Source organism: Xiphophorus hellerii, chromosome 16 (genome assembly GCF_003331165.1).
Source record: "Xiphophorus hellerii strain 12219 chromosome 16, Xiphophorus_hellerii-4.1, whole genome shotgun sequence".
Classification (NCBI taxonomy): Eukaryota; Metazoa; Chordata; class Actinopteri; order Cyprinodontiformes; family Poeciliidae; genus Xiphophorus; species Xiphophorus hellerii.
This window is the reverse complement of record NC_045687.1, coordinates 4,338,577-4,439,579: the sequence shown is the minus strand read 5'-3', so window position 1 is coordinate 4,439,579 and position 101,003 is coordinate 4,338,577. Positions and strand designations below refer to the sequence as shown.

At 35.8% G+C, this 101,003-nt stretch overlaps 12 protein-coding genes and 1 long non-coding RNA gene across 27 annotated transcripts in view; 8 read left to right on the top strand and 5 right to left on the bottom strand.

Annotated features, from left to right (window-relative positions):
• Positions 1-2,526: 2,526 nt before the first annotated feature.
• Positions 2,527-7,633, bottom strand: mylpfa (myosin light chain, phosphorylatable, fast skeletal muscle a). Its single transcript, XM_032586826.1, has 8 exons — positions 7,523-7,633; positions 7,282-7,395; positions 6,412-6,510; positions 4,513-4,588; positions 4,312-4,416; positions 4,141-4,219; positions 4,006-4,054; positions 2,527-3,257 (listed from the first exon to the last, which is right to left on the bottom strand). Exons 1-8 carry the CDS (start codon positions 7,616-7,618, stop codon positions 3,156-3,158), a joined length of 720 nt encoding a protein of 239 aa, XP_032442717.1. The 5' UTR covers positions 7,619-7,633; the 3' UTR covers positions 2,527-3,155.
• Positions 7,634-14,203: 6,570 nt separating this feature from the next.
• On the bottom strand, positions 14,204-20,050 carry pheta2 (PH domain containing endocytic trafficking adaptor 2). 2 transcript variants are annotated; one of them, XM_032586825.1, is made up of 4 exons: positions 19,940-20,050; positions 16,572-16,660; positions 16,179-16,479; positions 14,204-15,293 (listed from the first exon to the last, which is right to left on the bottom strand). In XM_032586825.1, the coding sequence occupies exons 2-4, from the start codon at positions 16,650-16,652 to the stop codon at positions 14,890-14,892; spliced, it is 786 nt and encodes a 261-aa protein (XP_032442716.1). In that variant the 5' UTR covers positions 16,653-16,660; positions 19,940-20,050; the 3' UTR covers positions 14,204-14,889. The 2 variants fall into 2 exon arrangements, with proteins under 2 accessions (XP_032442716.1, XP_032442714.1); XM_032586823.1 differs by lacking the exon at positions 19,940-20,050 and adding an exon at positions 17,943-18,474.
• Positions 19,594-27,415, top strand: cd2bp2 (CD2 (cytoplasmic tail) binding protein 2). The gene is made up of 7 exons (XM_032586817.1): positions 19,594-19,699; positions 19,990-20,068; positions 21,187-21,325; positions 24,055-24,212; positions 24,811-25,387; positions 25,472-25,557; positions 26,349-27,415. The coding sequence occupies exons 2-7, from the start codon at positions 19,994-19,996 to the stop codon at positions 26,457-26,459; spliced, it is 1,146 nt and encodes a 381-aa protein (XP_032442708.1). The 5' UTR covers positions 19,594-19,699; positions 19,990-19,993; the 3' UTR covers positions 26,460-27,415.
• A 508-nt stretch (positions 27,416-27,923) lies between these two features.
• On the top strand, positions 27,924-42,843 carry prr14 (proline rich 14). 2 transcript variants are annotated; one of them, XM_032586789.1, is made up of 11 exons: positions 27,924-28,046; positions 29,777-29,806; positions 29,920-30,111; positions 30,910-31,072; positions 31,147-31,212; positions 32,755-32,795; positions 33,190-35,556; positions 36,125-36,266; positions 37,661-37,770; positions 38,258-38,326; positions 41,539-42,843. In XM_032586789.1, exons 3-11 carry the CDS (start codon positions 29,969-29,971, stop codon positions 41,870-41,872), a joined length of 3,435 nt encoding a protein of 1,144 aa, XP_032442680.1. In that variant the 5' UTR covers positions 27,924-28,046; positions 29,777-29,806; positions 29,920-29,968; the 3' UTR covers positions 41,873-42,843. The 2 variants fall into 2 exon arrangements, with proteins under 2 accessions (XP_032442680.1, XP_032442681.1); XM_032586790.1 differs by lacking the exon at positions 29,777-29,806 and having other exon boundaries at positions 27,931-28,046.
• Positions 42,844-43,349: 506 nt separating this feature from the next.
• LOC116735175 (uncharacterized) lies at positions 43,350-46,230 on the bottom strand. The gene is made up of 3 exons (XR_004342339.1): positions 45,938-46,230; positions 44,688-44,905; positions 43,350-43,399 (listed from the first exon to the last, which is right to left on the bottom strand). It is a non-coding gene; the product is annotated as an uncharacterized LOC116735175 (long non-coding RNA).
• Positions 46,231-48,160: 1,930 nt separating this feature from the next.
• Positions 48,161-52,614, top strand: rusf1 (RUS family member 1). The gene is made up of 14 exons (XM_032586812.1): positions 48,161-48,473; positions 48,550-48,627; positions 49,116-49,230; positions 49,312-49,357; positions 49,429-49,461; positions 49,548-49,653; positions 50,032-50,133; positions 50,883-50,953; positions 51,038-51,222; positions 51,305-51,362; positions 51,439-51,503; positions 51,584-51,706; positions 51,795-51,860; positions 51,936-52,614. The coding sequence occupies exons 1-14, from the start codon at positions 48,291-48,293 to the stop codon at positions 52,019-52,021; spliced, it is 1,317 nt and encodes a 438-aa protein (XP_032442703.1). The 5' UTR covers positions 48,161-48,290; the 3' UTR covers positions 52,022-52,614.
• A 335-nt stretch (positions 52,615-52,949) lies between these two features.
• Positions 52,950-59,546, top strand: LOC116735160 (uncharacterized). The gene is made up of 12 exons (XM_032586818.1): positions 52,950-53,143; positions 54,583-54,784; positions 54,882-54,914; positions 55,009-55,127; positions 55,917-56,025; positions 56,667-56,699; positions 56,788-56,820; positions 56,911-57,144; positions 58,320-58,423; positions 58,518-58,683; positions 58,781-58,836; positions 59,332-59,546. The coding sequence occupies exons 1-11, from the start codon at positions 53,079-53,081 to the stop codon at positions 58,823-58,825; spliced, it is 1,143 nt and encodes a 380-aa protein (XP_032442709.1). The 5' UTR covers positions 52,950-53,078; the 3' UTR covers positions 58,826-58,836; positions 59,332-59,546.
• A 1,952-nt stretch (positions 59,547-61,498) lies between these two features.
• elob (elongin B) lies at positions 61,499-66,730 on the top strand. The gene is made up of 4 exons (XM_032586842.1): positions 61,499-61,606; positions 63,211-63,345; positions 64,297-64,405; positions 65,614-66,730. Exons 1-4 carry the CDS (start codon positions 61,604-61,606, stop codon positions 65,724-65,726), a joined length of 360 nt encoding a protein of 119 aa, XP_032442733.1. The 5' UTR covers positions 61,499-61,603; the 3' UTR covers positions 65,727-66,730.
• Positions 66,731-67,844: 1,114 nt separating this feature from the next.
• Positions 67,845-71,009, top strand: LOC116735156 (uncharacterized). Its single transcript, XM_032586813.1, has 3 exons — positions 67,845-68,312; positions 69,151-69,382; positions 70,204-71,009. Exons 1-3 carry the CDS (start codon positions 67,998-68,000, stop codon positions 70,935-70,937), a joined length of 1,281 nt encoding a protein of 426 aa, XP_032442704.1. The 5' UTR covers positions 67,845-67,997; the 3' UTR covers positions 70,938-71,009.
• Positions 71,010-71,294: 285 nt separating this feature from the next.
• LOC116735165 (uncharacterized) lies at positions 71,295-74,376 on the bottom strand. 2 transcript variants are annotated; one of them, XM_032586827.1, is made up of 2 exons: positions 74,165-74,376; positions 71,295-72,775 (listed from the first exon to the last, which is right to left on the bottom strand). In XM_032586827.1, the coding sequence occupies exons 1-2, from the start codon at positions 74,259-74,261 to the stop codon at positions 72,171-72,173; spliced, it is 702 nt and encodes a 233-aa protein (XP_032442718.1). In that variant the 5' UTR covers positions 74,262-74,376; the 3' UTR covers positions 71,295-72,170. The 2 variants fall into 2 exon arrangements, with proteins under 2 accessions (XP_032442718.1, XP_032442719.1); XM_032586828.1 differs by lacking the exon at positions 74,165-74,376 and adding an exon at positions 73,752-73,825.
• Positions 74,377-74,643: 267 nt separating this feature from the next.
• armc5 (armadillo repeat containing 5) lies at positions 74,644-83,454 on the top strand. Its single transcript, XM_032586791.1, has 7 exons — positions 74,644-75,535; positions 75,615-75,645; positions 76,981-77,091; positions 77,989-78,877; positions 79,328-80,034; positions 81,047-81,179; positions 81,958-83,454. Exons 1-7 carry the CDS (start codon positions 75,155-75,157, stop codon positions 83,093-83,095), a joined length of 3,390 nt encoding a protein of 1,129 aa, XP_032442682.1. The 5' UTR covers positions 74,644-75,154; the 3' UTR covers positions 83,096-83,454.
• Positions 83,455-84,083: 629 nt separating this feature from the next.
• cox6a2 (cytochrome c oxidase subunit 6A2) lies at positions 84,084-86,814 on the bottom strand. The gene is made up of 4 exons (XM_032586843.1): positions 86,537-86,814; positions 85,567-85,642; positions 84,341-84,480; positions 84,084-84,267 (listed from the first exon to the last, which is right to left on the bottom strand). The coding sequence occupies exons 2-4, from the start codon at positions 85,640-85,642 to the stop codon at positions 84,178-84,180; spliced, it is 306 nt and encodes a 101-aa protein (XP_032442734.1). The 5' UTR covers positions 86,537-86,814; the 3' UTR covers positions 84,084-84,177.
• A 3,963-nt stretch (positions 86,815-90,777) lies between these two features.
• The window catches only part of LOC116735148 (glycine-rich cell wall structural protein), a 20,266-nt gene continuing 10,040 nt past the window's right edge, over positions 90,778-101,003 (top strand). For 2 of the 12 annotated variants that reach the window (XM_032586802.1, XM_032586799.1), the window contains exons 1-11: positions 90,778-91,130; positions 92,485-92,577; positions 94,998-95,209; positions 96,820-96,867; positions 96,981-97,007; positions 97,463-97,522; positions 97,621-97,653; positions 98,387-98,461; positions 98,534-98,611; positions 99,163-99,192; positions 99,282-99,326. In XM_032586802.1, coding sequence (XP_032442693.1) covers positions 90,934-91,130; positions 92,485-92,577; positions 94,998-95,209; positions 96,820-96,867; positions 96,981-97,007; positions 97,463-97,522; positions 97,621-97,653; positions 98,387-98,461; positions 98,534-98,611; positions 99,163-99,192; positions 99,282-99,326 — 898 coding nt within the window. In that variant the 5' untranslated portion in view covers positions 90,778-90,933. The remainder of the gene's footprint in view (positions 91,131-92,484; positions 92,578-94,997; positions 95,210-96,819; positions 96,868-96,980; positions 97,008-97,462; positions 97,523-97,620; positions 97,654-98,386; positions 98,462-98,533; positions 98,612-99,162; positions 99,193-99,281; positions 99,327-101,003) is intronic. The other 10 variants (XM_032586800.1, XM_032586796.1, XM_032586798.1 and 7 more) reach the window with 8 other exon arrangements.

Genomic DNA, 101,003 nt, shown 5'->3' with positions numbered 1-101,003 from the left:
TCTATGAATTTTTGTTTTTTGGTGGAAATTTTTTCTCTTTTTTCTTCTTTTGTCTACCATGGCCATATTATGGCGTTGTAAAATAGTGCCGAATAGTTTGTGTAAAACCATTTGGTGGCTAAGAACAAACATCAAGTCTGTAACTGTTTAGCAGTTATTTAGTCGTCGTACCTAACATCTCCTCCAGATTCATTGTTTATGTCCTGACTTTGATGTCATTTACCTTCATATCTCTCATGTTTCATCATAGATCAGTGTAACGTAACAAACCACGTCTATGCAAACCTTCTTTCATCACGACTGTTGATGTGTGCAGCAGCAGCACACAATTAAATCGGCTAAAAAAAAGATTTTTGTGCTTCAGTCGGTGTGTTTTCTGCACACTTTCAGATGTTTCGTGAGCAAATCCTCGTCACTAAACATCGATTTGCTGAGAGGGCGATGTCATGAAAGTGAATCTGACACTATTTCTAGGTTCAGCACTTGGCTTTGCAATACTGAGGATAAATTAAAACAATAAAGTCGATCCTCGTCTGTCATTTCTGCGTTAACGATGAAGCTGCTTCGTTGGGAATAACTCCACTGATGCAAGTACTTAAAGTGTTTCTCTCAATGCCGTTACGTCTTTTTGTGTCTTTTAAGTTTACATCTCTCTCTCTCTCTCTCTCTGTGGCGAAAGTGAAATGAAATCATAGCTAAATAAATTCATTCCTTCAGATTGACAACTGATGTATTTATAATGACGATAATGACAGTTGTGATGAGTAATAAACTGTAATATATTAAGTCATCAGGGTGTGTGTGTGATTTTGTTTCATCCTTAATTTAGAAAATGGTCTGTTGTTGATGAGGAATTGGATTGAAATTAAATATCTTTTTTTGAGCTACAAAAAGTCAAATTTTAAGGAGAATCTTGATTGATTTCCTTTCATAAGTGGAGCATTACAGCATACATCAAACTCTTTTACCTTTACTGAAATTAACTTGATTTTTGCTTTATAACGCCAAATAACTTTTATTTTAGTTGAGCCTACACATTAAACACATTATGGGATGGATTTCTTGGTTATTTAGTCAGTTATTTAGTTAAGAAAGATATTTTAATACGGCTGTCCAATATTAGAAAATCTTGGAACGGTGATAATATTGGTAAATTTGCGATTTATGCATATTTTTTTGGTTTGTTTCTCATCTGATCAGCCATCACTCAGTTAGCAATGCTAACCATCTCTGGTGATCAAGCTTTCATAATCCAGAAACTTGTACTGAAAAGCTGACTTTGTTGAATCCAGTTTTTATTTTCTTTATAAAACACGACTAAACCATTTAGAAAGAAAGTGACCCAAATCCTGTTCTTATTCTGAGAATACATTTGTTCATTCGAGTCCAAAAGAATTTGAAAACTGGATTCTTTTTTTTTTTTAATGGCAAAAATGCAAAATTCTTTTTAAGTTTTGGATAGCATCCCTTCCTACAAAAAAAAAATATTGGACTTCTTTATTTGCTTTATTTAATTTATTTAATTTTGACGCTGCGATTTTTGCCGACATAACAAAAGGTTTAGCTAACGGCTAAAAGCTTCCCAATTATTTTGTGTTCATATAATATATAAAGCTGACAGTTAAAGTGAAATGTATTTAATTTTCTGCAACTTTTTACCGTTTTTGCCCTCAGTCCAGGTTAATTACCGTATTTTCCAGACTATGTCAGTTTTATTTTCATAGTTTAGCGTCTGCTGCAACTTATGTTTTTATTTTTATTTTCTTTATTGTTTTTGTCTTCATGATACATTTTTTGACAGAAGCATTAAATGTTAATTCATACCTACGGACATGAACCAAGGATTAAGCATTACTTCTCATCAGTATAGACGAGGTTTCCCTCTCGTTTTACAATTTTAAAATAAATGCGACTTGTAGTCCAGAAAATACGGTAAATTATTTATATATTTACTGCAGAGAATTTGTAAAGAATAACAACTTTATTTCTATTTTAGGTATTAAAGTAAAGAAAACAAAACTTTTGCTGAAAAAAAGGATGGATGCATTTTCTTGTATTAGTTTGTATTTGTAAAAAATTATGTTAAACTAAAAAGTATTATTGATATTATTCTGTTAATGTGCATCTTTTGTAAAAGAACAAAAAAACCTGTTATTATATTTATATTTAAAACCATTTATTATAATTTTGCCAAAGTTATTATGGAAGATATTTTTAGAAATAATTATTTTCAGCTCATGTATTAAGATGTATAAAAAATACTTTTAAAATAGCTATAATGTGGATTAAGAACGATAAATGTTGTAATTTTTAGCTTGTGTTTAGTTGTTTTTTTTAATAAATATCTCAATCCTTACCAGGAAAATATTATTTATAGATTTCCAGTGACACACAGAAAGAGTATAGCTCCTGTTTTAGAGAAAAATGCTAAATTATTTTAATAACTGTAAATGTTAGGCTTTTGGATTATTATAAAAAAAACCTATAATATTGTTCCCTACAGAGCCACTGAACAAGCACACACTGTAAAAAAGCAAAATGGTTTTTATTCACATTTTGTCCCTTTATTCATTACAGAGGAAAGGCATTGAAGGTCACTGGATCTTAGACAGCTTATGGAAAAGAAGAAGATGATTTCATGGAAGCGCGAAGGAGTGGAGGGAAAGAGAGCGAAGACGTTAATGTTTTCTTTCGTCCCGTTCTCCCCATTCCTTCAGCTGATTGTTTTTGTTTTATTTTCACGGCAGGAAAACCGGCATCGCTTTAAGGATGCTTTTCCAGTTTAGTCAGAAAGTTCTCTCACTTCCTCTCTGCTGCTTGCAGCCAAAATGGACGTTCTCACGCATTGGAGCGAGAACCAATTAACCCGTTTTCCTCTCAGATACCGAGGGAAAGGCAGACAAGAAACAAAACAAAGAGAGGTGGTTCGAGTGAATCTTGATGTTGGAAATGTCACAGGATAATTTTATTGGAAAAAAAAAATCATCCCTATTCCCCATAAGCAAACATGGACTTCCCACAGGCGTCAACCGAGTCTCTTGGTGTGATTGGTTGAGCTTGTGGGTTTACACAGAGAGGTGAGCAGGGAGGAAGAGGAGGAAAGAGGAAGGCAGAAAGCAGAGGGATGACTGTCTTTCTCGTCTTCGTCTCTCTCTTTACTCCTCCTTCTCCTCTCCGTGTGTGATGACGTAGCAGATGTTCTTGTAGTCTACGTTGCCGGCCACATCTGGGGGGAAGGCGGCCCACATGTTCTTAACCTGCAGGGGGAAATTAATCGAGTCGTTAATAAAACTCCTGTGAAATTAGAATAAATTATGCTTTTCAGACACTTGGATAAACGAAAGAGCCAGTAAAGTTAATCAGTCTGACAGACTTTTGTTTTTTAAGTAAAGTTTTTAAAGTTAGAATCGCTCTATAGGCGATACAAAACATTCTTTTTTCTTTTTGCGCAAAATTATTCTTAGATAACGTACTACGGCGTATTTAGGGACTCTGTAGATAGAAAACAAAAAAAAGTACATTTCCACCAAAAATCTCAAAAATTCGAGAAAAAAATCTCAGACATTTTGAGATGAAGTTCAGAAACCTTCTAAAACAAAACTCCAACATTTCTGAACTCCAACATGGTAAATTTGTGAGAAACAAACAAGAAAAAATTTGAGCTCCAGAGTCAAAAATTTGCAAGAAAAATGTTTGAGATTGATCTCAGAAAATTCCTGTTTGAAAAGTCAAAAATTCATCTCAGAAATTTGAGGGGAAGAAACTTGGAAATGTATGAGCTATACAAGTTGAAAATTTGCAAGAAAAAGACATTGATTGATCTGAGAAATTTTCAAGAAAAAACTCACTGAGTTTGAAAGGTTAAAAGATCTGCTAGAAAAAAAAACTTGGAAATTTACAATGGTTGAGAAAAAAACAGAAATTTTTAGAGTAATCTCAGAAACGTTTAAACTCATAAATTTGTCCTTTTAACAACCAAAACAGCTGAACAGGCTGAACTCTTACATCTTCTGGGGAGAACCTGTCGCACTGAGTGGTCAGGAGCTCCTGGAGGCTGGAGGGAAAAGATTCAAAGGGTTAAAAGGAAATATTTTCACTGTCCATCAGGTGGATTAAAAACAAGGAAATCCGAGTTCTTACAATTCCTTCTTGATGGTTCCGGTACCCTCAGGGTCCAGGACTTTGAAGGCAGAGAGAATAACGTCCTCGGGATCAGCACCTAATACAAAAAGACGGTTTAGTTAGGTCTGCTAATGCTAACTAATGCTAACTCCAACTCAATGTTTGTTGTGTAAGTAAAGCGGTACCCACCCTTCAGCTTCTCGCCGAACATGGTGAGGAAGACGGTGAAGTTGATGGGGCCGCTGGCCTCCTTGACCATGGCCTCCAGCTCCTCATTCTTCACGTTGAGTTGACCTTAACGGAGCAGAACCGGAAATCAACACAAGAGGTCGGGGAAAAGGAAGCGACGCGGGCGCCAGGCGGACAGAGCGGGTTGCAAGAAGAGCTCACCCATTGAGGCCAGGACGTCCCTCAGGTCATCTTTGCTGATGATGCCGTCTCTGTTCTGGTCAATGATTGTGAAGGCCTGAGAAACGGAGAACGGTTTGTCACTGGGGAACTGTCTTCACATTTTGACATGTTGAAATAAATGTATAAATGTTATACAGAAACAGACGACAGCTTTCCACTGGTATCTCCAGCCAAATGCCTTTAGAGTTAGAGAAAAACAGAGTCCACAATGCAAAAACACAAAATCTTACCAAGTATTTTTGGTCTAATATCGTAGTTCGCTTTAAATAAGACAAAACTAGATTACAAGTAACTTATCAGTGAGAAATGGCAGCTAGTTTTAAATCAACTATTATTTAACATTGAGGAGAAAGTTCTATTTCTACTGACAGATTATTTCACTCAGTTTAACTAGAATTTTGTTATAGGTTACAGGATGAGCCTGGCTGGGGTTGCTAGGTAACGATAATGCCAAGTGAAATAATCTGGCAATGGAACTAGTACTTTTTCATCAATATTAAGGAATTATTTACTTAAAACAAGCTGCTATATCTTGTTAAAAAGTTACTTATAAGTTAGTTTTGTCTTATTTTAGGTTTACTGAGATACTTTAACTAGAAAATAGACAAAAATACTTGGTAAGATTTGGTGTTTTTGCAGTGCAAAGTACAGGAAAAGTTCAAAACTGTCAAAAAATGACTGTCCACCGACACTGACAGGCCAGAAAAAACACAAGAAAATGTCTGAGCTCCAAAACCTAAAAATACAAAAAAAAACCCTCATAAATTTTAATATTAAAATTAATGTTAATAGTAATTAATATTTATTTTTTCTATGAAGTTTTTTTTTAAATCTTTCTAGAAATAGAACAGGAAAATTTTTGACCTCCAGAAATGTAAAATTTACCCCCAGAAATTTTAATGTTAATATCAGAAACTGTTTAGAAAAAAACAAGGAAATTTCCGAGCTCCAAAAATCGAAAACTCAGAATTTTTGTAATTAATCTCAACAACTTTCTAGAAAAAACTCTGAGGTTTCTGAGTTAGTTTTGTCTTATTAAAAGCGTATTTGCACTATAAATTTGACTTGGTAATATCTTGGGTTTTTACAGAGTTTAGGTTTCAGCTGTGAAGTGGTTTTTCCAAAATGTCAGATTTGGCCTTTGGGGTTTCGGGGACAGGGTGGCTGATCCGCCCTCTGGCCTCCCTGGTCTTTTTTGGGAACGTATCATCCGGGCCCAGCTGTCCGATCCGCTCTACGATGTGCCAGTGTAATTTAAGACACTCGAACTCAGTCGCCAACCTTTTCCTCAACCCTTCCAGACTCGCTTTGCTATTTCTTCCCCTTCCCGTTTTACCCACAGGCCGTTTATGTGCTGATACCTGCAGATGCTTTCCTTCTGCGGAACGCGCTAAGATTGCTGCAATCATCGCACCGTTCCTCCACTAAGTGCCACTCAAGAAGCCGGTATCGTTTGTCGCAGACGGCATGTTTTCTATTCAGGAAATCGTCATCCAATCTGCTCACAGCCAACCCACCTAAAATTCAATCTCTTTGACTTTTAACACCTGTGTTTTTCTATACTCACTTAATTTAATGCTACAGTTCTCCCCTTTTTTTGCTTCTGTTTTGTTGGAGTGTTTGCTGTAACAAAGAGCTATGAGCTGCTTGAATAACAGCTGAGCAGGAGGTCAAAGGTTGAGCAAAATATGGAGCGCCTGAAATGCCGTCAAAGTCTCTAATCGCATTCAGCTGCTTGCTGAACTGTCAGGGGAGTGGAGGAGGCAGCTGCTGCCATCCAAAAGCAGCTAAAGCTAATTTTAATTAGGAATCATTTCATTTATCACTCAGTAATTGAGTTTTTTGGAGTAATCAGATTGCGATTGATTTGAATCTCACCTCTTTGTACTCCTGAATCTGGCTCTGCTCAAACATGGAGAACACGTTGGAGGAGCCTCCGTCTCCTGCTGCTGCCCTCCTCTTAGCCTTCTTTGGTGCCTGGATTGGAAACGCACAGCAGGTTCTTTAACATGCTAGCATCTGCAAAAAGTTCCTCTAAAGGTCTTTAAAATGAAAACAGGACCTATGCACGAGATATTTTTTATTTAACAGCCATTAATGAGGTGCAACACACAATAATTGCATCAGAAACTGCACTTGAAGTCACAAAATCTAAAAAATTATTCTTGTGTAGTTTCTGGAGCAAACGTTTTAACACATTTGAAATAAACTAGCATAAGTAACGTTTTAGCAAAATGTAAGATCTTGTTTTAAGTAAATTATTTCTTAACATTGATGAAAAAGTACTAGTTACAAAAATATCTTGTTCCACTTCATTTCACTTATAACTAGTCATTTTTCATCAATATTACTGACTTAAAATAAGCTCTACTTCTTTCTGAAAAGTTAGTTTTGTCTTATTTCAAGTAGAAACTAGACAAAAATACTTTCAAGCATTTTGTGTTTTTGCAGTAAAGATCTAAATTCTTCTCCAAATCCAAATTCTTTAGAGAAATGAATAAACATTCAGTGGATTTTTGTCAATTAGCATCTAGCTTTGCACCATATGCCACTAAAAGGTAAAAATAAGTGATTTTATCGTCAGATAAGAACGTCACCAAACTGCAGTGACCCCTAAACGGATAAAAAATAAATAAATAAATTCTTCAAGTAAAGAAAAAATCAGAGTAAAATCCAAAGTTTTGGCTGAATTTTTATCCAGATATTTCCTTCAGAAGAGCACAGAGGAGCAGGAACGCTGCTACTCACCATCTTGAGGTGGAGGTTTGGGAGATCAAGTAAGAACAGAAAGTGTGAAGCCGCGTTGCACGGATATTCCCGGGGGCTTTTATACGATTCCTCATCGTCTATCTTTAGCCTCCGCTTCAAGTTTGGATGGAGATATAAAGAAGAGAGAGAGAGGAGAGAAGCTAAGGAGACAGAATGGCGGAACAGCTATCACCTTACAGGAGATCAAAAATAGACGCAGGAGTCTTGGAATTAAGCAAACCTGATAGCTGCGGGACTTTGCACTCCCACGTGGACTAATAAGGATATTCAGAACATAGATGCTCAGCTGGATTGCTGTCCCTCCTCCCGGCTTCATCTGCTTGCAGGAAGATGTCTCGTCTACCCTATGGTTTTATTTTTGGCTTGCGATGCGCGTACGATTCTATATTTTATACACGGACTCAATTTTTGGCTCGGCTTGCTTTGTGAAGCTGAGATTTTCCCACAGAAGAGACGACAATGAGGTCTTCTCATGTTTGGCTCTAATTAAAATAACAGAGACTGACAGTGAAAGCACAGTTTTAATATCCATTATCAAACATTTCTCCAATTTTTTTAAGTGCAAACTCAGTTTTACGCTTTATATGACTATTCAGGAAATCTAAAACTGCGAAATTAGCTGTTGAAATTAAAAACAGATGCATTCACCTTTTTAAATATAGAAATTTGTGATTTAAAAAAAAAATTGCAATAAACTTCAAAAACTCAAAATTTTGCCAAGTATTTTTCTCTAGTTTCTAATGCAGAATTTTAAGTTGAAATAAAAAAACTTACATTTAACTTTACAGCAAAATATAGCCTTTTGTTTTAAGTCAATAATTCCCTTATTTTAAAAAGTATTAGATTATTTCCCTTAGAAAATGGCAAAAATATATTTTTATAAATTAGTACATTTTCATCGATCTTAAGGAATTATTTACTTGAAAAAAGCTGCCATATCTTCCAGAAAACTTAAGCTTGAGTTAGTTTTGTCTTATTTCATGTATACTAAGAGATTTGCACTAAATATAGTAAAATAAATAAATAAAATAAACTTTGCGAGATTTTGCATTTTTGATGTGAAAATTTCAATTTAAATCCAAAATCCTTTGAGGAATTAATAAACATTAAGTGGATTTTTGTCAATTAGGATTTAGCTTTGCATAACTATATCTTGGACATGTAATATACCAATAAAATTATTCTTTATGATGATAAAAATAAGTGATTTATACCAATTATCATTAGATAAGAAATATTCACTGCTGATTATATAAATTAGATCAATTTTAATAAAATCTTAATGTTTGGTTGCAAATAAACCAAACAAGAAGTTGACTAAATAAAAATGTTAATATAGAGAAGGAATCCTAACATTTTTAAAGTGTAAAACACCATAAAGGGCTTTACAGTCTTTGATTTTTAAGAAATATTTGTTTTTTCTGGGAGTTTTTTTTTTTGCCTGACCAGTGAAAAGTTTAGTAAATTTTTGCTGTTTAGTTGTGCTCTTTTGCTCCTCCTCAGCTTAATCCAGGGGATTATTGGCGCGGCGCACCGCCGTGCGGCGGACCCTCCCTCCATGGCGAATAGAAAAGGAACAGCTGAGAGCAACCAGAATAGCAAAATAAACCTAATTGAAAGCCAACGTTATTTTTGCTTTGTGCTTGTGATTATGTGCGATTCCACTGATCTCATCTGTCTTTGTTCTTTACTGGTTTCCACTCCTGCTGCTGTAATCTGGATTAACCAGTTTTATGTTGGAAATCCAGAGACTGTCAGTCTTCCTGCTGACGTGAAGTTGTTACGTAAACCAAAATAAATCTTAGTTATTTTTGGTTTTGGTTATTGCAGATTAAAAAACGGAGGAAGAGTAAATTTCCAACAAGAAACGCAAAAGTTTTTACATTAATTTTTAGAAATTTTCTGGAAAAAACTTGGAAGTTTCTGACTTTAAGAAGTGAAAAATTTACTGGGAAAAAGAATTAATTTTGAGATTTTTAAAAATTAAAATTTTTGACTTTAGAAAATCCTAGTTTTTTTTTTTAGAATAACCTAAAAGTGTCTGAAATTTTTCCCACAAAGTTTTGACTTTTGGAGCTCAGAAGTTTCAAAGTTTATTCTCACAAATTTCTGAGGTTAATCTAAAAATTTCTGAAATTTTTCCCACTTATTTTTAACTTTTGGATTTCAAATATTTCCAAGTTTTTTTTCTAGAAAATTACTGAGATTAATTTAAAAATTTCTGAGTTTCTCTTTTTGAAAATATTTTCTGTAATTTCATTTTCAGAAAAGAAAGCAAGCAAAAAAAGGAAAAAAAATTTTTTTATCGAATTTGGAATGCAAAAAATCTGATGTTTTATTTTAAGCCAAACTCCACCCAAAACCTTCTTGGCTCCTCTCTTTTAATCTGTTTTTCATATTTTAATTTCTCAAAACTGGCAACAAAACTTTGAATGTTTCTCTTTCTGTAGCATTTTTACATTATAGTAGGTGTCAAATATAAGGCCTGGGGGCCAAATGCAGCCCGCCACAGCTATTTCCGTGGCCTATTTTTATTCTAGGGATACTGCGTGCTTAAATATAATTTTATCAGTCAATTTAAAGCAGTTTTATCTGTAAACTGCTGAATTACATGTGAAAAGATGGTTGACATTATTTAATCTTGAAAAGTGTTCATTGAATGCAGAGACAGACATTTTTAATATTTATACTTTGTTTTTATCCCTGTATTCTGCATCCATGATCTTGATTTGGCCCAAAATTAAAATTAGTTTGACACTCTCGCTGAGAGTTTTTCAAAATAAATCCAATATGTTTATTATTTTAGTCAAAAAAGGTTTCTCTTTGGTGTGTTTTTGAAGTCTTCTTCACCTGGGACAGGAATGAAAAACCCTCCTTAGAAATAACGAGAGGGGGCTGAGACACGGCAGACTCTTGAGTGTTTTTACATGTTTACATGTGATTTTAACATCTGTTTCCATACAGATGTTTGTTCTCTGCAGAAACTGTAAGGCGACACGCTCCTCCACGGTCTTCAATCACCATCAATTACTTTCTAGACCGTCGGTATGCCAGTCTGTAGGATCTGGAATGTGAAGAAGCTCTTGGGTTGACCTGTGGGGAAGACCGACTGAAGGAAGAGAAGGGACCGTTTTCTATAAATAATACATCATGTGACCTGTTACCCTTAGGTCTGAATGTGTCTGTGGATGGTTGTTGGTCCAGTGTTTATCTCTGTGTTCTCCAGGGTGTACCCCAACTTTCACCCAGTGACCACTGGAGATAGACCAGTTATGCTTCCATGAACAGGTTGGGATAGACCTATGATCCATACAACACCGTTCAATTACATTTTTTGCACAGAATTATTCTTAGATCATGACATTTTTGTTTGGTCAGTTCAGAATGAGCTGTTTTAGGGAGTCCTGTCACTTTAAATCCACATAATCGGCTGCTTGCCACGCCCACAAACTCAGCGTTTACACGCCACGTGAAAACGGCTGCAAACAGATGCGCAATTATTCAACCAGTTATAAAACTGTGAAAAGCAGAAGAAGTGAGAAGAATGCAGCAGGTGGTTTCTGGATGGTAAGTCAAGAACAGCAGCCATTGTGCAGCGCATACAGCGATAATGTGTTTTTTACAGACTCAAAGTGGTCGTTTCTAAAGAGCAAATGCTGATTATCTAGTTCCAACAACAAAAATGTTTTAAAATTTTTTACAGAAATCAATCATCTGTGGTGACCGCTTTAAAAAAAAACAAAAAAACTTAGAGTACAATTTCTTTGTTTCAAAGAAATTGTTTTTGTTTAAATGAGATGATATTTGGAATTGCATATATATCTTATATTATGTAATGGTAAGATATCAATATTTAGCCCTCCCTACTTATAAACATCTCAGAAGAATATCTCCCGTTAGAGTAGGTTACGTTGATGGTCTTATTTTGAAATGTAACCGGATGTTCTCTATTAAAGATACGTTATGGAGACGCTGCTAATGGCGGACCGGCTAACACAATCTAACTGACCTTACTGAATAAGTTTTGTGATACTCTGGGTTACAACAACAAGCTGGTGAAACTAAAATAAAAAAATATTTTAAGTCCGATGCCAGTGATAAAAGCTAGCGATATTTGAAAAAAAAGAAAAGGTCAAATCACAGACGTTAACATAGCCACTGGTTTATAGCGGTAAAACGAAGTCACGTAGATCTCCGCGGGGGTTGCTAGGTGACGGGCTGGGGTTGCTAGGTAACGGCTTAGCGCCCATCGAATGTGATTTAGCAAAAAAACTGGTTGCCTTGTTTTTTTTTAAGCACTTGGACTGGTTTTATAAGCAGTTGAGACCCAGATTGAAGTAGAACAATATGAAAGGGAGGAAAGACTTAACTGAACTATAAGTATGAAGTTTAAAAAAAAAATTGTTATCCACTATTGATTTTGTGGAACTCGGCACAAAATCGTCTTACCATTTTAATCTTGTTATAATGTATAATTTTCCATTACACATCTGAAGAGAATACCAGACCAGATTGAGCTTCAATGAAGGGAAGAAACAGAAAGAACAAAAAGTAAAATACCTGGAAATTCTGAAAAATTGGAGAGTAGTAGGAGAAAGTAGCACAGTGAGACAAACACAAATCCAAGTCATATTAAAGTTAAGCAAACTCCAAGTTTACATTTGTAATGATTGGACTGAAAAGGCTTTTTTTGACTGCAAGATGTCACTTTCTGCTGCAGTTCTCTGACAGTGAGATTTGAAGATATTTTTTAACCCCTTTGTTAAAAAATATCTTTGCTGTGGGTGTCCAGACTTGTGACAAATGGCTAAAAATGGACTCTGTGTCATACTTATAATTCTGGAAAACAGGAAGTTTTTTTGTTACTAATCTTAAATGTAAAAAAAAGAAGTATTAATAAAAAATATGCTTTACTTACTTTAAAACAATAAAACGGATTTAGCCAAAAACTATAATTTCTTAATGTTGCTCAACGCTAGGGATTTAATTTTTCTTCCATTGTGAGATTACTGAATTAAAATATGAATTTATTTTAATTATTCTGAGGAAATGAATCTGTCCACATCTGTACCGCCTCCACACTGTGCATTATCAATATAAACGTGGCTCCTCCTCAAACATGGTGGGACTTTCTGATACCTCTATATTTTTAGCACAGAAAAACAGGAAGTCATGGTTTACTACTCGAAAGATAAAAATAAACCTATTTAAGAAATCATGCTTCAATTGGATTTATTATGTAGAAATATATATATTTTTAGAATCATTCTTAAATCAGGGACCTTTTTGCCTTATTGGGAGAACATAGTCAACTTTTTTTTTAGCATTTTTTAGGGTTATTTTGCTGCAATAAAGCATTTTATACCGTTTTAAGGCTTCTTGGATTGAAGAAAATGTAAAAAGACTACAAAACAGTCTGAAATAAGTAAAGGAGGCATGTTTTGAAACTTTTGCACAGTGCTATGTATAGAACCTGCTGTCATTTTATTTTCTCCAGCAGCTCAGTTCTTATCTAATTTTAAAATGTCCTGCTTGATTTATTTTGTTTTTAACTTCCGTTTCGATTCAATCTGTTTTAATTTCTTGATTCCTGCACATTCCAGATGTTCAATTATGGTTTTCCTCATAAGAAACTAAAAGGTATTGTGTAATTGTGTGAATAAAGAAAGAAAAAATAATACTTTAGAGAATCGGTGGTTCCACATGGTTTTTAGTTCTCTCTCCTGCAGCTCCCCCTGCTGGTCGCAACCATCTACTGCAAGTTTTAAGTTCTTCCAAAATGTCACTTTTTAGCATTTTACTCATAGTTTCCACACAGTTTCAGCTACGTACTGAGCTAAGTTTGTGTAAAACTAAATTAATATAAAATATTATTTTCCATGCATGACTTGTCTTCTAGGATGTTGGAGCAGCTTTGTTACGTTAATTCTGATTTGTTCTTTTTTTTTTTTTTAAATATAACTGTCCAATATATTGGATATTTGGACAGTTATTTCCACTGATTTTGGATGCCGTGCAGCTGGAAGTTCATGTTTCGGATTGTCATTATTATGCGCAACCATGGCAATGAGATTTTTCCCAACTTGGAGAAGCTGATTAGCATTTTAAAAGCTCAAATAACACTTGAACTATGACACCAAATCCCAAAAGAACTGCAAAAGATGCTTCTTGGAATGTATGGCATCACAGTGATTTATAGAGAAGCTGCAAAAGCAAATGATGTGGATTAGCAGTGCTTGCTAACATTTGGCGTCGTCAACCAGAACATGGTACTGAGAAATATTGTCTCTCCTCCAAAAAGAGTGAGCTGTTAGCATGTTGTAACAGTAATGAGAGTGCTATATAGCACGAGTCTTCAGTCAGAGACCTTTTACGATTGGTTGGAAGACTGACTGCTACTGGAGAACCTTGCTGCCCAGGGCTTCACCTCCCACCAGGACTCTTTGTGGATAGAAACATGTTAAATAAAGCATTTTGTAATTCAATTGTCTTGTCTTCCCCCTCAGAAGTAAATTTTGCACCAAACCTTTCACAAAACAGCAAGTTAGAATTACCATTTACATTAATTTAATTTTCAAAACAAACCGTTGATTTTCAGTAAATTGATAATGAAAGCCTGGATTAAGCAAACTAATTTACTTTATTGTTATTTTTAAATGACTAAACATATTTTATATTTGTTGGTAAATACTAAAAAAAAAAAAAACTTCCAGCAAAGAAATCATTTTTAAACTGCAGCAAAAATATAAATTTGTGCTGCTATCATTTTAAAGATATTAATAAATGTTTCCAGAGGTCCTCAAAGGTCAACGAGTCGGTCTAAATGAACATAATCAAACCAATTTGTTGTCTATTAAACTGCACAAATCTAGCACAATTAATTTATACCAGGTTAGTCTTATTTTGTTAATGTGAGAAGGAGGAGCAGGTTGATGTGTGGTGACCTAATAACAGTTCAAAAAATAAATAAAAGGAGAAAAAAAACTAACTTTATTGATTTGAGTTTTTGGGAAATTGCTGCAACTCTAAAGTTTCTATTCATTTTATTAATTTCTTGGTGTCTTATTGTAATTTTTTGGTATATTTTTTTGTTTTTAAGATCAATTTTATTGATCATTTATCTATCTATAATGTAATTATCATCAAGTGCTTTAGATGTGTTATATAAATAAACTTTCATTTGACCTTTGGAAATAACGGCACAAACAAAAATGTAGCACAGTTGACCTTTTTTTTTTTTCCATTTTGTAAATGTGGACTGGCTGGTTGACCTTTGATGACCTTGGGAAACATTTATTAATGTCTTTAAAATAATAGCAGCATAACCAAAAGTTATGACACAAATTTGGTTAATCTGAAGAGAACAGGGGTTCAAATTCACTCAGATGGGGATCAGAACCTTTTTTTAATACATTTCTATTTTTTCTTAAAGTGAGATCAGGAAAATATCACTTTGTTATAAACAGATAAAACATTTTAAATGAGTAACTGAGCCTCAAACTCTGTGAAAGTCAGAGCAGAGTGACTCACAATGTTCCAGTTCCTGTCTGAATAACTTCATCTCAGTTCCCTTTAAGCGCCTTTCCTTCAGTCCAGATCGATTAGATCTTTCTCACTTTGCTCCTTTTCTGTTTGTCGACTCCTCAGCCACTCCTCTCTTGCTTTTTGAACCTCCTGCCCATAAAAATCATGAAGTTTACTGAACTCCACGAGCGGGTCGGACCCCACCAGAGGCCATTCGCCGTACAGCGGCGCCGGTCCGTTGAGGGGCGTCACGTGAGCGTTTCTCCTCGGCCACTTTTTGGGCGACTTTTTGGCAGCCATTTTAGTAGGCATTGATGGTGGCGGTAGAGCAGCGCTGGCGCTGAAGCTCCTCCCCTCCCTGACAAGTGAAAATGGTCCCAGTGTTGGAACCAGGAGGCTGTTGGTGGGCGGACTGAGGGATTTGAAAGAGGAGCAGGAGTTGGTAGAGTCCTGTTGCTGTTTAGCTTCTGCAGGAACAAGAAGAAACAAGTTAAAAGTTGTTGCTTTATGTGTTTTAAAGATGTGTAGCAAGAGTTTTATTAGTGTTCATTTTTAGTCATGTTTGGAAATAGCAGCACAACTTCTTAGATCAGTTTCAGATCAAGAAACAAATTTTAAAGGTGACTTGTTATGTAACTTGAACAGGTTAGGGCAGCTCTATGATGTCTACAAAACATAATTATCTTTTTTTTTTGCATAAAATCATTCTTAGAGAAGAATGTTCAGCAATGCCTATATTGAGCTGTTTTAGGGCGTCGTGTCACTTTAAATCCAAATACGTTTCTGCTGGCCACGCCCCCAAATCAGTGTTTAAACTCGCACACAAAAATGGCTGCAAACAAATGCGCAATAATACAACTGTACATCTTTGAAAAGCAGAAGTGGAGCCTCTGCCACAACCAACAAGACAATTGTGCGCAATTATACATAGTTGTATAATTGCGCATCTGCAAGACAAATAAGACAAAACTGTCTTGCAAGTAACTTTTTATGAAGATATAGGAGCTTGTTTTAAGTCATTAATTCCTTAGCATTGATAAAACTGCACTAGTTCCACTAAGAGCTCTTCTATAAGTGACAATCTGCCAGTGGAATAAGTACTATTTCATCAATATGAATATTGATTATCAATTCTTTGAGTTACTTGAGTAAAACTAGAAATGCTAAGAAATTATTGAATTAAAACAACATCTTATATTGCTGAAAAGTTACTTGTAAGTTAGCTTTGCCTTATTTCAAGTGTACTAAAATATTCACAGCAGAAACTAGACCCACATTTTTTGTACGATTTTGTGTTTAAGTATTTAATCCAACAAATTATAATAAAGAACACAATATATCTACAGACACACCTTCATACTGCCTCCCCAGGTCTCTCACCAGACTGGAGAGGTAAGAGTGGCTGGCCAGGAAGAGCGCTTTAACCCAGCGCCCCTGAGTCTGAGCGTCTCCGGCGGCAAACCTGTAGGTTTTGAGACCGGACCCGAACTGGAGGGCGAAGGGGAAAAACCCGTCAGAGTCCAACATCTGGACCGTGCAGCCCTCCAACACGATGACGCCCAGAAGGTGACGATCAGCCGGACGCTCCTGGTAGAACAGCAGGTTGGCTTTCAGCACAAACCACCGCCTGTAGTAAGTGGCATTTCTCTCCTTCTGTTAAATTGGTAAAGAAAAAAAAAAAATAAAATCTTTTTTCAAATAATCAAAATGTGATCGGAGGTTTGTGTTTGATTGCTTTCCTGAACCTTTTTGTAGAGATATCCCTCCTTATCCACTGGAGACGTGCATGACAGGAAACGGGTCAGAATCTTTTCATGGAACTTCATTCTGACTCCTAAAACACAAAATACATTTATAAATCACTGAACTGCTGAAAAATCAAACATTTACAGTTATAAGGGCAGATTTTTAAATTCCTGCTAATGTGACTTCGTTAAGCCTCGATAAAAGCAACAAACAAGTTAATCTGATTTATCTTCACCCAGAGTTGGGTAATAACTAGTTACATTTACTTAATTACATTTACTCGAGTAACCTTTTTGAAAACAATTACTTTTTGGAATATTTTTACTAAACTGTACTTTAGACTTTTACTTAATTTTATTATGAAGTATCTCTACTCTTAATTGAGTTAAATTTCTGGATTTGTTTCAACCAAAAATTCACCAGACAGACACACACCTGCAGTTTTTGTTAAAGTTTATAAGTTTTTTATTGAAAGAAACAGATTTGGGAAATTTTTCTTTTCCCTAATTTTGTTATTTTTTGTTACTTATATGAATAATTGCAATTTTAGTCCTTAAAATACCAAAATTTCCACTTACCTTTATGTTTTGGTCCACTTGATGATGTAATTTGTAAATATTAAGTTATTGATAATTTGATCAGTTACTCAGCACTTGAGTACTTTTTTACTTTTACTTGAGTAAAAATATGTTGAAACATTACTACTCTTACTTAAGTACAGTTTTTGTTTACCTTCCTCTGATTACTGGTTTCAGAATTGGTGACTGATTAACTGATAACTAAAATAACACTAGTTAAAAAAAATTAGAAAGATGGAAATAAACTTAGCGTAATCCGTTTCTTTCTTTTGGTGACTGAAGATTTTAAGGTTAAAATGATTTAACTTCACAAATGTCACTCAATACAAAGTAGGACACAATTATCATAAGGAGAAAGTAATTAAAATAAATTAATCCTTCATTCAGATAACAAAACAATAAACTTGACTTACAGTAAAATTTTATCAATGACAGGAAAAAGTATTTTTTAGCAGCAGATGCATCCTTTGCTGCAAATTATCAAGTGTTCACTAAAAGAATGCTACAAACAATAAAATGTATATTTTCTTATTTTAAAAGCAATTGTATTAATTTTTTTGTATTTCTAATAAAGTAAAAAGTATCTGCGCCAATTTTTTTTATCCGATGAATTGATTAATCGTGAAGACTGATAATAGAAAAATTAACCGATAGCTAAAATAATCCTCATAGTTGCACCCTAGTTTCCACAAAAGTTTAAAAAGAGGAGAAAAATAGAAATAATCTTGGCGTTAATCCAGTTTTCCTTCGTTTGGTACAGAGAGAAAATGATAAACAGTGACTCAGACTTACCTCTGCCAGGGCTGAATCTCCCGCTGGGTCAACTCGCTCTCTCAGCTTCTCTACAATCAATTAATTAATATTTTTCTCTCTTTCTTTTCCATCCTGTCGCTTGATAAAGTCAAAACCAGTTGTTTCCCAGCTGGCTGACTCAAGCAGAACCAGACAACGCTTGAATATTTAGTTTCAGGTTACTAACACTGGTTCTCTCACGAGGACGAGGGGACGGCGTTGAAATATAAATAACCCGACCCACTTCCTGGTAACAATACCCCGACACAGTATAGTCTGCTTTGAGCTGATGGGTTTGGACGCGGCTGAACCAAGTAACTAAAAAAAAAAATTTTTAAATGTAACTTATGACGAGAAGCGTCATCTGGAAGTGAGATGCTAACCGCTGTTAGTTTTCTCTTTCACTTCCTCCTTTAAGTTTATTTATGATTCATGTAGGTGGTTGATTCTTCAGGGAGTTACACAGAGATGCGTTAATATGTATTTATGCTGAAAGCAAGCAGAGAGACATTCACTGACCTCTGGGAAATGTGGTTATTTTTGTTATGGGCCTCCATGATGTGTTAAGACTTCAGGGCTGAGTCACCTGTCTTTAGTTTTTATTTTTAAAATAAAAATATTTCAGTGCATTTTGCTTTCTACCACTTACCTACATATTTTGCGACAATTTTTTTCCATGAGTGGGTTAAAACTTTTCTTAACCCACTCGTCTGAAAAAAATTATTTTTCAAATGCAGTAAGTAAAACTAGCCCACATCATAAAATGCGTTTTATTTATTTTTTTAAAGTTGAATAATTAAGAAAATGTCAGTGATGGTATGTAGGAAAAAAAGCACAAAAAATGGTTTTTTTTTAAATTGGTCATTAAATTATAGATGTTTAATTATCAAAAAAAGTTATTAAAATAGATATCAGCAAATATTACATAGACATTTTTAATTTAATTTCAGGGAAGTAAAAAATTTTTTTAAAAAAGAACAAATGTTTTTTGGCATCAAGAAGTTACAAGGATATGGTAGATAAACATAGAAATAATAATTATAGTAACAATAATCGTTGTTATTCATAATAATAATCCTTGATGATAATATGAATAATAAATATTAGTAATCACAGTATTAAAAATAATTAATGATAATTAAATAAATTAGGTCATTTTAATTTATTTTAATTTTTACTTTCTGTGTAGAATAACCCAGTACCCAGTGATAGCAGTGTAACTAACTGACTACTGAATAAAACTTTTTTTCTAGGCAGTTACAATTTGAATACATTGGCAAAGTAAATAAACAAATAAATACTACCCATTCCTTGTCTTCTTCAGTTAGAATAAAATGAATAAAATAAAAACTTTGTTTAAAAAAGACTGCATTCACTACATAGTAATTGAGTCCAGTCTTCACCGGAATTGATAAATATTGATTAAACCCAAACAAGGTACCAAAATTACTACAGACATGGTCTTTTTTTCAGAATAAATAAAAGATTTCACAAATGTCACACTAGGATTTACAAAAATAAACTTTCAAGGTGCAATCATCCAATCCATATTTCTTCAAATGTTAGTTAGTTTAAAAAATGTTGATCTGGATTTTATTTGCTGGAAGCTTTACAGTTGTGTTTTAAACGTCATGTTATATTAAGTTAGGAGTTATTTGCACTCCTTTCCAGAAGGGGGCGATAGTGGATCAGGTCTGTTTTGTTGAGCAATGTCAAGGTGCAACGACGAGGAAACGAAAACGAACTATTTTCATCAGGTTCTTACCATTCTTTATATATTTATTAATTCATTAGGTGTAATTCCCAAACATACGTTTTAAATTTGGTGTACATCTAATATTAAAGCTCTTAGCGGCTTTTAATCTCTCAAAAGTGTTTGATTTACGCTTCACATGCTCTCCATGCGCTGTGTTGTTTTTTATTTTGAGCTAACGTTGCTAACGTTGTAGCGTCAAGCTGTATGTTTAATTTATAAATCCACTGATGATTTAACTCACCTTTAAGCTGCGCTGCAGTAGTAAAGGAGTCTCCTTATATCCTTCTGTAGCGCCATGTCGAAAAGAAAAGTCACATTTGAGGACGGAAACGGGGAGCTGGACCTGGAAGATGACGGCCTGAGTAAAAAGGTGCTTCTTTTATATGACTATTATAGATTAGAGCGTTATTCTGGCGGTATCCAGTGAACTATTTGCTAACACACTGCTTAATATAGCAAGATAAGTTGTTTTTATTTGAAGCAGACTACGAGCTATATTAATAAAAAACTTGTCAGATTGGTTAAATAATCCTAAACATGTTGAAAATAAATTTATTTATCAAATTCTTGCATGTTTCACTAAAGCTGCGTGCTTTACAATCAGAATTACTATGGTGATGTCAGATAATGTGAAAAACGATTGTATTTGGTAATATGAGAAGTAAAATGAAATTCCAGCTCACCATTTGAGGAAGCATTTATTCTTTCAAATATTTTGGTCAGGGTTCAGAAGGTCAATAATGATCATTTCTGTAGCGTCAGATAGTGGTTGTGTGTCTGTTCTGATCAGATTCCAATTTATTCATATTAATAAATCTTCCTCACGCACCTGACTTGCTTATATGGAGTACCTCAAGGTTCAGTGATTGGATCAATTTTCTTTAAAAATGTACAAAATTATATAGCAAGGGATACATTTCCACCGTTCTCTTAATGTCAAGTAGAAGAACTGAACAGAAAATAATTTTAAAAAGAAAACTGTCAAAAACCGTCTAGAGAGCTGTTGCCTCTGTAAAATCAAAGTAAAAAATTAAAAATAAATTTGAGAGCTTTAAAACTTTTGCGCAATACTATACACCACAGTGAATTTATATCAGATTTCTCTGTGGCTGTAAATCAGATGTGTGGCTTAGTCTATTTACGGGCATGTCTAAACTTAGCTTTCAGTTAACAGAACTTGAATGTCTGTCTGACTGGAAGCCAAACCGCTTACAGCCTAATGAAGCTGTTCATGTTACATTTTACACGATGGAAAGGAATTTTAAATTGTTTCGCTTGACTGAGCGTAAGAAATATGATACTCCTGCTTGTTTACCGCAGTGGAAAAGACGAGTTAAAAACCGCTCTGTTCTGATCACCTGAAAAATGAACAACTCTCCTATTTTAGCTTCATGATTCTTTGGCAGGTATTTAATGTGCTTCATAAATAAGCTAACCTGGATGTTTTTCTTTCATAAAACAATTGTTTTTGTGCTTTTCTCCCCACAGGTGAAGCAAAACTTTGAGGCTGTCAGTGGACCAGGCTCCAGATTTAAAGGTAAACACTCCCTGGACAGCGATGAAGAGGACGACGGCGACGGCGCAGAGAGCAGCAAATACAATATTCTCGACACTGATGATGTGGAGGGTAGGTGCTGTTGAATATTTTAAATGAAACTTTTACAAAATTATTTTCAAGCACTTCAGCTTTCACACACATTTTTGTACAAATGTAAGTGGATTTTATGTAATGGAGCATCATGTCAGAGTGGAAAGAAAACCAAATTTCTTATGAATAAAACTGTTTTATGTGTTACAAAGCGTTTATATTCATCCCCCCTGACTTTGCTACCCCTAAATAAAATCTAGTGCAAGTAATTGCTTTTAAACATCACCTAATTATTAAATAGAGTCCAACACTGCAAAAACACAAAATCTTACAAAGTATTTTTGGTCTAGTTTTTAGCTCTTGGCACACCTGAAATAAAACAAAACTAACTTACAAGTAACTTTTCAGCAAGATATAGGAGCTTGTTTAGAAAATAATTCCTTAATATTGGTGAAAAAGTTTTAGTTCCACTGTCGCCGTTACCTAGCAACCTCAGCCAAGCCTAGCCCGTTACCTAGCAACTCAGTTTTAGTTCCACTGGCAGATTATTTCACTTGTAGCATGGAAAAATGTCTTGCTATATGTGAAATAATCTGCCAGTGGAACCCGTACCTTTTATGAATAAAATATACCACAAAATATTGCAAAAAAACTTTAAATCCACATCACCCACTGCTATTGCTAACTAAAAAGTTAACACCAAAGCACTAATGAGAAACACTACTTCTGCTAATGCTAAAGTGCTAAACCATCATTGAATTTATTAGAAGCTAATGCTAAAGCGCGAAAGCTGATAACAATTTTTGCAACTTTGCAAAACACTGTACAGGTAAAAGCCAGTAAATTAGAATATTTTGAAAAACTTGATTTATTTCAGTAATTGCATTCAAAAGGTGTAACTTGTACATCATATTTATTCATTGCACACAGACTGATGCATTCAAATGTTTATTTCATTTAATTTTGATGATTTGAAGTGGCAACAAATGAAAATCCAAAATTCCGTGTGTCACAAAATTAGAATATTGTGTAAGGGTTAAATTTTGAAGACACCTGGTGCCACAAACTAATCAGCTGATTAACTCAAAACACCTGCAAAGGGCTTTAAATGGTCTCTCAGTCCAGTTCTGAAGCCTACACAAACATGGGGAAGACTTCAGATTTGACAGCTGTCCAAAAGGCGACCATCGACACATTGCACAAGGAGGGAAAGACACAAAAGGTTATTGCTGAAGAGGCTGGCTGTTCTCAGAGCTCTGTGTCCAAACACATTAATAGAGAGGCAAAGGGAAGGAAAAACTGTGGTCAGAAAAAGTGTACAAGCGATAGGGATCACCGCGCCCTAGTCAAGATTGTGAAAAAAAACCCATTCAAAAATGTGGGGGAGATTCACAAGGAGTGGACAGCTGCTGGAGTCAGTGCTTCAAGATCCACCACCAAGAGACGCTTGAAAGACATGGGTTTCAACTGCCGCATACCTCGTGTCAAGCCACTGTTGACCAAGAAACAGCGCGAAAAGCGTCTCACCTGGGTCATGTTTTCTGACGAAAGCAAATTTTGCATTTCCTTTGGAAATCGAGGTCCCAGAGTCTGGAGGAAGACAGGAGAGGCACAGGATCCACGTTGCCTGAAGTCTAATGTAAAGTTTCCACCATCAGTGATGGTTTGGGGTGCCATGTCATCTGCTGGTGGCGGTCCACTCTGTTTCCTGAGATCCAGGGTCAACGCAGCCGTCTACCAGCAAGTTTTAGAGCACTTCATGCTTCCTGCTGCTGACCTGCTCTATGGAGATGGAGATTTCAGGTTCCAACAGGACTTGGCGCCTGCACACAGCGCAAAATCTACCCGTGCCTGGTTTACGGACCATGGTATTTCTGTTCTAAATTGGCCAGCCAACTCCCCTGACCTTAGCCCCATAGAAAATCTGTGGGGTATTGTGAAAAGGAAGATGCAGAATGCCAGACCCAAAAACGCAGAAGAGTTGAAGGCCACTATCAGAGCAACCTGGGCTCTCATAACACCTGAGCAGTGCCAGAAACTCATCGACTCCATGCCACGCCGCATTAATGCAGTAATTGAGGCAAAAGGAGCTCCAACCAAGTATTGAGTATTGTACATGCTCATATTTTTCATTTTCATACTTTTCAGTTGGCCAACATTTCTAAAAAATCCCTTTTTTGTATTAGCCTTAAGTAATATTCTAATTTTGTGACACACGGAATTTTGGATTTTCATTTGTTGCCACTTCAAATCATCAAAATTAAATGAAATAAACATTTGAATGCATCAGTCTGTGTGCAATGAATAAATATGATGTACAAGTTACACCTTTTGAATGCAATTACTGAAATAAATCAAGTTTTTCAAAATATTCTAATTTACTGGCTTTTACCTGTATGCTTCATTCTTATTATTGTGTCTTGTCTCTATGCTGTAACTGCGAAGTAATTTCCCTGCTGGGATGAATAAAGTACTTCTATTCTATTCTATTTAAATGATTATTATTTCACTTTCTACTGGTTTTTAGATGTACTGTTTATAAAACCCAGCTAGAGACAAGTGCTGTGAATTAGCTTCTGCTATAAGCACTATGATGCAAACATGGGGTTGCTGTTTTGTTCAGTTTGTCTGTGTTGATTTGTGTCTGTTCCTATGAAATAAACTTAAATTAATTAAATTATTTAGTTTATTAAAAGCAAGGTTTTGCTTTAACTTATAGAAAATAGTTGGAATTTGTTTGATTTGTCAATGGAAACTTTGTTTTTTAGGCCAAGAAGGAGCGACAATTGACTACGACGAAGGAGTTTCCATTACTCCTTTTAATCTGGAAGAAGAGATGCAAGAAGGACACTTTGACTCCGAGGGAAACTATTTCATCAAAAAGGAAACACAAATTAGAGACAACTGGCTTGACAACATAGACTGGGTATTTAGATATAAAAGAACATTATGTTTGGTTTATTTACACTTTACAACACTGCAAAATCACAAATATCTTAGTACAATGTAAATAAGAAAAAAAACTAACGTAGAAGTCAATTTTCAGCAAGATATAGGAGCTTGTTTAAGTAATGATGAATGAATATTGATGAAAAAGTTCTGGTTCCACTGGCAGATTATTTGACTTAAAACTTTGGAAAATGTCTTATTTAATTTTCCTTTGGGACTGGTTGAAGTATTTTTAAATTGAATTGAATAAGTGAAGTAATCTGCCAGTGGAACTAGAATTTGGTTGCTAGGTGACGGCCTGGACTTGGCTGGTGTTGCTAGGTAACAGCGTAGTGTCTGTTGTCGATGGTGACATAAATGAAATAATCTGCCAATGGAACTAGTACTTTTCCATTGAATATTAAGGCATTATTGACTTAAGACAAGCTTCTATGTGTTGCTGAAAAGTTACTTGTAAGTTAGTTTTGCCTTATTTCCAGTGTACTGAGATATTTGCAGTAGAAACTAGACAAAAAATACTTGGTGTTTTTCCAGTGAAGCAATTTGCAACAAGTACTAAAAGGCTTTTCTTGCAGGTGAGAATAAAAGAGCAACCTTTCAAAAAAAAAAAGAAAGGCCTTGCAGCCAAACGGAAACGCAGAGCTGGCGATGAGGACGAGGCTGAGGAAGAAAAACAGAGAGAAGAGCAGCAGGCCGACCAGGAAGATGAGGAGGAAGAGGAGGCCGAGCCGGCAGAGGATCCGCTGGCGTCCTTAACGCAGCAGCAGCTCACCGAAGCCGTAATTGAGTTGTTGCAACCCGGAGAAACGGTCGCTACCGCCCTCCGGAGGCTGGGAGGACTCAGCGGACGAAAGAAGGCGAAGTTGGGGGAAGACAAAGATCCCACAGAGGAGCCTAACCGGGACACGGAGAAGCTCGACAGGCTCACAGCGTTGGCGGACAGACTGGTCGGATCCGGGATGTTTGAAATTTACCAGCAGACGTATGAAAAACTGGCGTACATGATGAAGAGCATGACCAGCAAGCGGCCGGCGGTGGAGCAGAAACGGAGCGGCGGTGAGAAGCAAGACGACGAGCTCGACATGTTTGGGGACAAGTTTGACGAGAAGGTTGGAGAAAAGTCCGAAAACAAAGACGAGGAAGACAAAAGAGGTTATTATGTCATATTTTTTTATGTTTGTCTTTATTTTTAGTTGATATCTGCTTGGTTTGATTAATTTATTTCTATTTTTTTAGTGAGTGATGAAGTCATGTGGGAATACAAATGGGAGAACGAAGAGAAGTCTGAAATCTACGGGCCCTTCACCAGCGAACAGATGCAGGTAATGTAGAGGAATTATTTTAATCATTGATTATTCTGATGATTTATCAATTAATCAGATAAAAAATGTACACATTTTTATTCAAGCCTTTTTAATGCAATATTTGAAATGCTTTAAAAGATGCAAATAAACAATTTAATTCTTTTTTCAAATAAGAAAATAAATATTTAATTGCTTAATATGTAATAATATAGCATTCCTTTAGTTCACACTTGATCTTTTGTAGCAAATGATTCATCTGCAACTAAAAAAATATCAAACTGCAAATTGATAGCAAAAGATGGTTAATAGAAGAAAACAAATGCAAAATGTATATATATTTATACAGGTTTGGTTTAATTAATGTTCTGACTGTGTTGTACTTTCAGCAAATGGGTTTTTGTTGAGTCAGTAAACTTCATTTAATGATTAATCAATAAGTAAATTAGTTGACAATTGTTCCAGTAATCGATTAATCACAATTATTATGATCAATCGTTTTAGTCATATATTGATGCCTTTGAATTTAAACCCTAGAAGTAAAATATTGTGATTAATTCAATTTTAAATGGTAGAAATTGCTGTAATCTAAGCAGATTGCATTTTTAAGTGTAAACAGTCTTCATCTCTGTGGTCATAAGCAGAAGTGCAGCATTACTAAGGACTTAAAAGGTGTTTTTGTTTCTCTACTTTTTGCAGAGCTATTACTAAATCCCATTATGTTTACTAGATAATAAAGTTGTTAACTCGTCCTCCATTTAACCCCAGTCTGACCTTGTGGGCTTTAATCTTCTTACACTCTGTTTCTGCAGGGTTGGGTGGATGAAGGCTATTTCAGCAGCGGCGTCTACTGCAGGAGGGTGGATCAGGGGGGATCTCAGTTCTACAACTCGAAAAGGATTGATTTTGACCTCTACACATGAATCATGTGCATCAGATGAATCACAACCAATGTTCTGTGTCAGCGTTTCCTGTTTTACAGGCTTTTTTTCTGAGTTTTTGGTGTAAATGGAATATTTTAACTCTGCCTTTTGCTTTCTGCAAGTTGTTTTTAAATAAACTTTTGTCCTGGTCTGGATAGAGGTCATGTTATGGGTGGTAAATATGTACATTTTCAAAATAAAAAATCCAAATGGCAGAATATCTTCAACAGCAATTTAAACCAAATTGTTCTCATGATTGTATTGAAGAAAATATTTTTCAGGATACTTTACTGTAGAGTAACATCCTAAAAAACTAAAGCTAGTTATTAGACTGTAAGATACAACTTAAATTAGATTTAGTCAGCTATAAAAATTGCCTTAGACAGTTTTCTACTATGATTTTCTGTTGTAAAACATTAAGTCAAAATCAAATCTACCCATCCACAAACAAATTCTTGCATTTTTCTTGTAACATTACACAAGGTAACTGATCACAGTTCACTGGAAATCAAATGGTCTGCTCCCATTATTTCACTTTTTAAATCAAATTCCACCTTTACATGTATTTATGCGTAAGCCGTACAACAAAACATTTGAGGTGTATGTGAGAAGACAGTGTGCCACCGTTAAAATAAATGCATAAAGTAAGAAAAGCTTATAACCAAATATTTTAGTAGGTGAAATACAAAATATAGTTTAATATACATTAATAGGCACAATGAAAACCATATTGGCACCTCAAAATAAACTTACATTCACAAAGAAGGCAGACAAGTGAAACCTGAATTTTGTTGAAACTTTCTTGGTTTACTAGACTGTTTTGCCTTTTGTGACGTCATTGACTCAACACTAAAAGAATGAGCATCTTCCCTCTCCCCCTCCATTTATTGTGCATTAAAAACAATTGTAAAGTCCTGCAGTTGAAATTTCATTACTAAAACATTGTTTTTATTGTTCGTATGTATTTTTCTGTATGTTATGCCAGTCATGAGGCATACAGCATCAGCCTTCAGTCAGAGGCCTCTTCAAATTGGTTGTGAGACTGACTGCTTCTGGAGAATCTTCCTCCCTACAGCATCACCAAGAACTCTGAAGATACGGATGGTAGAAGTTACTACAGCTTTTAATTTAAATAAAGTATTTTTTGAATTGAAGTGAATGAAAATAGTCTTTTGAACTTATTTTGAAATTATATATTTATTTTTAAATTAATTTTGTGATTAAATGTATTAGTTCTCTGATAAATTGTTTGCAGTATATTATAATTTTAAAATATTAGTTCATTCGAGGACATGAAGAAAGAGCAGCTTTCATGTTTTTCCAGTCGTGCTCCTCATTGGTTGCCCTGAACCAACGACCCTGAAATTCACGCTGTGATTGGTCAGATTTCAATAAGGCGTTTCGGGCGGAATCAGACTCACGTTCTGATTGGTCGGTTGGTCTTGTCTGGTAGTTAGATTTGTAAAGAAACGGATATATTAGCGATTCGCTGCAGGGCGCCGCTGCAGTCCGTCCGTCCGTCCGTCCGGCATGTCTTGTTTACGGCGGGTTACGAATACAGACCCACGGTCAAGTTGAAGGCTTTAGGTGAGTTCAGCTAACGTTATTTAGTTTTATTTACTGTAACCGAGTGAACCGTAATGTGGTACTATTTCCGCTCATTTTACAGACGTCATAGAAAGCTTTGAAAAATGACAGTTCCCGGCTACGACTATTACCTGGTACTGCAATTGATAAACATAGGAAGTAGCAAAACTGTAGAGTATATATGGAGTTGCAATAACGCTCTACCTTTATCTAGTTAAAATCCTTTAGATTTTGCAATTTTACTGTATCTAAGGTGTTCGTAGTTGTACAGAGTTATTTTGGCTTGCTAATAAAAGTTTGAAATGAAGAACATTCCTTCCAGCTATTAGACGAGGTTCAATTTTGATCAGACCGCTGGTTCGGTTTTACTTAAAATGTTGCGATACCAAGCTGTTTGTGCTATTCACGCAGTTTTATTAAAGTATAATTGAGATGCTTAGAACCGCCATGCCGTTGCTAGATGCTGAAAACTTTCCCCCTCTTACCCGGTGTAGCTTAGGTCACTTAAAAACAATAAAACACAAAGAGTTGGAATAAACTGCTTTCATTTTAAACACTAAAAATAAAGATAAGCTTAAGAAAAGTTTATTAAAGTTTTTTTTTTAAGTCTTTAAATGTAATTTTAGTATCATTTGAGCAATTAAGATACAGTATGTTTAAGAAATGAGGGCACTTGTTGGCTAATTTTAAATTCCCACTATGTTAATTTAATTTGGTCGGTTTTATTTCATATTTAATGTGTACTTGCGTTTTATTGAACTCAAATGTAAGTTAGATGTTGTAACAACATTTAAAGAGTTATTGTAGATGTTGATGGCTGTGGGCAGGTAAGGTCTCCTGTAGCAGTCTATATCACAACAAATTTGAAGAGTCCTCTGACTGAAGATGCTATTTTTATTTATGTATTAATTATTTTTTTTTCCGAGGGCTGCTTTCAACGAGACAGAAGAGTGACACTTTTATAGTAGATTCTCAGATTTTCAAAGTTTTTGTTGTTGTCGAACGCGCTCAGAAATCTGCAGTTCAAAACAAAAACATGTCTGCCATTGCAGGTATAAATTATTAATGCTTATGATGGTTTCTATCTCTTCAAATCTCAGATGTTGTTCAAATCACTGTTCGGTCTTTGTGAACATGTTCCTTTAGATATTAAAGGCATGAAATTGAGAGAAATCCATTGTTGTAGTCTTTTATTGCTAATTGCAGTTGCATCACAACGGTTAGCCTGCCTATCAGAGTCGTAGTTAGGAAGTTATTTAAAGCTTTTGAGATTCTAATTATCCTAATTATGTAAGGATTTTACATAAAATCAAGAAAATGATGGACAACCCTTAGAAAAACAGTGTCTTCAGTCAGAGGCTTCTTCAAATTCACTGTTATACAGACCTCTACAGGAGAGCATTCATACTCACACCCATCACTAGCTACAATAACTCTTTAAAGAAGTTTAAATTATGACTTACAATAACATTTAATTTCTCTTTAGGATCAATAAAGTATTTTTAAATTTGAAAAACAATACCCTGTTGCCACGGTACCGCATCATAACAACTTTCTGACATTAAGAGAAAATCTCTGGAGCTGTACAGCAACCAAAACATTTACAAAAGTGACAATGTATTAAACTAGATTCTCTTTTAATTATTAATTTTCTTAATTTACTTTTTTTTTAAAGTTGTACATGAAATTTTACAGTTTATATAAAGTATATTCTTCTGTTTTAATTTCAGAATAAACTTGCCGTCCCTGCTTTTAGAAAAGTAAGGATCAACTCTGCCGTCTTGGACTATTTGTATTATTTTTTTTGTTCAGATGTGATGCCCTGCATGTTTTTTTTTCCGTTTGCTTTGTTTCCGTCCCACATGATTTGCAGAGACCTGCAGGAAAAGGAGAAAGACGCTGAGTGAAAGAGAGCAAATGGGATGTTGACTTTCCCCTCTGACTTGCTCTCCCAAGTAGTTTGTCCAATGGATGAAGATGCTATTCCCCCAGTTCCCGTGTGTAGTGCCCCCCCCCTCAGTGAACCTCCGTCACCTTTCCTCTCCCTTTCCTCCGTCACCCCCAGGTATGGTTGCTGCTTCACCTGCTGCTTTTTTCTTAACGTTTTTTTTTTTTTTTGGCTTCTTATTTATCTTTTAAAGCTGATATAGAATCAGATTTAGTCACAAACTGCCTCATTTGATTAACATGAAACTAAAATTTTTTTTTTCTTGATGTTAAACGATAAATGACTGCTTCTAGTTTCAACTATATGAATTGATATTTGTAGATTTAGACAATTTGGATCCTATCCATTTATTCCCAATAATGTATTTTTGTTATAAAGATTTATCTTATCTATCTATCTTATCTTTAGAAAAACTATGGCAATACAAAATGTGGTCATATAATTAAGTATTTGATACCTCTGAGGAATTTTGTGTTTTAGTTAATTTTTGTGGCAGACATAGTTTTGTAAACACTTTAAAAAAATCTTGAATTTTAAGTCTCTTAAATAGGTTTTTCCGACCATACATAGTTTTTATTTGTTTTTATTGTAGTTCTTTTATGTATGAAATTGTGTGACTGTTTGTATCTTGTGGAGGAAATTTGAATTTCACTAAATCCACTTTAATGTTATATATTATCATTGTTATTATTAATATGCCATATTGTTGTTTATCATAACAATTCATGGGACCACTTATTTTCACAGCCCTACATGTATAATATCTTTCTGATTATGTATATGTATTTTTTTTTATCAATCAGCAGATTTGTGAGTTTTCATAGCACCACAAATTCATCCTTTTTTTAAAAAGTATTTTTATTTATTTTTTCTTCTTTGCGATAAAGAAAGCCGTGTTATTAATCGTGCTTTTAGCTGTGCTCATGATGGACCGTCTGGACACCGGAGGAGCGGCCGCATCCAGGACATCAGAGCCAGAACCCCAAAAGAGCTGGACTGTGCAAACAGCCAGGCTGCCCAGAGACAATCTGGACCGAATCCGTCCTCCACAAAGAGGCAAAGAGAAGCGGCAAACATGGTATGTGGATTACCTTATTTAAAAAATAAAGTAAATATCTTCTACTTGAGCACTTCTGGTCTTATGCTGTGTAGGTACAAGCATCACAGTCAAAGCTGCAGAGAGGAGGAAGAACACGTCTACATGAGGAACCAAACAAAGTTAGCTTTCTTTCCTTGATTTCATATAATTTTAACAGAAACAGCTGATTTAGAACCAAACTGGTCGAGTTAAAGTGTTAAATGTTCTTAATTTGTCTTTTATAAAAGCTGTGTTGTTGTGATGTGCAGATTAGGAGGTGTGAGGGTTAATGAAGTGATTTAATCCTCCTTCACGGTCTGCTGCATCCAACATAAACAACCAATCTAGTGTCTCGTCTGACCTACTAACAGACTCATGATATTAAACAGTGAATTGCACATTCGTTGACCTCATTTCCTCGTTTAGGAAATTACCCGGTGGGTTTCGAAGCAAAGAATTTGGTGCAAAACTTTTAATTTGTTGTAGATATTCTCCAAGGCAACATTTGTTTATATAGCATAACCTGCTAGCAAGATAACCCCAAAGTCCGAAACTTTAAACCTTGAAAAGATCTTAATAAAAAAACATGTGTAATCCAAATTTGATTTTAATTTTCTTCCACAAAGCATGAAGGTAAAATATTTGATTTAAAGATGTAATAAGCAATAATGTTTTCTGGAAATTTATTCGAATGCTAAATGTTTAGTTTTAGCCCTGTCACAAAAAATCAATTAATAGCATGATAAATTAAAACAAACTCAATCATTTCCATCTGCATAATTTATTGTTTTTCTCTTTTCTCTGTTTTTCTCTAAAACTGGATGACAAAATTCTTCAGTTTGTTGCATTAATCTCAACTGGCCTTTTTTTAAGGACAACTTTGCTGACATAGACATAATAATAATTCATTTTATTTGTTGTTTTTTGTTTATTTTGGACATTAACAATGTCTTCCAGTTCATTAGAATTTAAGTTTACCTTTGGAAATGTGTTCTTGCATTATTTTACCATTTTTATATTACTTGAAAATGGTCTCAGAACAACCATATTGATTGCAGAGTAAAGAACTTTTCTGACTCCCGGTTTTGCATTCTTTTTCTTTATAGTAAGTTGATTTTGTAACACTTTGTTTTTATACATTTAGGTTTTATTCTAATTATTCTAAACCAAAACGAAGGTTTTTTGCATGTATCAGAGAAACTATGCATTTTTTACACCGGGTGATCACACACATCCTAAAAGTCTGAAATTCATGTATTTAAAAAAGAGGCCATAAAATGTTTCAAATTAATTAGCAAATAAGTAATTTGGACGTAAGTATGTTAATCACAGATCTCAATTTTTGTCGAGTCAAGTTTTGCGCCGTCTGATCCAAGTAATCTCCCTCAAGCCTGGGATCAACTGGAAACTGCTGATCTAGGAGATAAACGTTATCCCGCTTTATCCACTTAAAATGGGTTTTAACTTGTGTTTGTGTATGGGAACGTTCATTAAAATATCGCTGTGTCTGTTTTCACATTTGAGCCTTAATCACTTAAAGCTTCGGCACAAATATTCACTTTTAGAAATCAACAAAGTTGTAGGAACATTCATGCACACGTAAGCGAATCCCTGGCAGGTTAAATGTGTTGTTGTTGCAACTAAACCAACAAACTGTTGTGTAAATGTGTATTTATTTGCAGGTTGGGTTTTCTATCAGATTTACAGCAGAGCACCAAAATGAGTAAGTGTGAATTACAACTTTCTTCAGCATTCGTCTGTGCTTTTCCTCTTGATAAATGTTTGTTTTTTCTAAAGCTGGGGAAAATATTTACAAGTTTACTAAATAAAAATATGTTGTTTTCAAAGCAGGAGTCATCTTTTTTCTAGAGCTGCAGCTAACAATGATTTTAATCTGATAATTAACCAAGTAATTGGATAAAAACAACATATTCTGCAGATTCTCCATTTAACTACTTGAACTTTTTGTACAGCTTTGGCTTAATTACTGAATAGAGTTTTTCTGGCATACTTTAATTAGTATACTCCAATTAATTATATTTGATTACTGAATTAGTTGGTGATTATTTCAATAATCAATTTTTCTCATCTTTACTTTTTTCTATGTCATTTTCTAGGTGGAAAAACTCAAAAAGCACAGAGAGCGAGAACATTGTCTCTCCTTTGGAGGAAGCATTTGTAGAGCAGACGATGCAAATCCCTGATGATACCAAATCTGAAATGGACGCATACCAGGAGTTACCTGAAATGGACGCATGCGAGGATTTTGCTGGCAGAGACCTTGGTGAAGACGCCTCGGTCTCGAAGGGATGGGTGATCGGCCCGTTCTTTCAGTCCCTAAAATCAAAGATGGCTAGCTTCAGTGAGATCGTCATGACTCCTGTTAAGCTCTTCAGAGCCACCAGTCCTCTGACCGCGGACGACGTGACTGACGTCGACGCATCGGAGAAAGGCGATAAGTATCAAACAGAAGCACAAACTCTTGTTGACTCTGGGGAAACAAAAGGTGAGATAAGCATCGCACCCAAAAAATCTAAAAAACTGCAGTTCAATGAATCAGTATGCAGGACTACATGCGGTTTTGAAGGTGCAATAAGTGGGGGAGATGAAAACTTACCTGACATTGTGCCTTTGGTTTGTGTTGCTTCCGAAGAAGCCGGCGAACCGTCTGGCTCCTCTTTCCTGTTACGTAAAAGTGCCTCGCATGAGTCAGACCTAAACGTTTACACTGTGGAGGGCCAGAAAGGCAAGCTGTCCATCGTAAAACCACTCTTAAGACGAGACACAGGAAATGGATACGAGTCGGTTGAAATTAAAGACAGAAATCAACTTCAGCTCGACGGCCTCGCCACAAACAAAAGTCCACTGAAGCCTTCTTTTGATGCAGAACAGATGGAGTGCCAACAAATCCCCGAGATGTGTTTGGTGTCAGAGTTTGCAAGAGCAAAGAGGGGGCTGAAGCCGAACTGTGTTTCCCAAGACGTGAAGAGGAAAAAGATGAACGTGGCTTCAGGAGGCAACGTGATAAAGGATCCAAGAACGCAGAGAAAGAGAGGCGCAGATGAGACGATGAAACCGGATAATAAAAGGCAGGTGGCGTCGACAAGAGCGAATGCAAAAGCAAAAAATGAACAGGACAGGAAGGATTGCCTGGAGAAAAGCAGCAGTGAGTCGCACAACAATTCAAAGTGCAAAAAAGCCAAGCCCAGTAGTTCCTGCAAACGGATCCCGATGATATCCAGCAATGATAATCTTATGGATGTGGAAACTACCGTGCCTAACCCGACTGCAGAACAACCAGTGAAAAAGCAGTTGTCTGTAGTTCTTGTCCATCCCGATGAAAAGGAAATCCCACACGCAACCAAGTGTGGGAACGCAAATAAGAAGCAATTAAAACGCAAACAGCCAAATCACAGGAGTTTAGAAGTGGAGAGCAGTTCGGTGTCTGCCTCGTCGCATGATGGGCCGGAACCGATGAGCACGGGTTTTAAAAGCGAAGATGCACCAACCGGAGGAGCGAACCAGCCGTCCAAGAGACTCAAGAACAGCCTGAGGAGCGCCGTTAAGTTCTCGGTCTTAGCCAAAGAGCGAGAGAAAACCAAAGAGAGCCAGTCAAAAAATGGCAGAGGTAAAATCTCCGTTGACAAAGTTATTTTTGGAAGTGATCCCCAACTTCCTCTGGTCCATCTTGGATTCTTAAACGAGGAAGATACAGCTGTTACGGAAAATGAACAGAGGAGTTCTGCCACCATGACAGGCGAAACTTTTCTCAAAGCCTCTGAAATCAGTAACTGTAATCCGAGGCTGAGCATCAAGCTCGTTAACGCTAGGCGAAGGAGGAAAGATCCCCAAAAGAGGAGATGCCAGGTTCTGCATAGCAGGATGTGTAAAACCGAGGAGGGATCCCGGTCCGTCACGGTGGAGGACGCAGACCTGGCCGCAACGCGCACGCGCTCTTCAGAAACCAACGTCTGCAGACGACTGTCGCGCAGCTACTCATGCCCAGACGTTCTCATCCTCCATCACGACGACTCGCCCTGGGTTTCCCCTCCGTATTCGCCGCACCACCGGACTCATGCTACGCCCCATCACCATGGTAACTTAACCTCCCACACACAGAGGTCACTGCGGCGGGCGCGCCGACACACGGTGTGCAGTGTGGAGGTGGAGAGGGAGATCGCCCCTCTCTGTCTTCGGAAGGAGGTGTATCCGTCCAGAAGATCTGCTTCCTATGACCCCATGACCCACAACCTTTCACCTGCTCATGTGCATTCTCCCTGCAGCTCCCTCACTGCTCTCGCCTCCTGTTTCCTTTCAAGCCCTCTCGCTTTCCTTTCCAAGAAATCTGACTGCAGGGCAACTTCTGCCAATGCCGCCACTTCCAGTCGAGTTCCCTCGCCGCCCCCTTCCTCTTCCTGCTCCACCGCTTGGCATTCCCCAGGTTTCACTTTAGGATCTTGTTCTGCTGCTTCCTTGGATCCCAGGTGAGGAAGTTTTCTAGTCTTCACACTGCAAAAATCTTACCAAATCTTACCAAATATTCTCACTCTGGTTTCTAGCCAAATATGTTATTACACTTGAAATGACACAAAAGTAAATTTTCAGCAAGATGTTTGAGTCATTTGTTTCCTAATACTGATGAAAAGGTTCTGGTTCCATTGACAGATCTTCTTATAGTGAGACATTTTTCTCATAAGTGAAATTAATATTTTTCATCAATATTAAAGTATTTGAAACAGCTCATTTTCCAGACACAAAGACATTAACTAAAAAAACAGATGGATGGATTTTTTTAATCAGTTAAAGGTTATTTTTTGGAGGCAGTAGAAACTCAAGTGAAAGTACAAAACTGTTCAAAATAGGCAATTTCTAAACAAGCTTCTAAATCTTGCTGAAAAGTTGCTTATAAGTTAGCTTTGTCTTATTTCAGGTGTACTAAGGTATTTGCACTGGAAACTAGAGAGAAATACTTGGAATAAGAAGTTGTTTCTGAAGTGCGGTGACCCAGTTCTCTGATTTGCTGTTCTGATATCGACTCTGGACTCTTTAAAGTGAGAATCCGGCGCCGTACGAGGCGGAGAGAAGGCAGCAGAGCGAAGAGGAGGATGACGGCGAAGACACCAGCTCTTCCAGTCAGGAGTTTGAAGACGCTGGGCTGAGAGAGGAAAAAGCTCTGTCTGACTCTGAAATTAGAGTATGTATGGTTCTATTTGTTTTTTTTTTGTTTTTTTTTACTTGAATACTGACAAGTAAGGCTGCAACTCTTTTAATTATTTTCAATTATTTTAGTTATTGACCAATTTATTGATTATTCAGACGATTAATTGGATTCAAAAAACTTGGCACATTCTGCAGACTGTTTTTGGCAGAATATTTGGGTTATGTTGAAATATTGAAGTAAATTAAATTCCTTTCTTGCATGAGAAAATATTGTATTGCATTAAATGCAACAACATTACATTTGTTTAGTGTATGCTTGATAATTTGCAGCTAAAAAGAATATTTCAAATGTGAAACTTTCTGCTTGACTATCATCAAAACAGTGTAGAAGTGATCTGTTGATTACTTAATAGGAGAAAACAAAGTTGTTTTTTATCTTAAATGGAAAATGTATATATTTATTGTACAGTTTTGGCTTAAATATGTTTTTTATGTTATGTTTATTCAGCAAATGGCTTTTTTTTGTGCTTCAGTTAACAATCTAATACTAAATTAGTTGATAATTATTTCAATAATTGATTAATCTCGATTCATGTGATTAATCGTTTCAGCCCTAATGTTCAAGAGTGTTCACACCGTTGTTGAAATGTCAGGATTTTGTGACGTAAATAAATGAGAAAATTTTTAAAATGGAAAAACTTTATTTAAAAAAATTACAAATTTTAAAAATGGAAAAAAAATATTTTTGAAAAATTACATAATTTAGTAACTGATTCAAATTCCTCAACATAATATTTTTCTCTCCTTATTTTCAACTTTCTAGCTGTTGACTGAAGGATTTAGGGGAAAATGGACTTTAATTTGAATCTATTCATAATTTTTCCCCTTTTCAAAAAGTCTAAGAGAACATGATGGTGTCATCACCATATTTTAATGTGCATATAGTGTTTTTTTTTACTTAAATATGATCTTTTAAACATTTTGTTATGGAATTGTGGCCAAAAGTTACAATTTTGGCCATTTTAATATTTTAATATGTCAAGAAAAAATACAAGGAAAATATTTGATCCTTTGCAACTTGTCTGTAAACTATGGCTTTATGTAAAGGACATAAATGTTTCCAACATCCCATTTAGACAGCTGGATTTTATTTCAGGGTCATAAAATCCTCTAGAATAGAAGTAAGGTGTGAAACATTTGTTTAAGTGTTTGATTGGGTCACAACTGCCTTTCAACAGTGGATGGATTTGTTTTTCTGTTAAATTATCACTAAATCCTGGCACTTCTGGGAGCCGTTACAGGTCAAGTATCAAACTAACTACTATACTGTCTGCTTCTGTCTCACTACTATAAGAGCTTGTTAATCAGTGGAAGGAAGCAATGTTTAATGTTTCTGCAGGTCATATAAATGGGATGTTTTTGTTAAAGGTTGTCAAGAAACATGAAGAACAAAAAAAGGTTTCGTCCATCCGCATTCGGAAAACGTTACCAAAACCTCAGACCAACCTGACACCCATGGGTCTGCCCAAACCAGTCCGGTATGTAGAAACGCTCAAGTACCCACATTTTAAATAAATAAGCTGATTGACACACATTATTATACTTCATTCTGTACAATTTTTCTAAAATAAGTTTTACGTTTGAGTTTTTGAGTCAATTCCAATAAAGTTTTCATTTATTTTTAACCATTTTATTCTCTGAGCAGCAGTTTTTATTACTGTACATCTGGGTCAGGTATCTGATTAGATATCTGTTCCCAGCAGCCATTTTATAGTTTGCCAACAGATCATTTATTGGGGCCATTTTGTTTTTAGTTCAGAACCAGACTGCCACTTTATGCCATTAATTTGACTTTACCATTTATGTCCAAAAGAATCCTCCAGTTCTTTCATATTCTGATAATTTAGCAGAATAAAGAACCTTAATGCCACAGTATGTGAACAAAGTTGAACAGTGGCTCCCTGAGAAGCTTTGGGTTTAAAAAATTATGATTTATATTGATTGTTCTCTTTCTGTGCCCATCAGGGTGAAGAAGAAAGACTTCAGTTTGGAAGAAATTTACACCAATAAGAATTTCAGCAAACCGCCAGAAAGGTAAGCACAAATCATGTTTGTTTTGTGTTTTTATATAGAAAATATTAATCCAGTGACGACACTTTAAGGTATTTTGCATGTTTTTTATTTCCATTTGACTCTTAACTGCTTCGAAAAACAACTAAACCATTTAAAAAGACACCCAGACGTTTAAGCAAATTTAATAAGCAAATTTTTTTTGTGTCTGGAAAATGAGCCGTTTGAAAAACTTCCAGATTATTAAGTCACATTTGATGTTGCCTAGCAACATTGCCACGCTAGTAACCCAAGGGGAGCTCCAGCATGTTTGGTCAGCTGATTTTACCGCTTTATGCGCTGTATTCACGTTGGATATGCAGGAGGCTCCACTTCTGCTTTTCAAAGATGTACAGTTGTACAATTGCTCATCTGTTTGCAGCCATTTTTACCTGCGAGTGTTGACGTTGATTTAAGGGGAGTGGCCAGCAGCAGCTTATTTGGATTTAAATAAGATGTTACAACAGCTCATTGTGAACTGAGCAGACTCAATTTTAATGATCTAAGAATGACTTGGTGCAAAAATGAAATGAACATGTTTTGCGTAGACCTATCCTAACCTGTTCAAGGAAGAATAATTGGTCACCTTTTAATGTGCATCTTCAAACACCCGTCCATGTCTTCTTTGCAGCAGAAAAACCGCAGTATTTATAGCTCTTTGTGGCGTGTTTGTGCAGCGACGAGCCAGAACCACACCAATCATCTGTTGCCTTTCTGAGCAGACTGCTGGCAGCTTGTTGTCATGGGTTGTGTGTGTGTGTGTGTGTGTGTTCATGTATTCTCTAATAAATAAAATAAAGTAACCAAGAAGCAGAAGTGCTGAAGGCAACTCCCTCTGTTGATGGCAGCTTAAAAAAGAGCAGCTGACGATGATAAGTGCCAGTCTAATCTGCGCCTAACGTTCACCACAGACATAATAGCACATAAGCAATCGTGTTTCTGTTGTATAATTATTCGCATAATAACCTATTTTTAACACGAGGAGGAGCTGTAGTGACTGATTCTTTCATGGTGAGGTAATTCATCTCCAGTTATCGCACATTCATGAAGGCAGTTATTGCTGCCAGGAGTGACTCATGCAGTTGTTGGATTTGCAGGGTAATTATTTTTTCACAAGGCGCTGGATCGGTTTTGATTGCCTTTTTCCTGAATTAGTGTGGCATGTTTGACCTGAATCATTTACAGTTGAAGCCATTTTTCTTTTCTCTGAAGTTAAATCAGACCAAACATCTCCTGTTTTTATGTCAGTTATAATTGTCAAACTTATCTCTATTTCCTAAATGCCACTAAAATGAGCAAGTAACTATTATTTTAGTAATTGATAAATCAATTGATTCTGACGATTAATTGGATAAAAGATATAGTTTTTTAGAATATTCAACATTTTTTTAATTTAAGCCTTTTTATACAATATTAAAAATGCATCAAAAGATACAAATAAAAAGTGAATTCCTTTTTTAATTAAGATAATATTCTGTTATGTAAAATGAAACAACTTTTGCTTGATCTTTTGTAGTAAAGGGCTAAAAAATATTTCTAAAATTTGAAAAGCCCTTTTTGCTTCATCAACAATAGAGCTGATTTGTTGATTATTTATGGATCTTATCAATAAATGGACACCAGAAGGTTCTTCATAGAAGTATTTTTTTCTTAAATGCAAGGCGTGTATGTATTTTTGTACAATTTGGTCTTAATTACTGCTCTGAGTGTGTTGTTTTTTTCAGCAATTTTCCTTTTTTTGAGTTCACAATTAACTGATTATTAAATTAGTTGACAATTATTTGAATAATCGATTAATAACAATTAATCTGATTAATTGTTTCAGCCCTAAAACTTCAAATTTATGTATTGATCTCTTTAAAATCAACTCTGCAACACAGAACCCGTTTCCTTCCTGAGCAGCATGATGGTTGGACTTTCCCGTCATGTTTAGTTGTTTGAACAGATAAATCTGGTTGCTTTTTGTTTTCTGACATCTAAAACTTTAAAATGTGACTAAAATTTGCTTCTGTTTTTGTTTGATCAAAGACATTTAAGGTGATAGAAATAAGCTGGCGAAGCTGAAGGTACAAAGGTGAAGCAATGACCTGATCAATATGCTAACTAGTGCAGGATATAGATATTATTAAAGGCTTTATTTGCAATAAATAAATTAAAAACTGACTCATTGTGGTGCATTACACTTAGTAGTGTAAAAGTGCTGGACTATGACCACAAGCTATTATCAAACTGGTTTTTGATGAGGATTAACCTCACAACATAATTTGTATTTATTCATACAAAGTAGTTTTATGTATCAGGACATAATTAAAATAATCAGCTCTTTTCAAAAACGTTCTACTTGCTCCAGACTCCCTTTATCTATTCAACAGGAACTGGAAAGGTTCAGGACCAGCTGAACTGATTTTTGCCAATAAAAGCAGTAAAATGTCTGACCAGTAGGTGGCACCAGAGTAAATCATGTCGTTAAAATCAGCTGCATTTGTCTACATCTCATTCATGGCTGAAACGATTAATCATGAATAGTTGATGGTTGAAATAATCGTCAGCTAATTTAGTAATCAATTAATCATTAACTGGAGAAAACAGAGTCTTAAAAACGGCCATTTACTGTTGGAACAACATACGGAGAGCAGTAATTAAGCCCAAACTATGAAAAATCTATTCATTTTGCATTTGGGATAGAAAATAAATCCTTTTATGTCTGTAAATATATTTTACAAAGAAGTGCTCAAATGGCAGCTTTAGCTTCGCCTGGTTCTAATTCTGTTTAAAAAACCCTACTGGACACTCTAGATATTTCTAATCAGTTAAACAAAAATCAACAGATTAGCCCTGCGACTGTAATAATAAGTCGAGAATTTCCTTTGTTAAAATTATCAAGCGTTCGTCAACTAATGCTACGTTATTGAATTTTAGGCAATAAAATGTTTTCATTATTTGAAAAAGAAATTTACTTGTTCAATTGCTTCCTTTGGTTGTATTTTTAATATTGTATAAAATGGGCTTAAGTGGTTAAATGGAAAATCTGCAAAATGTGCCAACTTCTTCATCCAATTAACTGCCAGACTCATCGATTAATCGTCAGAATAATAATCACAATAATCGATTAATCATCAGAATAATTGCTAGAATAATCAATTACTAAAGTAATGGTTAGTTTCAGCCCTAATCCCATCAACTGATTTGTCTTTCAGCCGCCTGGAAACCATTTTTGAGGTGCCGCTCAACCGCAAGAATGGGTCCGAGTCCTGGTTTGGCCCGAGGCGTGTCAAACGGTTTTTGGAGTTCCTGGAAGTGGGCGAGGCCAGAAAGCCAAAGAAACCTCTGGTTGGTGTCGGAAAGACGGGTCCGTCCTCGTCCAGGCCGAGACGAGGCGGCTTCCCCAAAGACGAGCCGTCCCTCAGCGTCCAGGATGTGGACTCCCTGCTGTGCTCCAAGCTGGACGAGTTGAATTTGTGGCTGATCCATGATCGGCGCGATGAAAGGGAAACGGACAGTGCTGATCCTGTAAGTGCGATCATGACGTAATGCCGCGCCGGTCCGTGTTTAAATGTTGTGGAAAAACTCCAGTTAAATAAATCTGTAGCATTTGTAGCCTGCAAGATGAAGAACTGTGCATCACAGAACAAAAATGTCGACTTGGAGAAGTTATTTATACACATTTGTACAGATTGTTTTATTTATTCCACAGTCAGACTGCTCTTATTGGTAAAACTCTTAAAATAAATAAAACAAATTATCCTTGATATTTTGTACAGTATTATCACTCATTTTTTGATAGTTTTGTTCTCTAATTTGTATTATTGTTCTGAAGTGAGGTTTTCATCTCCTTCCAGCATCGAGGTATAATGGCAGCTATTTGTTTTTCTATTAAAGGCTATATACATATATAACTTTTAAAGATGCCAGCAAGAGATTTGTAAGTACAATAAACTTTGTTTGTAAATAAGTTTTTTTTCTTTTTTTTAAAAGTACAATCAAATAAGTTTCCAGCAATTGGACTACGCTTTACTCAGCTCAGGGCGGAAACCGATCAATTATTTGGGTTTGAAATTTTCCATCTATGGCCTTTTCTTGTTTTTTCCACTGAAATGCATGGAAAAGTGGGCGTGTCAACAGCCAAGTTTATACATATTTTTGTGTACATAAATGCATAATAACTGTAGCTGTTTGTTGCTGTAAATGAGGTTGCCTTAACTGTAAAACTTTTGTTAGAATTAATCATCCAACTTCATGTTTAAAAACATGTTTTATTATAAAATACATCGTTTGTATAAAAGTACAGGACATGTATACATTTAATAATAAAATACAGGTAAAGTAACAATGCAATAATGCCAAGATGATGTCATTTTGAAGCACTGCCATAATAATAATGCCATTTGTTTTTATTATTTCTCAAAGCTCAAAATGTTTTATCTACTCTTGTATTTGTGATTTTAGTATATACAGTAACAATTCATACATTTCTTTTAATAATAAACTATATTGAGGAATGAGTTGTTATAGGACTGTATATAAAGGAGCTTTTGAAAGTTTATTTTGCCTCTTTAGGATTTTCACTAATTAATCCCAATTAAAATACATGAAAGTATTCAGTTTTTCTGAATGTGTGGAAATCTTCAACTTTTCAAATCGTGTCAAATTTAAAGGCAACGCTGGATTTTACATGTTAACTTTTTTTTAAAAAATGAATTTGTCCGTATGGTAAATAAATATCACAGGGTATAAAAACATGAAAGTCGTCTGTTTTGTTTCTGTTAAATACTGGAGGGATAAAAGTAGTGGTTGTAACTTCTAATGATAATCAGAATCAATGATCACAGCTTTGGTTTTGTTACTTTGCTCCATGAAATACAAAGTTGTTCACAGAATCTTTTTTTGTTTTTCTGCCGAAGTCGTTTAGTCTCTCAATGTCAGAAGATACGAGACAAAAACTAGCAGCACAGGAATGAAGATAAGGAGCCCAAACAGCGTGACAATGGAGATTATGCTGTACTTTTTCGCCTCTTGTGAATACTTTAGTTTTTTGTCTTTGTCCTCTTCATGATCAGCCTGTGGAAAAAATAAATAAAAAATTAGTAATCAAAAGCTGTTTAAAGTACTCAGCAGGGCCGGTACAAGCCTTTTTGGGGCCATGGGCAGATTTGAATTTGGACCCCCACCCCACCACCACATTATCATTCCTACCATCATTAGCATCATTTGTTTTGAACTTACATCATGCTGGTGTTATTACAATAATAGCTTTTAACAAATTAACAAAAATGCTCAAATTAATTAGAACTTTAAATTTCAGCATGTGGCATTTTAAATATTTGTAGTTCTTAATTGATCCAAATTTTTGAGAAAGTGCTGTAACTTTTCTATCCTGTCATTTTATTGATATTTTAGTGTCAATTTCATCAAAATGCTTTTATCAAATGTAATTTTGTTTTTTATTTTATCATATTTCTATCTACGGTGCTGGAGATTTTGTGAAACACGTTAGTCAGCTGGGCTTACTGTGAATGTGCTTCATAAGTAAACTTGGACTTGACTTTAACTTTCACATAAGTTTTGCTGGACGATAAATTGTCCCAGAACTTATTGCGATAAGTGATAATATTGTTGTTTTGAGACTATTTTCAAGTAATAAATAGTAATAATGGTATAATAGTCCAAGTACATTCTCCAAAAGATCAATAAACTTTAAATTCTAATATTTAACACTGGAACTGGAAGACATCTTAAATATCCAAAATAAATAAACAAAACAACAAATAAAATGAGAAAAAGCTATTTTTTCACACTTACATCATGTAAAATCTTATCCCCAATCACTACAAACATGAACTAATTAACATTTATTTTCTTATATAATTATAAAATACTACTGTTGTTGGGCCCTAAGAGGAAAACGGTACATTGATACCTTCAGTTCTTTTCCCACAATTTCACAGTAAATGTTACAAACTTTGATGGAAAAGACAAAACCTAGAGTGGGAATGGCATTTAGTTAGTTTACAGATCTAATTTACTGAGCTTGAACTATTTTGTGAAAGGAATAAGTACAAATTTCAGTAATATAATGGCAGCAGGAGCGCGATTTATTTTTCACAATTATCTCTCTGATACCAAACTGTCACAGTTTCAACAAATACGTAAAGAAATATCTCTTATAAAAGTTACAACCAACCGTATTATTAGTAGTAATACGGTTGAAAATGGTCTGAAAATAACTTTTGGGACATTTATTGTAGTAATTATGTTAACAGCTGTTTCAAGAACTGCATAGAGAAACCGAAACCAACAAAAACTGGATTTAAAATGCATAAATTAATCCAAATGAAATTAGGAATACCTGGAATGAATTTTCCAGAGCCTTGTATCCCAAACAGGAGCAACCACAGATGATGCTGCAAATGGCCAGTTTCCTGTGGTTTTCTATGTTGTCTTTGTCCTTCCTTTGTTTCCTGTGGTGTTTTATATTAGGATCATCCTCCTGTTGATCTTCAGCTGAGCCAGGTATATGATTCAGTGGCATTTCTAACCCTTTTTCTGCATCGTACTGTGACATATCTGCAAAACAAGACAAGTTTTAGTTTTTCATTTACGTTGGCATATAGTAATTCCCCTAAACAGTCCATTTTCTTCATGTCATTCCCTCTGATGCTTAAGTTGCATTTCAGCGTCTTCTGCAACAAATCAAATGAGTCATTATCATGTTGCTTAATGGTCAGGGGAGTTTTTGGAGTCAGAGAGGTTTCGGTTTGTCACATAAAAGCACCGAGGCACTGCAACAATATAAAAAAGAAAACAAACAAAAAAAAGCAGACAGACTTGAATGAAACCGCAGCCTGCTGGGCCGGTAGATTGTCATGGCAAAACTGAAAACATGAAATTCAAGTTGGTGTTTAATCTGTGCTTCAATCGGTCAACGACTCAAAGGAACGCCGGTGTTTTGTTTGGTTGTTTTCTGTTTTAGGAAATGTTTCTGAACTTGTGTAATATTAGACAGTCATGTGACTCACTTGTAACAATGTAGCAACTTTTTTATTACCACATTACAGTGGCGCAAAATGACGTGTGGGGCGCCGTGATAAAGGGGGCGCCACATTATGGTGGAGCCAAAACAATACAGGAGGAATTATTTCTCATTTTCAATATTTAACACCTATAATGTGTCAGAAAGTGCTTTGTTATGCCACTCATGAAGCATTCCTTTAATCAGGCTGTTGTTTTTTTAATATGATTTTCTATTTAAAGCTTCAGTTAAAACACAAATCTGGTGATTTTTGACAGGAATAAACAGATTAATGAAGCAGGATCGGCGGTTGAGCGATTCTCTCTGCTGATGAAAACAGATGTATGTCTTAAATATAGCAGCGTTTTTATGACTACATTACAGTGACACAAAAACAGGTATGCAACATACAAGGGCGTCACAATAGAAGGGGCGCCACATTACGGGAGAAAATTATTTCTAGTTGCAATTTCCTGTTTTTATCATTTGTTAGTGCGCCTTTAAAGTGTCAGAAACCATATACCGTTTTTAAAAAAAAATAAATAAATCTGATTCTCATTTTAAACATTCAATTAAAAAACACAAACCTGGTGAGTTTTGACAGGAATCCACTTCTGAAGTCCAATAATCAGATCAATAAAGCAGGATCGGTGATTGAACGATTCCTTCTGCCGGTGAAAACCGATGTCCGTCTCCCAGTGGGTAAAAATCTGGACCTGTGAAACCAGTCCGACTCCTCGTATGACCGGAACAGGGACTGAAACTGTGTGAAACCTCCACGCCCTCTTCACTGGCTAGACTTTTCTCTCCACGTACACTTGTCACACTTTTTCTCCCCCGTTGAGTCTTCCTTTACTTCCTGTATTTGTTGTCAGTCGCTGTGATAAAAAAAAAAAAAGCGAACTAACATATCAGCCCTTTTCTACCCGGTTCACATTCCTGAGGCAGCGGCCAAGGTGTGTCGGTACTTGCAGCGCCTTAAGCTGAGACAAAGTTACTCGGATTTGCCTCAGTGAGGTTTAAAATGAAACAGTTTCCACTCTGAAACTGGTAGATGTTCCTGGTTTCTCTTCTTCCGTCTGCTCTCTAACCTATAGAGATAAGACACATTCACACCCCGTTGACTCAGTGATGACAGAAAGGACATTTCATGATACACGCAGCTGTTCATCAGGTAAACTGGGAGCTCATTAATGATTACAGCGCGTAGACCGGATTCCTCAACTAGTCAGTTTAGGGCCAGTGGAAAAACAAAACCCTGAGTATTTTCTCACAACTCTGTTGGTCTCAAAATACAGACTTTTTTTTGGGTCAATTTTGATTTTAATCTCTGGCTTTATTTCTTGGAATTCTGATTTTAATCTCAGAATTCTGATTTTAATCTCAAAATTCTGATTTTAATCTCTGGCTTTATTTCTTGGAATTCTGATTTTAATCTCAGAATTCTGATTTTAATCTCAAAATTCTGATTTTAATCTCAGAATTCTGATTTTATTTGTATGAAATCTGACTTTAATTTCTGACAATTAAAGTCTGATTTTTTTTTCTTCAAAATTTAGACGTTCTATTGAGAATTTTCACATTAAATTCAAAATTCTGACTTTTTTCAGAATTTTGCTGTTAATCTCAAAATTCTGATTTTGATTTTAATCTAAAAAATTATGACTATTTTTTTCTCACAATAAACTTTTTTCTCTCAGATTTTTTACTTGAATCCCTTAATCTCACAATTCTGACTTTTGTTTCCTTACAATTCTATTTTTTTTTTTTTTCAGAATTTTGACTTTAATCTCAAAATTCTGACCTTTGAAGATTAAGGTCAGAATTTTTTTATTATAATCCATTATAATGCAAAAAAACACGCAAAAACAAAATGGTATCATAAAACATAAACATAAAGCATCACTTCCCTTCTAAACAGCTTGTCAATGTGACTGAATATTAATGATGACATTAACTTTTTTTTTACACAAAGACATTTAAATAACTTGTTTCCCCCCTTAAAGAATGAATGAGGATGTCATAACTATAATTTGTATATAGTCAGGTTGTCCTTGTCTGATTTTATTTTAGATTTGTGTTGGGAAATTAGAAAAAAACAGAACAAAATTCAGTATTATTATTTCCACAGCATTGTAGAGAGGGAAGCAAGTATTTATGTGGAAGTACAAACTGGTTTTATGGTTAGACGGATGATTTTTTTTATATCTCGATTCACCGTTTCAACTCCGAAAATTCCTAAATACATTTGTTTTTATGAGCTTTTGTTTTCTTTATTTAAAAAATGCTTATTGTGTACTACTTTAATTTGTTCTTACATTTACAATTAACAAGAACAATTAATTTAAAAAATCCATCAATGTGACTAGCAAAATAACATTACAAGTTTTTACATTTTTCATTTCAACATCGGTAAATCACAGATTTGTTCAAACTCTAAATTTCCAAAGAACAAAATGTAAAAATACTCATTGGTACATACAGCATAATATCCAGGGCAATAAATTAAAATACAAATGTTTTTAAAAGAGGGTCTTTTAAACGCATTTTTAGTCTTCACAACGGACTTTCCAGTGTATGAAATTTGTATAAGCGACATTTGTGTGTGTAATATTTGGCTAATAAAACAATATTATTACACCACAATAAATATAGTTGTCGATAAAAGCACGAAATGTATCATCTTGGATGGTTGTAGTCGTAAAATTGATCCCTTGAGCCTAAATAAACCAAGAAAAACTTGAGTTTGTGCTTTTTAAGCCCCGCCTTTCCGTCCGGATCCACCAATGAGAAGTTGAGTAATAACGAGCCCGGATGTAAACACGGAAGTACCGTGAAGAAACTGAAAGACACGTCGACAGTGAACCAAAACATTCCCCGTCCATCTAAAATCACATTAAATGTTACATATTCTGGTCGTTAACATATTTTAGTATATTTATGCTTCACACTGGTGTCTCCAATACACCAACAATGGATAAAAACGGAAGTTTGGTGTTAGCTACCGAGCGATACGGCAGCGGGCAGGTTTGGAAATATTCAGTAAGTGATGGAGTGATGAAGAGGACGAGGGATGGGAGTGAAGCTGGGTCAAGAGGCAACTCAGTTGTTGGATTCTTTAAAGTAAGTGCCTTTTATATTTTGTAGTTAGCTTAGTTTATAAAAACTGAGATTTTGATGCTTTAACTGTTGGTTTCAGAGCGTCTTTCTGCCTCAAGGATACCCAGAAAGCGTCAGCAGTGATTACCTTCAGTACCAATTCTGGGATACTCTTCAGGTGCAGTGAATATTTAAATCATTACAGAGTATCCTATGACTACTTTTGGGTCGTTATAGATAGAAAAATGTTGTAAATTTCCTCCAAAATACTCAGAAAATTTGAAAATAACATCAGAAATTTTCTGACTTCAAAAGTCAAAAATGTATGAGAAAGAAAACTCAGAAATTTTCATATTGTCAGAAACTTTCTTGAAAAACTTGGAAATGTTTGATTATTGAGTTTTTTCAAGAATTTCTGAAAATTTGAGATTAAAAAGTTCCTTATCTTTTCTGAGATTAATCTCAAAATGTATGGGGGTTTTTTCTAGCAAATTTTCAACTTTTCAAACTCAGAAATTTTCCAGTTTTTTTTTGTGAAAATTTCCAAGATTAATCTAAACATTTTCAAAGTTTTCTGGCGGAAATGTACTCCTCTTTTTTTTCTATCTACAATGCTGTATCTTAGGTATCCTGAGCTGCCAGACTGAAGTTTTTTTTAATTTCCAGGCTTTCTCCAGTTCTCTGTCGGGGACTCTGGCCACGCAGGCTTCCCTCAGAGGTGTTGGTGTTGGAAACCAGGAGGCGACTGTAGCTGCAGCCACAGCTACCTGGTTATTAAGAGGTGCAACTTTAACAAAACATCTATATAAAATACATTAATAATCATGTTATGTTATTATTTAAAAGTGTGTGTTATCTGCAGATGGTACTGGCATGTTGGGTAGAATCCTCTTTGCCTGGAGGAAAGGGTAAGTTACAATTTGCTTTGCAGATTTAGCGAATGTTTTTAATGCTTTAAATTATTTTTTCTACACTTCAGGAGTAAGCTGGACTCAGAGGCTAAAAAGTGGAGGTATAAATGAAATTTTATATACTTCTGCTCTCCAATAATTACAGCTGTCATTGTCGTAATTATTTAATGTTGTAATTCCTTTCCAGGCTTATTGCTGATGTTCTCAACGACATTGCAATGTTCATGGAAATCTTGGCTCCTCACTTTCCGGCCTTCTTCACTTTGATAGTTTGCACGGCAGGAATATTCAAGGTAAAAATAAAGTATTTACACCAGAGAAGCATCTGCTTAGTTTGCTGTTCTGTGAGATCAATATTTGAGATAATTTTTCATTTAACTCTCAGACTTGTTGTCATTTCCAGTCCAGATATGCTGTGAAATCCTTACAGTTTGAGTTTAGCTCCAGGTTTCTAGCAGAATCTTAATGAAAAAAGCTAAATCAAACATGTAGGCTTTCATGCATTGTGATTCAGTGCTTTATAAGACTTGTGAATGGTTTGAATTCTGGAATTTCTGACGTGAGGTTTGTTTCTTGAGAAACAAACTTGTTTTTGTTATAGATAAACCTGCAGAATTTACCGATTAAAACATAAAATCTGTTTTGTGTTTACCTGTTTGTGTTTTCTTCAGTCTATTGTTGGCGTCGCCGGAGGAGCGACCAGAGCTGCACTCACTGTTCATCAAGCGCGCAGAGACAACATGGCGGATATCTCTGCCAAAGATGGCAGTCAGGTAATCTCCCCTTTGACAAAATGTGAATTAAAATGTAAATCATGTTCTGATATGATGAAATCAAACATGCAATAAACCAGCTCTCATTGCTGGAAAGTCTTATTTACTTTGGGTAAGCTAAAAAAAACATAATTGTTGAAAAGGCAGCAATTTTTTGGATTAATTTATTACCATGCTTCCTATTTTTTTTTATCATACTTTTTATATACAATTAAAAAATTTAAATAATGTTTTTTGTCTCTGTGGGCTTAAAAGTGTCTTTACTGCCAGCAATATTTTCAATAAGGCTACATTTTAAATTTTTTAAATTAGATTAAGTTCTTTATTATATTATATAAAAAAATTTAGTTATACATTTTGCGTAGCACAAGTGTTTTGTATTTTATTTTATTTATTTTTTGTTACTATAGGCTTAATGAAAAATTATTTTTAAGACCTGCAGTGTATATGGTTAAACCCACATCTCTTTTTTTATTTTTTCATTTGATTTTTTATTTTATTTGTTAGATTTTCTGTCATACTTTGTGTTAAGCACTTATTTATTTGTTTGTCTATTTACTGTCATTATGGGCTTTTTGTTAAACCTACCCTTCTGTAGTAAATCTCTTTTTATTGGTCTGATGTAATATTCTAAACTTAAATGTTGTATTTCTAGTGATAGAGCTACTAAAATAAATGAAGTTTTCAATAATATCTACATAAATAGAGTAATATAATAAATAGTTTGTTTTCTCTCATGCTTTCTGCAGGAAACTTTGGTCAATCTTGCTGGTTTGCTGGTCAGCCTGTTACTGATTCCTCTTGTCACTGATAATCCATTGTAAGTTTTGTCGTTATTTCCAACTTTTACACATGTTTTGTCTTTTTAAAAGTTTAATAATTCTTCATTCTTTGGGTGTTTCAGCCTGACCCTCACCCTCTTCTTCCTCTTTACTGATCTTCACCTCTTTGCTAACTACAAAGCTGTGCGTTCGGTTGTCATGGAAACCTTCAATGAGGCGCGGCTTTCCATTGTGATGCAGCAGTACCTGAAGGACGGACGAATCCTGAGTCCAACTGAGGCCAATCAGAGAGAACCCGTTTTCCTACGTATGTTAAAACTTTCCATTTTTGTTTTGTTTTTTTAGGTGGTTCCTGTTGTGTTATTAATATTTTTTTTCATATTTCTCAGAGTTTGGAAAAACCACACCAATTAAACTTGGCGTTAGGTTACAGGATGTTGCTCAAAGGTAATTCCAGAAATAATTTTTCCTAACACAGATTAAAACTTTAACTCTGTTTTGATTCACTTTGTGTGTTTTATAGCTCAGAGGAACTGAATTTGGCTTTAAAGGAAAACAACATGCCGTTCCTGTTGGGAATCAGAAACGGTATTCTACCCTTTTCCACTGAATGACTCTTCAGTTTACTAAATTTTAAATATTTTTCAACCTTGTTCTGCTTGTTGCAGGCTGCATTTGTGTTTGTTTGGGAACAAATGCATCAGTTTGTGATGAAATCAGAGCAATGTGCCAGGCTGCCTGTGTCAGCAACATGCTAAGTTGCCGAACCGCTTTGAAACCAACGCAGCAAAGTGAGTGAGATTTTCTGCTCTGCATTTGCACAAGAATTTGTTTCAATGCTTCATTAAATACACATTGCATTTTTATTCTTAATTTAAGATTTGTGGGAAATTGTTCTCGAGAGTCAGAAGCAGATGGAGGCACATTTCTCTCCGTTCCTCAAAGGTGAGCTTACACAAGTTTGAGTTTGTAGTTTGTGTCTCTGTGAATCAGATTTGTTAATAAATCTGTAATATTTAGGTGTTAAAGCTGCAGGATGGGACACGGAAAGGACTTTGCTGGACTGGGATGAGTGGCGAGTGGAGTGGAAAACAAAAAACAGCTGAGCTGCTTTTTTGGTTTATTAAACATCTCAATGTCTAAATGTTTTCTAATTCATTTAAAATTAAAATGTTAGCTCTGAACCATTGTAGAGGAATGTAAATATTTTTGTATAATTTAATAAAAAGAATGATTAAACTGTTAGTTTCGTTCTCCACACATATTTATCCTACTCCTTAATCATAGGCATGAAGATATTTTTTATTTGTGTTTTTTAATGTTTTGTTTGAATAATTTTACAGCTCATATTTACAAATGAATTGGATGCACAAGTTGTAAATCATGTTGGGTTTCCTGCTATCCTAACAGACTCTGACATTTGCACATTTTCAGCTACATTTTTTAGTTTTCCTGAAAGTTATATGAGCAATCAATTGTAAGAATAATTTATTTTAGCTTGTATTTCAAAATTACAAGCTAGGCTTATAAAAAATGGGTTTATGCCCAGAAATAAATCAATACAAAATTCCCAGAACATATCCTAAAAGTTTGATTGCTATAATTTGTGTTATTAAAGTACAACTTGTTTTTTTGTTGTTGTTACAGTTGCAAATTTCACTTTAAACATAAAAATGCTCTAAATAAATCTTCAAAAGAATTTACATTTGTATTCAGTTAATTCACATGGGTGCTTATAATTACACATTAGCTGTCCAGTCGAAAGGAGTAACATATTTTAGCCACTAGATAACAGTGTTACAAAAAAAAATGCAAGAAAAAACCCCAATAACATCCTGTTGTAAAGTTTTAGGTTTACGTACCAACATCCGTTAGGCTAAAAAAAAGTAACCAGTTGAATTTAAGGAACTTTTTAATTTGGGGTATTAATTAATTTAAACTATAAATTCCCCCTGAAATTAGTAGTAGAATTTTCCGAAAAACATTAAAAATATTTCACTTTTTTTTGACGACGACGACGACGGTTAAGATAGAGCTATTATTTTGAAAATACGAACCGGATGTTGCGTATTCTTTATCGCTAACGTTTATCCTTTTCTGTAAACGTCGGAATTCTAAAAGCATTACGTTTTCTTCGAACATTAACTTTATGGTGTAAAAAAAATGGGAAGGTATAAATGTGCTTACAACTGCGAGACCTCGACAGACCCGGATGTTAAGTTCTTTAAGTGAGTTCTTTACGAACACGTAAATAAATAGCAGGTAGCTAGCTTAGAGATGTAATGCTAGTTAATAATAATAATACGTAGCATTAAATAATTTGTTCTAGAAGTTGTTTTCCAACGTTATATTAATGTGCAAAATCGAGACAACATCTGAGTTGAGGTAAAAAATAATAATTTTAGGGTTTTAAGTGGAGTGTTGTTGAGTTTTGAGTGAAAAGAAAGCGGCTAATGTCGTCAGAAAATCCTTTTTAGTTCGAGTCCAGACCAACAGGCATGAAATGTGCAAAAATAAAACCACTTTAACACTGAAACTGCCTCTTCCTGAACTTTCGCAAATCGAACAAAGGTTTTAGAAATATCAAATTTAGTTTTAAGTATTTTGCTATTTGTTTGGAGTAATCTATTCCAGGTTAGAAGAGTCTAAATATTGTAGTTTTTAAACTGGACTAGTTCTAATGTGATTCAGATGCAAAAAAAGTATATTTTTATAAAAACAAGTGACAGTAATATGGATCTTTAGTTGACAAATAAAATAAAGGTTTCATAAATCACAAACTAGATTTGAATAATTCTTCTCAAACCCCACAGTTTGTCATGGCAGGTTCTGGTTGTTAAGGGGATTTTTCTTTCTTACTATCCCCACATACATGCTCATTATGTGGAATTGCTGCATTCTGCTTGGCATCTTTAGATAGAAAACATTTTAAACCAGTCTGAATAATAATCTGAACTTGGTAAATTGTCTGATAACTAGGATAAACTGGAATTTATGTTGACAGAATTAAAATTACTTGTTTATTGTTGTGAATTGGTGCTTTTCATGTAAACTATATTCAGTTGACTTTATCGATTCTGCTCTTACTGTAGAATAATCTAGTCCAAGTTTGAAGAATTTAAGATAACATTTTCTTTTTTATAAAATGCAAATCATTATTATTAAACATTATTTAAAATAAGTTATTTAAATGTTATTTGCCATGGTAATCTTTCTGATTGGATGCTTTGCTCCTCAAGTTAACTTAGCATTTCTGTCCAGAAAAAGACCAAAGGAACAGTTCTGCTGTGGAAAACACTGCTTGTTACACTTATTTTTAAATCAAAAGAGAGGATTGTGGTGAAAAATTTTATTTTTAGGTAACATGACAAACATCAGATTTATAAAGTCATAATATATCACTTGATGATAAAATTTTCAACCACAGAATTCCTTGCCAGCTAAAATCAGGAGATATGAGGCTAGCACTTAGGCTAAATGAATGTAATAATTATTGAATAGTGAATAAAAATCAGAAGAAAACATTCTAAAAGTTAGTTTTTATATATTTTGCAGCACTGTCGAAACATTTGGGAACAACTGGAGACCCATTTCAAAGCTTATGAATACTCAAATTTTCCTTAACTAATAGTTATTTTCTGATAAAATGGTCGACATGTTACTGCAGGTTTCCGCTGTACAATCCCAGAAAGCTTAAGAAATGGCTCTCCAACATGAAGTTGAAGGACTGGGCTCCAACTCGCTTCTCTGCGCTTTGCATCAATCATTTCGAGGAGCGGCACATCGACAGAACGGGGAAATGTGTGACTCTTCGAGACGACGCGGTTCCCACCATATTTTCACCTCATGACAAAACTCAGAAAAACAAGGTTTGTGTTCAGATCTCCTAAATTGAATGGACTCATTTAAATATATTTTATATTCTGGCTTTTTGAAAAAATCTTATTACATCACCTTTTTATGCAGGTTTCTTCTGGCAGAGGGCGTAGGAGACATAAGGTAAAACCCTAATCAGTTCATTAAATGTTTTTATCCAAAATGTAAATATATAATAACACTGGGCACTCATTTGCTTCTTTCGATATGAATTCAGCCTAATGTCAGTGCTAAGTCTTCGGAGAAAAAGTCAGCTTCATCCGCAACATCTCCTGTCGCAACAAACGGCAACGTTGAAAACAAAGAACTCAACCAGAGAGACGAACAACAAACAGGGTAGGTAACCCTATTAAAACCTCAAGACGTTAATCAATAATGCATCAACCATCCAGGTGAATCAACTGAAAAAGGAGAAGAATATTGGTTTGTTGAAGACTGATGTGATTTTTTTTTTATAATTCTGATTTTAAAAAATCAGAATTTTTTAAAATTTCAGTTCAGTTCAGTTTTCTTATATATTTCCAAATTTAAACAAGTTTTCAAAACCAATTCAGGTTACGTACAAAAATTTTGTCAGTTGACTGAAGTCGTATCTTAAATTCAAGGTAATTTACATTACAGCTGAAATAATTAGTCTATTATTCAAATAATAATTTAGTAATTGATTAATCGTTAACTGGAGTTATAGATTCTGGAAAAGGCCTTTTGTTGAAAGGTCGACATGTTCAGAGCAGTAATTAAGACAAAAAAATATATATATATTTTGCAATTAGGATAAAAAAAAGGTTAATCTCTAAATATATTCTACACAAAACTCTTCAAGTGGCATTTTTAGCTTCACCTGGTTTGAATTCCATAAAACCAAATCTTCTTTTGCCAATCAATTATTAAACTATTAATTTTAAACTATTATCCAATTAGTAACTATTAATTAATCAATACAGTGTAGGACTAGTAGTCAAAAATTTGTCCTACGCTGTATAGATATGAAGTCAAGCAGAAATGGCTGAACTTTTCACGTTAGAAGTACTTTTATAGCTGCAGATGCATCCATGTTTCTTTCCTTGGTATATATTTGGATGTTTACCTGTTTAATGTGTTAAACTTTTCTGTATTTATGATCAGAGATAAAGATCATAAAAACACTGAAAAATGGAGAATCATAGTTGATGAGCGGCTGAGGAAGATCGACTCATTTCCACATTTCTTTCATGGAGATTACTGTGTGCCACAGGTAAGTGGGTTAGCAGTTTTCCATCCTGGTTATCGAACAGGTGTATTTTTACCTTCTTTAAAGGGGAACTATGATGCAAAATTCATATTTTGCACGTTTTATATTTCCATTTGAGGCTCGACTGCTTCTAAAAGCAGCCTAAACTTTTTAATAAAGCACCCAGCATTTTAGGTTTTTTTGGCAAAAAGTTAATATTTTTGGTGTCTCGAAAATGAATCCTTTCAAAAACCTTCCGAATATTGAGTCACATTCAACAGGCATTGAATGTGACAGTAGGGTTTCCGTTACTTAGCAACCCTACTGGAAATCCTCCCGTCACCAAGCAACCCAAGCTGAGCTCCAATACATTTGGTAGCTGGTTTTACGGCAGTATGCGCTACAATGGCTACTGGAAAAGACAAGTGCTTTGTTAATGATTTATCATGGAGACACCATATGCTGCGTTCTTGTTAGATGCGTAAAAGGTTTAATTTGTGCTTTTCAAAGATACATCTGTAAACGATGAGTTTACACTAACCTGCTCAAGAAAGCATTATAGGTCACCTTTGATAATGTTGTGATATGATGTTGGGTTTAAGTCCTGTATGATCATCTAATACATTTTTTCATGTCCAATTTTTTTCTTTTTCACAAATCAACAGAATATCCAATGGGCTCCAGATGATGATTTCAGTGTAAGTTGCAGCAAATATTTAAAAATAAGATTTTCTGTTGTACAAATAGTGTATAATTGTAATTATTCTATTGAAATAATTTCTACAGAGAGAGTGTGAAGACTCTGACAATGTTATAGAGGTATTCTCAGTTTCATAATTACTAAAAAGTTGGCCAGAAATTCAAACGAACAGTTGTTATTTCCGATACTACTGGATGTTATGGTTCCAGGTGAAAGGGGCGTGGCAGTGGCTGGGACTGGACGTCAGGGGGCCGTTGCCGCAGACGCTGAATGGACACAGGTACATTTTAACGCTGACAGACTTCTACTCCAGGTGGGTGGAGGCCGTCCCCATGCAGTCCTGCCTCCCGTCCGCCGTGGCGAAGAACATTGCCGACATCATTGCACACTTCGGGTATCCGCTGAGAATCCTCTCCAGGCTGCCTCATGACGTAGTCCACAGAGTGAGTGTGTCTGTTATTAAACTGGTGTGACTGCGGCATGAAGTAGAAAGCTGATAAAAGTCAATTAAGAACGGTTTGTAAAAGTGCAGCTCAGTGAAATAAAAATAGTCTTTACTTATAGAGTAGTTCATTAATTTTGAACTGATTTTAATACAGAAATGTAGCCTTACTGAAAACAATACCAATATATTTTACACTCAGATGTGGACAGTGCACCCAAAAATTAGAATCAAGTAAAAGTAAAAAGTAGCCATCTTAAAAAATTACTCAAGTCAGAGTAAAAAGTATTTGGTATAGTCTACTCAAGTACTGAGTAACTGATCAATCATTTAATATTTAAAAATTACATAATCAGACGGACCAAAATATAAAGTTAAACGTGAATGTTGTTTTTTTTAAGGACCAAAATAACAATAATTTATATAAGTAACAAAAAATAACAAAAAATGTTGGGTTTTTTTCCAAATCAGTTTTTCAATTAAAAAAAACTTATGAAACTTTAACAGAGGCTGCAGGTGTGTCTCTGTGTGGTGGCTTTTTGGTTATAACATGTTTGTTTTTCATTCAGTGGGTAGAAAATCCAGACATTTTCCTCAAGTAATAGTAGAGATACTTCATCATAAAATTACTCAGGCGTAGTAAAAAGTACTCCTAAAAGTATATATTTTTTCTTTTAAAAAATTACTCAAGTATGTGTAATTGAGTAAAAATAACTAGTTTCTATTCAACTCTGCTTACAGTACATATACTCTACTCATGATAAAGCTCCTTTTGCATGAATTATTGTTTCAGTGCCAATTTATATAAATTTGTAGATGATGTCAGTGGTTCCCCCAAAAATTTTCATAGACCAAGCCAGTAAAAATTTTAGAGGGGCACAGCTAAAAAAAAAAAAATTCTATTTTTAATTTTATAAATTGATGTATTTGCTTATTGGGTTGTACATCTATGTCTTGATTGAACAAGATAACTGTACTGTACTCTGACCTGAATATGATTGTTTGGAGTGGGATGGCCAATGTTTTTCACGAGGGACCATGGCACCCCTCTGCCACCTCTTGGGGTCGCCACTGAATGGCTTAATTTAATTGTGATACTAGTTTTCCTTACAATCTGATATAATATTGGCTTATCAAGCTGTTTTCTCACATTGTGTCTTTTTTTAACTTTACTAGATTAATCTTGGGCTGAAAGATCACCTAAAGGACACAACTGCTCTCGTGGTTTATCATCAGCAGACAGGCTGTGTGGATTTAATCACACCGCAGCTGATTGACAGGTACAACTTACTTTGAAACTTACATAGATTACTGTTAATAAAATCAAGTTAATCAATTCCCAATTAAGATCTAACATTTCTGCTTCTCTAACAGGATGGTCAGTGATCTAACAGGGGAGCATGCAGCTGATTGGGATGTTTACTTACCTGCCAAAGTTTTCGGTCTGTGCTTCAAACAGCATTCAGTAACTAAGGAGAGACCTTTTTCTTTGTTGTGCTGCAACGGACGTGAGGCAATTAAATCCCCCAGAGGACTGGATGTAAGATATGAACATTTCAGCTGAACTACATTTGTAATATTTCATTATATGTTTGATAATATCAAATTTCCTTTTTGATTCTTTGTTGTTTACTTAGTATGTTAACGCCAAGATCCAAGACAGCGCATTTGTGGTTACATAGAAGTTAATTTGGTAAGTTTTTGTTTTTCTGTTTCTTCATTGAATGCACGTCTTCATTTATGTAAAATAAAGTTAAGGAATTTCAATCCAAATCGTAAAGATTCATTGAGTGATTTTAAAGCTGTTTTTATCCTTCCATTTGGGTTTCTACTGCTTCTAAAAACAGCCCCAGCACTTAAAAAAACACCCCGCCATGTTTAGTCAGTATGTTAATGTGTTTTGTTGTTTGAAAAATGAGCCATTTCAGAAACTTCCGGAATGTAACTGCCCGTTACCTAGCAACCCCAGCTAAGCCAGCCCGTTACCTAGCAACCGAAGCAGAATTCCAGCTCAAACTAAAAGAGCTCACTCTGAACTGAACTAAAATAAAATCTTATTTAAGAATTGTTTTGTGTAAAAAATGTAATGAGCATGTTTTGTGTAGCCTATAAACCCATTCTAGCCGGTATATCACCTCTAGGGATATCTAACTGTAATCTTTTAAGTTCTTCTAACTTTTCCTTTCAGGTCATTTGAATCATGGTCTCATTCCCAAACCAGCGAACAGGAATGAGGTTTTCTGTGTGAAAATGTCACATTCCTGATGGACTGATCAAGATTAGTCTTTATTTGCTGGACAGAAACTGCAGTTGAGGATTTACCAGGGATTTTCTTCATGTTTTGATATTTAATCCTATTTATTTATTTTGGACATTAGAAATAAACATTTTTGATTTCTTACATTTTGTATTTCTGGAGATTTTGATTTCAGTTGTTGATGGCATGTTGCAATGTGTCATGGTTCCATTTTAAATATCACAGCATTTTGTGTATAATTGTGAAGTGGTATAAAAGTAACTCATCGTTTTCAGATTTTATTCCAAATAAAACAGTTAACCCTCCTGTTATGTTCCGGGTCAAATTGACCCGTTTTAAAATTTACAAATTAAAAAAAAAAAAATAGAAGCATTTTTTTTGCATGAAACGTTTTCTATTTGTCTTAATAGGTGCACTCTAGACATAAGTTGAAAATTTATTCATTTTACACATTTGTACCAAACCCTAGGTCTACTTTTTACATCGATACTGTTCGGGTCAATTTGACCCGGCAGTCAGGTTAAAGTGCAAAAAAAGATTTTAAAATGTCCAATTCTATACGTTTTCTTGCAGTTATGAACCATATTTCACCACACACACACTCACACACAAACACACGCAACCACACACACACAAGCCCACTTTCTCACTATTCTCTTTACTTCACTAGGAAACTGCGAGAAAGCAGGTGTTCACACAACCTTTGACGGGAATCTTTTCTGTTCCTGTGGACAAACTCCACCCACTCTGAGTGACACTCAGCAGAAGTGGATGAAAACATAAATACTCTCTGCATGACTCATTTATCTTGATTTTAATCAGAGGGTCAATTTGACCCAGAACAGTATGTGTGTCTCAAGTTCAATTATAAAGATCACCCTTTGGTAAAAAAAAAAAAGTATAATATAAAATAATTTACCAAAGGTCAACTTCAAGGAAATTATTGTTTTTTTGTGTCTAGGTTTTTTTCAGTGGACATTAAAAATCTAAATTCCATTTTTTATGTCCAAATGAGTAAATGAGCAGGTTGTCGTCATTGATCCTTAATTTCTGAGAAATAATAAAACATCATTGCACAAATATTGATTGAAATGGTTAGTATCGGAGTTAATAATCAGATACAAAAATGTGTTGGAGGAATTTTTTGGTTTCTGACACTATTGCATGATTAAACACTCCCTGGGTCAAATTGACCCACGAACATTTTTGCTGTACCCTAGAAACGAACATAACAGGAGGGTTAACATGTGGAAGAACGTTCTCTGGTTTAATAAAACTAAAATTTCACTTTTTAGCCTGATCTTATTAACCAAGATCTATATCACTGATTGGTGGGACGTACTGATAATGGAGGGAAAAAAAGGAGAAAACAGAGAAAGACTAAACTTAATCTCAGTCAATATTGCCATTGGAAGATTCACCAATGCTAATTGCATTGTCACAATTTTCTAATATTGTGCTGCACCTTTATGTAACTTAAAATCCCATTAAAATATCTTAAGGTTTATAAGTTACATTTTAATTTGAACCATGATTTTCAACTTTGTCAGTGTGGGTATCCGAAATGCTGGATTTAGATTAGTGGAAAATAACTGTCATCTATTGAAAAGGTTTAGGGCCAACAACAAAAATAAAAATAATTCTGACTTATTTTTCTCAGAAATCTGACCTTTTTTTTTTAGAAAAATGACAAAATTCTGGGAATTTTTTTTCCAGATTTTATTTCTGAAAACATATTTTTTATAACAACAAATTTCCTCAAAACATTACAGAATTCTTTCTTGGAATATATATATTTTTTTTATCTGAAGAAATAGAGAAAAAGAAATTCTGAAAAAATTAAGAAGCAAACAAAAAACAGACTTCTCCCTAAAAAAGGGGACAGATTTCTGTAAAAATTCAGACTTTTGTTTGTTTTATTCATATGCTTTTTATTTTTTTAATTTTGCTTTTAAAAAACATGGAAAAAAATAGAGGGGAAAACCTTAAAGATGTCTACTTTCTCAACAAGAAAAAACCCTCAGAATTTTGATAACCCTAAATTGATCAGAAGCAATGACGTCAGCAGGCAGTGCACATTTTTACCATCTACAACACCGCCATCTTCTGGTAGACGTCCGGTATTACACCTAACTGTGACATCACGGCTGTCGTTGTGCAGAGTGGAGGTTTTTTTTTTTTAGTGTGCAGCCAACCGCAAGAAATGGTGAGTGTGGAAAACCGATTCAGTTCACAGTGTGTAACGCCCTATATATTCGCCAAACCGTACTTGTTTTAGTCATCAAACCCTTCTCTGAGCGGTTAACGGTTTGTTTATCTGCGGTTCAGACACGTTTAACATCGTACCTCCATCTGAAAGCCGATGTCTTTGTTCAGCTAACCCGTGCTAACAGCGGCTAGCTTCCGCTAAATAACGTCAACACACCAGCTGTACTGAGCTGATTATAGTTGTCTGGTTTAAAGTAAACTCGGCGACAGTTTGTTCTGACAAGGAACAGGTCGCCTAACTATGATGTACTTATAATGTCTAGTTAAACAAGAAACGTATTTTTAATTTATTTGCCAAATTAGGACGAGGAAGCTAAGTAGCTCGGCTAACATTAACGGCTATTTATGTTGAAGTGGTGCTGAGAATCTAATTCCAAGAGATTATTTAAGGCTAGAAGAGCTCAAACATTATGTGTGTTTATTACCTGGTAGTTTAGGATAATATAGACGTGAAGTAAAACTTAATATTTGGTTAACTAGCATAGGGTAACACTATCGCAGCTAAACAGTTTGATCGTGATTCCCAACAGCAGAACGGTTGCTTGTTGATTAAAGGGGGATTTCACTGCTCGAATGATCGATAGACCGTCTTTGATCAACTCTAGTTCAAATTTTACTCATTTAAATTGGTAAAACCTGAACAGAAACATTTCACATTGAGCAAGTATCCCTAAAAGTACAGTTTTTATATCTGCGAATTGTTTAACTTTTGTAAGAATAAGACATAGGTATAGGCATGACAATAAATCGAGATTAATTGAAAATAGTTTAGCTTTTTAAATGGACCTAACGTAACTAACGTAATTGAAAAAAGTGTTAATTTTAAAACTTTTTTGGCAGTTAAGCCGTGTTAGATAGGGCACACATCAAAAACTGTAACTTTTAACGTCACTCAACGATTAATAAAGTATTTTTAAATGAATTGAATTGAATTTGGACTGAATTGTCCAAATTCAATTCAATGAATTGAATTATTCATTGTCCAAATTGAATTGACCTGGACTGAAATATTCAGAATCCATTATAGATTCTCTGAAACACAGTTTGAAACATGTTTTAAAAATTATCCACAAAAAAAATGAAGATTTCAATCCATATTTTTAATAGAACATATACCACTGGACCTACAATCTGTGTAGAACAATTTGTTCCAGGTGTGACTTGGCTGGTTACCTAAACTGTTCTACATTCACAAAAGAGCACTAAAAAATATTTCTAAAACATATTTTGTAGAGTAAAGGTTGACTTTTAAAGAATTTGTAATAAATATAAAGTTATCGGGTTTAGATTTTATCTGCCGCTCAGTCACTATTAGGAGTTCAAAACTCTATTTTTGTGTTTTGACACTTTGATGTAAAGTTTCACAAATTGATATAAAGCTTTGTGTCACAGTAAGAAATGTAGATAATTATTTCCGATTAATTTTACTGAATAAATTACCAATCTTACTAGTGTTTCATGTTGTGAAGTGTTCAAAATTGTTTTTAGTTTTAGATAAAATCTCTTTTGTCTAACTTCTGCTTTACTTTGCTCCGTTTTTAGGATGTGTTTTTAATGATCCGACGCAACAAGACAACCATCTTCACAGATGCCAAAGAGTCGACCACAGTTTATGAACTGAAGCGCATTGTTGAAGGCATTTTAAAGAGGCCACCTGAAGATCAAATACTTTTCAAGGTGAAATATTATCCTTAAAAACACCCATATTACATCTGTTGATGTGAATATTAAGGTATGTTTATTAGTTTTAGCAGCAGTTATAAAACAGGATGGGCTGCTGTCCAATGGCGTTTAAAAAATCTGCACATGCCAATGTTTATTTTTGTTATGAATTAAAATCTAGCATTTTTCCCTTGTAATTGATTCCCCTTTTTATCATTATTTTTTGAAATGTCTTTCTCATTTTATATGAGAAGCAAAACTTCTCAATAGCATGTGAATAATTTTACATATAATTTTAGATAGATAGATAGCATTTATTGTCATTGAACAGAATTCAACGAAATTTCCGTTGCAGATTTAACTGTATAGACTTTACCCTGAAACTGGTGACTTTTACTTGCATAAATATACACGTCGGGCTCAGAGTTAGTAAGATATAAACATAACTTTCAGATTAAATGTCATACTGAACGTTTCATTCTTTTGTATGAATAAGAACGATTGAAAGGCGAAAATATTTAGTTTTTTGTTGGTGAAGATGAAGAGAAAAGCAATCAAAAATCAAATCAAACATATATATTTTGCATTGTTGTTGACAGTCAGTGAATTCTTCTAAATTTCCTCCAATTATGTCGGGTGGGTAGCTTTACAACGTTATTACTAAAGTGTTTGAGGAAAATGTGCTGAAATGACCAAATCTACAACACCAATTACAAGAGCAGATGTCAGTGAACATGCCTGAAAGAGTCATAAACTGGAGGGGGCGAAAAAGACAAGAAACGGGAAGCGTGCAAAAGCTGTAAAAATGTAAACAGGGAACTGTGTGGGATGTTCTTACCAGAAGTATTCAGCCTCAAGAAAAACAATCAACTTCCTTTAACTGGTGGATAGTGTCTCATTTAAAATGTTTGAAAGGATTTTATGCAGTTTTTATTAACTGTATTGTTTTTGCTTTGTGTCCTTCAGGATGATGTTGTGCTTGGTGACAGTCAGACTCTTGGAAATTGTGGCTTCACAAATCAAACGGCCCGACCTCAGGCGCCCGCCACAGTGGGGTTAGCGCTTCGTCTCAGCGGTGAGTCGCTCTCTCTGATTGGAAACTTTCATTCATTTTTCACTCTGAGCTACAGCTGGAATGTTTGGTTTTTGAGGATTTAAATTTTTGGAAAATCTAGATTTTTTTTCACCAATACTAAGGGCGAGGGGCTTCCTTAGTTTAGATTGGCAGCCATCTTGTTTGATAAGTGTGTTTTACAGTTTCTATTTATTTGAACTTTGAATTCGGGTCAACTCTATGGCAAAATATTAGGCCCAGGCTATGATTTTCTTATAATTAGGAGAATAAAGTCAAATTTTATTAGAACTCTGACACAAAATATTAAAACGAAGTATGCTGTGATGATATACTTTGGGACAAGTTTTCTGATAAATAGTTTTTCTTTTCACACATAAGCATCAAGTTATTACCAGTAGCAGAAATTTGAAACGATTGAGCAAACAAGTACATTTCAAAGAAAACCACATGGATTGATCTTTACAACTTTTTTTCTCATTAAAACGACTTTTTCTCTTAATTTTGACATGTTTTCTGGTAAAATGTGTTTTTGTTCTGCTAATATTGTAGTTATTTTCTCACAATTAAAGAAAAATTATTTTAGCCTGACTATAAAACTCTGTCATACAACTCAAAGAAGAGTTACACTGCAAAAACACTTACTTAGCTTTACTAAGTATTTATGGTCTAGGTTTTGGTTCAGACACCTCAGCACACTGGAAGACAAAACTGACTTGCAGGTAACTTTTCAACAAGATTAAGGAGGTTGTTTTAAGTGAAGAATTATTGAATACAGATTAGAAAGTATTGGTTCCACTGGCAGATTATTTAACTTCTAACATATTAAAATGTTAGATTTTACCTATGTTAAAATCTAACATTTTAATATGTTAGACGTAAGATTTTAACTACTAAAAAGTTAGTAGTTAAAAACTTAACTAACTTAGATGCCAGCTGTAGAAATAAGCTGAAAAGTTTCTTGTAAGTTTGTTTTGTCTTCTTTCAACTGCATTAGAAAAATACCTAATAAGATTTTGTCACTTTCTGTCATTTCCGATGTTTTCTGGCATTTATTTTTTTAGAATAAAGAAAGTGAGAAAAATAGATTAAAATCTGATCTGTTCTGAAAGAAATCTGATTTTATATTTAAGCCTTTCAGGTTCGTCTGCAGGTGATTTTTTTACATATTTTTTTTTTTCCTCGCTTTCCGTCTCCGTTTCCTCTCCCAGATGATTCGTTTGAGCCGCTGAGCATCGAGTCGTTCTCCACTCCGCCGGAGCTTCCTGACGTCATGAAGCCTCAGGACTCTGGAAGCACAGCCAACGAGCAGGCGGTGCAGTGAAGGACAGAGCCATAAAACAACAACCGGTCCACAGATCGGGGCGGAGGGAGGGCATCGGGTGGGGTCCAATTCTGGGATGCGAAGCCTCGCCGAATGACATTTTCCTGACAACAATTCTCAAACGAGGCATAAATAATTAGAGATTCCCCTTAAATTTAAGGGGAGATTAAAGTGGTTTATTTGTGTTGAAATTAACGAGGGCATGTTAGAAAAAAGTTTCACAAGATACCCTGCAGAGAAACCTGACGGACCTGTCACAACACTGTCGGCCATCTTGGGATTAGTGACGGCTGAAGCCAAGAATCGTACCTCTTATTTAATGAATTCTAGACTATTTAGAGGAAGGTGAAAGCTGCCTTGCTCACAATCTTTGTTTTGCTGGCTAAAGAGTTTTAATTGATTAAGTGTGGCTTTCTTTTTTTAGTGTTTTGTGTTTGTGTGTTTCTTTATTAAACTGAAAGTAGGTTTTTGTTTTGTTGGGGTTTTTTTTGTCTTTTGCCTGGATGTTTTGCAACCATAAAAACGGAGTGTATGAATTTCTAAGTTACCGTTTGTATTTCAAAACTTCTGAACAACACTCAAATAAAAAGAGATCCACTGGTTTTTATTACTCTTTACCAATCAGTAGTTAATGTTTTCATCAGAAACTACTGAAACTGAACTCATTTATTGATGAACTGTTGTTTTACTGTCGAACCTTTGGAGATTTTAAACATTTTAGATACATAAAACATCTTGAATGGCCATCATATCACTCCACTGTAGTTTACTAATTGCTGCAGTTTCCCCTAAATTTAGCTAATATATTTGCAGATCCAAACCTCAGATTAAATCGATGGTCCTTTTTTTTTATCTCAAAGAAAGGAAATCTGACCCTTGAGGAGCGGAATGAAACCGTTTTAGCACATTTTGTTAGCATGTTTGCAAATTCAGGCTGTTAAAACAGGTGGACATTACCAGAGTTGCACTTGTAACTGATTTAACATTAAAACAATTGTTTTTCATCTCTGTGCAGTGTGGTATTTTGATTTACAATAAGTAATGGGTCAATTGTGAGCTAAAAAATAATCTGGGTAATCAAGCATGCAAACTTTATGCAGAAAGACACCAAACTGGGATTTGAACCAAGAACCTTCCGCCAGTAAGGTAACAATAACGGCATTTCCATTACAAATGTGTGCAAATATTTGCTTATATTGCGTTAATGTAGAAAATACACAATTTTGCAATTGCGGTGCTACCATTTAATAAATAAAATTCAAATCACACGTGAAAAAGCTTGTTCATGTGATAAGTCACTAAATATGGCAAGCCACTGATGTTTTGCAGCCATATTACTCCGTATCAGGTGTGACGTCGGCATCTTATTCAGGCTGCACATTGTCGGAACCACCCCCCCCCCCCTCCCCCCCATAAAAAACGTCATCTTACTACTTCCTGTTGTGGTTTCCTTTATCGTTTCCGCCAGTAGTAACATCCGGAAAAAGTGATGCAGAAAAAGTTTTTCCATTGCAGAGTTGCGAAATACTTCGATTATGATACGGCTGAAAACCCACGTCATCCTGGCGCTAAAACTTTTTATGGCAAGACTAGATTTTTTTTCAACAATTGTCATATTTATTTTCATAATTTCAATTTGCGCAATTTTATGGCTAATGGAAACGCAGCTAATGCTGTGCTACCACTTTACAATGGAAATAATGCAGAAATCTTTTAATATAGTACATGTGCTAGCCAAAGTCCGGTGTACAGATTGTAAGCGTCTACTTTCTGATAGAGCCAGACAAAGATTTCAAGAAGAGCAACAGCAAATGTGTGTTACTCATACATTTGTCAATGTCATAATTCCAAATGAAATATTTCATTCACAAGCTTAATTTAGATCGCAAACTAAATGTTTATTTAAGAAGCTAAATATTTAGTTCCCAAATAAATGTTTAAGTCTAAGCTAAATATTTAACTCAAATGTTTATTTTTCAAACTAAATATTTATGTCCGACACTACATATTTAGCTTAGCTTTATTATTGGGTTTTTATTTTTGTGTGTTAATGTGTGAAATACCTAGCAGTAACCTAATAGTTAAATAAACTTTCCTAATATTTTTCCAATGTCTGTTTTTCAGCGCTCCTTTACAAATTTCCGACAGTTCGTGAAGGCATCAAACATTAGCTTAGTAGTTAGCATACTTCCGCTCGATAAAAATGGATCTCTTCGTTGTTTTTGCGCTGTTCTGATAACCGAACCGGGTTCTGTTTCTCCATGAGCTCAGATGGATTTTAGACAGCATGTTTTATCTGCGGGCCGAGCGGTTCTAGACATGATGGAGCGGGAATGGGAGCCCCTGTCAGCCGGGGAGCTGGAGCTCCGGCTGGACCAGGCGGTGGAGGAGATCCTGGAGTCCGAGCTGGTGGGGAGACTCGAAGCGCAGCCGCCTTCTCCCGCCGTTTACCTGCGGTTACTGCGGGGCAACCCGAGCCCTGGACCCTGGGGTTCACCCACAGCGGCCGGGTTGACTGGTCCGACCGAGAATGGAGCGTCAGCATCCGAGAACCAGCAAGAAACAACGGACAGTGAAGCAGTCACGGTGATTATAAAATTCAGTTCTCTGTTTTATATTTTACACGGAGGCAGGTAGTCCTAGTTATATTTTCCTTAACTTTTTTTTTTTTTTTGTGAAAAAATGTACCTTTAGGGGTATTTTTACTTTTACTTGAGTAACTTTATTATGAAGCATCGCTTCTCTTATTTGAGTAAAATTTCTGGATTTTATAATTTCACTGAACGACGAACAAACTTTTTAACCAAAAATTCACCAGACAGACAAACACCTGCAATTTTTTGTTAAAGTTTCATGAGTTTTTATTGACAGAAACTGATTTGGAAAAATTTCCCTTTGCCAGGTTGTTTTTTTTATTATTTGTATGAATTATTGTCATTTTCGTCCTTAAAATACCAAAATTGCAACTTAATTTTATATTTTAGTCGTCTGAATGTGTAATTTTTAAGTACTAAATGATTGTTAATCTGAAATATTTTTTTACCCTTTCTTGAGTAATTTCTTGGATGGCTACTTTTTACTTTTACTTGAGAAAAAATATGTTGAAGTAGTGCTATTCTTACTTGAGTACAGTATTTGGCTGTCCTCTGATTTTACATAAATACGCTGCAAAAACACTAAATTATACCAAGTAATTTAGTCGAGTTTTTGGTGCAAATATCTTAGTGCACTTGAAATAAAACAAAACTAACTAATGTCTTTATATTTAAACCTATATATATGATTTTTAACCTTGAATTTACCTCAGATTTGCAGCAAATTGGATGAAATACACATTTTATCTAGAATATAGTGGATAAATTTCATCTGACGCTTTATAAAGTCTGTTGAATATCTAACACAGTTACATTTATTTTGTTTCCAGTACATTTCAAAGCTGCTTCAAAGCTCCACATCCGGGGCTCGACTGGCTGGACGCGCTCGCTTGTCTCTGTCCCACACTGTCCTCCTGTCTCTGTCTCTGCTGTCTGAACGGGTCAGCTACCGCTCCGTGTCCCGCCGCTTCCAGCTGGAGAAAGGAAACATCCACAGGATCTTCTTCTCCTTCTGTGAGCGGATCAGCACGCTAACGGACGAGCAAATCAGATGGCCGCTTGGTATGTTCCTAGGGCTGACACAATTAACTGAATATTGAAAGAGTCGTCAATTAATCAATTAATAGTTAACTGGAGTATACAGACTAAACAAAAAGGCCATTAGCCAGACTTTCAACAGAAACTAAACCAAAACTGTACAAAAATCATGTATTTTACAAAGCAAACAACAAAATTTTTTTCCATTTTTAAATATGTTGTACCCAGAACTCCTCATGTTGCAGTTTTAGCTTCACCCGATTCAAATTCTGTAAAATAAAATGTCCTTTTATGCACCTTTTGCTGTCCAGTTATTGAACAATTCATCAACAGATCAAGCTGAGGACTGAGTTTTTCATGTTGATGTTGGTAGTACTTTTTTTTTTTAGCTCCAGATGCATCCCTTCCTACAAAAGGAATAATGCATTATTGCATCTTAGGCAATAAAATGTTTATTTTCTTATTTGAAAAAAAGAATAGTAGTACTTTTTTCTATTTTTTAAGTATTTCTAATATTGTACTTAAATTGGGCTTAAATGAAAAATCTGCAAAAGAATGTGCCAAATTTTATATATACAGAAATATGTACGTACATTCATACATGCATTCATACACAATTTTGAAACAATTAATTGTGATGAATTGATTATTGAAATAGACATCAGCGAATTTAGTAATCGATTAATCATCAGCTGGATAAAAATATATCTGACACAACTTCTATATTAGCATAACTTATATACATAACTATATATGTGTAATAAAACTAAGATAAAAATACATTTTATTGTAAATTTTTGGATGATGTTGGAGCATCAATGTTTTAATAACCATGTGTTTTCCAGGAGAAGAGGCTGCAGAGGCACTTTTCCCATTTTCCGGTCTGGTGGTGGATAATCAGGAGGATGAAGGCCGTAGTCTTCCTCGGGTCCTGGGAGTTTTGGGACACACACAGATTCCCATCCGCCTGCCTGCAGGAAAACATGACCTGGAGAGTCTGGGACCTGCGGAGAAGAGGATCAAGATGGCGGCCCATCTGGACCGCTGGTTACACCTGGAGCTGGTCTGCAGCCGTGGAGGTCAGTTCCTGCACTGCAGAGTCAGCAGCGGCTCCGATTCGGACCGCGGCCGGATACTGACAGACCGACTCAAACAGAACCCTCACCTGATGCCACCCGGTTCCTGCCTTGTAGCCAGAACCGGATACCCTCTATCGGCGCGGATTCTCACCCCTTACACCGGAAGCTGCGGCCCAAAACAGGAAGTCTTCAACCGAACGCTGGCGGAACATTGTCGGATCCTGGATTGGGCCGTCGGCAGTCTGAAGGCCAGATTTAAACGGCTCAGCTATCTGGACATCGGAAACTACGACCGGGCCAGAACCGTCGTTTTGACCGCCTGCGTGTTGCACAACGTGTTCCTGCGGATGGGACAAGAACTTCGACTGGATTCTGCAATGGAGAATATCCGAACCGCAGAGGAAGAGGAGAAGGACGGGGAGGAAGATCAGGAGGGAGTTCAGAGACGGGATGCTGCTGCAGATTTGCTGTTGAGGAACATTAACTCTGGAATCACGTGACAGAATATAAACTGTAACAAATGAGGCTGCAACACGGCTTCAAAATAAAATGTCCGATTTTTCCATAACACATCCGTTTTTTCTGGCTTCTTTTCTTAAAAAGAAATTACAAATGACAGAAGATATTCTCAAAAAATGGTTTTTATTTCAGTTGTTCAACTCTTCTGTGAGTTGGACAACAGAATATTACGGCAAAAAAAATTTTTCCAACACAGTTTTTGTTAAAGTTTTATTAGTTTTGTACTGGGAGAACACGATTTGGAAAATTATTTATTTTGCATGGATTCATTATCTTATATTAATTATTTTTATTTTGCTCGTTCAAATACCAATATTTCCACATAGCTTTATATTCTGGTCCATCAGATTATGTAATTTTTAAATACTACATTATGTATTTGAGTCGTCGTTTTACCAAACACTTTCTTATTCTTATTTGAGTAATTTCTTGGACAACTATATATACAGTATATGTTATATATACTATCTATAGATGTATATAATATATTTCTTTTTTACTTGAGTAATAAGTTAAAGTAGTGCTACTCTTACTTTCGTACAGTTTTGGGAGTCTACCCACCTCTGATAATAATACAGACACATTTATAATGGTATTTATTTCTGTAGATAGTAGCAGCTCTACAAACATTAAATTTTAACATGACAGGTGTTACAGGAATAATTCTGATTATGTATAAAAATCATGTTCACCTTTTCTTTAGTGGATCTTTTGTGTTCTTTCATATTCAGACACCAAATGTAACTCATTTAAGTAGAAAAATAAATAACTTTGGGACACGTAGAAAAGAAAACGGACGGCTTACAGCTGTGTTATCAGGCAGTTGCAGGAGCATCCTCCAGTGACGTTAATCTAGACTAAAAACTTACCTCTGAGTTGCTTTTGAACCGTAAAAAATGAAACACTGACCAATATATTTGGTGTGTATTGATGATTTTGATGATCAAAATGTGATGTTTGTTTCCAGTTTTCTCAGTTTGTTGACCGTACTGAGTCTTTTATGACTTTGTATTTTTGTTTTTTTATGATGTGAAGCACTTTGAACTGCCTTGTTGCTGAAATTTGCTTTACAAATAAACTTAACTGAAAGTTTGCAGACAATGATATTGCATGTATAGTCGGTTTTGGACCATAAACAAAAACTTTGAGTTTTATATTGTCGGCTTGCTACAGTAACACAACAAAAGTGAAATTTTCCTCTGATGCGTTATGAACTAATGTCTGTCCTTTGACGTCTGTGGGGTGTTGGTCTGAGCCAGACTGGAGATAGCCTGGGCCAGGTTGTTAATGGCCTCGATCTTCCTCTCCTCCAGCGCTTTCTGCTGAGCCCACATGTTCAGCTTTCTCTCCTGCAGCTCCATGTAGAGCTGCAGGACGTCCTGCGGGGGCCGGTTGGTGGCGGCAGCGGCTGCTGCGGGCGGCGTGGGGAGGATCGGCGTGAACCTCTTGCTGGAGATGGCCTTTCCCACTCTGGTTCCGCTGAGCTTGGCCTGGCGCTGGGCTTCGATCTCCTCCCGGCTCTTACCCAGAACCTCATGCATGGCTTTGAAGAACTCCCAGTGGATGCTGGCCACGCCCAATCGCCGAGCCCGGTCTGTGTTCTTCCTGTAGGTGGCCAGCATGTTTCTCCACTTCAGGTCGCATTCGTAGGCCTTAACAGTGATGTCCGTGACCCCTGACTCCCTCAGCTTGGCGTTTACCTTCTCTGCTACCACTTCCCACAGCTTCTTCTTCTTGCACACTGGCTGGTCAAACGCCTGATCCATTTCCAGCCGGGTGTTGACCAGGTGCCAGGTGGCTTGCAGAGTCCAGATGAATTCTGCAAAAAAAAAAAAAAAAACGCAACATAATTTTAGTGATAGTTGATATCTGCACTGCAAGACGGCGCATTAGGGCCATTAAAAAAAAAAAAAAAAAAGCAAGGAGGAGTACATTTCTGCAAAAAAACTCAGAAGTGTCTGAGATAAACAAAAAACAAAGCAAAAAAAAAAACACGAAGATTTGCTAGAAAAAAAACCAAGATTTTCTAGAAGAGAACTTGGACATTTTTGAGTTTGAAAAGTAAAACATTTGCAAGAAAAATCTCAGAAATTTTGTAGAAAAAACGTGAAAATTTCTGAGCTTGAAAAGTAAAAATGTGCTAAAAAAAAGTTGTTGTTTTAAAAAATTGGAAATTTCTTAGCTTGAAAAGTCAAACATTTTATAGAAAAAAAAATCCTCCACATTTTTAGATTATTTCAGCAAGAATCTAGAAAAAATTTTGAAAAAGATTTTTCTAGAAAATTTCCTTGTTGATTTTCAACTTTACAGAACCAGGAATTTCCTAGTTTTTCTTTTCTTCCAAAAACATGGATGAGTTTTTTCCAGCAAATTTTCAACTTCTCAAAATCAGAATTTTTCCTTTTTTAAAATCTACAATGTTGTCCAGCGCAGATATCAATTATCACTAAAAGTATATTAATAAAACTTTCTAGAAAAACTTGGACATTTCTGAGATTAATCTCAGAATATTTAAGTTTTTGTAGCAAAGTGTCAACCTTTCAAACTCAGAAATTTCCAAGATTCTTCTAGAAAATGTCTTGGATCAACCTTAAAATGTCAGATTTTTTTATTGTAAATGTACCCTTTTTTAATAAACGGCGGCCCTAATTGGGCCAGTATATTGGCCGTTGTATACTGGATACATGTTCCCAGAGGTGTATGTGTAACAGGACACAAGGCAGGCGAATAAGTGGCCTGTTATTAATTATATTATTTACATGCGCAAACAGCTGTTAAACACAGAAAATGCTAACTTAAAATAACTTTCTGCTATAGCTTTGGCGCCCCCTCTAGCGCAGCGCCCATATGCGTTGCATAGAGAGAAACCCCACATTTTGCACCGCTGTGTTCCCGCAACCCTATAATGTCAACAAAGAAGCATAAAGAAGCTTATTTTTCCTAAGGATGGATTTCATACTCAATAAATAATGATTTCCAACAAAATAATAAAACAAATTGACCGGAACAAGCTGTTCTATATGTGACGAAATATATCTAAAGTGAATTTGTTGAATTAAAAAGTCTCTTATTTAGATACAGTCTAATGATAACATGCATGGTTCACATGATATCTGTGGTGGGAGTGTGTTGCGCACTCATCAGTCCCTCCTCGCATCATGCGATGACTGGTTCAAACAAGTCTAACTCCAAACTCTCTGTTACTAACCTGCTTTTATCCTATCGCTGCCCACGCTGTTGGACGCAGCCGACTCCTTTCCGTCCGCATTAGCATTTTGTATCACTATCGCCTCAATTACTTCCATATTTTTATCTAAATTCCCATAGAAAATTTAAAGTTTTCATTCACCTCTATGTCTCTATCGCGGAATTTAACAACCTTTACTGATGCATCGATGAATTTTTTTTCCGTCAATAAACGATTGCTCTTACGACGATCTTTTGTAATATGGGATTTGTAGTCCTTCATGTGTATTTTAAACCTTAAAGAATCCCGTAACAAACTACAATCCCTAAATGCGTTTGGTTGTTTCACGGGAGCTGCTGCATAGCATTGCCATGGGCAATGTAGTTTTATAGAAAGAGGGCGCACATTAGAATAGTGGAATTGAATCAGAACTGAAACTACAAATTCCAGATTTCGGTCACAGACCCACCTCTTCGGCCCCTGCTCCACTCCGGAGACCGCCCCCGTTTTGTTGTTTGGCTAAAGATGGCGTTAGCGGCTAGCGAAGGCGATTGCACTTTTTTCCCCACAAAATATATTCGATCTCTGGTAACATAACATTGCGAAAATAGAACATTTTCTTTACAATTTGAATTTTAAAAAAATAACGTATTGCAGATACACGCCAATTACGTCGAATAGCGGTTTCTAGGCCTTCTCAAGCGGCAGGCCTTTTTTAAATGGAGCGGACCTGTGGGTGGGGACTCAGTTTCCCATCAGGGAGTGCGGCGTCAGGTGACACAACTTTCCATTGTCTTATCGGTATTTGTAGTTTGTGTATAGCCCGTTAAGCTTTTTGAAGAGCGTTGCTAGTTAATTAGCAACTCTGCAATTGTTAAAAGTGAAGAAATATGCTACATTGTGCCTTATTGCTTCACTGGTGGTGTCCTGTGATGGCTAACGGTGTTCTGGGTGAACAAACAATAGCAAAGTTTGGATAAGTTATCGCGTGACCTGCCAGTTTTATCAGTCATGGCTTCATCACCTGTGAAAAGTGACGGAAAGCTGCCGAGAATAAGCCCCAAAGAAGGCCAAATATTGACACCAGAATCCTCATTGACCTGGTGTTTGGCCCACCTCTGTGAACCTGGTTCACCAGGACGGGCTGAGCATCAGACAGTCCCATCCAAAGACACAGACAAGCGGTCAAAGATGCATCAGTGGCGAGCCCTAGTTGCCATCAGGACGCAGCATATCAAGGGCGACAAGGCAGGCATCGCCAGATTCAGGGAGAAAGGTGGACTCAAAGTCCTGCTGAACCTGCTCAAACATCCCGAGTGCTCCAGGAAAGTTCTGGACCTGGCTCTCAGCATCCTGGCCAACTGTTGCACTGAGCTGGAGACACGCTTAGAGGTGAGATCACACTCAGAAAACCTTTATTCCTATTTATTTTTAGACTCTTATTAAAAATATTTTATGTTTTCTTCTCTAGGTGTGCAAGTTCGAAGGGATAAACATTGTAGGTGAGTGAAGAGTATTTCTTCATCTGTGGAAAATCTAAACTACTGGCGGGCCACAAAATTCCTTAAAATAAAAATGCACAAGTTAGTTTACGATGATTTTTATTTTCTGTAGTTTTACCTGCTCACCAATAAACACATTTTTCATGAAGTCTGTATACATGGTTTTCATCTGACATCACACTTCCAGGAACTTTGTAGCTGGCAGCCATCTTGGCAGGCAGTTGTTATGGAGTTGCTATGACAACTACAAACAAGCCACAAGCTTAGAACCAGTTGTCGCATCGTTTCTATCTAACTCATATCATACTGTCACAACATAATGACAGTTTTAACAAATATGTGAAAAAATATGTGTATTTTTATAAAAGTGACAAACTGCAGCTTTAATTTCACTTAGGAGAGGGCGGGTCAGGAGGGACGCGAGTTAGAGCTGCTGCTGACTGACTCATCTGTTGTTCAGTGGTAAAATGTAGAGGGACACGTTAAATATATGAATATCTTGATAATTTTTTTCCTTAATTCATTAAATGCTAGCGAAATGGAGGCAAACTGTCTGTAGCTAAGCTAACTATGCTAATGGTTGATAATCTCACACAGTCTACCCACCACTTGGAGTAAAACTGGGTTACAAATTGACACTCTTGCCTTTTTCTCTCTCTATTTTTTATTCTTTTGAAAACCTGATTTTATAATTTTTCTTAGCAGCACAGTAACAGCCCAGTCGTTCTTGTTTCCACTGTCTGCTGCTGAACACCGTCACCGTAAAGCTCCAAGCAGGAACGAACCATTTCCTGCAGATCCAGGGGTTTCAGTACAAATATGGATGTGTGTTTTTTGGTCTGGGAACACAACATTTTTACTGCTAAAAACAATCTTCGAAAATACAATATGATTAATTTTGTAATTGACAGGGCCCCAAATTTTTATTTTATTTCTATGAACAAAAAATAAATAAATAAATTGTGGAGGGCCCCGTTGGTCAGGGGCCCTTAGAATTGTCATCACTTTTCCCCCCTATACGGCGCCCCTGAACTATATATATCATAAAAGATCCAAAACATAAAAAGGGTTTCTTGTTTAACAAAAAGAAGACAATTTCCAAACTTTTTGGGTCATCAGTTGTTTTTTATTTTGTTGCCTAAATTTTTATCATCAACTTGTGGTCAGGGACAGAAAAAAATCCTTTCAAGGGCCAGAAATGGCCCCCAGGCCACACTTTGGACACCCCTGTTCTACACTATATGTTGTTTAGGGGTTTTTTGTGTGTGTGTTGCAATTTCCACCCCAGTCATTGATTTTTAATAAATCTAAAAATCTTTTTGTTAATTTTAATAGTGGACATAATGAAGAGAAACGTGGCTCTAGAGACGGTCCAGAACCGGGCTGCCAGGGCTTTAGGGAACTTGGCTATGGATCCAGAGAGCTCTGCACTCATCCACTCTGCTGGTAATTGTAAAGCGTTTCTATTTTTCTGAAGCTTTAAAACTGTTAGTAATTCCATATATAACCATACAGTGCACAGTAAAAGTGTGTTTTATTTGAGTTTATGTGATAAAACAACAAACAGTAATGCCTAATTTTGATTTATATCAGAGCTGCACAATATACTAACTTCTATTGTTTGGAATGATAATATTCCAAAAGAATGGGAATTCAATCAAAACATGTTTATTATTATATTCTAAGTGTCATAAATTCAAATTGCTCTTAAAGCAATTTGCAAACTATAGAATAAACATTTCACAGCAGTAATACTGTGCAGCCTTGTTCAAAGACAGTCAAAATTTAACATAGCAATCTGAAAAGTGTGGTGTGCATTTGGGCCTGGACAGTCTGTTGACTGATGTTCCTGAGCTACTATTTCCATTTGAAGAAATGAACGGCTCCCAGTCAAACCAGGGGGGTCTTAGTGCTGTCCATCAAACTTGTAGTTGCTGCTGAATGTGCTAATGGCACTTATAAATATAGGTAAATAATTCTTTAATATTGATGAAAAAGTTCTAGTTCTATTGGCAGATTATTTCACTTATAACATGTTAAAATTCTCTTGTTATAAATAAATTTATATGCCAATGGAACTAGGACTTTTTCATCAATATTAAGAAATTATCTACTAAACAGAATCTGCTATATTTTGCTGAAAAGATACTTGTAAGTTAGTTCTGTCTTATTTCAAATGTAATATTATATTTCTACTAGAAAAGAGAGTAAAATTACTTGGTAAGATTTTGTGTTTTTGCAGTGAATTTTTTAAATTCAAATAATTATTAGTTGCAGCCCATCACTGATCTACTCCAGGAGGCCTGAATGAAACATTTCTCATTGTTTTTTATTCACCTCTAGGTGGCGTTGCTCTCCTCCTCCTCTGCGTGTCCTTGTCGTCCGCTCCGTCGTCTCCCACCGTCGCTCCGCCCTCTGACTCCTCTCCCAAACTGGAATGCGCCCAGTCCGCCGCTCGCGCGCTGCTCTACCTCTCAGACTCGCCCTCCAACCGCCTCTCGCTGCTCACCCAGGGGACACTATCTGCCCTCGCCCCCCTTATTGCCCCAGAATACCCCCCCGGCCTGCGGCGCGCCGCCCTGCGGACCCTCCATGAGCTGACCAGGGGCTGTGGCGTCGAATGCGCCAGGGAGGTTTCCCGCTCCGGCGTCTTGACGCAACTTGGTGTCATGGCGACGGGGGAGTCTGGCGAACATTTCGAAGAGCTGGCGCTGAAAACGCTAGCTAACGTTTGCTCTCAGGGCTGCTTGCGGCCGCTGGTGGGGTCGCTGGGGGTCATTCAGAGGTTCACAGAGGAGGTGAAGAAGGACCCGCTCAGATCTGGAGTCTTCCTCAAGGCTTTATGCTTGTGCTGCAAAGAGGCGGTGAACCGCGCCAAGGTGAAAGAAAATGGCGGTTTGGAGGTTCTGATGACATTCCTGTCGTCCTACCAGAATCACCCGCTGTCCCGGTTCGCCATCCTGGCCTGTGTGGACTTTGTTTTTGATGAGTCTGCGATGGAGCAGCTGCAGGAGCTGGGCCTGGTTCCTGTTCTGGTCGCGCAGCTGGCGAAGCTCGCCAGAGGAGAGGAACACGCAGCGGAGAGGGCGGACGTGAACGCAGCGTCCAACATGGCTCACAACGAGCTGCTGCCCTCTTCCTGTTTGGAGTCGTTTGACTTCCCCCCGCCTGAGGGATTCAGAAGGGAGGAGGCCGGGAGGGAGCAAAGCTCATCCAGCTTCTTAAGCCTCAGGTATGGAAAACATAATCAGACAGGCCAGTAATTGATTAACGAGTTCATCTAATGTTGATTTATAAGCGACCATTTTATTAAAAACCTGAGTTTTCTCTTGTATCAAAAGAGTCGGCTGTCTTTCCATAACATAAAAGGCCAAATTTTTCATAATATGGTGAATTTAAACAAAAAGTAATTAAACCTTAACATTATTTTGTGTGTCAGATGTATTTAATGGTGACTGAATAAACAGAAAATTATAATTTTTCTCGCATTATTAGACTTGGACATATTTATAAAATATAATAAACAATAACCTCTTAGTCTGATGGAGTATTAGGGCCATACTAAGAACAAATAAAATTATGAGAATAAAGTCGTAACATTACGAGATTAAAGTTATGATATCTAGACATTAAAGTCATAGTAATGCTGATAGAATGCTGACCCTGAATGTTGTCTCTGCAGGTCCTGGTTGCTTTCTGAGGGGTTGATCTCGTCTGAAGGAGAGCTGCTGGATTCCTCCTGTGCTGATGCTGAATGGGGGAGTCTTCACCCCTCATCTTCCTCGTTTCAAACCTCTTCCCCAAATCCAGACTGCAGCCCTTCGCCTAAAACCCCGCCTTCATCCAGCTCTGCTTTCAAAAAATCAGCTCCACCTTTGCCACCTGTCTCCTCCACACCCTCCTCCTGGTCTTCCTCCGATCTCCAAACCCTGGCTGCTTCTTCCTCCGTTTCCCCATCAAAGTTCTCCTCTTCACAGAGACGGCGGCGCTCTCATTCAGCAGCTTCCTTAGCTAAAGTCTCTTTAGAAAGCCCTCCTTCTGTACCCCGATCCGGTGGGTACCATCACCCCTACTACCCCGAGCCCTGGACGCCGGAGTCGCCCATCCTGCTGCTGCTGTCCCGCTTCTCGCATGCCAGCGACCCCAGTGCGGCGCTGGTTAGCTCGGCCGTCATGTCCGGCTTGCTCTGCTACCTCACCCAGCACCAGGACCCCAGCAGCAGGTGCTTCCGCATGCTCTGCCGTTTGAGCTGCAACCCGAGCTGCTTGCAGGCACTGGTTCGGACCGGTTCCGTGGCGCTGATTCGCCACCGTCTCTGCGCAAATGAAGACGGGTCAAAGGGACGACAAAGGCAGACGGACAGAGTGAAAACCAAAGTGAAACAGCTCGGTAAGAGGAGGGCTGCAACAAGTAATTGGTTTAGGTATTGATTAATCAGTTATCCTGGCGATTAATCAATGATTCTGGCAATTAATTGATTATTTTTGATGATTAATCAGTTATTCTCACGATTAATCAGTTATCCTGGTGATTAATCGGTGATTCTGGCAATTAATTGATTATTTTTGATGATTAATCAATAAGAAAATTGGCACCTTCTGCATATTTTTTTATTTAACTACTTAAGCCTTTTATACAATATTAGAAATAGATTAAAATATGAAAATAACAAATAATTCAACTCTTTTCTTAAAATGAGAAAATAAAAATTTTATTGTAACTGGATTGTCAACGAATTAAATTTTGTAATTGATTAATCGTTAACTGGAGCATAAAAAAGGCCATTTAGTAAAAGAAAAACAGACTCAGAGCAGTAATAAAAACAAAATATAAACATTTTGCACTTAAGTTAAAAAAAATGTCTTCCTGGTCTGTAAATATCTTCTACCCAGAAGTCCACTATTGGCATAATTTAAGTTTTACCTGGCTCAAATTCTGTAAAATTCTGCTATTAAGCACCTTTTGCTATCCAATTATTAATTGGTTAATTGGAAAAATAGTCAACGGATTAGCCTTACTGATAACTGAAGCAGAAAGGGTTTATTTAAGTGTTTATTTAGTATTATGTTTGGCTGCATATGCATTCTTTGCTACAAATAAGCATGTGTGAACTACAGGATATTGTGGCAGTTTCTTATTTAGGAAAGGTAATTGAATTATTTGCATTGTTTTTAAAATATTTTTAATATTATATAGAAAGGTTTAAGTGGTTAAATGAGAAATCAGAATGTACTTTTTTTTTTAAATTCAATTACTCGATTAATCATCAGAAGAATAGATTACTAAAATAATTGTTTTCTTCAGCTCCACATTAAATACTTCATATAAAATTATGAAAATGGAGATTATAATTGGAGCACCATGAACTGAGCCTTATTTATTCCGCCTGCTGCCTCTGTAGGTGACGCGCTGCTGAATAATTTGCGTGTCCAGTGTGAGTCCGGGTTCGGTTCTGGCGTTCTCACCCACGTGATGCTGTCCGGTTCTGAGTCAGACAGGAAGAACTGCGCTCTGTCGCTGCCATTCATCACCAGGCGAGTACCTCGTTGTTTTAAATATGGGAAGCTGTTTTACTCTTCAGCTGTGAACTTACTGTTTTCATTTAAACCTTGTTCTCTGATTTGTGTAAATTTCCTTTCCTTTCACATGTTAAAATGTCTGTTGACAGTTTCTTTATATTTTGGATGATTTTGCACTTATTTTTCCTTGAAAGTGATATTTAAACTGCAGAGTTTAATTATAAAGTGCAATAAAACCCACATTTGGAAACTTTTACAGTTGAAACCAGATATTTTCATACATTTAATAAAAAAACAGGCAAATTTTTATCTCAATTTCTGAAGTTTAACTAAACTTTTCTTGTTTTTTGTTAGTTAAAATTACAAAAATTATTTATATTTACTAAATGCAACAAAACGTACAGAGAACATTTTTAATTTTATTTTTGAATATTTATTCTAATTCTTTGTTGTTTCAGCAAATGGTATGATTTTGAGTCTGTGAGCTCCAGTTAACGATTAATCAATCACTGATTTAGTTGACAATTATTTCAATAATCACAATTATTCAAATAATTTCCTGTGATGGTAAGATGTTTCTCTGTCATTAGCACATTTAGCAGCGAGTACATGAGATGATTGACAGCGCTAAGACCCTCCTTCTGGCTCTGATTGATTGTTTTTGATCTTTTCACATATTATCTCATACTGTCTCAACATGGTGACAGTTTCAACAAATATTTAAAAACATATACTTTTTAAAAAAAGTTACTGCACCTTTAAGGAGAAATGTAACTTTATTTTTGTTCAACAGCAACAAATCTTTATTGAAGAAGCTCCTCCTGGATTGCGGCGGTCTCCTAGCGGCGCTGAAACCTTTGGATTGCGCATTTGATGATGATGAGGAAGAGGACGAGTCGGATTCAGATGCGACTTCTCAGCCTCAGTATTTCCCTCTCCTGTTCGGATGCCTTTCTGCTCTGACTGGTTCCGTTAAACCCAAACCGGTAGAAAAGAACCCAAACCCGACTCCTACTGGAGCTTCCCCGCCGCCGTTGAAGAAGCCTCGCCTCGAAGACTCGTCCTGTCCGTACACGAGTTCGGACTTTGACCTGGTTTTTGAGCTGGATGATGCGACCCGGTTCCCAGCCAACCAGGAGGCCGTGGCCGGAGCTGGTTCTGAATACTTCCGGGCTCTGCTGAGAGGCGGGTTCGGAGAAGAAGCCCAGTGCAACGCAGACAAAGCCATTCGTATCAAAGATGTGAGCGCAGGTATGCTGCTGCCGCCGCTACATTACCTACACGGCTGTCGCTTCGGTTTGGACCCGGAAACCGGAGGAGAATGTCAAACTTTAAACTCGCTGGTTCTGGACAGACTGGAACGGGCCGAGTCGCTTTCCGCTGGAGGTTTCCAGAAATCCCCGCTAGGCGAAGCGATGATCGGCGCATCCAGGTTTCTGGTTCTCGACCTCCAGAGGGAGTTGGAGGAAGTTTTTCTGTCATTTCTCAAATCTTGGTCCGATCAGTCCAATCAGTCAAACATCGTAAAATCCCAACCGGACCAGAAGAGTTCTGCTCCAACGTCGGAGCTAGAGGTGACAGCCCCGACCAAAAAACTAAACGGTTTGCCTGAAAAAGTGGAAGAAAGAGACGCATCGTTCACTGGACTCAGCGGAAGTTTGGACCAGAACACGAACCTTTCTGGGTCCAACTCAAAAGAGGATCAATCTGCCTCGTTAACTGGTTTGGTGGTGTCTCTTCCCCAGTTGTACTGGTTCTCCCAGCGCTACAGCTACCCAGCTCTGGGTCGGGCCTGCCTCGCCGTACTGCTGGGCTTCCAGAACCGACCCGGTCCGTTTGCGGATTGCCTTCGCAGACTGACCAGAGAGGCCGACTGTACGGAGATTCTGAAGCGGGACCTGCTGAGCCTCGTTTCAGCGGCTTTAGTCTGAGCGCAGAAATCTGTTAACTTTGACCACAGATAATAAAATAAAAATAAATAAGCGGTGCTTTATTTCCATCATTTTCAAAGCATTCGTTATTTTTTTATTTCGATGCAATCAAAGAAGAATGTCCGTTTGACAAAAATCTGTTAAAATGCTTTTTTTTTTGTATTTTTATTTTCAAATTTAATTTCTTTGGTGTTTATTTTGCATATAAAGATGATATTAAATGGAAGAAGCATATGATCTGTGCCATATAAATATATTATCACACCACTTTGCTGTCGTTTATTTTTTTCTCTCATAAAATGTATGTTCAGCACCATGACATCAAATTTCCGCCAAAAAGTCTCAGTGTCTAGAAATTTTTTTAAAAATTGAATTTGAAAAGTCGAAAATTTGCTTTTAAAAACCGTCAAATGTTGAGATTTTTCTCAGAACTATTTCTATAAAAAAAAAAACATGTAAAAATTTCTGTCAAACTTTCAAGTTTTGTTCTAGAAAATTTCTGAAATTAAACTCAAAATGTTTGTTTTCTAGCAAACTTTTGTCTTTTCAGGCACAGAAATTTTACAACTTTTGGCGGAAACATTCTTACTTGATATTCAAACTGCACAGTTTTCTAATAAAGTGCTATCTAACGTTGATTTAAAGCCTAAATTTGGAAAGCGTCACTTCAGTTGAAACCAGATATTTAAAGATGATGAAAATAAAAAAAATTTCTCGCCGTTTCAAGTTAAGTCAGACAAAATTTCTCTTATTTTAGTTCAGCTAGAATTACCAAAATTGTTTCTATTTGCTAAATGCCAGAAAAACTTAATTCGTCGAATCCGATTAATTGCGATTAATAGATTAACTGTTTCAGGAATATATATTTCTGGCTGACATTTGGTTCCAAAATGCAACAAATCATTTCTAATATAATATATTAAAACGCATAATGGATATCTGATGCTTGATGCACGTTTTCTTATGAATAAGAGAAAACGGAAGCAGCTTAATCCAGGATGAAGTTGTTTTATTGTTGGCGGTGCAGGTTTCCCTTTGGTCGGAGTATTCGAAGCAGCTCAGATAATCAATAATAATAATGATCAGCGATGTGAGCCCTCGTAGCCTTCAGGAAGAGCGTTTGCGTGGGAGTTGTGGAACAACGTGTGGTTCCCATCGCCCCAAGGAAATCTCTGGAAATAAGTGTAAAACAGTTACTGTTGTTTTAAACGGAAATCAAAACGCGAAAACTGTTTGCAAACTCACCTTGGTGCGGATGCGCAGGTGCGAATACGGAACAAATTCCGGCGGCTCGTGGTGATCCTGCGCCTTCATGAAGGCGTTGGCCATGCAGACGCCGACGCCGGGGAAAGCCAGCACGACGGTCAGGATCCTCCAGGTTTTTGCTGTGGAAACAAATTGATCAAATGCAGTGGCGAAAAGGCGGGTTTGCATTTGCGACACAAAGGTAAAACGGACAAGGAGAACAAAATGAGCAAAGTCTCAGAAACTTTGAGACATATACAGTTTTTAAATAAAAAATGTGGAAATTTTCTGAGTTTCAAAAGTCACAAAATTGCTTGAAAAAAACATTTTTTAGATTAAGAAATTTTGTAGAAAAACAGACATTTCTGAGTTTCAAAAATGTTTAATTTTCTACTTTCAAAGACTTTCAACTTGAGATTTTTTTTTCTAGAAAATTTCTCAGATTAATCTTAAAAATTTCAGGTTTTTTTTTTTAAAGAAAAGGTTAAACTTTTTTAAATTTCATACATTTCAAAATGTCTTCTAGCAAATTTCTGAGATTAATTTCAAAATGTCAGGGTTTTTTTGTTTGTCTTGCAGACATTTTTTGACTTTTTTTAAACTAAAATGTTCAAGTTTTTTCTAGAAAATTTTTGATATAAATTTCAAAATGTCAGTTTTTTTTCTTCATCTTTTTCTTTTGCAAATTTTCAACTTTTGGAGCTCAGAAATTTCCTTTTGTTTTGACTTTTCATGCTCAACATTTCCAATTTATTTGCTAGAAAATGTCTGAGATTAATCTAAAAACCTCTGAGTGATTTGGAAGAAATTTACTCCTATTTTTTTTTGTCTACAATAGACCTAATGTGTAGTTATAGATTGAGACGCTGTGCTAGAGCGGGTGCCAAAACGATGGCGGGAAAATTGTTCCTGCTGGAGAATGACCAGGGCGCCATTTTTTCCCTGATTTGAGTCATGCTGTCAAAGAAAGCTCTCGTAGAAAACAAAAAACATAACAGGGATAAAATAAAAAGTGAATTGAAACGTTCATTTTTAGCTAAGTTGTGGGTTTTGACCTTAAAAATGCTTGAAAAGTGTTTTAATTTTATTGTGGGGAAAGGACTCTGTTAATGATCAAACAATCCTTGTGCCTGTGTTTTGTGCTTTTCCGAACAGTTTATCCAGGACAGTTTTGAAACATGAAAGCGGTTGTGTTTGTTTTAACAGGTCAGTAAAGACTCGCTCACCTCCTCCCTCATGACTGGAGTGTGACGCAGCAGCGAGCGTTCGCCGAGCTGCCAAAGCAACTGGAGACAAGGACATCTGCAGGAGTGGAAGGAATTAGGTATTTTCTGCTGTAAAAATAAAACTTTGACAGTTCTAAAGCACAGCTGAATGATCTACTGTAACTTAAAGTGGTAAAGTCTATGGTCTAATATAAGGAGAGGCAGAAATCAACAGTTAATTCAATCATAACATACACTGTAACTGATTTAAACATTTCAGCTTTGGTACACAACCAACACATAAAACCTTATGAAGTACTTCTCCTAGTTGTGCAAATATTTTAGTATGTTTGAAGTAAGACAAAACTAACTTACAAGTAATTTTTCAGCAAGATATAGCAGCTTTTTATAGGCAAATAATTCCTTAATATTAAAAAGTGCTGGTTCCACCAGCAGATTTTTCACTTATAACATGGAAAAATGTGCTATTCTGAGTAAAATAATCTATTAGTTGAACTAGTACTTTCACTGCAAAAACACAAAGTCTTACCAAGTATTTTTGTTCAGTGTCTAGTGCAAATATCTTAGAACACCTGAAATAAGACAAAACTGACTTTCAGGTAACATTTAAGTAAGATATAGGAGCTTGTTTTAAGTCACTACTTCTTGAATATTGATTAAATATTATCATTGTTAAAGTATTTGACTGAAAATTTTGTACTTTAAAGGAAATAATCTGCCAGTGAATCTAACACATTTTTAGATTAATATTAAGGAATTATTTACTTAAAGCTCCTATATCTTGCTGAAAAGTTACCTGCAATTTAGTTTTGTCTTATTCCAATTGTGATAAAAATATTTGCACCAGAAACTAGAAGAAAATGCTCTGTAAGATTTTACTTTTTTGCAGTGTATCTGGTCCCTTTGCAAAAAATCTAGACAACAGGTGAGCCAATGAAGTTTGAAAAGATACAATCCGGAGTAAACTCACTGTTTCAGGTGGGTTGTTCTCTCGAGGTTTCACTACAAACGCTCCTTTCTGCTTGTTTGTCCTTCAGTCTGTCCTGGGCTGAACCGACCGTGCCGGACTCCTCCCCATGTCAGTTTGTCGCTCGGCCAAGAAACTTGGTTTATATTTGGCAAAGTGCAAAGTTGCAGCTGATAGGTGACAGTAGAGAAAGGAAGGAGCTGCAGTGGTGGGCCTGCGTCAGAGACAGAAACAGGAAGGCGTCTAAGAGTTTATATGAACTAACTTTAAATTTTGGTTTGATCTGAGCAGCTGCAGTGGACAGTAGTCACTGCGCAGTTGTTGTTTACAGAAGGGAAGATTGTAGGTCAAAGGTTGAAATAAAGTGGGAGGTGTGATTCCTCTTCCTATTGGTTAATGTTTAATTCTTAATTTTCTTCCTAAATAATTCAGAATGAGCGTTAAAGCTGCAGTACGTAACTTTTATATACATTTACACATTTGTTGAATCTGTTGTGACAGTTTCAACTTGTGCACTGCAAAAACACAAAATCTTACCAAGTATTTTTGGTCTAGTTTCAAGTGCAAACATTTTATCACACTTGAAATAAGACAACACAAACTTACAAGTAACGTTTGAGGGCGATATAGGAGCTTGTACCACTGGCAGATTGCCACAAGACTTTTTTCATGTTATAAGTGAAATAATCTGCAAGTAAAACAAAAGCTTTTTTATTAATATTAAGCAATTGTTGACTCAAAGAAAATTTGATAAGTTTATGAAAAGTTACTTGTAATTTAGTTTTGTCTTGTTTCAAGTATATTAAGATATTTGCACTACAAACTAGATCAAAAATAAATACTTAGTAAGATTTTGTGAAAAATTTCTGTGAAAAAAAATCAAGCTCCTCTGTCTTCTCCCAGTTCTAACTAGAAACAACCAATCAGAGCCAGGGGGTGGGTCTTAATGCTGTCAATCACCTCCAGGTGGTGCTGTTCATCCCCCCTTTAAATCTGTTACGATGACTTGCCATCCAGAAACAACTTGCAGCATCCTTGTTGGTTGTGCAGGAGGCTCCACCTCTGCTGTGTACGAAGCCTGTCCTGAATGCTAAGGCTAGTTAGCATAGCCACCGACGACTGTGGATAAACCGTTTTCTTGTAACGGTAAGTTGTTTCTCATTTCAGGCTGGATCAAGATCATGAATGTCCTCAAAGGTCCGGTTCTGAATCTATAGACAAATCTACCCATTTATCTGTTAAAGTGTTCTACTTTCCCCTGTGTTCAACAATATTTAACATCTTTTCACATTGGTGTAATTTAGTCCTATACAAATGAAAATTGAATTGATTTGACGACACAATAATATTTGCACATGACTGTTATATTAAGGTTCAATGTATGTGGTCACAAAAATATTAAGCAGGTTAGAACAGGTCTATGGTCTATACAAAACATGTTCATTACAGTTTTAGCATAAAATCGTTCTTATATAATGAGATTTTATTCTGCTCAGTTCATAATTAGTCACACCCCCCAACTCAATGTTTACACTTGCAGGTGAAAATAGCTGCTAACAGATGCACAATTATACAACTGTATACCTTTGAAAAGCAGAAGCAGAGCCTCCTGCACAACCAACAAGAATGCACCAAGCGATTTTTGGATGGTAAGTCAACAACAAAACACTTGTTCTTTCCAGCAGCCATTGTACAGTGGATACAGCGGTAAAACCAGCTGACCAAACGTGCTCGAGCTCCATTTGGGTTGCTAGGTAACCGGTGGAACTCTGCTGGGGTTGCTAGGTAACGGTGTAGTACCCATGGAATGTGATTTAAAAATTGGGAGATTTTTGAAGCGGCTTGTTTTCCAGACTCCAAAAAACATTAACTAAGTGCATCTGGGTGTTTTTTTAAGCGCTCCAGCTGTTTTTAGAAGCAGTTGAGATCCAAATGGAAGTAAAAAAAAAAAAAGCTAAAGTTAATTTTGCATAACAGGTCCCCTTTAAATAATCAGCAGAATTACTTACCGTATTCTTTAGCGTACAACATCTTGACCCCAAGTTACTGTGTATTTATATTAACCACAGGGCTGAATTTGGTGTCTGCTGTTGGATCTACATGCTTCTAAAAGCAAACTCACCGCCTTTAAAATGATACACAGCAACTCTGAGTTTCTTCCCAATGCTGAAGTCAATGTATACGCTAACATTTCAAAAGTCTATTTCATATCTTTCTAGAGTTAAAAAGAAAAACTTTTGCTTTCATGTTTTAAGAGTTTTAAATGCTTTTCTTGTGTTTTCTGGTGTTGGATATACATCCTCCCTCTCTCAGCTGTACAGTTGCAGTTTTTTGTCATTTCTGTCTGGAGAGCTCCTGGCAGCGGGTCAAACTGAAACAGGAGCCAGTGGTGAAGTCAGACAGTCGTACAGCCGGCTGTCTAAATGTTTTTTTTTGTTCCAAACAGAAGTGAATTGCCGTCTCAGTCTGAAGACTGGCTACTATAGACACACAGGTTAGCATGTCCTGCTTTTGGTAAAAAGGTCTAAACTTCAGCTTTGGTTCAGGAAATGTGATAAATTTAAACTCTGCTGATTATTTAATGTAATTGTTCTGGATCTCCTGAAGCTGATTCTGCAGTAATCAATGTGACGAAAGACAAATACAGTATCTCTAGATCTTGCTGGCACATTTAATCCTGGAAATGTTCTCCAGGTAACAGAAGACTGTCTTTATGACTATCTTTATGTGTCTCTAGGTGCATTTTCCATTAGCCATGTAATTGGACAAACTGGAATTACAAAAATAATGGAAACATATCAATTTTGAAAAAAACAACAAAACAAAACACAACATGATTTATTAGATTCTATACTATTTTTCTTCATCTTCCCTCCAACTTTCTGAGGCGCCCCCTGGCGGCTGCAGGAAGCCTCGCAGACTCCACACAACGAATTACATCCATCTTTCTTTAAGGACAACCTGCTCTGCAAATAAAACCTGACTGGAGTTGGTTTTGCTCTTGAGTTTTTGCTCATTTCACGCCAGGAGAAAGAAAACTGTTGATTGTACGTGAGGCAGTAAGTGTGTGTGATGTTGGACGGAGGTGAAGGGTTTCTCTGTCAGCTCAGTCCTGGCCCGACTCTCCCTCATAAAGCCGAGACTCTTTTGATATCCTGGTGCTTTAGAGCCGGGCTGTTTATTGAGTTTATAAGCTCCATGGCAACAGTTTCTCTGATGTTTGTTATGCAGACGGTCTGAAGATGTTTCAGGCAGACGATGAATGTATAATGGTAAAAAGAACATTCTTTTCAAATTTTTATTTTTTTTGGTTTTGTTTAATTAAGAAGGTGAATGTCACTTTAAGGTGTTTTCTTATTGTATCATACATGCACAACAGGTTTAAAACATAGAGCTCGTCGTAAATCCGTATATTATTGCAGTAATGTAGTTTTGAGGTAACTGTGTAATTAAATATTTTGAAAATAAATTTGTTAAATTAAAAAGAAAATCTACTTTTTCGATAAAAAGGGTTGATCCGAGAGTGAGGATTTTTTTTCCCGCATGGAAATGTATTTATTTTGCAAACCTGCAATGGAAACACGTCTTGCGTCACACGAGTCACGTGATCAACAACCGGATGTTGCCTCTGGTGAAAACCACGAAGAAGAACACAGCAGGAAGAAGTTGGAGGATAATGTTGACACAGAAGTTTTGAGATTTATCTCAGAAATTTCTGGACACCAAAAATAAAAACATTGCGAGAAAAAAAAAATTCCGAAATTTTGAGGTTGATTTGAAAAAAACTTTTTGCTAAAGACTTACAAAATTTCTGAAAAGTCAAAATTTGTTAGAAAACAAAGAAATTTTGAGATTAATCTTAGAAATGTTTTAAAAAAGAATTAGAAAAAGCTTTTGTCTTTTGAAGCTTAAAAAAAATCCAGGTTTTATGAAGAAAGTTTCTAACATGAATCAGGAGTTTTTCTAACAAATGTTCAACTTTCTGGGCTCATAAATATTTGAGTTTTTTTCAGAAAAAAATCTGAGATTAATCTAAAAATTTAAGGTGTTAAATTATTTCTTTTTTTCTATGTACAGTGGCCCTAACACCCAGAGTTTGTCGTGAAGTCATCCAGCTGGACCTGAGACGAACAAAAACGGGTTACACGACCAGTATAAAATATAGTTTTTAAAATGCTAATTTGTGCCACTAAACTAGAGGGCGCTGTGGCTGCCACCTCTTAAAATGTCCCCCAGATTAAATAAACAACCTAGAAAACCAGAACTGATTCTAACATGAGTGAATCTGCTGAGGCAGAGATATCAGGAGCCGCTGTGGCTTGTGAAGCCAGGAGGTAATTCCTGCATGCAGACTCTTGAACAAACCATCAGGATTTCACTGTCAATAACATCCTGACTCCATGAAGCCTGCATGCCACGCTGAGGTGCGCGGTGTTCCCGTGCGGTGGAAACTTCCACACGCCGCCCGTCACAGCAGCGGGTCCCGTGCAGACGGAGCGAGCCGAGCGCCGATCAGCTTCCCAGTGTTTACCTGCAGACTGACGTGCAGTGCGCTTCAGCAAACCTCCCAGATTTTACAGTGTGCGACTTGTTCGAGGTACGTTTTCATTTCCAACCCGTGCTGGTGGAAATCTTCAGCGTACAGCTAACTGCTGTTCACTGAGTGGAGGTGCGCCCAATGTAAGGAACATAACTGTAACTATATAGAACTATTATAATTTTAAACAAAGACTTATTGTGCAGAATTCACCTTTTGTACCTTTTTATGCTTCCATTTGGCTCTCAGCTGCTTCTTAAACAAACCCAAATGTTTTTTGGACATAACTTCGTGTTTTTTGGTTTTTGGAAAATTAACCATTTCAAAAACATTGTTAAGTCACTAGCTTGGTTGCTAGGTATGAACCATAACCTAGCAACCAAGCGAACTCCAGCACATTTGGTCATCTGGTTTTATCTCTGTATGCGCTGTACAATGGCTGCTAGAACAGACATATGTTTTGTTGCCATCTTACCATCCAGAAACCACTTGCTGCATTTTTGTTGGTTGTGCATGTGGCCCCACTTCTGATTTTCAAAGATGTACAGTTGTATAATTGCGCGTCTGTTTGTAGCCATTTCTATGCAAGTGTAAACATGGAGTAAGGGGGGCATGGTTATAAACAACTTATTTGGATTTAAAGTGACAAAAGGCATTTGAATTTCATTATCTAAGACTTATTTTGTGCTGTCAATCACCCTCTGTGAAGTGCTCTCCTTCTCCCTTACTCTCTACTAAGCTGCAGCTAACATAGCTTGTTGTGAACCCTAATTCTACTTATCTTCCAATGACGGCAAATAAATGGTTTTCCTGTAACGGTGAGTTGTTTCTCCAGCATTAGCACATTTAGCAGCACATTCATGAAGCTGATTGGCAACACTAAGACCTGCCTCCTGATTCTGATTGCTTGTTTTTGATTGGTTCATTCAGATGGCAATAGTAACTCAAGAAGAAGGAGGAGGATGTCAATCTTTCCACAGATTATCTGTCTCATAGCAAACTGTCACTACAGGTTACAGTTTTATCAAATATGTTAAAAAATGTTTTTAAAATCAAAGTAACATACTTCAAGTTTAAAGTATTTGTTAGAAGTGAAACTAGTAATTTTTCTTTAATATTAAGGAATTATTGATTTAAAACAAGCTGAAATGTAAATTATAAGTTGGTTTTGTCTTATTCCAAGTGTACTAAAAATATTTTCACTGGAAACCTGACAAAAATACTTGGTAATATTTTGTGTCTTGGCAGCATTTCTAAAACCTTCACTTTAGCCAAATTTTGATATGTACAGGTTATTCTCAAACATTAAGTCTGTGCCATTAAAAGCAACTTGACATCAGCTAAACGAGCCAGCAGAATTTGAACATAATCACATTTTTTCCCTCTTCTATCCTTTTTAATGTCCATCTCGAAGCTCCGACGTCTTCCAGAAAGCTGACCCACCTCTTGTAGCCGAGGCAGACGCAGACAGACGAATGTTTAGAGGTGAATCATGGATGAAGGAGTGGTGAGTCAGACGGGGGTTGTGTTATTGTCTTGTTCTCGGTACCACCAGGGAAGACGATGCGGTGGTCCGCACATGTGACCAACGTTTTCCAGCTGTCTTCCCTCTGCGGTAAATCATAATATGCGGTTCTATAGTTTGCATTCAGTGCTGCTGTGCACAAATTTAAGACATAAACTTTACGTTAAGAAATGGCTGACAGGACCCACCACAGCATAACATAAAGAGGATCATAAAGGCCGTCCATACTGCCTGCAAAAACACAAAGTCCTACCAAGTATTTCTGGTGAGTTTATAGTACAAATGTCTTAATACACTTAAAATAAGACAAACTACATAAATAGATTGTTTTAAGCCAATATTTGCTTAAATTGATTAAAAATTACTAGTTCCATTGGCTGATTATCTCACATATAAAATGGGGAAAATATCTGGTTATAAGTTTTTCACCAATATTAAGGAATTATTGACTCAAACAAGCTAGTTATCTTCATGAAAAGTTATTTTTGAGTTAGTTTTGACTTATTTCAAATGAACTAACATATTTGCTCCTAAAATAAACCAAAAGTATTTGGTAAGTTTTTGTGCTTTTTGTCTGATGCACTTATTTATGTTAGAGAGCCCATTTTTTCCCCAAAGGAAACTGCGTAAAATTGCTTTTTAATGAGGCCCGTTTCCTTCCTATAAACATTCATTGCATCATGTTTATCTGTCTAATTGCTCCCTAAGGTTAGCACACAAATATAATATATGATGTCACTTTCTTTCCGTTTAATTTCTTACCTCAATATTTAGAGAGTCCTGTTTATTTAGTTTTTCGTTCTAACAGGTGTGATGATGAAGTAGAACCAGAAAAACAGGTAAAAGTATTAAAACAGGACAAGAAGCAGCTAAAATAAAAAATGTTTTTAATTTGTGTCAAAATGAGTTTGTTCTCAACACACTTTGAAAAAAACAAACTATAAAATATCTCAGATGAATCTTGTATCTTATCTGTGACCTTTCACCTTTTACAAAGGCTTATTCATAGAAATTGTGGCACAATTGGAGCTCCGTACTGCTGGACTGCAGATCTCCAAAATCAGCGATAGAGAAAAAAAAAAGTCAGTTGCATTATAAGTTTCAAAAGTTTTTTAAGAGATTAAACACAAAATAATGAGAAGAAAATATAAAAAGTATCAAAAATGAAGTCAAATTTTGTAAAAGTCATGTTTCTAACTGACCGATTTAAGAGCCAGAATTTGTTTTTTTATTCAGTCTTGGCGACTTTCACTCAATTTCAGTCCAATTTTCAGAAACATTTTGGTTTATTTGGTTTGATGTTAGCTTCTGCGCTAGTTCTATTTGTATTAATGCATGTTGAGGTATATTTAGTGTTTTAACTGTTATTTTATGCAGTTTTAGTCAACTTCAAGTATTTGTGGATTTTATTTTTTTCCTGGTGGCTGTGGTTTCTAAGTACTGGGTGTCTGTTGTTTTGCTTTTACCTGCATATGTAATAACAAATGCAATTTTGGCAGTTTTTCCTTTTATTCATGGAAAAATGTATTTAATTTTCACAACAGAGTGACAAAATGTACCAGTAATGTATTTTTATATCTATTTTTTTGTAATTTGTTTGGAAAATAATCTTTATTAGCATATTGAAGAAAATGTGTTTGTCCTATATTCTCAAAAGTTTTATGTTTTTCTTTATTTTTAAAGCTTAAAATTATAAATAAATTGGCGGTTCTTGCAATATTACAAACAGTTTCCCTTAGTAAGCTGTTTTGTGGATCTGAATTAGTTTTTATTGGTGGACTGGAGACAAAAATGGCTCTTTGGATCGAATGTTAAGTAACTTTATAGGATCTTATTTTAAGTAAATAATTCCTAAATATTGATGAAAAATTCAATATTTCCACTATTGAATTTAGTTCCACTTTCAGATTATTATTATTATTATAAGTGAAATAATCCTGCAGTACAACTGGTACTTTTAAATCAATATTTAGGAATTATTTACTTGAAAAAGCTCCTATATCTTGCTGAAAAGCTACTTATAAGTTTTCTTTGTCTTATTTCAGATATTTGTAGTAGAAACTAAACAAAACTTTGCAGTGAAAGTACTAGTTTGTAAAACTAACTTACATTTTCAGCTAGAAACAGGAGCTTAATTTAAGTTAATAATTCCTTAATATTAAAGAAACAATATTAGTACTATTGGCAGATTATTAAAGTCACAACTTGGGAAAATGTCTTGAAATAATCTGCCGGTGGAACTAGTATTTTTTCATCAATATTGAGCAATTGTATTAAAATAAGCTCCTATATCTTGCTGAAAAGTGACTTGTAAGTTAGTTTGTTTTATTTCAGGTGCTCTAAGATATTCTCAGTATAAACAAGACAAAAATACTTTTGTGTTTTTGCATATGGACCCTCAGCTTATGGAAACAACGACCCGGTTGGAGGCGTCAGGCAGCAGTAGGAGTGTTGTTGGGGAAACCCGGTGTATATATAGGAGGTGAGGATGTCTCTGCAGCAGCTTTCTGTCTGTTTTTCTGTCTCTTTCTCCCAGCCGGCTCCATCATGCTGCTCCGCGCTCTGCTGCAGACTTCACTGGTTCTCTGGCTGGCTCAGCAAACTCTGCAAGGAGGTGAGAAATACAAACATTACAACAAACATTTTGAAAATCAGTGAAACGGAAAACCTTTTTGTTAAATTTCAAACTGGCCAAAATTCTCACTATTTTGGATGTAGTTTGTTGATTTTAGTAGTAAAGTTGGTGAACTAATAAGAACATATATATTAACAGTTTAACTTGTTTTTAAATGTTGTTTTCTTTCTGTATTTTTAATAATGCTTCATAGACTGGATTTAAAAGATGCAACATGAATTAGTAATTAGTTACATTTACTTGAGTAACTAATTGCATTTAGTAGGAGTATTTATACTACTCTGTACTTTTTACTTTTACTTGAGTAAAGTTCCTGGATTACTTAGTTACTCATTACTGAGTGTGAATGTGTAACTTCACTCATTCACACTGAATGAACAGAAAGCTTGTTTTAATCAAACTCTCTCATGAGTTTTATAATAAAACAAATTAACTAGAAAAAAAAGCTTTTATTTTGTAATTATGCTATTTATATAAATTATTGTCATTTTGGTCTTTAAAATACCAAAATTTCTACTTAACTTTTTATTTTGGTTTGTCTGATGATGTAATTTTTAATTATTAAATTAGGTGTTTTGATTAGTTACACTGCAAAAACTTACAAAGTATTTTTGAGTAGTTTCTAATGCAAATATCTCAGTACACTTTAAATAAAACAAAACTAATTTACAAGTTACTTTTTAGCACAATATAGGAGCTTGTTGTAAGTCACTAATTGTTTAATATTGACAAAAAAAGTACTAGTTCTAGATTATTTTTCCTGTTAAAAGTGAAATAATCTGTCAGTGGAACTAATAATTATTCATCAATATTAAGGAATTATTGGCTAAGAAAACTCCTATATCTTGCAGAAAAAATACTTTTAAGTTAGTTTAGTCTCATTTCAAGCATAGAAATACATTTGCACTATAAACTGGACAAAAAAACTTGGTAAAACTTTGTGGTTTTGCAGTGCATTCAGTACTTGAATAACTTTTTTTACCATTTTTTTTTTTACTCCTTCTTGAGTAACTTTCTAGATGTTTACTTTTGACTTTTACTTGAGTAAAAATATGTGGAAGTGGTGTTACCCTTACTTGAGGACCATCCAACTCACCGCTGATTACGATGATGTTAAATATTCTACAAGAAATTAGCTGAATTTGCAAAAACCTACAGATGAAACGAGAGATTAATTTCAGTTAAAACTTGATTAATGATTCGGCATCTTCAATGACTTTCTCTCACCTACCTGATAAAAATCATGTCTGTGAGACGGAGGAGGATGAAGACAAAGCGGTGAATATGTGGCTCCATGACTGCTGGCCAGTCGCTGTGGTTCATATTTTCTGTTTTCTGCAAATCAAAGGCAGGAAAAATCTGACAGCAGATCGTGAGAAAAACTTCAAGGCTCCAGGAAGTCGCTGCATTTTATCCTCCGTCTTCTTTTAATCTCATTTTTATAATACATGCAGGTTTCTGTACGCCGTGTGTTAATCCTTCCACAGTAATATGCATATTGGTTGTTTTGTTGTTTGCTTGTTGTGATTTAATAGGAAGTTTGCAAAGTTTTTCTGTTATTATGTATTCATGCATTCTCCTTATTCCAGGAGTTAGTCCTCAAAATGTTGCCTTTGGGAGAGCGCTGCCAGTTCGAGGTACGGCAATTCCTGAAATTTTTTATTTATTCATTTTAATTAAGAAAAAAAGAAACATACATAGAAAATCAAAAGAACTTGTAATTTAAACAAATGTCTAATTTCTGTTTCAGGAGTTGGTGTTGGAGTAAAACCTGGAGGTCAGCCTTTACGTCCAATCATCTATTCACAATTAATCTCTTAAATTTAAAGCATAAAAGCTGCATTTATCCCATTTATTCGAGTATCTTCATCTATTTTTCTGTGTATAAAAACAAAAACACAACAAAACTCTAAACATTTGGACAAACATTTACAAATTAAATTTTCTCCCCAGTTTTAACCTCCTTCTTCCAACCAAATAAATACTTTTCAATATAAGTTGCAGTTCTTTATTTTTATTTATTTATTGGCGAATTTGCATTCATTATGGGAAAAAAAGTTCTTTCTTTAAAATTGCATGCTATAATATCGACAATATCACCGCCTACTGGTCAAGAATGAGTATTGCAGCTTTTTTTTTTTTTTTAAACGCTAGTTGATGCAGATTTATTTTGCAAACATATATGCCCAAAACCTGTTTCCAAATAAAAATTCAGTCTTCTTTTCTTTCCAGTTACTGGAGCCCTGGGAGCAGTAGGAAACCGATATGGTACAAAAGCAATGAAGACTGGGCGTATGTTATTTATTTCCAGATTAAAACCACTTTATGTGAACTAATAACTTTAAAAAGAGACATTTATGTGTATTTATTTGTATATTTTTTCATCTCAGTTGGACGTTATCCTGCGGCTCATCTTGGTGTTGGTAAGTTAAGATAAAATATTTATTAATGATTGTACTATTAGTAGATAGACGTCAAAGCCAACACAAAATAATTCATTTTAAAGGTTTCCTGAACAGGTTTGGATTAGTCTCTGAGTGAAACAAAACACGTTCATTAAATTTTACTTATTTTTTTACATTTTTGCACAAAATCATTGTTAGATGTTGATATTTTATAGTCTGGTCACTTCTGTCTTTTATAAGCTTCTTTTATTTTATGGGGTACTTCCACTTCCAATCCAAATCAGCTGCTGGCAGCTAATTTGTACATTTACCAATCTGTACATTTTACAGCTGCATTTAGTGGTTAAATCAGCTAATTTAACTGCTCATATTTGGATTGCTAGGTAACGGGGCTGGGCGTGGCTGTGGTTGCTAGGTAACGGGGCTGGGCGTGGCTGTGGTTGCTAGGTAACTGTGCAGCGTCGTGGAATGGGACTCAACATTCTGGTAGTTTTTGAAACGGCTCATTTTTCAGACCCCAGAAAACATCGACTTATTGCCTTAAGACGACTGGGAGTTTTTTTTTTAAGCACATAAACTGTTTTCAGAAGCAGTTGAGAGCCAAATGGAAGTTCAAAAACATACAAAATGGGAATTTTACATAAAGTCAAATTGATGTCTAAGCAAAATAAAAGCCGTATTATGATTTTTCTCTATTTGAGTCAAATTATTGAACCAAATGGCACAAACTTTAGTTTCTACTGGCCTCCAGGAGGATACAGATCTCTTGGACTGGGAGGAAGAGGAGGCCTGAAGCCCGGTGGATATGGAACCCCAGCGGGATATGGTAGGTGGTCCTCCATCTTTTTCACAAATTCCCCCTTTTGTCTCCATTTAAGCCTCACCCCTGTGATTTCAGGCGCCAGTCTGGGAACAGGAATGGGACTGAATGCTGGGCTTACCAACGGACTGGGACTGGGCCAGGCAGGAAAACGTGGTAAGATCAGCAGAGACTAAGTTCTACACCAGGAGTGATTAACTTATTTTTATTTTGGGCCAAATAAAGATAATAAAATCCACTAACTTTTAAATTATCAATAGCTGTCTCTGCATTCAATAAGTTCTTAAAATTAAATAATATTTAATATCTTTTCAGATTGATCAAACAGCTTTGATTTGATTGATAAAATTATATTTGATCATATGATTATCTTGAAGGTTCTGTTTTGGGTCACATAATAAGCTATGGCGGGCTGCATTTGCCTCCCACACCTTAAGTTTGACACATTTGATTCGAACGCTCACTCACATAATGGTTAAATTTTGATATTCTTTGGTGGTTGTTGTTTTTTTAATTGATGGGAAACTGTTTATGGAAGATGTAAAACCACTGAAACCTGAGCTTCTGCTTTTATGTCTCTGTTGCATTTTACCAAAACAAAACAAAAACATTTAGTCTTTGTGTTTAACGTCACAGAGTTCAATCAGGAAATATTTTATCCATCTTTTAAATCAGATTTCAACTTTTTCTTTCTTGTGACTTTCCAGTGTATGGTGCAGGCCTCGGCCAACTTCCAGGTAAATAAATGCTTTGCTTCTTCCATAATTATTTAGCAAAACAGCTTGCCTTATTTAAGTTTGAGATATTGGTTTGTCTTCTTTGCCAGGATATGGAGCTTTCCCTGGCATTGGGTACCAAGGAGTACGGCCAGGTTAGTACTGAACCCTCATCCTCTGCACCTGCTTTGTAATTTATGGCCTTTTTTATACAAACACAATTTCCAATATCTTCTACTTTTACCCCAATTTCCTGAAATTGGAGCACTTTTCCTTGTGGTTACTGGTGCAATGGTTTTCTGCAGCTAATGCTTTCTGTTACCAATGTGTACAGTCAGTATAACTAATGTAGGTGTAAACAGAAATCTGTTATATCTGCTTTGATTTAAAGTTTTACTGAGGTATTCTATCAATTAGGGGATACAATAATCTCAATGTTTCTTTGTTTTATCTTTATGCATCACTTACACATAAATTTATCGTCCTGTTTTTTCCTCAAACTGAATTACTGCTTTTATTTGAAAAGAAAATCACATCTATTTGCCATAACCTGACTGCTGTTTGCTGCTGTTTGAACATGTTTGAATGTCTTCTGCATGTTTGCATTGGCATTGATGAATGTGTGGATGCTGCAGCTTAAAACAGACATGTGGGGTTAGAAAACGTACGTTTTTTGGTAATTTTGTGTAAAATACTTGTATTTTGTTATCTTCTGCCAAACTGATTGTATTTTGTATGGAATCTGAGAAATGTTTTGGGTTTCCTTTGTGTTCCTCTCTAATTACCTCTGGATTTATTATGGTTAGAAAGGGTCTAACCCTATTAACAACTTGCTATGATTGTTTAATTGTTATTACCATTAAGGTTTTGCCTTATTGTGTTCAGTTTCTTGGTTTATTCTTGTGTTCATTTCCTTGTACATTTGGATTTAATTCTCTTAAGACAGCCTAGTATTTTGTGCGTATGTAATTCAAATTCCTTTTGAGTATCTTCCTTCTTGAATATCTGTTTTCCTGACCAATATGGCAAAACCTTAGAGACAATAACAATGAAGAAATATGGCAAGACTTTAATGACAATAACAAACCAATATGGCAAAACCTTGGTGACAATAACAACAAACTTATATGGCAAAACCTTAATGGTAATAGTAAGAATAACAAACCAATATGGCAAAACCTTGCTGGTAATAATAACTAAATATGGCAAGACCTTTTCCAACAATAATAAACCCAGTAGTAATTAAAGAGGAACATAAAAGAAAACCAAAACACTGACAGCTGTGGATCACAACAGTAAATTACCTTTGATTAGCTATAATTAATTGTGGCCTCATAACAATTGCAACGCATAAATACATTAAAGTTTAAATACATTAAACTTCACGTTACACTTTCGTCTAATAAAAAAGCCTTTTAAACAAGAATCTTCGTTTTCTCAGAAGTATTGTTGAACTCCATCCATTCATCCATCTCTTCATGTATTTTTTTAACAGTTAAAAGAAATTGTGCCTAAAGAGTTTATTCATTATAATGAAATATATAAACGAATAAAATGCATCATTATGCAGTAGGTGTTTGTTGGGCTTTGTGAATGAGTTGTCTGTCCGACTCACAAGTTGTCTTTTTCTTGGCTCAGGTTGGGTTATAATGCTGTAATCTTAAAGTTTTCTTCCTCTCTTGATTCACAATTTTCTAAAAATCAAAAGAAAACTGGATTTTCCAACTAAACTAACTTCATACCACAAAAGCACTGATTGTTGTGTGAAGGAGGAGTTTAGCATAAAAAAAAAAAATCAGTTCTTGTTCAAATACCAGGACGGTCAGTGTGTC

Bases quoted from the DNA above. Each gene is read 5' to 3' on its own strand.
- armc5 (XM_032586791.1), top strand. From the start codon at position 75,155: ATGGCTTCATCACCTGTGAAAAGTGACGGAAAGCTGCCGAGAATAAGC. The intron at 75,646-76,980 runs GTGAGTGAAGAG...TAATTTTAATAG, and splicing joins CGAAGGGATAAACATTGTAG to TGGACATAATGAAGAGAAAC. The intron at 78,878-79,327 runs GTATGGAAAACA...TTGTCTCTGCAG, and splicing joins TCCAGCTTCTTAAGCCTCAG to GTCCTGGTTGCTTTCTGAGG.
- mylpfa (XM_032586826.1), bottom strand. From the start codon at position 7,618: ATGAAGCCGGGAGGAGGGACAGCAATCCAGCTGAGCATCTATGTTCTG. The intron at 7,396-7,522 runs GTTTGCTTAATT...CCAAACTTGAAG, and splicing joins CAAAGTCCCGCAGCTATCAG to CGGAGGCTAAAGATAGACGA. The intron at 6,511-7,281 runs GTGAGTAGCAGC...TTTCCAATCCAG, and splicing joins CAAACCTCCACCTCAAGATG to GCACCAAAGAAGGCTAAGAG.
- rusf1 (XM_032586812.1), top strand. From the start codon at position 48,291: ATGCTTCACACTGGTGTCTCCAATACACCAACAATGGATAAAAACGGA. The intron at 49,231-49,311 runs GTGCAACTTTAA...TGTTATCTGCAG, and splicing joins AGCTACCTGGTTATTAAGAG to ATGGTACTGGCATGTTGGGT. The intron at 51,504-51,583 runs GTATTCTACCCT...TGCTTGTTGCAG, and splicing joins CCTGTTGGGAATCAGAAACG to GCTGCATTTGTGTTTGTTTG.
- LOC116735165 (XM_032586827.1), bottom strand. From the start codon at position 74,261: ATGGAAGTAATTGAGGCGATAGTGATACAAAATGCTAATGCGGACGGA. The intron at 72,776-74,164 runs GTTAGTAACAGA...TTTTTTTTGCAG, and splicing joins CAGCGATAGGATAAAAGCAG to AATTCATCTGGACTCTGCAA.
- LOC116735160 (XM_032586818.1), top strand. From the start codon at position 53,079: ATGGGAAGGTATAAATGTGCTTACAACTGCGAGACCTCGACAGACCCG. The intron at 54,915-55,008 runs GTAAAACCCTAA...ATATGAATTCAG, and splicing joins GAGGGCGTAGGAGACATAAG to CCTAATGTCAGTGCTAAGTC. The intron at 55,128-55,916 runs GTAGGTAACCCT...ATTTATGATCAG, and splicing joins AGAGACGAACAACAAACAGG to AGATAAAGATCATAAAAACA.
- LOC116735156 (XM_032586813.1), top strand. From the start codon at position 67,998: ATGGATTTTAGACAGCATGTTTTATCTGCGGGCCGAGCGGTTCTAGAC. The intron at 68,313-69,150 runs GTGATTATAAAA...TTTTGTTTCCAG, and splicing joins CGGACAGTGAAGCAGTCACG to TACATTTCAAAGCTGCTTCA. The intron at 69,383-70,203 runs GTATGTTCCTAG...TGTGTTTTCCAG, and splicing joins GCAAATCAGATGGCCGCTTG to GAGAAGAGGCTGCAGAGGCA.
- cd2bp2 (XM_032586817.1), top strand. From the start codon at position 19,994: ATGTCGAAAAGAAAAGTCACATTTGAGGACGGAAACGGGGAGCTGGAC. The intron at 21,326-24,054 runs GTAGGTGCTGTT...TTTGTTTTTTAG, and splicing joins CGACACTGATGATGTGGAGG to GCCAAGAAGGAGCGACAATT. The intron at 24,213-24,810 runs GTATTTAGATAT...CTTTTCTTGCAG, and splicing joins GGCTTGACAACATAGACTGG to GTGAGAATAAAAGAGCAACC.
- pheta2 (XM_032586825.1), bottom strand. From the start codon at position 16,652: ATGAAGTTCCATGAAAAGATTCTGACCCGTTTCCTGTCATGCACGTCT. The intron at 16,480-16,571 runs GTTCAGGAAAGC...CCAATTTAACAG, and splicing joins AGGGATATCTCTACAAAAAG to AAGGAGAGAAATGCCACTTA. The intron at 15,294-16,178 runs GTGTGTCTGTAG...TTGTTCCTGCAG, and splicing joins CCTGGGGAGGCAGTATGAAG to AAGCTAAACAGCAACAGGAC.
- elob (XM_032586842.1), top strand. The intron at 63,346-64,296 runs GTGAAATATTAT...TGTGTCCTTCAG, and splicing joins AAGATCAAATACTTTTCAAG to GATGATGTTGTGCTTGGTGA. The intron at 64,406-65,613 runs GTGAGTCGCTCT...TTCCTCTCCCAG, and splicing joins GTTAGCGCTTCGTCTCAGCG to ATGATTCGTTTGAGCCGCTG.
- prr14 (XM_032586789.1), top strand. From the start codon at position 29,969: ATGTTGACTTTCCCCTCTGACTTGCTCTCCCAAGTAGTTTGTCCAATG. The intron at 37,771-38,257 runs GTATGTAGAAAC...TGTGCCCATCAG, and splicing joins GGTCTGCCCAAACCAGTCCG to GGTGAAGAAGAAAGACTTCA. The intron at 38,327-41,538 runs GTAAGCACAAAT...TTTGTCTTTCAG, and splicing joins TTCAGCAAACCGCCAGAAAG to CCGCCTGGAAACCATTTTTG.
- cox6a2 (XM_032586843.1), bottom strand. From the start codon at position 85,642: ATGTCCTTGTCTCCAGTTGCTTTGGCAGCTCGGCGAACGCTCGCTGCT. The intron at 84,481-85,566 runs GTGAGCGAGTCT...TTGTTTCCACAG, and splicing joins CTCCAGTCATGAGGGAGGAG to CAAAAACCTGGAGGATCCTG. The intron at 84,268-84,340 runs GTGAGTTTGCAA...ACTTATTTCCAG, and splicing joins ACCTGCGCATCCGCACCAAG to AGATTTCCTTGGGGCGATGG.